The sequence below is a fragment of the Numenius arquata genome, chromosome 5 (assembly GCF_964106895.1).
Source record: "Numenius arquata chromosome 5, bNumArq3.hap1.1, whole genome shotgun sequence".
NCBI classification, from domain to species: domain Eukaryota; kingdom Metazoa; phylum Chordata; class Aves; order Charadriiformes; family Scolopacidae; genus Numenius; species Numenius arquata.
Window position 1 is genome coordinate 46,859,800 of NC_133580.1, and position 142,910 is coordinate 47,002,709.

A 142,910-nucleotide genomic window follows, 5' to 3' on the forward strand; every position below is an offset into this window, starting at 1 on the left:
CATACTTTCCAGGGAAAGCAAGCATGGAATCTTGCAGCGGTACGGTATTTACTCCTTTATTGCTGCCTCTTCTCTTCCTCACCCAGTCACCCCAGGCACACACCCCGAGACGTGGTATTTTCTTAAGCCTCACTTGGAAATTATTAGGTGATGATTTTGGGGGATATGCTCAAACAAGGACTAGGATTGGCTGAGACCAGCAAATTTAATTGCATTTGTAATAGGAGATGGGTTCGGATATAAAGCTGCATTTTCTTGTCAGCATTTTAATTATTTTAAGGAATGTTTGCCTTGGCGTACTTTAGTGTTCTGATTTATCTAGCATTGAAAAATAACACCCAATTCACCGCAGAATCAATGCAGACAAAAATGAACATACACTGCCTTTTGGGAGATGTTACGTTGGATACATGGCAGATAACTGCTATGAGGGGAATAAATAACTCGGGAGACAAAGTGTTATGGAGGCACCTTTATTTTTCAGCCTACTTCAGCTTCCCTCCGCTTAATAGAGAATGAAAACTGGTGCAGTTATTTACTGTCTTACATGCAGAGAGGTGGACAGTTTGGAGCTATATTCATACAGACAGCTGGATATATTGCTTGTATCAACACCAGAAAAGCTTAATTGCTTTTGAGAAGGAGCTCAATAACTTTATGAAAGATTAAATGATGTTCTGCCTGTGAAACGCGGATGGTGAAGCTGCAGTCAATGACCCTGGAGACTCATCTCACTCCTCCGTACCTCTCGAGCTGTAGGGGAAGAACTGTCAGTATCGTGCCAGATCAATGATCTGCATCTTCTGCTGCTCTGGCTTCAACTGTCACCTGCTCTTGGTGCTTTAGAGAAAGGGTAAGTAAATAAAATACATCCGGATCACCGTGCTTTTCAGGAGAAATTCATTCCTCGCCCTTGCCGACAACCAGCTGAAACATAAAATGTCACTACAGTCAGTACTTGTACTGAATGCCTCAGGGAGAGCATTATGGCTGTGACGGGAAATGTGGAGCTCCTTCTTCCTTCATGGTACCCAAAGGGAAGCAACAAATGATTGTGGGGGACCCATCGACACCCAGGCCTTTGCAGGGGTTCACCTCAAGTTTTCAGACTGCCCTGGTGGCACAGGATCTTCCCCAAACTCGAGGCCTGTCTTTTCGTCAACCAAACTGGGAAAACAGTCCCTGACAGACTGCCACAGGCCACCTCTCCTGGTGGAGAGTTTCGAGTGAGACAGACTCCCCGCCTAGGAAAATCACATGTAATTCCCTAACGCTATCTCAAAATGCCTGCCACCAGATTTTAATATATGTTCATCACCAAGCCCCAAAGCTTGCTATGATCAGGCATTGACTCTCTACAAGTGGACCGGCAGAGAAGAGCAGGGGAAACGGTTCCGATCACGGCAAAAGCACGCAGCCATCACACTCGTTTAGGAAAAAAACCCCTTTTACTGACAGGAATTTCTCCTCGGTGTCCACCTATTTCCAGCTCACCCGCACCCAGCGGGCAGCGCCGACAGCCGGCAGGGACAGGGCTGGGGCTGGAGGTCGGTTTGTGTGAAACTCCCCATCCGGGTACAGCCCGCCGCTTCGCGCGCCAAAATCCCGGCGCGCGCCCCCTCAGCCGCCGCTCGGCGGCGCCCGCCCCGCCCCGCCCTCCATCCAACGGCCGCTGAGCGGCGCGCGCAGGAGGGCGGTGCCCCCTGCGCATGCGCGAGGAGGGAGTGAGTCCCTAGCGACGGGTCAGGTTGGCAGGGCAGTGGCGCGTGCGCAGCAGGGCGGGGCGGGCGCGCGCCGGCCCGCGGCCCCGCGGCGGCTGCTGTGAGGGGAAAGGGGCGGCCGCCATGGAGCCACGAGAGGAGGAGGAAGAGGAGCATGTTCCTGTGAGTACGGGGTCTGCGGAGGGGCTCGGGCAGGCGGCCTTCGCGGGTAACGTGGCAGGGAGGCGGTGGCAGCTCTGAGCAGCCCGTCTCCGGCCTTGGGGAGGGAGGTGTGGCAAGCTGGTTCACTCGTGTTTCGCCTTCTTTCTTCATCTTTCGCCCGCGAAGGTGAGAAGGCTGGTTCTTCTGCCCTAGAAGGGAGGATGCTAATGTGCTGAGCCGGCCCCCGCCCCTCTTCTCCTGCCCTGGAGAAAAAGGAGGTTGTAACTGACCAGATTCCTTCTCCCTTCCTGAGAGGAGGGTCTGTGTGTAATTGTCCTTTTCCTTTGTACTTTAGTCTACCCTGGAGAGGGGTCGATACAGTAGGCTTGACCGGTGCAGTTGTCTTAGTCACTAACCCTCCTGGGAAATCAGAGCCAGTGGGGCTGGAGTGCCCTCATGGACCTATTCATGCCCTAGAAGGTCTCATACATGGCACTGTGCCCTTTGCTGTGTTCATATCAATTCTGGAGATGGGGAAGAGGAGATCTCTGGAGATCATGGGTGTCCCATCACATCCTGCCACCCCCATGTTCTGGAATCAATATTTTCCTGAACTTGCCCCTGTGAGAGCATTGGGAAGCTTTCTTGCTGTGGTATTGTACTGTTCTGGCACCTGGTCTTAACTGCCCTACTCTTCTAATGGTGTTTTCCAGAAGCGTAAAGGGCTTGTAGCACCTGCATAAGTTCTCACTTTTGCAAACTGTTTAGAGGCATCTTTGTGCATGGTACTTAAACAGCTGATGTCGGACACTTGGGTCTAGAGATGTTTATGGATGTCAGTTCACAGTTCTGTATTAGGAAAGATATAAGAGGACAACCCAAAATGAAAAGTTACAAGATGGTGATCACTCCAGAGCTTTGTCCCAGAGCTCTGAAGGAACTCGGAGGCACAACAGAAAAATGGCAGCCAGTGGTAGATGCCATATAAATTTTTACAAATATTCCCTGGGAAGAATCATGGATTGGTACAGGTTTCAGTCTTATCAGTAAAAATAATAGAAACTAAAACAAAGAATGAAAACAACCATGTGAATAAATATGACATGTTAAAGGCAAGTCTGGCCTTGACAAACACGTGAATATGGGAACTTAGGTAGCATAATCTTAATGCAGTTTCCAAAAGCCTTCTGCTGAAGGACCTTCACCATGTTGTTTTAGGAAGGCTAATTTACCTTAGAATAGAAGGGATGGTTCTTGCATTACTGTGTATTCTTGTACATATTTAAGTGGAAATAAAGTTCATTTGAATTTTGATTTGCAGGCAAATTTCACAACTAACATTATGATTCTAAGTTGTATGTGATGTTGTAGAGCAGTGAACTTGCCTCCTTCTTGTTATGGCTTCATGATGTCCATCACAGATCAGTTTATTTTAATCCTTTTTGAGTGTCAGATTTTGTTGTTTTACGGTGGCCATTGCTTCCTTCTCTGCATTTGTTTTGCACTGTGGTTTAATTGCTGCTTTGACAACCAGAGCTCAGCTCTGGGAGTACCAGATGGAGCTGAGCCAAGCTTGTTGCTAGTGTACTGCTGCTCTTCTGGGTCAAGGGGATGCAGGTGCAGACAGTAGGCCAGGCAAATCTTCTGTCTGTCATAGGATGGCTACTCTTACACCTTTATTGTGTACTTCTGTTGCAAGAGACTATTCTTGCTATAATTTCAATTGACAGAGAATAACACTGAAAACCTGTGTTTGTAACTTGTAATGTGCAAGGCTGTAGTTTCGTGAGTTCCATGTAAATTAGCAAGCCCCAGTTCACCTGTCAAAAGAAATGACCTGTGCTGCTGTGCCCTGATTACTTCTTGTTGCCTCTGTGTTGTTTTGTCACATGTTCCAACAGACAACAAACCAGCGCAGCTTGGCAGTGGACTGTTAACTGCAGTTAAAATTGGCTTAAGAAACATCTGCTCCAACTTTTATCTCAAGTTTTTGCTCATTGAAGGAGACTGTGACTGTATCTTCCAGCCAAAGTGCCAGTTTATGACAATTTAAAGGCATTATGGAACTTCTGGTCTCAGTCTGTAAGAGTGAGAAGAAATTCTGTAACCAATATAGTGATACTTTTTACTGTTTGTTATTTTTTGTTTCATCAGTGAAAACACTTTGTCTGTTTCCTCTTTTAGTTTACTTTTGATTATGAGTATGATTTAAGCACTGTCCTGCAAAGTTTTTGATTCTACATTTTGCTAGGCGTAGCTATTACAAACAGGATCCAGTAGTATCAAGTCTTAGGTTCTCATTCTTAAATGCTGCAAATTGATAGCAACATTCCCAGAAGTCCATCATTAATAGGATTTTTTTCTTTCTACCTTTTTTTTTAAGCTAAGTAGAAACATCAAACTAAGGTACTTCAGACAGAGGTACATTGTATTTCAATGGTAACTCAGTGTGGTAAAGATAAAGGAATAAAGGTTTTTGTAAAAGCCAAAGAACAGTAAACTGCAAATCACAGCTCTTGTAAATATGATCTAAACAAACAAACAAAAATCTAAAAATCAGGTGCTACTCATTGCTTTTTCCGTATTCCAAAGCTGAAAATGTAAAGAAGTAGTTGACCTTCTCATTACATAAAAGTTTTCAGAATTGTTGGTAAGAGTTCATATTGGAGTTATGATTTGGACAGCAAGCTGTTATGGGATTTTTTTCACAGCAATGAAAACAAGATGTCTAAGCTCCCTTGTCTGAAACTAAATTTAGTCTTTATTCGCAATAAGTAGGGAAGAGGTTGATGCTGGGAGAAAAGTTAATAGTTTTGTTTATTAGCTGTTAGATTGCTGAAGTCGCTGTAGCAGTGTTAACATACTGGGAATTTAGTATGTTCTTATAACTGAAAATTAGGCTCTCATCTAGGCTGCCTTTCCCACAAGAGGTTGGACCAGGGGATCTTTTGAGGTCCCTTCCAACTGAGCTAATCTGTAATTCTATGAAACCCAAAATAATTGCTTCTGAATAAATAGAAGAGGAATCCAGCTTCAGTTCCAAAGATATAGGATAAATCCATTGTTTCATTTAAATCTCCCTTCTCACTCTGTGTGCTTAGTACAAGACCTTGTGGGTGAGAGGTAGTGCCTGGGGTGGTGGAGGCTCAAGAAAGTGACTACTTATGTAAACTGGACATACACAAGTCCATAGAGCTGGACATGATGTATATGAGGGTGGTGCTGGAGCTGGCTGGTGTCACAAATGGCCCCCCTCTATCAAGGTTGTGATGACAGGGAGATATTTGTGATAACTGGAAAAAGGTTAATGTTATGCTCTTTTTTTCAAGAAGGGCAGGAAAGAGGTCCTGAAGAACTACTACCCGGTTAGCCTAGTCAGCTGTTCAAAATCTAACTGGTGGTGATCCTCAGGGGTCAGTCCTTGGGCTAATGCTGTGTAGTGTCATCACTGGTGACCCATGTGGACGGGTTGAACGCATTCACATCGAGTTTGTGGATGACAGTGAGTTGGAGGGAGTGGATGATATACTTGAAGGACAGGGATGCTATTCAGAGGGACCTTGGCATGCTGGGTTAATGGCCCGAGAGGACTCTCATGAGCTTTAGCTATGAAAAATGTGGAGTCTTTCTCAGTGAAAAAGAAAATCTCTGTACATCAGTACCGACTGGTGGCCCTTCAGAGAAGAGCCTGAGGACCTGGCAAACAGCATGTTGAATGGGACTTGACAGATAGCTCTTTGCAGCAATGAAGGCCTGCCATGCATTGGTTTGCATTAATAAGACCATAACTGATAGCTGGAGGGGACTGAATATTCCCTCCTCTTGGCCACAGCTGGATCCTGTCTCCTCTTCACAGAATGGTAGAGGTTGGAAGGAACCTCTGGAGATCAGCTAGTCCACCCCCCTTGCTAAAGCAGGTTCACCTAGAGCAGGTTGTACAGGATTGTGTTCAGGCAGGTTTTGAATATCTCCAGGGAAGGCAACTCCATAACCTCTCTGGGCAGTCTGTTCTAGTGCTCTGTCACCCTCAAAGAAGTTTTTCCTCATGTTCAGATGGAACTTCCTGTGTTCCAGTTTGTGCCCATTGCCCCTTGTCCTGTCCCTGGGCACCACTGAAAAGAGTCTGGCCCCATCCTCTTGACACCTGCCCTTTAGATATTTATAAGCATTGATCTGTCAGTCTTCTTCTCCAGGCTAAACAGACCCAGGTCTCTCAGCCTCTCTTCCTAAGAGAGATGCTTCATTCCCCTGATCATCTTTGTAGCCCTCCGCTGGACTCTGTCCAGAAGCTCCCTGTCTTTCTTGAACTGGGGGTCCAGAACTGGATATAGTATTCCAGAAATGTCCTCAGCAGGGCAGAGTAGAGGAGGGAGGATGACGTCTCTCAACCTGGTGGCCATACTCTTTTTAATGCACCCCAGGATACTGTTGGCCTTTTTGGCCACAAGGGCACTTTGCTAGCCTACGATCAACTTCTTGTCTACCAGGACAGTCAGGGGGCTGGAGCATGTGGTGCATGAAGAGAAGCTGCAGAGACTGGGTTTGTTTGGCCTGGGGAGGAGGAGGCTGAAGGTGAGAATCTGGCATTGGTTCTTCCCTGCCAGAAGGAGGGTTAAGAGAAGGCAGAGGAAGACTCTCCTTAGAGGTACACAGTGACAGGACAAGCAGCAGTGATGATATTACAGTAAGGAGAAATTCTAACTGGAGACAAGGAAATAATTTTTATGAAGAGGATGGTGAAGGGCTGGACCAAGACCCACAAAAGTGGTTGAATCTCCATCCTTGGAAATAGTCACTAGTGGACAGGATGAGGCCTGAGCAACCTCATCTAGCCTTGAAGCGAGCCCTGCTTTGAGCAGAAGGTTGGACTAGGTGACTGACCTTCAGAGGTCCTTCCAACATAAGTTACATTGTGATTACATGAATAAAACTTCTGCTTCAGGCATTAAGGTGTATTACAGTAATTGGCTTTCAGATTGCCTTACAGTACCCACAGCTGAGGTGTGACTGTGAACAGAGAGTGTGCTGTCAGCCTTGGAAGCTGCACTTTCTTAGGAAACTGCATAAAAAATAGGCACTCTTGTTGCAGGTCAGCAATGATTAATTTTCCACTTCTTTTAGGACACTTCCTAAAGCTATTGATGTTATGAACTTGACAGTGGAAACTACTATTATTTTTTAAAAGATTCAAAATGATGCACTAGCAATCTTTGAAATGTCAATGTAGATTGTCTAAATATACAGGTTGCCTTTCTGGAATGCTTTTAACGCATCCCTGACAGTTAACTGTGTCATGAATCTTTCCTTGTACTTGAAATCTGCTGTGCTGGTTCTGATCTCTCATGGCCATTTAAGAGCCCAAAGTTCATTGCATGAAAGTAATAAAACCATTCAGAATTTATACAGCACCTGATGTACTGGTTAGTGGTGCCTTCATGCAACACCTGGAGGGAATGGTGTGGGTCTGAAAAGTGCTGCTAGCACACCAGTTCTTACTGAAAAAGCAAGGTACAGCTTAAATAATTTGTGTTCATCACACCTGACAGCACCAAATCATTGTTACATTTTTTCTGAATAATATTTTTGAAATCAACATTATTTACAGTATGTTCATAGATGAACTTCTAGTGCTGAACTGTTTGCAGACAAGGGGAATTTTGTTATTCATTTCAGTAGCTGAACTTAAATGCTAACAATTTTCATACAACTTGAGGTACTGGGCTTCTGGCCAAAAAAAAAATATTCTTTGATGTAAAAACTTACTCTGCATTTGAATGAGATTTTTTCTTTTTTTTTTAGCTTTGTGTTCTGACACACCAAGTAGGGTTGATACGGACTATAAAGCCACGAAAAATGAATTTTTTGCATTATTGTGAAATGCAGTCACATTTATGTAGCATTAAGGGAATTCAGAGTTTGCATGTAGCCTTTGAAGTGCTTTTGCATGACTGTTGCTTTGCTATTCCTTGACCGTTCATTACAAGCTGATAATTGCACCATGAAAGGAACAAGGAGGTACAAGACAGTGTGACCTACAGTCTTTGTGTTCTGGGAAAATTTTTTCTTTAATCTTCAGGGACACAGTGCCAATTCCATGCTTGAGCAGGTAAATATGTGCCTGTTTCTCCATGTTCCTTTGTTGCTTCCCCACAGCTGGGGAAGACCTTGCCCTGCAGCAGTGGGTTGCTGACTCCAAGTGGCATGAGGCTTGCACTGCACTGTCGTTACAGGTGACAGGAGGGAGTTTACACCTTAGCTTTCTTTGTAAGGCTTCCCAAACCAAGGACAAAGAAAGTCATGCTACAGGCTAGAAAGCTGGATTTAGATCTTATTTGTGAAAACTTTTTATAGATTTTTTTTAAAAGTTATTACCACATACTATTTAAATATAAACTAATGGACAAATAAGAACAAGAACTTTTTAGTATGTAGTACAAGTTGTGCAACTATGAAGAAACCTCCAGTGAAGGGATTTCCGTCATACATCCTTTGGGTCCAGTTATTCAGCAAATGTGCTTGGGGTTTGTAGGATGGGGACATTTCTGCATTTGTATTCAAAACTAATTGTGTATACAGACAGTAAAATTCAGGCTTGTCTGAAATACAAAATGTTGTTTATTTAATTATTCATTAATTGTGGGTTTGATATTGTATGCTTGTTTATTCGCTAGGAGTAGGCGATAAAAACACAGAAATGAAAGAATTTAGAACAAACTATTTGAAACCACTTGAAATAAATTGTTAATAAAATATCCAGTGTGACTTTGCTAACGACAATTGATTTTCAAACCCATTGAATCTTTGAGAAGATAAGTGATCTAGTAGCTAAAGGGGTGGCAGCATATGTGGTTGTATCGTGACCTCTAAAGAGTTTTAGATCCTGGAACAAGCTAAGAAAATATGCAGCAAGTTTGGAAGGCATTTTAGGTATAGTTTTTGATGATTTTTCCTGGCTCATTCCTGTTAAGTATTTCCATTGATAAATTGCATGATTAATAGATGGTGAGACCTAGAAAATAAGTAGATAAGGCTATGCTGGGGAAAGTGATAAATGCTTTGGAAAATGGTATGAGAATCAGGAATGTTCTTGGCAAAATGGGAAAAATTAAGTCCTGAAGTTAGCAAGATGAAATCCAGCAAAGGGAAGTTCAGAGTGGGATCTACCTCTAGCACCATTATGTGATTACTTTATTTTGGTGTAAATTCTTGCTGGTGTTGGAAGAGTTGCTCCTGAACTCCACTGTCTGTTTTTGCAGAGTTGGTAATTTTGCAGCGGCATGTTTAGATGGATAAGGAAACTGGAACACAGATTTGTACTGAATTGAGCTGGCCATGTATCTCTGATTTTTAGGAGGGAGAAAAGAGATGAAATGAAGTGTTTGGAAAAAATTACAGTGTATTTCTGATGTTTTGGGAAGACCAGATTGTTAGAATTACTCATCTAGGGAGGTCTTTCCCATATCTGTCTAGATTTTTTACTTTGTTGTGCTATGTTCTATTGTATGATATTTTTACTGGGAGATTTTCAGTGGTCAGTAGTTCAGAATAAAGCAAGAAGAGCTAAGCCTGAATATTCAAACTTTCAGTCGTTCAAAACTGAAAAACGTTCACATTTCTTTCTATGAAATGTAGCATCAGTTAAGAATTCCAAACAGGGGCTGCTGTTCCTCCCATTCAAGTTAATGGCACTGTGTTGTGTGTGGGTGGTTGTAGTTGTTCAGCTTTATTTTTGTCTTTTCCTATCATTATGTATTTAGCAGCAAAAGCTAACTTTTGATGCATTGGATTTCAGGAAGAAAAACCTTGTTAAATTTTCTTCATTTGAGTTTAATTATATGGAAGCCCTCAGAGATGATTATACTCATTTACTAAATCCTAATTTATTTCTTGCTTGCAACTGCTTTGTTTTGTACTCTGTACCCTGGTACACACAGTGCAGATCTCTTCCATTGTGCTGTTTCTGTGATATTGCTCTTTGGTATGAGGATTAAAAATGAAATAATGAAACAGAATGTGCTGTTGCCCATTTCTTTTGCTTCTTTCTAGCTGCTAACCCATGAGGTCCTAGTGACTTGGCTGTCTTGAAAAGGAGAGATTATTTCCTTTATGGTGTTTTGTTAATGCAGTGTCAGGTTCCTTTAAAGAGCAATGCTAAATGCATAGCGCAGCCTTATGTATGCAGGCAGGAGAAACTACAGCTGATGAATATGTGGGCCTTAAGCCCTGTGAGCTGTGGCACTTGTTATGTGAAAACACAAATCGAGCTCGGGTTCTAGCTGGAGAATCCTACTTTTGTGGTAAGTATTTGACTTCAGGAAGTGATCATCTTTCCTTAAGGTCCTTCTGTTACTTCAATATTTCAAGCATGCTTGGCTTCTGATTCCCTTTGATTTCAGAGCATAAAATTTGGATACATGCAGTTGTGGATTTATGCAGTTGTGTAAAACTTGCACTTTTTTGTTTTCGTTGAAGGAAATTTTGAAAGGGCAAACTCCAAAGTCGTCTTAAGTTTTTATGGGAAGATTTTATGAAATGCAGTAGTATAACTAATACAATTTGTGAGAATCGGGGACATGGTTCTTGTGATGATGTGCAAGAGTTGAACTATTTTAAAAAATAGCGGTATTGGAACCGGTAAATGCATTGGTTTCACTGAGTGTATGCTAGGCGGGCTGCTCTGAAGCTGGCGTGGTAGGATTGCTTCTTGATTTGTGGAGCTTTGAGTTTATTGAGTGGCTGTTTTCTCAGGCTTGTTGCCTTCCTTGGGTAATCAGTCATTGATGATAATTTTGTTTCACATGAGATTTCTTGCGTTGAATGCTATTTATGTTTTCTGAGGAGCATGTTTCAGTGGAGAATTCCTGACTAATTATAAGTATATCCCTTTCTTGGGGGTCCTGCTTCATCTCCCTTCCACTCTATCCCCCCAATTCAAATTCTCTTCCCCTCCCATCCACCAACAGCATTGCAGACAGATCAATAGCCTGTGGGCATTTTGATAAGACGTGATGACAGTGTTCTGGAAATCAGAACTGGTAAACCTGTATGGAATTGGGAGACTAACAGTGAGTCTTGCTTTTCTGTCATATTTTTTTCTGCTTGCTTAAACAAAAAAGAGGTATGTTTCTTATTTATATGAGAGGTACACACTGCAAAATCATTTGAATTATGTTTTAACAGGAATTGACTCTAAGTATGTTTCATCTACAGTTCTGCCACTTTCTTCTCATCTGCCACTGTGCAGATCACTTTTTGTGTTCGTGATACTATAGCATCACTGTGACAATGACAGCAGCTACTTATATGAAATATTAATATAGTTAAAGGGTATCATATTATCTGTTTCTGGCACAAACATTTATTTCATATCTTATTTCATGTTTTGATTCATGCTGTAATCTCCTTGGCTTGTGATGCTGTAGGTGTTCTTTGTTTTTGACTTCTCATAACCTGCAGGCAAAGACATTTTAGCACATTAAACAAGAGATGCGCATTATGGTCAGGTCAGACTACTCAGGGAATCAGCTCTGCTGCTGATTTGCCATATTGTTGTACACTAAGTTCTCTGTGCCTAGTAAAAGGAGGATAAATATTTTTCATGCACATTCTAACGTAGTTCTGTGAATCAATGTTTTGAAACATTTTTGGGTCTTTGCATGGAAGGCACTATGTAAGTAGTCTTAGTAATAGTAATACTACTTTGATTCCTTCCTGCTCTTCTTGGTGACTGAGTATTTGAGCCTTGGTAGCTCTGGATATAATTGTACTCTGAATCTTCTAGAATATTGCTATTTGTAGTAATTGCATCATAACTCATTAGCATTTCTTCACCAATTTCTTCTTGAGAAATCTGCATATGATACATCTCTGGCTCTGTTTTCCCAGAATAAGACTGATCGAACATATTCCAAATTCTGATGTGAAATGAATGAGTTTTGAAAACTGTAAGTGCCAAGGGAGCATTTGGGAGGAGGAAGTACTTCTGGGAAAGAAATTTCCACAAAGCTCAGCTGTACTTTGTTCTTCTATATTCTCATTTTATCGCCCAAGACTTGTTCAAGTTAAATTCTCTATCCAAGGAAGATTCTTGCTGACTTCAGTTGATAGTGAATTGTGTGGGTTTTTTTTTTCATTCTATAATAAAATATTTTGGTAAAAGGTTAAGATATGAAGCTACAGGTAGAAGAAACCTACTCAGATGATGTTTTTCATGCTTTTCGTGCTTTTTTTTTTTCAGTGTTGTGACAAAGAATAAGTCACTCCAGGTGCATTGAAACTATGGAAAAATTCAAAGTTTGGTTATAAGGTTTAATGAAATTATTATCTTGGTAATATTTTCTTTAGGTTGCCAGTCAACTTTTTTATTTATTTATTTATTCTGAAAGCAAGTTAATCAGTAGGCTTTGGGAACTAAAGAATTCTCTTCATGCGAAGTGGTTCTTCTGGCATGCTGGTGGGTAGAAGGAAGTCTGTGATGTAACTGCTGCAGCATAGAAAAAGGATTTTAATTTAAGTGGCTGACAGGTATACAAGTAATTAAACGATTTTGAGAGGAATTGCTCACCACAGGCTAAAGGAGGTCATTTTAAAGGGAAGAATGAAGAATAACATGCACAGTTTGGTTGTTTAGTCTTTTGTTCGTTGTGTGCATCTTGAATGCTGTCCTTACTCATCCATTCTAATATCCTCTAGAACACCCACTTAATAAGCTATGCTCAGCATATCTAAATAAAATCAGTACCATTTTTTTCAATTAGTTTTCTAATTACAGTATGAGTCCATTAACTAATGCTATTAATTTCCAGTACCGTACACTATTAATTTCCAGTTGGATTAATAAAATTGCCCTTTTCTGAAGATGCATATTGTAAAACCAAAATTTCAATAATAGACCTTAATTAAATTACCAAATGGCTACTGGAATGCTTTGCTTTCAAAGCTATTGTCATGTACACTTCAGTGCTGTTTCTTTTAATGACTTGATTAGTATGAACAATAGGAACTAGGAGAATGTGATTGGGATTGAATATATGCATACAGGCTGCAATTATTATCTTTAGTCCAGATACAAAGCCCAAACAAACTCATTTTGTGCAGAGAATTAGTTGGGAAGAATAGTTTCTGCCTGGCTGAGTCCTGGTTTCATAGGTGTGATTTACGCATGATCAGTAATTAACATCATCTTCCTTTTGAGTGCTATAGGTTTTTTAAACTTGGGCAAAAATATTCTTGCCATTCCAAGTAATTTACAGTGCTGGCCTGTATAGAAAGCTATGTCATGTTTATTTCAGTGATACTGTTTTGTGGAAGGATTTAAGATGGCGTGTGGTACTGAAATTCTGGAAATTGTCCTTTCAAAAGCTAAAATTTGTGAGATAACTGTGTAGAGTTGAAGTTTTTATAACTGTGCCTGAAAAACGCAGAGGTGTTGCCCCAATGATGTTCTTTAGTTTACAGTTGGACATTTGAGCAAGTGGTTTATTTTAAAGGAAAAACTGGGCATTTAAGGGGTAAAAGGAAAAGTTGTGAACTGGAATCTCATCTTACAAGTGAAGTGCGCTGTATTTTCCAGGGGGAAGAGTTCAGGGGTTACCTGTTGTTCAAGAGCAGAATTGGGACTGAAACTAACTGGAGTCCATGTGGTGCTTTGCCAGTGGGTCTTGGCAGTCCCCTGACCAAATGCTACCCCTGATCATGAGGCTTTTTTCTACTTTCACTCTTCCTTTTCTCTCCCCCATCCAAACTGGGGGAGTGAGTGAGTGGCTGCATGGCTCTAGCTGCTGACTGGGGTTAAACCATGACAGGTTGCAAATGGTATGCTCAGTCCATAGAATCAAAGGTCTTTTCCAACCTAAATGATTCTATAAGATCATCAAGTCCAACCATTAAACTAGCACTGCCAAGTCCTAAACCGTGTCCCTGAGCACCACATCTACATGTCTTAAATACTGCCAGGGATGGTGACTCAGCCACTTCCCTGGCCAACCTGTTCCAATGTTTGACAACCCTTTTGGTGAAGAAATTTTTCCTAATATCCAATCTAAAACCTCCCCTGGCTCAACTTGAGGCCATTTCCTCTTGTCCTATTGCTTGCTACTTGAGGAAAGAGACCAGCACTCACCTTGCTACAACCTCCTTTCGGGTAGTTGTAGAGAGTGATAAGGTCTCCCCTCAGCCTTCTTTTCTCCAGACTAAACAGCCCCAGTTCCCACAGCTGCTCCTCATAAGACTTGTGCTCTAGACCCTTCACCAGCTTCGTTGCCCTTCTCTGGACATGCTCCAGCACCTCAATCTCGTTCTTGTAGTGAGGGTCCCAAAACTGAGCACAGTATTCGAGGTGCGGCCTCAGCAGCGCTAAGTACAGGGGGACAATAATTTCCTTAGTCCTTCTGGCCACACTATTTCTGATATAGGCCAGGATGCTACTGACTGCCTTGGCTACCTGCTGGCTCTTATTCAGCCAGCTGTCAACTGACACTCCCAGGTCCTTTTCCACTGGGCAGCTTTTCAGCCACTCTTCCAGGCTGTAGTGTTGCATGGAGGAGTTGTGACCCAGCTGCAGGAACCCGGCACTTATTGAACTTCATCCCATTGATCCAGCCTGTCCAGATCCCTGTGTAGAGCCTTCCTAATCTCAGGCAGATCAACACTCCCGCCCAACTTGGTGTTGTCCACAAACTTACTGAGGGTCCACTCGATCCCTTGTCCAGATCGTTGATAAAGATATTGAAGAGAACCAACCCCAGTACTGAGCCCTGGGAAACACCGCTTGTGACTGGCTGCCAACTGGAGTTAACTCCATTCACCACAACTCTTTCAGCCAAGCCATCCAGCCAGTTTTTTTACCCAGTGAAGAGTACACCCGTTTAAGCCACGAGCAGCCAGTTTCTCCAGGAGAATGCTGTGGGAAACGGTGTCAAAGGCTTTACTGAAGTCTAGGTAGACAACATCCACAACCTCTCCCTCATCCACTAAGCGGGTCATCTTGTCATAGAAGATCAGGTTAGTCAAGCAGGAGCTGCCTTTCATAAACTCATGCTGACTGGGCCCGATCATCTTGTTATTCAGTATGGGCTGTGTGATGGCACTCAAGATGATCTGCTCCATAACCTTCCCTGGCACCGAGGTCAGACTGACAGGCCTGTAGTTCCTCAGATTCTTCTTCCAGCCCTTCTTGTAGATGGGAGTCACATTTGCAAACCTCCAGTCAACTGGCATCTCCCTGGTTAGCCAGGACTGCTGATAAATGATGGAAAGGGCTTGGTGAGCATCTCTGCCAGCTCCTTCAGTACTCTTGGGTGGATCCCGTCTGGCCCCGTAGGCTTGAGTGTGTCTAAGTAGTGTAGCAGATTGCTAACCATTTCCCCTTGGATTATGGGGGCTTCATTCTGCTCCTCATTCCTGTCTTCCAGCTCAGGGGGCTGAGTACTCCGAGAACAACTGGTCTTACTATTAAAGACTGAGGCAAAGAAGGCGTTAAGTATCTCAGCCTTTGCCACTGTGTTTCCCCCCACATCCAATAAAGGATGGAGATTCTCCTTTGCCCACCTTTTGTTGTTAAGTACTTATAGAACCATGTTTTATTGTCTTTTATGGCAGTAGCCAGATTAAGTTCTAGTTGGGCTTTGGCACTTGTAATTTTCTCAGGCACTTCTGTGGTTTCTAACACATCAATAACTCCTGTGTCTTTGCTGTCGCATGGATCTCCATCCCCTATCTCCCCTGAGACGGCAGACCTTGCTAGCACAGCATCTTTCAAACACTGCCCTAGGCTTATTTCTAGTGAGCCTGGCTTATCCCTTCCCCCCACCACCAGCAAGGTAGATCTGTGCTACTGAATGGAAATTTACAAATGACTATTAGACCAATTTATCAGAAAATCTATTTAAGAAAAAAAACGTTGTCACCAGAGGACTTCGTAACTGAAGGCACATATCCAACAGTATTATAATTATTCATGTAGAAGGCAGGTTTCTGGGAAATCATTTGCTTCTTTCTCAGTCTGAGACATTTTACTTCTGCCCTTTGCAACTTGCTTGCCCAAAGTAAGGGCTGTTGTAATTCTCACAGCAGCCACATACCCCCAGACAGTAGATACCTAATTCACGGTACAGTAGTAGGTGGTGGGGAGCTTCCTCCTACCTTTGCTTGCTCTCCCTGCAGTGTTCTTCAGATCTTGCCATTTGCTGGCTTGGTCACTAAAAATACCTGCAAGGGTAGCTTGGCTTTTAAAAAATTTATTAATAGCGAGTTAACCTGGAACTAGAGTTGACATGAGGAAGGGGATGAGGACAGGGAGGGGTATTAAAGAGAGGTGGGAGATACAAGTCCTTATTCTGGTTGAGGCTTCACGTTAAATTGCTGCATTAATAACATTACCTGATATTCTCCAGTGTTAGTCCCCAGGTTTTTTTAAGCTGATAAATACTTTTCTGGAACATTTTTGTTTGAACTGAATCTTGGTGTTCCAGAAATGTCTCTTTTCTCAATTATATACCATTGTGTTTGAACCTGGCTGTCTGTCTTGTCTGGGGAAAGCTGTTACAGTCACTGTGACCTCCAGCATGGGATATCATAGAAGAGAGATTTCCTTCTGACTGCAGAACAGCTTTCTCTGTTCCCTGGTGGGGGAAAAAAAATGTTACATCTGCTTTTCTAGGCAGAAGTCTAATTTAACTTCAATTCATGACCTGAAAGTGTGTCAGGTAATTTGCTAAATTATAATTTAGAAATCAACCTAGACTTGCTTTAAGACATCTACATAAGATGCCTTTTAAAATTTAGTTTACAACATTGATACAAGTGAAAACCTTTTGTTGTTAATAATATATATAAATATATATATAAAATTACTATTAAAAGACTCAACAACCATTTAATATAAAAATAAACCAGACAGGACAAATGCCAGAACCTGACTTTGATCAAGGTGATGAGTCTTTTTGGTATTTTGTGATTTATTCAGAACTGCATGTACATGAATTGGAAATGAGAAATAAATTTCTGACCCTCAGAAATGATTGGCTAATGTGCAGGAACTCAATCTTGCTGGTTTTGGGGATCTAAAGTGGCAAATGAACCTACTACACCTTTTAGTTAAGTTTTGGAACTCCAGATGGAATTTAGGTCACTGCCTAAGTACTTTGAGGTACATGCCTCACTTTGGGTGTTGGGGATTGCTTGAGTATTTTATATGTTTCATTGGCCATTACTTAAATATATACACATGTTGAAATACCAAGAAATTATTTTCTATTTTAAAAACACATATTGTTTCTTTTAGCCTATTGCAACAACTCCACCGCATCGTGGCTGGAAGGAGGAATCCTTAAGCCGCAGCAGTAGTGAAACTCAGGCATCCGCTACCAGTGGGATCTCCCTAGGAGAAGCAATACGTCAGAAAACTACCATTAATTGGGTATTTGTACTGTGCTTTGTTTTGGTTGTGGTTGAAGGTTAATTATGTGATTGAAAATAATATTAAGTGCTTTATCTGTATAATTTAGACTTCCACCTTTCTGCCCTGTAAAGATCTGTGTTTCTGTATCTTGGAACTGCAGAAAGATAGGACTGTTGCGAACTCTTAAGTCATCTATTCTAGTCTTGATTCAAGTACTGCAAACCTTTTTGACATATTCAAAACTGAATCCCCAGTAGTTCACTGGGGTTTTTTTTGTTTGTTTGTGTTTTTTAAATTTTTTTTCTCCCCCTCCCCCTTCTGTTTTCTGGTTATATCTGGTATAGTATATTTTCCAGTGTAATGTTTTCTTCTTTGCAACAGTATCTTTGATATGTATTCAGTTTGTAATGGGCTATAGTCCAGGTCCTGCTTCTGCCTCTTAAATTGTCAGATCTGTCAGCGTCAAAATAGATGATTTACATGTTACCACATGAACTGTAGCATGGCTCTGTGCTGTCTAACTACTTTTAGACTATAGTTTTAATGATGCGTTCCATATGTGATGAAGGAAAACTGTACTTGCATTGTGATATACAGTCATAGTAGTTCTATCTGATGAATATGCTTCCAAATATTTAATCACTCTGAGAATTGTGTAAGATCACAGGTGCTTTGAAAAGATGGATTTGATAAAAGATTTTATTTCCAAATGGTTATAAGAATCTTGTGCAAAAATTATAGTTCAGATATCAAAATTCTGATGTGAAAAGTAGCTGTTAATACCTTAGTGTTTCAAAAGGTAGAAGAGCTCACAGCTATTAAGTAGGGATAGTACTGTACCTCTACCAATTCACTGGGAAATTTAACATATATGTAATTATAAGTTATATATGCTGATGACGGTTTGCCTTATAAATGATTTATACTCTTAATTCTCTGCAGTGAAGGCTGGTCTGTGCCTTTTCTATAATTAAAATGTATCTATTTAATTACTTTTCCAGTAATCCCAATGCAAATTCTTTAATGAATTACTTGAACTAAAGGTGCTCTTCCCCATTTGAACATGAACTGAAAGTTTTTTTCTTAAAATACACCAAATAGTTGGCTAGGATTCTCAGGCATTATCTGTGTGAACTCAGAATTTCTGTAACTAGAGACTTTCTTTAAAGACAAATGAGAAACTGTTCTGCTTGTTACTCCCAGGTTGTACAATGCAAACCACGTTTACTCCCCAGTGTCAGGAACTGTATTGGCCCAGCATCCTACTCAAGCATTTTTCCTTATCAAGATTTTTCTTTCTAAGTGAGAGATTTCATTCTGGTTTGGAAAAAGTCTTCTGCAGTGGCAGGATTTGGAGATGGAGCTCAGTTTCAGACAAGTGATGGAAGGCTGGTAATCAGATAATGAGCAATGACAACTTAGGCAGTAGTGAGAACTGACTGTGGACTTCCGCAGTTCATAGTGCATCTTAATTCCTTTACATTAAAAACTGAGTATTTGTATAGGAAATACAATTTGGAAGTAATAATTCCATTGTTTTATAACTTAGTCTTTATTTCCTTTGGAAATATGTCTTATAAAACTTGCTTGAGCACTTTTTTGTCCCCACCTGTTCTTAGGGTATCGAGTCATGGTATCAACTTCCAGCAGAAGTGGATGCCAGCCATTTAACTGCTGCCTTGGAGACAAAGCTTGGCCTGACTTGTGATAGAAATGACCTGACAGAGTTCCCTACGCTGGAGGAAGGAGTGTTACCTTCAGCAGAAGCACCTAGAAAGCAGTCTTCTGGAGATACAGCACATGGCTTGCTGCTAGGTATGTTCAAAGTTGCCTTTTGTTTAACTGCTAAACAATTAGGATTTTACTTTTAATTTTAAATCAGTCCCTAACCTGGATTTGACTTTTTAGTGAAAACTGGTGTTTACAAAATACATCCTGTGTAATTTTATTGTCAATACCCATCTTCAAAATGAGATAGAAGGCTTGTGTACCTTCCCTGGATCTTTTAACAGGTGGATTGATTATCTTTGGTCTCGGGTAAAACTGTACTCTTGTTTTCCTTTAGAATTAATAGTAAACTCAAGTAAAGTAAGAAATTTTTTTATGTTCTTTCTAGGTGAGGTGATAGTTCTCCATGTCCTTAAAATCTATATTTATTTTTTAGTCAGAAATCTGTGTTATTTCAAAATAGTGGATAGAATAGTAGATATAATTGTCTTGATAACGTGAAAAACTGTTTGATAAGAGTATGTGCATGCTTCCCCCCCTTTCTCATGTATTCAGACTACTGTGCACTGGTTCTATGTTTCACTGCTTCTTATAGGATTTCTTCATAGACAAAGTAATTTCCGAATACATTTTTAAAAGGTTTTCCATAGCCCTTTACAAAGGTATCTTATAAGTGTTACACTGATTAATTTAAGAGCAGTATGTATTCCTTTTCAGATAAGAGGAAAAACTGAGGAATTATAGCTAGAAGTACTGTACTACTGCAAGACTTAACCCAAACTGTCTGGATAAAGGGATTTGCTTATGTAGGAAGTTAGCACAACAAAGACTGCATGGAAGAGGAAGGTAGTAATTATTTACAAAATGTCTAAATACGTTGATGTTTGCACACTTCCACTGTTGTGCTCAGAAGCACCAACTCTTACTTGGTTTTTTATTTCCCAAGTGGTCTAGCTTGCCTGTAACATGGCAGCCTGGTGTGGTGCTTTGCTGTACTCCACTGTCCTGTCGGGCTAACAGAAAAAGGAGCATATGAAATGCAGCAACCTTGTTGTCATTTTCCCATTCGTTGTAAGAGCACAGGACCTTCTGCTAATGAGTCCTCTGTTCTGGTGCTTAAAACACAAGCTTATACACACATTCTTACTTCCTTCGTATCAATTTTAATGTTGTTGTTACAAGTCCTTACATTTTTCTCTGCGTTTGGACAGTACCCATATTGGAATGTGCCACATTAATATGGATATTGATTCTTTCCAATATATTGGTCATCCTGGCCTCAGAATGCTTTTGCAATTGGTGTGCTACCTTAAGTATTGTTGATCATAGCGGTAAGGTGTGAAAACCTGTGTGCAGTGTATTGGTATATTACAAGTGTTATCATTAACAACACAATTTGAAATAAAAAAAACCTGTGAGGTCTTAAAAAAACTAATTGTAATACAGCTGTGAGCATCCTTTAAGAATGATACACCGATGGTAAATAGTTAGGGTTTCTGCATCACTTAATTGTAGTGGCTGTTGGTTTTCTGACTTGATGTTTCCTCATCCTTTAACTTCTTGTTCTGTTTATTGTGATTCACCGAGAAGTTTGTTCCAGCCGTACTAATCCCAGTGTAGCACTCTTCCACATTATATAATTCTGATTAGCTAATGCATGATATGGGTGGACACTGTATATGTTTCATCCTTGATATATACAGGAAGGATGTTACTGTTTTTTCTATGTGGGGTTCAGTTTTCTGATGTGATCCTCACCGGGCCAGATACAGGGAAAAAGAACGTGCATGCAGCTGTTTCTAGTATCATAGGTGAGAGAAACATTAACTGCTAACTGGTACTTGCATGCAAGTAGTTGTTGCTGCTTTCAAGTACAGCATTCTTTAGGCTGTATTCATGTAGGACAGATTAATTTATTATACCTCCATTTTTCATAAGGCGTTTTTAGCTCTATTAATACACCATTAGTGATGCATCAAGCTCTTACTTTAGATATCCAAAGAGACTGATGGATTATTTTCGGTAATGCTAGTGGGGTTTGTGCATCTATTATTTGGCAGTTGTCTTTATTTTTAACATAAAATACCCTGGGTTTTATTTCTCCTAATGACATGGTTTTATTCTGTTCCTTGCCTGGTACTTACACCAATCTAGACACTGGTGGTTTTTTTTTTTTTTGTCTGCCCCCCCATGACTGTTCAGATTATTTACCTTTTTGTGGCAAAACCCCACTACTTACAGTGTTTAACATTCTATTAGTAATCCTTATTGCTACCGCTTGTGTTTGGGTGCAATTTATATTACTGCCAGTAATATTTTCCAGTTCTAACACCACTATAGAAAAGCTAAGCATTTCTATTGCTTCCTTTCACATCTGATCCCCACGGTTTAGTTAAAGATTGGTTTGAGAAGTTCCAAGATTTAATATTTCAGCTTTATCCATCCTTGGTTACATTAATTTTCATCCATGTGGAGTCGGAGTATTCTGATCACTTTTGGTGGTATAATTTTTAGTCCACTGGTAGTAGTACACCTCTGAAAAAGAAACCTTCTCTTTATAATGCAGCATTATTCTCTGCATCTTAAGACACAAACCATATTACTGATTCATTGTAATAATGTCTAATAATACTCAAAATAGTGGAAACAGAGGCACTCACTTTTCTCACTCATTGATCTTAATCATAAGAAACATCTGTCTTCACAAGATAAAAGTTGGCTTTATTTCCAAGAGAAATAAGTTTATCAGATCCATTTTTCTTTATTACCTTTACTTGCTCATATTTTCCTCTTGTTTTTTAACTTCAGGCTTCAGCTGTTGCAATTAACCTGTAAGGAATATCTTTCCCTTTTTGTAAATTTGCATTTAATGAAACCAAAACCAGCAAAAGCAGAACTAAGCAATGTATAGTTAACAATACTTACATGGCTGAAGTGGTTTACTTTATCTTCTGTGCTATCTGTGGAAGACAAAACTAGCCAAGACTGTTGTCGATAGCTGTTTTAGTCACCCAAGCTAGAACATTTTCCTTGCTTGCCTTACTTTAGTTGTGTTCTTTCCATTTATTGCATTTCTGCTTTCTTATGCATCCAAGTTACTATGCTAAACAACTGTTCACCAGACCAGAAATGATTGTTATCCATTGGTTCCACTCTTAAATTAGTAGTTGTTGTATTTAGGCATTGATTTCTTTTTTTTTTTTTTTTCCCCCAGCTTTTAAATGCTAGTTCTAACGTCAAATTTGATCGTGCACTGTATGTCAACTTTTGGCTTTCAAAATGTCGTAGTTTAACCCCAGCAAGCAACTAAGCACCACACAGCCGCTCACTCACTCCCCCATGGTGGGACTTGGTAGAGAATCAGAAGAGTAGAAGTGAAAAAACTGGTGGGTTCAGATAAAGACAGTTTAAATAAGTAAAGTAAAAGCCGTGTATGCAAGCAAAGCAGAACAAGGAATTCATTCACTAATTCCCATTGACAGGCAGGTGTTCAGCCATCTCCAGGAAAGCAGGGCTCCATCATGCATAAAGGTTATTGGGAAGTCAAATGCTGTCACTCTGAACATCTTCCCCTTCCTTCTTCTCCCCCAGCTTTATATGCTGAGCATGACATCACATGGTATGGAATATCCCTTTGATCAGTTGGGGTCAGCTGTCCCAGCTGTGTCCCCTCCCAGCTTCTTGGGTGCCCCCCACCTTCTTGTTGGCAGGCCAGTACGAAAAGCTGAAAAGTTCTTGGCTCTTTAGCAACAACTAAAATATTAGTGTGTTATCAACATTATTCTCATCCTAAATCCAAAGCACAGCACTATATCAGCTGCTTGTAAGAAAACTAACTCTATCCCGGCCAAAACCAGGATGCAAAGTTAGCTCTGTCTTGATTCCAGTCGAAGTGTTAATTTTTCCTGTGCAAACCTATGTGTTTGTATACTGTAACTTACTGTTATGTCACCTGTTAACAACTTCTTACCTTCTGATAATGCTTATTTTTCTTTATTCTTTACTTTCATAACACCCAACCTAGACTCTTTTTATGTGTATACTTGCATACGCTTCCTTGGAAACGCATAACTTAACAATGCTGTTACTAAGCCAAAGTATTTCTTTTTGTATTTATATCCCTTAGAGGATCACTCTGCAAAATCAAGTGTTACCCTGCTCATAAGGTTATTATATTTGTGACTCACTTTTCCAGGATGTTACTGAAGTTGCTGAATAAAGCTTCTTTTAAGGCTGATTTCACTACATCATTGGGCTAGGTTTTTTCACAAACAAACAAAATGATTATAGGCAAATAACATGATTGCTTGTGATATTTTAAAATAAACCTGTGTTGCTTCCAGTTAACTGCAAGTTCAACTTTCAGTTTGCTATTCCTGTACCCGCTTGTGTCGTCTTACTTGTATGTAGGTTGCTTTTTGGGTTTTTGTTTGTTCTGAAGTTAAACAACCACTTTAGGGTATGGAGTTGAAATTGCCTTGGGAATAGCCTGATAAACATTCATGGCAACTCCTGAGGGTTTTATGAGTTTGGCTGTAGTTACCACATGCTTATTTCCATCAGCTTTTGTGGTTATTTTGATAATGCTTTGATCCTTTGTGAAGGAGCCTGTGAGAGAGAACATCTGTCTGGAGGATCAGGATCCAGAGGTTCTGAATGCCTTTGAGGCTCAAGGCTCAATGCCTTCCATCCTTTGTGTCTCCTGTTGTGCTTTCTTCTCTACTTCAGAGACTGAACTCGGTTTTGGTACCTTGGATTATCTGGTTCAAAAAATTGCTGTTTCTCTGCTTGAACCTCTTGTTTTACTTGTTCAGGGATTCTCTTGTAATGTGGTTCTCTGTTAACTTTATAGTGGTGAAATATATAGTATAATATATAGTGATATATATAGTGAATATACATGGATTTCTATGAAGAAAAACAAGACAGAAGATGACTTCTATCTGTAAAGTCAATCTGGGATGAGGTTAGCTTTTGTAGACGTAATACATCTGCTGAAGGAACTTTTAAAATCCTGCGTGTGATACAAAAGCATTAAAGGAAAGACCAGCACTTTTTTTAGTTTCTTAGGAGCTTCAGGTGGTTTACTGGAAATCCCAAACATTTGCCAATACAGAGTTAGTGTGTTGCTTTTTGTTTACACTGAACACTAAGCCCTGTCCCTTGCGCCCTAAGGCTGTTTTTTTATTATTATTTTTTTAATACAGGAAGATGAAGTGAGATTCTGTTCTAGCATAACAACACAGGCAGACAAGCTTGGTATGCCTGAATCAATTGCTGGTTGCTGTGGATTTGGAACTACTTCTGAGATGTTTTTGAAGAGGTTTTCTCCTTTATGAAATAAAAAGCCCTCTTAACTACCTCATGTTTGGGTCTACAGATAGCTTTGTAATTAAAAGCCATGTGTCCATCACAGTGAGTTGCTGTCTGGCTACAGTTGGTTAATATTGAATATTTTGTTTTGCCATGTAAGAAATTCAGGTTTAAGACAGATATTAAAAAGCGGAAGGACATAGTAGGTTAGGCATGCTTTGTTTTTGCCTACATCTTCTGTATAGGATTGTTGTATATAGTATATTTTATAATATAGTATATATACTATACAATATAGTATATTTTATAGCCTTTTGTCCACATTATTGTGGTTTGTAGAACTGGAATCTGTTTTGTCAAGAAAAATTTCCTGATATTTGTCAAGGTTTGTGTTTTAAATGCAACTGTAATTAAAGAGAAAGCATAAGGTTTTTTAAAAGGAGACAAAGATGTAAGAATTCTCTATACTGCTGGTATTTTATTTGTTGCTCTCTAGTGAGTATGCCAGTAACTGCAGCCTTTTTGTGTAAATTTCCAGATATGGGAGGAAAGGTGAGAGGGAAGGGAGAAACATGAGCTATAATACTAATCTATTCCTTCTTCTCTTCAAAAAGTGTTTTGAATTTCATTTGGAGGGAGAGGGGAGAAAATCACAATGACAGTTGTATTGAAATTGCTCCTGCTACATTGTGGAACAGATTGATAAAGCCAAGAAGGTTTTGTTTTTGTTTTGCCTTCCTTTTTTATCTTCCACAAATGGCAATTTGACTCTGGCATTCAGAATTGTCAGCAGGCTGTAAGATAAAGTAGCATGCCCAGCTTTGCTTGTTCAGTGAATTCAACTGTGAGGAAGCTTTTGACCTTCAGAGTGACAGAGGGAAGAATTACTGTTTTGACACAAGATGCTCGAAGAATGTTGTACTGACGTCACTTGCTGCTTTAAGCATTGAGCACCTGCTTCTCTGCCTGCAAAACCTAGGTTATGTCTGAGTGTAATGAGCCCCTAAATCATCGTAACCATCCAAAATATGATAGTGATGATCTTTCCGCCTCCCGAAGAAAATAAGTTACTGAAAACATTAGAGTTCATGTGCTGTAAAATTAGAAAACGTTCAAAAAAGCCAGATGAGGTGGTACATGTGACATGGCTGGAGTTATATTTTATATATATATATAAAAATAAGTTTTGTAGCCCAGTTAAATATCACTTATTGAACTCCATAAGAATGTTTTTACAGGTCATCTCTGCAGGCTGCTGTAGGGGGGAAGCTGGAAGAGAGGGTTTCTACCGAGGATGTGGCTGCAGTGAATCTTGAGTATTCTCTTTCCTTTTTTTTCTTCCCCTGTTCCCTCTCTTTCCTCACTCTTCTTTTGTGGCCTTGTCAGTCATCTGCTGCTTCAAGTCAGTGATCACCACCACGGTTCCTCTGACTGGAAACCTCTGGGGAGGGGAGGGTACTGTCAGCCTAAGGCAGATTTCTGCTACATGGCAAAACCAGAACGTTCTTTGGAGAAGTCAGAGGAGCACGACTGCCTGAAATGGAAGCTAGTCTGAGGATGTAGAATTGCAATATATTTAGTCAGCTAAAGACTGCTACTGAAGAGTCTGGCTTTTCCTTGTCCTGCGTATTTGTTCCTGCTGTATCCCCTCTGCTAAACCCACTATGTGAATCAGTGCAATCAGATGAGCTTGCTGTTCAGACTAAAATGTACTAATACGGTTGGAAAATGGAGATGGTTACGTTTCAGCTGGATCAGAGTTCTCTTACCTGTGCAAAAACGGAGGGGAAATACCTATCTGGGCTGGAGTGGAGATGTTAGGGCTGTCCCTACTGCTTCAAGTGGAGATGGAGAACTTGGAGGTTCTTGTTCAGGACTACATCTATGAGGCTGAGGAGGGAGGAAGAGAGAATTGAAGTAAGACTTGTTTGTGCTGTTCAAATAACTGTTGTAGCCGTTAATGATATGTCTAAACTGCCATGCATTTTTTTGTAGAGCACCAGCTATGTTGTCGTGTCATGTCAATGTGCTCAAAAGTGTCTTATTTGTCACCTAGGTTTGCATAGCTTCAGTGTTTTACATTGGATTCTTGTTACATACTGAACTGAAGGGCTCTCAGTGGCCAAATTTCTGTTCTTGCATACGTACGTCCAAATGTAATCAAGTCACTCTTAATCTTCTCTTTGATTATACTAAATAGATTTAATTGCAGGAGGCTCTTGTGATGAGGCATGTTTCTTCATCTTTTAGCTGTTTTCTCTGATCTTCCTTTGGTAGTTACAAATATGGAGTTATGGTCATCAGCAGCTGCAAATTCCGTTTCAACAGTAGTTTCAGTACAAGATTGGAATGAATAGTCCTTGTTACTCCTTATTCACTATTCCTACTTTTGCATATATGAAAATTTTGCTTGCCATTTTGGATACAGTAGTGCACTGGCGTCCTCTCAGTGGTTTGTTTGTCATGACCCTAAGTCCTCATCTGAGTTGTTGCTTTCTGAGGTAGTCCTTGACTCTGTTAGATTTGCTGGGGTGCTTCACTGAATTTTTTTTTTTTTTTAGAGTTGGAAGGGACCATATAGATCATCTAGTCCAACTCCCCTGCTGAAGCAGGATTGCTTAGAGAATGCTACTCAGGACTGCATCCAGGCGGGTCTTGAAAATCTCCAAAGAAGGGGATTCCACAACCTCCCTGGGCATCCTGTTCCAGGGCTCTGTTGCCCTCACCGTGAAGAAATTCTTTCTCATACTCGAGTGGAACCTCCTATGTTCCAACTTGTGCCCGTTGCCCCTTGTCCTGTCACTGGGAACCACTGAAAAGAGTCTGGCTCCCTCCTCCTTCAACCCACCCTTGAGATACTTAACCCTTATCTCACCTTATCTCACCCTTATCTCACCCTTGAGATACTTCGTTCCCGTCAAAGTATTGCTGGACTTCAGTTATACTAAAACTTGTATCCTTTGCCATGCTGTGATGCCAGGTGACCCACACTGCCCTGTATCAATGGTCTGTGCAGTGAGATATTTATTGCTTGGCAAATGTCTTCCTCCTCTGGGTGCCTTCTCTGTAAGAACTTAGGGATTTCTGAAGTTTCAAATAGGGCAGGGGCAAGAACGGCTTTTGAAGGGGCTCACTAGATGCAGTGAGGATTTGCTGTTTATAATACTGCTTGGAGAATGCTAAATCATTTTTCGTCTGTTTCTGTGCTGGGTTGACTTTCTTGATACAAATGTTGAGTGGTACTTAAATTGTTGTTGATATAATTTATCTTTAAAGCATTGATTTATCAGCCAAATGTTGTGACTTATGTTGTATGTGTGTGTATGTATGTGAATATGCACATTTATTTTTATCAATACGTGTGTAGATGCATTTTTGACAGCATTTGACAGCTTTTTTTCCCAGTTGTTTTTGGTTCCCCTGCTCAGTCTTTTTTGTTTCTTCATTTACAAAGACAGCACACCCAGTCTTCATTGTGCAGAAAAGGTTTATCTTTAATTGCAACTGATTTTCAATTGAGCTTGAAAACACATTTTCATTTAAAATGAAGAAGTTAAGCTGAAAATCAGGAAAGCTTATTTTCCTCCTCTATTGCATGAATAAAAATGAGATGCCAGCTCTGAAAATACGAGGTGTATCATGATGTGAGATGACAAGTCTAATTCGATAACTGCAATTACTATTGCCTTTCTTCACTAATAAAATTTGGGAGGAAAAAAAGTATATCTAACATAGCTAAGCTTAGATTCCAACTTGCTTAATGTTTCTTAAAATACAAGTTTTTGCATCTTTAATGCAATTCTATGTCCAAGCTAACTATGGTTAACCTACTCAATATTTTCAAGTATAATAACAAAAAATTGTTTGAGTAAATGTACGCTAAATAGAGTAAATGTTTGAGTAAATGCATTGTAAATACTGTCTTCTCCCAGATAGCGGTTGTGAGTAAGGAATCTAATGTGCAAGCTCTATTTGGTTCTGTCAATATCAGCCACTGAAAACAAACCTCTTTGTTTTCTGTGAGTACATTTTAAATAAATGGTAAGGAGATTACAGTGAATTAGATCAGTCCACTGTTCCGTGATTTTTAATGATGATTCAAATTGTGATGAAAATCACATAAATACCAATCAGTCCTGGTACATTAGACCACAATCTTGGTTGTGCCCTGTAATATAACAGAGCCCTGAGACGCTGTTATATTAAGAGACAACCCTGACCTTGTTCCTTATTTTCTTTGCTCCTGCTTCCTCTATTCTGATGCTGCTAGTCTTGAGTTTTCTCCTCTACTTTTTTCACACTACCATGTGTGTTATAATTATTTTTTTCATCCAGCTTTGCTCAGTTGCTCACCAGTCTACATTGGAGCTTCTTCTGAATGCCCTCTCTTGTTAAGTTGCTTAGGAGTAGCTATTCATACCTATTCTTTTAAGTTACATATCATCTCCTTTCCTGTAAACTTCCAAAAGTTTTGGCTTTTTTTTACCTTTCTTTCATGTTTGGTATTGCAAATAGTTAAGACCAAAGTGAAATGGAATGGTGACTAGTGCAATGCATTTATGTAACAGAGTAAGGTGGAGGTACTGGGTACTAGAAAAACAAAGACTCCATTTAAGTTGCTGTAGCATGTTTGTGCCATCTGTCCTACAGATGCTAAAGTATAAATTTGGCTTCCTCTAGGAGACATTAGGCTGGCCATGCGGTGGAGACAGCTGCTGAGATAGAAGGGAATCTTTGAAACTGTATAGCAATCATATTATTATTTTTCTAGCTGCTGATGGGGTGGGACTAGGGAGCATCCAAATTTTGAGCCACAGCTTTGCCGTGTGCTGTAGAATTACTTCTATCCATATAATTATCCTCTCACTACATAGTGTTCTAAAGTGATTAAAAAAATGATAATTGGAAACATTAAATTAAAAATTAATCAGAATGGTCATCTTGTGGTTGGATACCACTCATCAGGTGATGTAATACAAGCCGTAGAAAGCCTCAGGATAAAGCTGACGTAATGTAAACTTGATTCTTTGTATGTAATGGTCATCTTATCTGATGTGATTATGCTTCTGTAGGTGATACAGAGTATAGCTTGTCTGAGATGGTTGAAAACTAATGAACCTAAATTAAATGAATGTGAATTCTGATTCTGAAAGTCATACTCTTGACAAAAAATAGCCTTTTTGCTTTAAAAAAAAAAAGCTTACTTATCAAAGTATTGGATTTTTTTTTTTTTTGCATCAAAATGTGTATGTAGTCATTTATACTTATCAGATACCAGTTTATAGTTGTTTTTATTCTTGTGTCATAAAACATTTCTGTTTGTTTTTGGAAAGCAGTGAACTGAAAAAAGAAGTGCCAACTACCTCAGCGAACACAGAAATATATGATAGAAACTAAAATTTATTGCTACAGGAGTAGACGGTGGTACTAGTATAATTGTGACGACTAATTTTTATTATTACTTGCATTTTGAAACCCTAAAGAAAATAATCTATGCAGCTTTTGCTATAATAAAAATTTATGTGGAGGTGTTCTTATGAGTATAGACTGCATGGAAATCACGAAGGGAGGTGCTGACTAGTGAGTGTAAAAAGGACAGGGATGTGCGCAAAAAAGTTTAAGAGGGTAAGTTAGAGATGTCAGTGTCATGTAACATTTTGAGGTTTGCAAAAAGAATTCTGAATTTGATACGTGATAAGAAAGTTTAATTTAATACACGAAGGAACATGCTTCATCAGAGGATTTAAATGATGGGATTACTTAATTTTCACTGCAGTTGGCATGTTTTTGAATTTTGAAGGCTGTATTAGTTGGTGGGGCAGTCTAAAGAGGGATTTCCTGGCAAGCTTTTATTACTGTGTTTTTTTTATTTTTAATAGATATTCAGGATAGTCAGTTGTCTCCCTGTCTTCCACTGGTGATGTATTCAGCACAAAGCCAAAGATTTTCAGATGAGACGCTTCTCCAGCAATCAGAAATGGATTTTATTCCCTTAAGGTAGGATAAAGTTACCTGGGGTCATGACAGAACGCAAGCCATTATTCTTGAGTGGCCATGAATTGTCCTACATTTGATAACTAAATAATTACAGTTTTATGCTCACAGAAATAAGACAAAGGTGTAGTTTACTCTGTTTGGTATAGAGAGAAGGCATTGTCAAAGTTGTACTCCTCTTTTTATTTTGCCTTCAAAAGAGTTTGAACAAGGGAAAACCAGAACAAGCCTCTTCTGAACTTGTCATCCTTAATGTACCTGAAGAAAACTGGAAAATGAGGAACTCCACCCTCTCAGACATCTTTTTAGCTTTCTTAGACTCCGAAATAAACTTCGTGAAATTTTGGGTACAAAAATCAGATACAACTTATAATTACAGTAGTAAATATATGCATACATATACATTTGATAATATTGTGGTTTGTATATAATGGAGTAATATGTTATGTGTAATTTAAAATACGTATTTGTATATAAAGTTTGAATACATAAAGAAATAACTATTTCAGTAAAAGTTTTTGTTCAAGCCTTCATTTCAAGGTGTGACAAATGTTCTTTTGTGCAAAGGTGGCAAGAAATCCTCTGCCCTTTATTAAAAAGGGGAAAAAAGGAAGTGTACATATAAATACACATACTTATGGTTTTGCTGTTGTGTAGGCTTCCTTGTACTTTTTTTGGTGTGTGATGGGAGACAGATTTGTTTTCTAATGGCATACACTCTGACTTCACTTTGTGGATCAAAACTTAGTTCCACCAGAGCTGGTGATCTACTTGCGTAGAGTAATATTAGTTGAGGTTTGATGATCATTTTCATATAAAATAACTATTAATTAAAAATAATTAAATAAAAATATTAGAAGTTTATAGGAATTTTTTCTTGTGTCCCTCTGAGACCCTGGCTTATTTTATATCCTTTAAAGAAATAATTGATATAATGAAACTGAAATAGGTGATTTATGTTATAAAAAACAACAAACCCACATGGAAAGCAGCTTCTATATTTTAACTAATAAACATCCTGTTAGTAAAAAATACTTCAGTCCTAAATTGATTGAAAAATATTGACCTACTAAGTAGAAACTAATATTATTTAAACATCTTTATTTTATAGGGCAGTAGGGCTTTTTGATATAGTTTGAACTTTCTTTACATTTCTTCACATTTTGGCCTGTTTAGAGGATGTATTTATGTGTATGTTGCTAAACTCCAGTTATTTGAGTGAAGTTTTACTTTTTCCTCTTACGTTAAAACAGAGAATACGGATGTTGAAATAAAAAAAATTTGATCAGAAATTTACTTACTTTTCTTGCCTCTTGTAGAGGAGTCCCTGATGTTTCTGGTGTGTCTGAGGAGCGTGCAAAGGCTTCGCACATCCATGAAGCTGTGTCACTGACAGATGCAGAATCTCCCTCTGATGCGCCCAGTGACTGCTTTACTTTGTCCCAGCATCCTTTTTCATTCAGACATGTGGAACCTTGTGATGCCAGTGGTAGTGGCTGGTTGTCTCAGCAAACCTCTTTTTCTGGACAACTACCTGTGAACAAGGAGGCAAATGAAGACTGTAAGAATTATACTAATGAGAAGGCATTGATTCCCCAAACAAGTGACGATTTAGCAAACTCCACTTCAAAGGTGATGCTAACCAAGGCAAATAGACTCAACCAAACGGAAGCTTCTCTTGCAAAGCAGACCTGTAGTATGTCTGTAAAAGACCAATGTTTCTCTCGCAACAGCGATGTACCAGCTACTGGTTTTGAGCTTTCAGAGGAAGACAAAGGGTTACTGAGGCATGATGAGTTCTCATCTTCAGAAAACTCCTCTTGTAAAACAGTACTGACTAAGAATTCAGAAAAAAGGGAAAGAGAGATGCAAAAAGAAAAGGTAAAAATGTCTGAGGGTGAGTCAGAAGGGTGTATGAAGCAGCTGGAGAAGCTGGAAAAAGAAAAGAAGGTTCATGAGCTTGATTTCTCTAATAATTTATCTGATGATTTGAGGAAAGACAATTGTAAAAATTCAGATGCACGAGATGCTTTTTCTGCAAAGACTTCTGAAGTAGCTGAACTGTCGAAGGAACGTGGAGTGGATTTAAATGGCTCTGAAAGCTTGAAGTTTGTGGCTGTTGCTGAGGAAATCCAGGGAGTTTTCCTAGATCATCAGCAGAAACAACTATCTCCTCCAATGAAATCTGAGAAAGAGGAGTTTATCTCTACTGTGACAAGCACCAGTGATTGTGCACCTAAACAAGTAGTCGTGACTGAAATGGAAGCTCCTTCATGCAGTGAGAATGCCCCAGTGGAAGTAGAACCTCAAGTAAGCAGGAGTGAATTAACTAGTTCGGATTTTTCCATAGAAAGGGGACATAAAATTACAGGCATTTCCCCTTCCTTTAATCTTGTAGGTGATGGCTCATTCTCTGTGCACTTTGCTCATCCAAACTATCAGTCTACTCCAGGGATACTACTACAGAAAAATGTTAAGGCAGAAGAACTTGGTGTCCTTGTGATCAAATCAGATATTCAGGCCTCTCCTTCATGCTTAAATGAAGAAACTTCAGGAAAGTCATCTACCAGTACACCTGTATCTGCTGAGGAGCAACATTCACTCCAGTGTGCTCAGAAAGAAAACAGTGATTGTTTTGAGTCCTTACAATTGAAATATCCCCACACTGGAAGAATTCAGTCACTCCCATCGCTTAATTTCATGGAGAAGGTAGGGGCTTGGAATGTGAGCCAGCCGGAGGAGAGATCTGATGCACTGACTTCAAGTGACCCAGGTGGAGTTTCTCGTAGAACGAAAGCCTACAGTCCAATTGCCAGTTCTTCAAACAATATTTTGTCAATACAAAAAAGTAGTAGAGACCCCAAAGATTATGTTGCTGCTTCCTCTAGAGAGACAGGTTCCCTGGGAAGTTTGCGTTTGCATAATAAAAACTTACTGCTTATGCAACTTCTTAATAGATCTCAGTCTGTCAACACGGTAAATGTTTCCAGTAGGAACACGTCCTTGGTTGAAGTTATTCCATCAGCAAACTCAAAAGAGACACTACGGCCTCTAGAAGATGAAAGTAACATTTTAGGAGTGTCTGAAAATAGTTTAGGAGGCTCCATGATACAAAAGTTCACAGCTGAGATTGTTTCTGGATCTAGTGGTGAAGAGGCAGAAAGTAATAGTACAGGACAAAGTTCAGACCCAAATGCTTTTGTTTCTGGTGAAGGAGTTGCTCTGCTCCTTCGAGAGGATGGAAACTCTCCAACTGATGACCAGCAGAATTGTGATCCTCTTGAAAATCACTCTCACAACCTAAATATTCCTACTGGCCATGTTAGCGTGGGCAATTTTGGTGATATTTCCCCAGATAGTTTGAATCTGCCTGTTAGTACTGGGGAAAGTAGCCAGGGGGACTTGGGCTCTTCTGGGTGCTCTTCAGTGGTTTCCAGGTACTTCTTCAGCAGTGCAAAAGATAACTTCATCCCTATTGGAGCAACTTCTTTGGAAACTCCAGAGAAAGAAGAGCTTAATATTGAAGAAAGGATCCCAGTAAGTTAATTTCTAACAAAAATTTGTAACTCTTTTTTACCTTCTGGTTATGAAGAGATCAGAGGCTGTCGTAGAGTGAGTAGGACAGAAACACAGAAGGTATCACAGCAGCAAGACACTAGCATGCCCTAGTGTCTGATAGTTTCTGATATCCAGTCATGTTCGGAACCTGTCATGCCATAATTCATTTTCTAGGAATACTTGCAAATAAGTGTTTTATGTAAGCCTAAAAAAAATAACCTTAAAGGACCTTTTATAATGGATACTAATTTAAACTCTGGTTTCAGAGTTTTCCCATTTTTTTTTTTTTATCCACTATTCTTCTAGGAGACTCTGGTAGGGTCTAAATCACTACAGACTAAATGAGATGGTTTTATGCCCATCTGTGCTACTGGTGAATTTCATCCATGATATTACTTCAGCTTATCTTAAATACAGAGATGGAAGAAATGATTTTTAGGTAATATTTAACATGGGCAAATAAAAGGTTGGATATGGGAAAGTTATATTTTTTTCCCCCATGTATAGGTGATATGATGGTGACAGAATACTAGAGTAATACAAAGATTGGTGACTAATGGTGGTGGAACATAAAGGACATAAGAACAGGACACAGTGAGTGATAAAAAGTGAAATCTGTTTGATAAAAGACTTGTAAATAAATTGATTATAGCTCTTTTAGCAGAGCATTGATAAACCATTTCTGATCTTCCAGATTCTTTCAAAAGATCAGGTTATAATTATCCAAACATGAAGTTGAGACTCAACTGCTGACTAAGGAAATGCTAGGCTGCAGAAGAGAGAGATGAACTTCACACACCCACGGATATGCAATAATAGCAAAACCAACACAGAACTCCTTGGCAAATCAAATTGCTTTTTTTTTTTTCCTATAAATACCCTTATAGCTTGTTCACTTTGTTCCAGTTTTTAAGGCATACATTCTTGATTCTTTGTATGTTGCTCATAAAGGATGTTCGAAGCCTCTGCATGCCTTTACTCCTTTATATCTTATTTGACTAATGCAGATTTCTTTCCTCCCTTACCCATTTCAGGATGGTTGGTAAGAATGGAGGGCAGATTGTGGCAGCCATGTTAGCTGTACTAATAGCTGTTGAGTGTAGAGAAAATTAAATGCAGATTTATGTTAATGATAAACATGTAATTATCTTCTGAGTAAGTGGCTGTTCCTCTCACAAGATGACTCCTATAATCATTAGGTCTTTGGAACTGTGTTTTAGAAGCACTCTTCTCTGAGTTGTCTCTGCAAATATGTGTTGAAACAAATATAAATATTGTAGGGGAGATATTTTCAATTAAATTCATGAGAGGTAAAGGTTATCTGTTACCTCCTTTTTTTTTTATTACTGTAATTAGGCATGTTCTGCAGCCCTAGTTCTGAGGAATTTTGTTCTCATAAATCACTGACAAGGTAAAGGAGATTACCCCATGTATGTGGGTATTAATATGTAGTTTGTAATAAAATCATAGGAAATAGAGTTGGATAAGATCTATAAGGTGATTTATTTCATTTTGTTGGCTAGTTTAGGACATAGTACAGATGAGTTGGAATTAACTTGTCCCTACAGGTGATTAAGTCAAGGCAAATTTAGGTTTGTGGGTTTTTTTCTCTTTTTCCTGCATATAATGTCTGTATGTAAACTTAGATGCTCTGTTAAAAGGGAAGAAGTTATTTTTTCAGGAGATCCTAGATGACCTTTGGTAGGCTCATACCTGCACGAGACTCCTCCAGCTTTCAAAATGTATTAATACAGGGAATGATGCTGTGTGTGTCTGAACTGACAATGTCCTGGACAGTGTCTGATAATGTTTTTTGTGCAGCGGTCATTTGGGAAGGGAAAAGGTTTTTAAACCAAACCTTTGTGTTCTCCTTCTCTTCTCGCCTTAAACAGGTGAGGCTGAAGCTTACAAACCTCCTCTTAAGTATCAGACCTCTTGCTCATACAGTGTAACAAAGCATGCATTTGAGTGAAAAGACTATAAGTACTTGGCTTCCGTTGTTTCTGCATTCTATAGAAAGGGCTGGGCACTGGTTTGGTGGTTGCAGGCTACTGCCAGTTGCCACCTTTGGCACATGATGAAGGAAAGGGCAGGAAAGCACCGGGGAAAAACTTGTCAGTGGGTGCAAGCACAAGCTGTGACCACTGGAACAGTTCTTGCAACTTATTTCTGAATTGTTGCCAAAGATAAATTAATGAGGAAGAGATTGCAGGATATGTCAGTTGTTCTGCTGGGCTACATATGGTTTCTGAAGTGCCCATTTGTAGGCCTTACCATACTAGCTAGAGAATAGGCTTGTCACTCATGGTCCAAAGAACAGAATAAGCTGGAGATGTTATCTCATGTAACTGCTTTAGTGTTTTGGGTGAACTGTTAGTGTGAGTTGAACATGAATGGAGCTTAAGATGTTTAAAAACAAGTTGTGTTTAAGGTGACATGGAAATCATGTGCACCTTCAGAATCCACTGACATTCTGTAAGACTGCCATCTTTGTTATTTATTTTTACTTTTACCAGATATATCTTCGCAACCTTGGCATTGATCAATCACCTGGAACTATACTGACACCATTTATACCCCGAGGACCGATCAGGGAAGTTGAATTTTCCCCTTCAGAGCTTAGAATGCTGAAGGACTCCACTGACACGCTGACAGGGACTGCTCCACAGCCACAAGGTACGGGGAAGGAGGACCTTGTGTTGTGCAAGCCTTGGAGAACACAAAACTTCAGACTCGCCTGTGAGGTTGCTCTTGGCCTGGTAGTGTCAAGTGTGTTTCTTCTCATGTGATCTGTTTCATTTGTATGAGTTGACCTTCTATCTCAAATATGAGATATTTGACATTGGAAAAGTAAGCATTAACACATTTGAAAACATGGGAGTCATGGCTACCTTCTAGCCAGTGCAGTGGCATTTTATCTTTTTTCTTCTCTTTTTACAAGAGTTCTTAAGAAGGAAATGTTTTGTATCTGAAGATTAAAGAAATGTTACCAGATATTTTTCTTTGTGGTTTCTATTTCTTTCTGAGACTTCTTGGTGTGTTCAGTGTGACAAAAAGTCATACACATTTTTGTAACTGACCAGATCAGTTCATAAATCCATTCATCTCAATATATAAAAAAAATTTCAATATGACCTTAACAGGTTTGAGTAATTTCTATGTGAAGAACAGTGTGCTCAGTTAGGGTTAAGATGTTCTTCAGTGACATGCCCACGTAGTGTATCATTAAAATGTGAAAATGTGCATTACAACTACTTTTCCTTAGCATTATTCTCTTTTGGCATTTGCATCGTGTACCCAGTGGGGAAGAGCAGATCTGAAGGCTCTTCACAACAAGTACCTATCTAACCCTTTGAACATCTGTGACTTCGAGAATCCTGCACTGACCTGTCTTTCTAACCAGAAGTGTTTAAGTGCATCTCCTCTTATGCCAATTGGGCTTGCTTATTTTATTACTTTTTCCTCCTTTAAGCGTTGTGGGAGACTTGGCAACTGAAACACCTTGGTAGAGAGGTAGAGTTCTCCTCAATAGAGATATTATTCAGCTGGGCTCTGGACTACTTGATATTCTTGAAAATATCAATAGTTGGGCCATAGAACAAAATTGCATTTGAAACAAACAAAATAGCTGTTGGTAGGCATACTTGGGAGCTGGCTCTTCACTCTTGTGTCTACCTGCCAGCATGGATTTAAGAACAGCATTTGCACTTAAGTTTGGCATTTGGGGTTTTTTTTGTGGGTTTTTGTTTGTTTGTTTGTTTGTTTTTTGTTTTAAAAGCAATAAGTTGTAATATATTCAAATGCGAAAAGTGCATTTTGTCTGTTTTTGGACCTTTCTAAGCTGTAGTGGGAAACAAGCTTTTATAATCCAAATGTTCATTTGGACATTCAAGCATCACTATGTCATTTATCTACGAACATTGATTTAAAATCTAGTTTAAGCATTTATTCAAAAGCAAGTTATTTAAGTTCTGTAGTTTTGATGTTTATCCAAAATGGTCCAAGGGATTTCTTTCAGTAGACAATTGTCATGGAATTCTTAGTTCAAGTCTCATTCTAAAAACAGTTTCCTAAATGTTTTCCAGTATTTGAATGATTCCCTCCCTTTACACGTCCTCTAGTACAAGAAAAAGTAGTCTTTACTGATGCAACTGTTTTCTGGAGCCTCAAACTTAGTGAATCTTCTGTTACTTTGTAGGTGAATTGCTATCAGCAGTTGAAATTAAGCAAACAAGTTTTAACTCCAGCACTTCCACTCTCAGTATGTCTACATCAATGAATTCAGAAGTTGGTTTTGATGTTCTGTCATCTGGTGAACTCTCTCCCCGCTTCTCAAGATCTTTTGGAGACAAACCAGTGAGTCAGTGCAGGATGTCATGCCACCAACTGGAGATAACTGCTCCACTTGCCACACAAGGCGAGGCAAAGTGCTCAGCTGTTTCCAGACTAGCTGAACCAAACCAGCAGCGGCACACTGTTTCACCTGACTGCTGTTCTGACAGAGAGAGTCCCATGCTTGTTGCAAAAAGTGTTCAGGATCTGCTAGCTAAAAATGAGTCAAAAGATGTAATTAGCAGCCTACAGAGATGGACTACTGGTTCTTTGGCTGGAGTTAAAAATGAAATGGAAGTCGACAGAGGATCACAAACTTCAAGTGTAGGTAGTAAGAGAAATAAGGGTCAAGAAAGTGATTCTTTGATTGGGTCTGGTGCATTGCAAGATACACATAAGCTTTTGGCAGAGGATATAGCTGGCAGTCAGTGTGATCCTGTCTTTTCCACTGCATCTTCTAGAGAAACTGGTAAGTCTTCCTCACTGCTGATGAGAAAGGAAGATGGCCCTGAGGAGTCCACGTTAGTGAAAGAAAGTGTCCCCCAGTTTCAGAAGATATGTTCATGGGATGAGACTATGACCCAAAGAAGTATGCGAGAAGAGGGCTTGGTAATAAAGCCTCTGAATTATAGCACATGCAATTTAAGATGGGAAAATTCTTTTGATGTCCACTTGTGCAACAGTGAAGAGATGATGAAGGAAATGACCAAAGAGTTTAGGACAGGAAAATCTGTAGGAAGGTCTGAGCCAGAAGGCTGTAGTAGTGTAACTACAGACAGAAATCAACCTGGTTATGTGGGTCTTGCACAAAGCAATGGAAATAGTGAAGTCAGCAGTGGAAGAACTTCAGAGTTGGGGAATTCTTCTTCGACAGAGCATCTAGGCAGTGTCACCAATGTCCCAGCAGGCTTCCAGAGCACATTGTCTAAAGCTAGTGTAGCTGGAAGCAAGGCAGGAGGCTTGCGAGAGAGCGAGGACAGTAGCAGTGGAGATTCACTAGCTGCCCGTATCAAAAACCTTCTGCGGAATTCTCCCTCGGAGCCTCTAGGCAGTGTCACTGGTGTCACAGGGGGCTTCCAGAGCATATTGTCCAAAGCTAGTGTAGCTGGAAGCAAGGCAGGAGGCATGCGAGAGAGCGATGACAGTAGCAGTGGAGATTCACTAGCTGCCCGTGTCAAAAACCTGAGAAATGGCCCGCCTGCGATACATGCAGCACAAATTCTGAAGAGTGCAGATGAAGAGGAGATGAAAGCACGAGGTAACAAAATGTCTCAGTCGTGTTTTATCAAGCGTTATGTTAGAATGACAAATATTTATGTTTAAGGATTGCTTTGAAATTACTTTGAAATGATGAGGTATGGACATAAGAGGACCTGAGTCTGTTCCCCTGATTTTAAAGGTGGTTTACATTATATTATTAATGATAAACTTTAATGGGGTTAAATGGGCTTAAATGATTGATGTTTTTTAGTCATCCTATGTGGTATAATAGAATGGGGTAGAATTGGACTTCCAGTTTGAATACCTTCTTTTGCCTAACGTTGACACAAGGAAGTGTTTTGTCCATGTAGCTATTAAGCATGTGCCAGGTTAAGAATTTGGGAAAGGATTGTGTGAAAGAGTGTCGACTTGAGTCTGAGACTGTAAAGGTGACAGAACTGGGTAATGGGTCTGGGATCTACCTTTCCAAAGAAAAGTTCAAAAGACCCATTTTAGACTGTATTTCTGGTCAGTCTGTCAGCTCTGGTATTTGATAGTGGTCTTTGTCATGTTGGCTAGAAATGTGTAGCAAAGTTTTGATTTTTAAGTTATAAAACTGTTATCGTACATGATGTGAGAAAATGGAAAGGAAACTGCTTTCTGTTTTATGTTCTTTGTATAGCATGGGTGAAGCTAAAACTGGCCAGCCGATCTCAGGAATCTGTGTCAGACTGGAATGAAGATGACCAACAAAGACTAGAGGAAATAAAGGCAGAACTGCTTCTGAGTGCCAAGAAATCTGCACTAGCCAAGGTACAAAACAGATAAACAAGCTGCTCTGGAGAAAATTTTTGAAGTGGGGGATAAATGCTACTGTCTTGCTTGTGATCTTAAAATGATTAATTATATTCCTGCAATATTTCTGAAGATTGGTGGCTAGACAGTGGGAGGGGGATGCAAACTAATGAGAGCTCTGTTTAGTGGAAGCACTTGTTTTGGTTTAGTCAGTTCCTATGTATGTTTTAAGACCAGCCACAGCACATGCTGTTGTGGGTGTGTTTTGTTTTGTTTTCCCCCCCAGACAGTAGTTAGATGTCTTGGGTGAGGGGAGGTGGTTTGGGGCATAAGGGGCTAGTACACAACTGAAGATATTCTGAAGGAAGCTATGAAGGACAGAGATGTGGTCAGTGATGATGTGATGGGAGAATTGGTGTTATTGTGGTGATAATGTGCACGCAGCTCATGAGTCTTAGTTGACTTAATGAGTTCTGCTTTTCACAAAATATTTATGCAAGTGCTGATGGTGCCTTGTAAACTCCTCCTTCTGTGGAAAGAGTTTACTGTACAGTGCAATATTGTCTAGGTGATAGGAGTATTTGCTGTGTTTACTTCCCTTGTGCTCTGAAATGTTTACAAAGGACTGTGATACTTAGTTTTGAAAGGATGTGTCAGGGAAGAAGGGAGTAAATTGTTCCCTCTTTATGTTGACTGTATTAAAGGTAGTGGGCTTCAAATGCGAAGAAGTGTCTTATTAGAAAAGAAACTCCTTAACAGTAAGGATGATGAGAGGAAGATTATGGAGTGATGATCATGGTATGTTTTTAAGAAGAGCTTGGGCATGTTTTGGTAAAGAATCATCTAAGTGTAGTTATTGCTGATTTGGGGCAGGGATATAGACTAGATGAGCTTTCAGTCTCTTATAGCTCTATTTTTCTGTGAAAACTTGTTACTGAATTGCTGTGATGTTTTGCATATCTCCTCTGGAACATTTCTAGTTCATATATTAACATATAAGTATATCCAAATTGGAATTTGTCTAAGCAGGAGTATGTTACTTTCAGTTTAACTTTGAATATCTGTTTTCAGCATTTCATGTCCAGTCTAACTCTGTCATGATTTCCAGGGGCTGTCTGTGAGTCCCAAGATAGGGTACTAATCATAGAGAATATTTTGGAAAAAAAACCCAAAACAACAGACTGGAAAAATGTGGAGATGTTTGTATAACATGAATAGTGGATGGATGATGTATTTATGTGTGCGGGTTAGACAACTCAGAGTTGATGGGAGAGAGGCTGGATAATTAGGCAGAGCTAAAGGTTGGGGCAGTTTCTGAGGAGAACGTAGAAAATTTGTATTTGAAAATAGAGTCATAATCTGTCCTAAATCTGGTGTTTCAGATAAATGTCCTTAGCTTTAGCAATGTATCTTCTTTTTTTTTATACTGTTTTTTTTCTTTTTTTTTTTTTCTTCTCCCTGTAGACTGCCTGCTTCCTAGGAAAAGCAGTAGGGTTTTGTTTGTTTGTTTTAATTAAAAGCCTTGCATCAGCAAGAATGAAGAGTAGTGTTTTAAGAGTAGTCTGTGTTTGTGTTTAGTTTCTTGGGCATGAACATCATTGGTAATATAGACATCAGCTTCGAAAAAACATCAGACTAAGCTTCTTGGTTTTTCATGTGTTGGTGTAATTTTTGACTGGGGAGCCTAAAAAAAACCAAAACATGTTAACAATTTTATTTATTTTTAGAAATTCAGACAATTCTTAAAAAAGGAAAAAAAACCCAAACCACAACTACATTTTTGCTTCGATCTGCTCATTAAAAACTAGAGGCCTTGAAGCTATTTTTTTTCAAACTTTTATATTTTGTTAGACTACAGCTTTGTCCCTAACATTAACTTGTTACAGACTGGAACCAAGTATTTTACCTTTATGTGATTGAGTGTCGGCTATGATTTGTTTTATCCTATTTTAGAGTAAGCAAAAATAAATCAGTTTTGCAAATCCAAGACACCAAGAAATTGCTTTAAGTCAACCACAACACTTTCTGCTTTCATCTTGAAAATATTTTTGCCCTACTATGGCTTTAATTTGAGATTAAAAATAGCTTTGAATTTGCAGAATGAAGGTGGCTGTGGTTTGTTTTTTTTTTTTGCTATACTTAAGTGTGTTTTTCCCTCCGAGAAAAACAATGTCACTGAAAAATACAGATTGTTGAAAACTAACTGAAAAAAATACAGCCAGTTTTATTGCTGACAAAATAATCTACTATAAATTTAATGGAAAACATTCTGTAAAATACCTGTTGAATTTATAGAACAAAGCTGGCAATGCACTGCAGAACAAAGATTATGAAAAGATATTTTCTTTCTCCTAAACTTTACAGACTGAGAAAGACAAACTGTTCCTCGCACTCATGCAAACAATTCTTTCGTCAGACTGTCATCTTTATTTTAGTGCTTCTGATGCAGGCTTATGATGAGTGTTCTTTTGAGAAACTTTAGACTTTGCCTCTCATTTTTTATAGGTGACAAATCAAGAAATATAATGTACCACTGTGATATTTTACAGTTTCCCACAGGAAGCATGTGAACCTTGTCTATAAAAAAAAGACAATGCAAAGAAGGATCAAGACAGCTTGGGAGAGTTCTTCTCAGTGATCTTTTACTTCTAAAGATTGTTCCATCTTTTGAGATAGTCGAGTTTGATAGCTGTTTGTCACTGGTGATGTGTTAACAGACGCTCTAAAAAAGAAGCATCGTAATGATTTCTCAAGTTCTAGCTGAGCAGAGTGTTTAAGGAAGTGATTGGGACATACGCACATAAATGGGCTCCAAACATGTACTCAAGTGCTAAGCTGAATAGTGGCTCAAAAAAGGGAACATTCGATGTGAAAATTTAATTTTGAAGAGGTATCTTTAATAGCAAGCAATGCTCATGAATGTAGCTCAGAATTTTATTTTCTCTGTTTTACCTTCTGTAAGATTGACAAACCTTGCATAGCGAGTCTGTTTTCTGTACCCTCAATTCATGGAGTCATCTTGGTGATTTTGTAGCTCTTTCATTACACAAGGACAGAAATACTCATACTGTTATGTTTTTATAATAAACACTAAAACTTGGCAAAAATGCTTAGGAATAAATGGCAAACATGGAACTTTTGACATAAAGGGTTTTATTCTAAATTTCATACTGACTCCATTTGATACTGACCCTTCCTAAAGGTCTTAATTCGTCATTCTTGGAAAGAGAAAGTGCAGTGCATTGGGCTTCTTTAGGAAGAAAAGGAGACAAAGGCTGCAGATATATTAACTGCAAATGTTTTGTGAATGTGCATAAGAAAAGTCACATTTCAGATTGTCAAGAGATGGGTCTTGTGAAATTTATGATAAGCTTATGGTGCTTTCTTATAAACTTGTTTGTGATGAAGGGAGGCAGAGAGTTGCAAGACATTCCTAAAGATATGTTACTGTTTGATGAATAATCCCTACATCTGTGGCCATACTGGAGTGGCTGCGAAGATCTGGTTTTTGCCTGAGCGGGTAAGTTGGTGGTAGCATACTTGTTTTTTTGATAGGCTTGAGGAGTTTAACCCTAGGATGGGTGATGCTCCTCAGTTATAAAGAGCAATAGAATGACATAAAGGTTTGCTGGGATTTTTAAGAAAACCATATAAAAAGTCAATCCTAGGCTCCAGAAATCAGCCCTGTTATCATTCTTCCACTGAAATCATTAGGGTCTTTCAAGAATAATAGAGAATTTCAAGAATAATGGGGAAAAGCCAATAGGTGATCTTCTGTTCCAGGAGCATTGTCTTTCAAATTGAACCTCCTTGTGCCATTTGTATACGCACATTTGTTTTGATCCCCCAGTTGTGATTGAGGGGTTTTGTATTGCTGTTACATAAAAGTACAGTTTCAGCATATTAAACCTAAGAATTTTCCTTCTAAATTGAGGACCCCACCTGTATTTTTATGGGTGCCAAATACCTATCCCTTGATTTATCTAAGAGTATTCCCTCTTTGTATACGGTATTCTTCCACTGTATGCTGTATTTTTCCATTCCTTGTACTTTCTCACTTTTTCAGGAAGTTCACTGAGTTATAGCTATAAATTTGCACTGCAATCTCTTGTGGATCATATGCCATACAGATCTTTTTTGGAAGGATGACACATAACAAGCACAATAAGACATGTGAAAGGCTTGGGAAGATGAGTTTATAGCAACTTCTGTGCTTACTTTCAGTAGTAGGAGTTGCTGTGTATTACTTCAGGCCATCAAACTGGTACGTGGCATAGGGAAAAGATCATCTTGGGAGCATCCCTATCCTGGCACAGGACTACTCTATGTCCTTGCATTCTTCTACAGTCCCTTGCTGTCCCTCATGGCTATAGGAAATACAGGAAGCCAAATAAACAAGTTTACTTGCTTAGATCAGATAAGGCCACAGGAAAATACTGCTTTGGAGTAATAATCCAGACCTTGCTGAAATGGTTTCCTGCTAATGACATCTGGGATGTAGAAAGGATGGAAAATCTGTTGTGGAATACTTGTTTATACTTTGTGACTTACACCAAAAATGTTTTTTACTGATTTTTATTTCCCAATTCCAGCTAGCAGCTGAGGATGTAATCATCCAGGGATGTGTGTTACACTTCATTAATGAAATATACTCTGCTGTTTCTACAGTTGTTCCAATCAGTAGAAAAAAATAAATATAGCCTAGATTTTTAGTTTTATTTTTTAAATAAGCTTATCTGGCCCATCTCCATGACAGTACATTTATTTCAGATTTGCTCTCTGTACCTCAATGGAAGTATCGTAATGTTTAATGACACTTAAATTAAAGAAGTGCAGATACTGATAAATTAATAAAATTATGCCCACACTTAAGAAATTCTCTCTAAAGAAGGCTGGTGGCCTGTAGTTCCATGTACATTAACATGAGCTCTAATGATTTGGATGTACGACTTGGATGCTGATGAAATTGCCTTTTGTTTTGTCCATTTCCAGTGTTCACTAACCATGATACTGCCTCTGATGCTAAACTGACCTGTCAAAAAGAATTGGGGTAAAATAATGAAATGTTGTGTGAAGTATGGTGTGGTATTTTGTGTTAGGAGTGGGACTAACTGTGTGATACCTGTTAGTGTGCAACTAAGTGAGGGGAATCTTAGTGTGTAGATAAATGTTCATTTCTCTAGAATCAATGCAGCTACTTCCAAAGGTCAGTGTTTCAGTTCTTTTGTTTTTGCCCCGCATTGGAGGTGCAGTGTTAAGAGAACAAATTAAGGCAACTACTCACCTGCTTCAGGGCAAAACCTGTTTTTTTTCTGATCAATGTTGACAGTAATAAATTACTGTGAGTGGTAACTTAAGATTTTCCTAGTTGTACTTGCAAGGCTTTCTCTTTGTGCTCTTAGGCTTTCTGCATGCATCTGGGAGCGTGATGTTTTATTCACTTGTTTGTAATGTGATCTTTAGAGGTATTTGCAATGCTCCTTTTCCAAACTACCTTCTTCTTGCATCAGTGAGGTAAGTTGCTGCAAAGATCAACTGCCAACATTTGGGAGCTTCCCAGTGAGAAAAGTCTTGGAAGCAAAGATCCTATCCATTCCTACCTCCAGCCCAGCCCAAACCACGACACGTGTACAGGGAGTTGCAGAAACTAAGGAAATGAGGGTGGTGAGCCAGTCAGAGAGAAGATCGTGTTTTTTTTTTTTCTGTCCTATTGATCTCGGTAAATCTCTGCAGACCAGTGAATATGCCTTGTTAGTATTGGCTGTGTGTAATGAGTTTGGAATATCCAAACCTCATTGAGTATTTAAACACATTTATTTATACTTTGTTTGGCAAGTAACTAGAGCCGTTTGCTGAACCCTTCATACCATTTATCTCTGTATAGTACATTTAGTGCTTTTGTCTACAAAAGGTGTGTCGAGAAATCAGGTTACGTTTTGAGATGCCAGAAGGTGGTGTAGGTTCTTTTATGAGCAGGGACTGCAGCCCTGGGAGTTTTCCAGTTAACTGCAGTGTCAGTAATCGGTCTCATTAGTAGGCTGCTGAAAGGCAACACCGTCTGATGAATATGCTCAGAGAATAGGGTGTGGATTTATTTTGTCTGATTCTGCTGAGGGGCTATAGCATATGTTGCTTTAATTTTATTTGCCTCAGATGATAAATTGCTGTTGATTGTTTCTGTTGGGACTTTTTTTGATGGAATGGGGCTTGAGGTACAGGAGAAGATGAAGCAATGAGGACTGGAGAGCATGCTGGAAATGGGAATGATTAGTAAAATCAGACAAAGAAATCAGGACAGAAGTTAGTATTAAAGTAAATTATTAGTTTCAGTTTCTTAAATGACCACAGGCAGGTAATTTAAGACAGCTTTTTATACTGTTGTGTAAAATACATGCCACAGATGCCTGAATACGTGTAGTGAAATAGCAGAGTCCTACATGTTGTGGCTCTGATACTGGGAGGTGATACAGATGTAGGACAATTTGCATGGTCAGACAAAGGTGTAAATGTAACTTAGGTTTTAAAAGATTTTATGAGCAAAGACAACTGACAGTGAACTTCCTTGTTTTTGGTGGGATTAGTGTCTTATCTGTTGCTAGGAATACTTTCTTTTTTTTTTTGTCACCAGCTTTCCAAACAAAAAAAATAGTATTTGTGGCAAACATATCCATTTTGATAGGAGAATGAAAATTATCTGCACCTGAGAATTGGAAAGTTTTCACAAGCTATCATTTACCTTAAAGAGCAACTCAAGCTCTGATTGGTTTTTAGTCATTTTTTAATTATTGTCAGCAGTGGGTGGTTACCATAAAAATAAAAAGACTTATTACAGCTCTTGTCTGAGAGGGAAATTGGCATACTTGTTTTGGGAGAAAAGAGAAATATCAATTACGGAAAATTAAAGCTTTTCTAATTAAATATTTTCTTATGCTTTGTAAAAAAGAGCTTTGTTTTCTTCCCACTTGTTCCCATGTAACTTAATTTCTTTTCATTTTAGTTCTGCTTCATAAACACTAGAGTCAACTGAAGTGCAAGGGAAAACCTTTTATATCAAGTTCTGTTTCATATAGTGATATTTATGGCATAGCATAATGTCAGATACAGAAGTATCCCTGTAACCCTAAAAATGTCACATAATGTGGTGCTGTAATAGTGTGGAGTTTGTTTGGACTCTGGTCCAAACCAGAAGAATTTTATTGTGTGTCTGCTAACTGATTTCTTGGAGGCCACCAGAACTTAACATTACATACTTGGTTAAGGTTTCAATGCATACAAGTGGAAGTAAATGCGGGTTTCTACATTGTTTTGTTTTTCCATGGAGCTATGAAAGGATGCCTTTCATCAGTAATTCAGATATCACAAGTAGTTAAGTTGTATGCAAGATCTCCTTCCTTGGAGATTTTTGAAACTTGATGGGACAAAGCTCTGAGCAGCCTTGTCCAATGTTGAAGTTAGCCCTACTTTGAACAAGAGGTCAGACTAGAGACTTCCAGAGGTCTCTTCCAACCTAAGTGTTTCTGTGATTTTGTGTGGCTAATTTGCTATCTTTTTAATTAAAAAAAAAAAATCACTAAAATCAAAAAGCTTTAGGAGAGTGTGTGTATTTGTCTCTCCCTACATCCTTTTGAACTTAGTGAATAAATATTCAAAAGATAGTCATTATTGCTAGTACATTATGAACTGGGTTTATGATAAATGTTCAACTGTGTATGAAGCCAACTGATAAAAAGAGACAAAGTTTTATTCTTGTTTTCCAGTGAGTGGAGTGATGTTGGGGGGAGGTATTTACAACTTTATAGTGCACAAAACTACTGCTGTTTGTTATAGCATCAAAACCACGTTAGCTAATTTGCTGGCACTTAAAATATGACAAATTTTTAATTAGTTCCATTAACAGATGACTTCCAGAGAAAGCATGTGCTCATTCATGATGACAGACTCTTGATTACTGACAGCAGTGCTAGTCTTTCTTTGAATTCTGCCATCCAAATTTTGGCAAGGTCTGGAAGTTATCCACATAACCTATCTGAATTCTTCTGTATTTTTCAGGATTCATGGGGATGCAGTTTGGAGGCTGCTTCTCAGTGTAGCAATAATCAGGAACAGGACATGGAGCATTTCAAATCTTCAAGTGACAAAATATTTCAAACTGACAGACAAACACAAGCAGTCAAGACTAAGGAGCTTTTAGAGTCAAGCTTACGACAGAGCGTGCCGTTATATACAGCTGATCCTTCTGATTGTTGCCTACTGAACGATGCACAGTTTAAATCTTTGAGTACCGTTCAAACACCTGTTTGCAACCAACGTCAGACAGTTGCTCATTCTGATGATGCTGTTGAACTTCATCCACTCTTGCAGATGGAGAGAGACATATATGCAATGGGGTCTGCAGCAGCAGAAGTCCATTTACCAGCTCACAAGAAGCAGTCTATGGAAAAGGATTCTGAAGAAATGGCTAAGCAAATTACTTCTATCACCTTTTCATCCCGAAAACGTTTGCAGTCACCATTGACTTCCACAGTACTCAGCAGCAGTCTTACTAGAGATGGTCTTGATGGGATAATGCCTTTGGAGGTTGTCTCTTCTAGCACTGAGGAACAGACCCATGACAAACACTGGGAAACGTCTAAGACCTGTCCTCCTTCAAGTCCAATGCTTGCTGGCTCAGTGTCTAATGAGATTGCTTTTACTGCTGAGAAAGACAGGTTTCATCATGTCTCTGCTGACAGTAGCAGAGTTGGAGCTTATCAAGAAACAGACGGTTTGTCAGATGAGGATTCTGTAAGCATCCATGCTGATAAAAGACAGACCCTTAGTGCAAAAAATTCTCATGTTCTGCCTCAAGATGTGATGGAATTGGGCAGGCATAGTGCCAGACTCCTGGGGCTTGACTGCAATAGAAGATTCACTCAAGAAACGAATAGATTTAATGAACCCCATTCTATAAGCTCTTACCAGCAGGAGAAAAGCAGCCCACCTGGCCACATCCAATTGTATGAGAACTTAGAAAGTTCAGATCCGGCCGTACAAACTGATTTGCTGAAGGGCCATATTAAGTTATTTGAAGAAGAGAAGAAAAGTCCTTCTGATGAAGTACCTCTCATTCAGAAAGAGGATGCGAGAGAGCAAATTGGTACATCTCATCATTCATCTGCGGATGAGATTTTATTCACCACGTCTGTATCTCCTTCATCACCAACTAAGAAAGCACTGTCTTGTGTCCACATAACTCTTTCCTCAAAGTGTAATAACTCAGACTTGCACGGTGACTTGAATACTGAAAATGAGATGAGTTCACGGCATAAACCTGATGTTAATACTCAACCAGTGTCTTTAAAAACTCCAGAAACTTTACTAGAAGCTGTTTCTACAGTATCAGCTGCTAACCTTATTCCAGAAGATCAAAGACCTTTATCTTTCCCAATGCCAGTGTCTTCAGCAGATTCCTGCCTAGCGCTTTCCTCTGTTACAAGCACAGCAGGGCAAGAGCTGCCTCTGCAAAGCAGTGAGAGACCACAAATTGTGGGTTCAGGGGGAGGTAGCCTGAAGAATATCTTCAACTCTGTAGTTTCTGCAAAGACCGAGAAAAGTACTTCTGATGCTACCACTCAGATAACAACAGAAAGTCCTGAAAAAACAACCTTTTCAGCAGAAATTTATGTTAATTCACAAGACAGTGAAAATGCTGTCCACCAATCATCTCTCCAGAAAGCACATGAACTTCCCAACAATACAACTTTATCTCTTAACAAGATTTCCTATTTCCCAAGTCAGAGTGGTAAGCAAATTAGTGTCTTAAATGTAGACTTTCATCTTTTCAAATTTGAGATATTTATAGGTATCGAAAAGCAAAAACAAACCCAGCTTTTTCATGAAAGTAACATTCTTGAGATAGTTTTGATATTTAAATTTGCTCATATGGGAAAAAACCCAACCCTTAATCTTGGGCTCTGCAGTCTTGTGGGCAGGGAGTTGATACAGTTGTAGTTCATTTCAGGTTTGTCTGGAACTGAATTTGTTGGGTACAAGTCTGGTTCAAGAAAATATTCTGACATTTGTTTCTAGATAATTTCATTTAGTTTACTGCTTTACTGATTTACTCTCTAGTCAAGGCAGTACAAAAGCTAAGAGGAGAATATGCGCATCACTACTTTCTACAGAAGAAAACAGAAAATGTGGAGGGCTTTTAAATCTGTTGATGGAGGAAAGTGGATGTTGCGCAGTGGTTTCCCACAGTGGTGTTTTATAGTACTGATATGTGTAACTTCTATAGTTTTCATGAATTTTTCCTGGGCTCTGGGCTTTGTATCTCTGTTTTCAAGGTGTTTAAAATAGCATGAGTTGAGAAAGCAGATTCTTTCATTATATCAGAGTGTGAAAAAAGTCAGCTAATGTTCTGCTCCAAACATTTTCTGAAATTCTGTTGTGATACCACACTGTTTTTATTGACTTGAGAGATGGATATCTATACTTATTTAAAATTATTTTATTAAACATGGATCAACTGCGACCTATGTGGGTATGTGGGGAGGCTTTTTTTAAGTCCATGTTTGTCACTCAACTCTCAAATTCAATACTGAATAGGTAATTAAGCTATTTTTTCTAGCTAAGTGACAGTCAACCTTCTAACCATTAGGTGGGTATTAATTAAATAATTAATAATTGCAGTTTATTTTCTTAAAGAGTATGCTATTTCTCCAGATTTACCACAGTGAACATCTTTAGCAGTCTACTTGAGTACTGATTTGTTGCTTTTATCTTCAGTTGCATTAAAGAATTAAAGCTTGACTTCTGTTAATTGCTTTGCCTTCCATCCTCACAGATCAGCCCTTATTGCTGCCATATAAACCTTCTGGAAGCACCGGGATGTATTATGTTCCTTATCTAAAAGCAGGATCCAAATTTTCTCCAGCTGGGTCAGAAATCAGTGTTGAGAGCTCTCACTCAGGTATTTATTTATCTTAGGTCTTCCAAATGCAAAATGATGATTGTAGTTCATGGATCAAAATATATCTATTTCATATGCAGAATTGTCTCAGCTGAGCTCAGAACTCTTCTGTCCTACCAGTTTAGAGAAAGTGCATTGATTTTAGTAGAAAAACGTCTTTGTTCATGTTCACACCACTTTATAACACAAAGATGTACGAGTCCTGACTGAAGGCTCAATTTCTTTGATGAAAGGGATATTAGTACTCCATTCTGGCAGTGAAAAGAAACAAGGCTCATGTTTTACAGCTTGGTAATTCTTTACTTTCCTCTGGGAATTATTATTCAGTTTGGACTCTTTCATATCTCTGCCAGTTCTCCTTCTTTTTAGTTCCCTTATTGATATACATTCTCCCCCTTTTTTTATTAATTTGCTATGTGTGTATTCCGAAATATCTACATAATGCAATACGCATTTCAGATAATAGCTTTCTCAATACTGAATTTCTTTCCTCCATATTAAGAGATTCCAGTATAGAAAGCCTTTCTATAAACAATGTAATATGATCATAACTCTGGTTTAAAAATATATATTCACCTCTTCCCCACATCCTCCCATCTCCCAGTAAAAAACACTTCTCATTTACTGGAGGAAAGGATGCTCTGTGATTCATCAACTTCCTATGCTTTGCCTGCTGTTATTTTTCAGTTCTCTCCTATACATAAAGAACACATCACATAAGCATTATAGGTCTTATTTGCAGGTTGTTTTCAGTCAGAGCTTTTTGACATCCAAAGATATTTGCAGACAAAACTAGTATTAGAGATGTCCAGTTCCTGAGAGATGTGTCTCAGGGAAGTAGGTTGATACAACAGTGACGGTAAGTGCATAGGTTAGTCATGATAGCCGCAAATTGTGCTTGTAATTGCTTATGTGTATCTGATCATTACCTTTTTCCTTACAACAGTCTGTCTGTTATAATATAGTCAAAATGAGAGAAACAAATGTGATGCAAGTCTGTTGTTTTGCAGAAACTATGATGCTCGATATAAAAATTCAATATGCATATGAGGCAGTGCAAGGTTCTAGAAAATGTACAGCAGAATCAGAAAATAAATTTTGTTTTTTAAACTCCGTGCTGCAGCTAGGATTCTTAGCTCACGATAGTAGCAGAAGGAAATTGAGTTGAGTAAGTCCACTGAATGTAACCAGGTGGTGTTGACAAGGATGATAAATCAGTTAGGGGCCATTTTAGGTTTCTAACATTAGGAGACAGTGGTATGATAGTAAGAGAGCGCTGCTACTGTTGTCTTCATTTTTTGTTTAGAGGTTATACAGACCTACTCTAGTCTTCCAGTTTTTCTCCATTGCTATTCTGAGCTCGGAAAATAGATATTTACATCAGTCAGTGAAAATGTCTGGAATTTTAATGTGAGCAGGAGGGAGTCTGGGCACTCCAAGTCCTGTGTTTGGCTTCCTAATGCTTGTATTATTCTCTCCTCATTAGTAGAAAAGGTAAAATTTATCTCCCTCTCAGGGAAGAACCGTGTCAGCAAAGATCATGGAAAACAATGTGGCGCAATACCTACTGCTGCGCTGTTAGTCACTAGAACTGCTCACTAGGGATCATAATTGTTGGTTGGTAAATATACTGGTACTAATACTTGGATAATAGACTTTCAGACATTGTCTTTGTTATGAAATTTCTGTATCTATTTTCCTGCTTCCTCTTTTTACTCATAATTATTGCTCGCTCTCTCTACAGGGTCAAATGGTGCTCTTCCTCCAAGGTTTCCGACAAGCGTGCTTGGTTTAAGGGATGCTAATTATCCAGACAGTACAGCTATCACATATAAAGAAGGAATCTACAGTAAGAGGGCCAAGCCCAAGCTAGCCTGGGCTGAGGAGCAAATGATACCACTGGAAGATTCCTCAGGTAGTTAAAGTGTGTGTTTCATTTTACATGTGTTTTCATACACACAAAAGCAAGTAGAGCAAAAGAATTATGTTGCAGGATCCACCATTTTTGTTCTTATGGTATTGCTGATGGTCTACCTGAAGATGCTGAATTTGACTTATTTTTCTCTTCCCCATCTTTCTACTTGTCCCTGAGTGCCCAAAGAGTTGGATGTTAGTATTTGCTAGCATTCCAGTGGCCACAGTGCTTATCAGAGCCTTTGTAAGATTTTTTGGGTTTGGTGGTTTTTTTCACTGAATTTCACTGAATTTTTAGAGTTGGAAGGGACCATAAAGATTCATAGATTCATAGATTGGTCCAGGCCGGAAGGGACCTCCAAAGGTCATCTAGTCCGACCTCCCCGCAGTCAGCAGGGACACCCCCTACTAGACCAGGTTGCCCAGGGCCTCGTCGAGCTTCACCTTGAATATCTCAAGGGAAGGGGCCTCAACCACCTCCCTGGGCAACCTGTTCCAGTGTTCCACCACCCTCATGGTAAAGAATTTTTTCCTAATATCCAATCTAAATCTCCCCTTCTCCAGCTTAAAACCATTGCCCCTCGTCCTGTCGCTGCAGGCCTTTGTAAACAGACCCTCCCCAGCCTTCCTGTAGGCCCCCCTCAGGTACTGGAAGGCCACTATGAGGTCTCCCCGGAGCCTCCTTTTCTCCAAGCTAAACAACCCCAGCTCCCTCAGTCTGTCCTCATAGGAGAGGTGCTCCAGCCCCCTGATCATTTTGGTGGCCCTCCTCTGGACCCGCTCCATCAGGTCCATGTCCTTTCTATATTGAGGGCTCCAGACCTGCACACAGTACTCCAGGTGAGGTCTCACCAGAGCAGAGTAAAGTGACAGAATCACCTCTCTAAGATCATCTAGTCCAACTCCCCTGCTGAAGCAGGATTGCCCAGAGCATGTCAGAGCATGTTACTCAGGATTGCATCCAGGAGGGTCTTGAAAATCTCCAAAGAAGGGGACTCCACAACCTCCCTGGGCAGCGTTGCAGTGCTCTGTCACCCTCACTGTGAAGAAGTTTGTTTGTTTTGTTTGTTTTTTCTAAGGCACTCTTAAGTTTGTGAAGTGCAAAGTCTCCTTTATGTGTAGAAAGGATGCCTGTGTAGAAAATGACAGAAATTCTTTGGTAAATAAAAGCAGGTGGGAAGACTCTGTATATTGGGTTGGGGTTGTGTTCCTGCCCACAAATACAGTGATGTCTTGTGGTGTCATGTCAAGTATCTCTGTATTGTTGGTATTTAACTGAATTTTATTTGACTGATATTTAATTCAATTTGATTTGAGTGATGACTCTTTCTTCCTCCCTTCCATTAACCTTCTTGGATGGTACTCCTGAGGGATGAAGGTCAGGGTTTAGTACTATAATAGCCTACTTTAAGGCTTTATTTGTTGAGAATGAGATTACGCTGCGCTTGCTGATGATTTTGACACTGTTTCTCATGACAGTAGCTAAAATTATTCCTGATGGCACACTCCTTTCATACAAAACCTTATTTTGTGATTTTGAGTAGCTAATAAATTTTGAGACTGAGTAGGGATGAGGATTTTTGTTGAGTTTGAGAATTGCATTTTGTTCCTGGACAGAAGTAACTGTAAACAGAAGATTGCTGAGTGGTTGTCATCTCTCCTAAATGCAGCTATTAATTCCTCAGAGAAGCTGTTTGTTACACAGTATAGTATTTTGCAATATGTGCTATATTACACAAAGAGTGAGCAAATTGCAAGGAGGTAATATAATTATGGCTGTTAATGAGGGATGGGACCCAAAACATATGAACAGCGTAATAGGTTTTGAATTAGAGAGTTTCTGCTCCCTTCTAGGTATTCACATACATAGGGGTTTTTGGAGCCCATACATTTTTCTTAGTATCACATAAACTTGTTATATGAACACTAATGAAACAGATTTTTATGGAGTACCTCAGTGTGATTATTGTTGTCCTTTTTAAGCAAGCAGCTCAATATGCTCAGGGTAAGGTCACCCCACAGAACTGTGCTGACGTATTGCTAGGGATTCCTTCTGATCATTTTAATTCTTTACTTTAGAGGGATTTTCTCTGAAGCTTTTCATTTCAGAATGGGGAGAGTTTGGTATTTCCATTAGGTAATTTTTATTTCCAGGAGATAATTTAAGGTGATTGCATAAGCCACACTGAACTTCAATATTTTATGTTCATTTTACTTTTTCAGTAAGTATACTTAGGACCAATAGTTGAATTAGAGCAACTATAAAGACAATGTTGTCTTAACCTAGTTTTTCTAGGAAGAAACGGAAGAAATAATTCTCTGTGAGCATTTATAAAATGCAAGGATATGGAAATAAGTCAAGTGAGATAGAAAAATATTTTTCTTCATTCACTGCGGGTAACTCAAAAGAAGAATGCTGGGTCATGGTGGCAGAGCTGAAGAAAGAGTGTGTGTATAGAAGTGAACTCTCTGAACAAGAATCTGCAGTAACAAAATACGTTGGAGCAGAGATCAATGGATACGTGTTTCTCTGAATAGCCTGGATAAAAATGAATGGGGAACACAAGTGTTAATATAAAATTATCTAATAGTATTTTTGTGTAGCTATGATGGTCTAAAGACACAGGCAAGAAAACAACTGCAAGCAGAAATAATCTTTTGTTAAACCAGCCAGTACAGTTGGAAATTTAAGCAAGCTTTCTGAAGAAAGACTTGCATGTCTAAAATCTTCTCTGACTTCTTCAACTGTATTTTTAGATGGTCTAATAAAAGATTACCTCTACCCACAGAGCTTGTCTAGAGCTTAAAATGCAAGTTACATTTTTTTTTTTTAAAAAAAGTTTCTCTATATAAACTTATTTTTATTTTTTGCCCGCTTGCATTCCTTCCATTTTGTTGGTAACTTTTTAAAAATATAGAAATAGCAAAAAATTTTGCATAGTATTCCCAAGCCTGCTCTCATTTGTCAGGAGGACGTGGATGAATCCTCTTACATGAACACTGACCTTGTATGAAAAGAAAAATTCCTCCAATTTCAGAGTTGGTGAGACTGATTCTGCTTATGCTATTCATGATCTTGACATTACACTGGAAGTGTCTCTGTGTTGGGAAGGGATGTATAAAATATAAGGAAAACAAGTGACTAAATAAAAGTAAGGTTTACGAGGCAGTATTAACAATATAAATTAATGTAATCGTAACCCTTCCTGAGCTTATGTTGTGTTACTTTTTCCCATGTGGAATTGAGGTTTTATAAAAACATAGCTTGTGATTGTTGATGAGGTGGGAAGGAATATTCCTCCTTGGTTGTGGGACTTGCCACCCTTTTGCTGAATCAGTTGCAAAGTGTGCTCAAATGAAAAAAAGGAAGACCTTGTTTCCAGTTCTGTTTTCATCAGTAGATCACAATCACGGAAACAAGACTGTTTGAAACAAAACAACAAAAATACAAACAAAAACCAAAGTTGGGAGGAATGCTGGAGGGCTAGAGAAGAGCTAGTATGAGTGTGATTCCTGCCATTAATGGAGCTTGATAGGCTTTTGCTGACAGCTGTCCATTACCTAGTCACTGGTGTTACCATTAGTAAATGGACCATTCCTTTTTTTTGTATTAACTCTTTTATTTATATTAAAGCTATTACTATTCTATAAGGCATCTTAAAATGGCCTAGACATACTTGGCTAAAGTGGCATGGAATGTCTTGCAGTAAGATTAAGAACTTGGAAAATCCTTCTGGCACTAGTATCTATAATTCCTACTTTCTGCCTTCATGGTTCATTATCTAATTCAGTCTGTTATACAAAGAACATAATATGAAACCCATTTTTACTTTTTAAAAATTGATTTCTTTTTTAGTTTTTTTTTTTTTTAAAGTATATTGCAAACGACTTTAAAATTATTTTGAAGTATATTCCTGCTAGTGCATGCTGCATGCATACTTAACGTATGCCTATTACAAATGAGTTTATAATTGGTTTTCTGCATATAGTCCTTTGTAATTTCAGATAGTAGCATGTTCTGGGGGGATGTCACTGCTGCTTTGAACTAAATGTGTCATCTGAGCTTGAAAGCAAAGCAGGGTTAGATCTTGGTATGTTATCAGAGATTGTTCTAGGAGCTGGACAGGAAGTGGTATTGGTTGTCTTATATATAGTGCTGCTCTGAGTTATTTAGGAGATGAAGTTCAGGCATAGCCTTAGGGGACATTTGTACTCCCTGGGCATTTTTCTGAAAAGAGGGAAAATGAATTGCAGCCTGTCATGTGTTTCCATAAATATAAATAAAACCTTAGTCCAAATTTTGGTCTGGAGCCTGGTTACCTCTGGTATATCTAGATTCCTCCTTCAGACTCAGTTGGATATAATATTCTCTTGGATTCTGTGTTGCAAATCATAGAAAATATTATTTATGTATTTTTAATAATGCTGAAACTTCATTTCTAAGTTTGTTGCAATTTGGGAATGGGTACAATGATTCCTGATTTAATCCTTTGAAGTGATTGGAAAGTGTTAGCATGAAAATGATCCTGGTTAAGATTTGCTGTTTGCTACTTGGTTCCCTGTAAAGAAACAAAACTATAAACTGTTTTCTTCTCTTCTAGAACACACAGATCATTTGAAGTCTGTAAAAACCACTCATTCGGTCTTCAAATCTGCACAGTTCTACCTTCATCATCCAATGCCCATGTGTGAGAGCTACTTCCTGTCTAACAGTGAGCTGTCAGAAGACAGTTCTGGTATTGGACATGCTAGGCCTTCCTCAAGGGCTGTCTTACAGAATCAGAAAAAAGTACATCATCATCAACGTGTTTTCTCCATTTTTCACAAAAAAGATAGCGAAAATGAGTTCTTTCCACTCACTGCAGAAGGAGATTACAGCAAGAATGAGGATCTAAATGTTTGCACGTCTTTGGGGAATGAAATGTCAGGGAAGGACCTACTTCAACATGGCAGAAGAGAAGCAGAACAAAAGGCAGCTAGAAATTATCCTTTGCTGTTTAGCCAAACAACTTGCCTCAATGAGACTGTGGAGAAAGACCTACCACCGAGACACAGAACCCACTCTACTGGTAGCTTAGATGAACTCTGGATTAAGTTTTTGGAGTGCCAGAAGAGACACCAGCACCATAATTTTAGGAGTAATGGGGAGCTGTCCCTTGTTGAACGCCTTGATAGATTGGCCAGGGTCCTTCAGAATCCTATTAAGCATACACTAATAACAACAAAATCTGAAAAGAATGTTTCTGAAAGGGAAATAAAGGGGAGAGAGCAGAAGAAAATAAGACTGTCAGAAAAGAGCAAGTCTGAAAGTACCTTAGAGTCTAACGCAACACATGTTGAAGATTCAAGACCACGTATCACCTATGATAAAAATAGCCTTGTTAAGCTCAGGAAAAATAGGCCAGGAGGGAAAATTATCTGCCACATGAATAAAATCTTGGAGCACCAGCAGTACTTGGAAACTCCTAGTGACACTTCCTCGGAGACAGGGCTTAGTAGAGATCATGGCACCGTGATGAGTTCCACCACCTCAGAATCAGATGCGGTGACCCAAACAGAGATGGAAACTGCTACTCAGACTGAGGTGAGCAGTTCCATTTCGAGCATTGACACTGCCAGGCTTATCAAGGCTTTTGGGCATGAAAGAGTTCGGGTGTCACCAAGGCTCTCCCAGCTTTATTGTACCATCAGCCACCAGAAAATTTGCTCTGAGAAGTGGAACAAGGGAAGTGGCAAAGCATTGGATGTAGAATATCCAAAGGTTACTTCTGAGAGACACAGGAAAAGAAAAGAGATGCAGGTATGTGGTCAGCTAGACCAAAAAACAATTTTAACTAATCGTTATAGGAACTCTTAAACTGCTGTAGAATAGTAGAGTTTGTTAAATAATTTAAAATTTCCCAGAGTGTATTTATATGGTGTGTTTCTGTCTTTGATCTAAGTAGCTCAAAGAAGTCCTATGCCTTTTCCAGAATATGGATGGTTTAAAAAAGATTTTTATTAATATTTTTATTTATAATAGTTATTTAAAGGTAAAATGAAATGGTCATAAACTTTGCAACATTAGGACCATTAATATTAATTAATATTAATTCTGAGCACCTAATAACAAAAATAGGATCCAGCATTTCTTGCATGGTTGTAGTATTTAGAAGATTATTTTATTCCATATATTCCATTTATAAGACTAATCTTTCAATGTCTATTTGGACCTTAAAAACAACATGTAGTCTTTTGCCTGTTAGAATCACCCATGAGATAACTGATTGCAGTAATACTTCTATGAGAATAAGGTTCACTGTTACCAGTGCTCGATGTTGCATTGAACCCATGTGGCTTTAGAAAATAGTGTCTTTTATCTGCTGATGTAGTGTTCTTTTTAAAAATACATATAGACACATGACCCACCTCAAATAAGGAGTGAGCGAAAATTGATGGCAAAATGGCAAACTTAATTTTAAAATCCAAATTTTGGTAATTTCTGTGATACTTGGCAGAACAGAATCCAAGAGGTAGGGTTTTTTTTATTTTAGTTGCAAATATCTGTGGTTCAGTCACAAATATTTGCTTTATAGCAGAAGCCTTACTCCTAGAGAGACTACTGTACAAAGCTTTCAGACAAGTACTGCATTTTGTAGCTGTTTTTTATGAGAGCCTATTGTCAGCTCTGCTTCCAGAAAACTTGGTTACAGCTTTTTTTATTTATAGATGCTGAACCCATCCCAGAAGGCTTTTATCTATTCCAGTTTTTGTTATTTCTAAAGCACTCTTCAAGCTGCCATCTGGTAGCAGGTACAAAGCTAAAGGTTGCGCTATTTAGCTGCTGAAGGGCTTTGAAAGCACTGCACTGAATATTCTAGTCCAAATAGGAATGTGCGTGTCAATATTCAGTATTGAATGGCTGCTTATATTTATTTCTGTGGGCTGATATGCATGTGCATGTAAATGGCTTATCTTGTTTTTTTTTTTTTCCTTACTTTATACTTTCTTCCTTTTGCTGAGCACATATTCAAATTTGCGTCTGTTCTCTGAAAGAAGATACATATCTACTACATCTGTCTAGTACACTCTACTAGAGTTGAAATAGCTTTATTAAACTAAAAAACAGTTCTTGCCAGTATGCATGAGAGTAAAAATTGCCTCCTTTTAATGTTGAAATGAAATTATGTTTTGCATTGAAGTGGTGATAGCAGAGGTTCAATAAAAAAGGTAATAAAAAAAGCCTCTGTTCATTTCCATCGTGGCTGACGTTATGAGTTACTAATAGGATACTAATTGCTATGATCAAGGAAAAGAAATCTGTTTCATAATTAAAAATTAAATTCAGCAGAATTGCAGAGATTGGTTGCAGAGATCTGCACTGTTGGATTTGAAGCCTGGGGAAGCACTGTCAGTTAATTGCTGTTAATAAAGCAATAACCTTCTCTCTATTTTATATAACCAAAAAGCTTGTGGACTAGATGTGTTACACTTACAGAGCATATTCCTTTTTAAATGGCTGTAAAGTTATAACATGTCACAAAATTTAGATTAATTTGTTATAACAAAGTTGTGCTGCTTACATCCCTGCAGCTGGAACTTCTGTTGGCAGAAATGGTAAAGATGTGAAACTAGTGTTTTGCCTAAGCCATGATCTTACCACGTGTTTCCTTTTTCTTGTTTTTATTCAGTTTAGTTTTTTCCACATGGAGAACTTTGTGTAATGAGGATCTCAGGGTGAGAGAACTTCACATGTTTTGAAAGGAGTTTGCTCTTCTGTGCCAATGGGATAGAGCAATGTGAAATTAAAATGTGAATTTACGAAGCAACATGTTAATCTTTCAAGACAGTTTGTCCCTCCAGCAAACCTAGCAACCTTTAAAGGCTTCTGGGTAGGAATTTAGGATTCAGTTTAGATTTTTTTTGCCCTCTTTCTAAAGCAGAAATATTTCACACACTTTGCGGTCTTTCATGAAGCTACAGCTAACAAATGATCTTGCCCTACAGCAAAGGGTTTTTATAAGTCTGTCTTGTCAGGCCATGTTGTCTCATGAACTTTGGACAAGTAAACTGGAGGATGCTCAGCACTGTCCAGAATCTGATCACAGGCAAGTTCTTGCCTACAGTAACCACACAATCGTCTGACTAGAATGGGATGCAGAAAGTGCATTTGTGAGTGAGGATCAAGTCAAGGCTGACTGTTATGTGGCATAGCAATAAGAGACACTAATCAGCCTGTGATAAGCCTCTAAATAATAGTAGAATCAAGCTAAAACAAGTAAAGAATGATGGCTATAACTTTTTTTTGCTGTTTAAAACCTGCTTTCTGATAACTTTGGTTAGTATTTCAGGAATTTCTGTTCTCTTGCTTGTTTTTTTTTTTTCTAGAAGGCAATCTCCCTCTCATTGGATTCAACTTCTGCAAGTAGCAGTTCCTGGGGACCAAGCTCTGCTCTTAGTAACAAGCGACGGATACGGATGCTAAACAAAGGTATCCAGGCAGGTGAGTTGTTGAATTCCAGACTTGTCTTTTCTGTATTTCCTTCTGCTTCTCATCTCTTTGGAAACCGTTCTCCAAAGTCTGTTGCGTGTTTCTAGTCATGGGTGTGTACACAGAACATTCTTCAAATTCACTTCAAATGCTTTTAGAGAAAGATGTTAGGTTCTAATTAAAATGAGCCATTTCATTTCATTTCTTGGTGTGCTTGGGTAGTAGCAAGTTTTATTACTTATAAGTTTATCAACCTAAGCTTCTGATCCATTTCAATAGTAAAGGTGGACTAACTGTATTTTTTATATATTGTTTTCTCTGCAAGACATGTTACTCACAGAATACATTTTGTAGGCACATGCTATTTCAGAAAGCAACTGCAGTGTTTCATGTTTTTCTTGGTAATATTTTGGATGTTATATTCTATTTAAAACACAAACTGATCCTGGACTGGTACAGTCCTGCATTTGGGTTTTTTTGATGGCAATTATCAGTTTCTTCATTGCTTTCATTTACACACCAAGTTGCCATCATAAGATTAAGTAGTGGCTTTGTTTTATTCATCAGACATTATAACATATCAGACATTATTAGAAATATTTATTTATTACTGCTTTTTTGCATATGCAAGTGGATTGAATCAGAAGACTGTTTTCAAGGCTTGTTTTCAAGATCACATTATGACTTTTTGAATGTTAGTTGACACCTTTCACTTCATATGTTTCTGTTAAATATTTGTGGTGGTGTTTCTGTTAAATATTTGTAGTGCTGTGGGCAAACCAATCCTCTATAGCTAAAACATAGTTTTGGATGGGATGCACTGCATAAAACAACAGTTCCAGAAAAACCTGCAGTTCTGTTGTCCAAAAGGTAAAGCTGTGTGCTGACCTGCCAGTGTGTCTTTCAGCAGCAAATTTGAAGTTGACTCTTCAGAGAGTCCACTCAGGCCCCCAGTAAGGGCCATAGCCGGTTCAAGTTTAATTCCCACCCCCATACATATATGCTTGCTTTGCCTGGGGTGCTTGGTTTACACCACCTTAATTTTACTCAGATTATTTTATAGTAACAATCCTGAGTCACTATAAACTCCCTTTGAATTAGAAGTAGGAATATAAAAGATTTTCCCTTTGGAAGGTGGGAATAAAGAAAGTGATCCTTCAGCTTCAAAGTAAACATTGAGGGTGACCCCCTGAACTATGCATGTCACACATGCTGATGTTGAAGTACTTCCAGCTGCTCTGTAATAAGATGTTACTGCTTTGTTTTCAACTACAGGAGACTTGGAGATTGTGAACAGTGCAACTAAGAAAAACACTCGAGATGTTGGTTTGACTTTTCCTACCCCAAGATCTAGCCAGCCAAATCAACAGCCACAGGAACCCTGGCATTGTGTTGATGGTATTTTTGGAGAGTCAGATGGTATGGTCACAGATCATCAGGCAGCAGGAAGCAAGGATAAGCAGAAGGGACAGCCAGGCAATTTTTTCATGGAGAAAAGGACGAAAAGGAACAGGCTGCATTTACCACAAGGTCAGTCCAAAATACGCTTTCTCTGCAGACCAGAAAAGCTGCCCATCTCAACAGCAACCAGAAAAATATGTGAGAAGGATTAGCTAGGACACAGTAGTTTGTCACTAGTACAGTCAGTTCTTACTGTGTTTTTAATAAATGAATTTTAAATAAAAACACTATGTAAAGTGAGCTTTCTTCTGTTTAACATCTTTGTTGGCGACATGGACAGTGGGATAGAGTGCACCCTCAGTAAGTTTGCTGACGACGCCAAGCTGTGTGGTGCGGTTGACACACTGGAGGGAAGGGATGCCATCCAGAGGGACCTGGACAGGCTTGAGAGGTGGGCCCATGCAAACCTCATGAAGTTCAGTCAGGCCAAGTGCAGGGTCCTGCACCTGGGACATGGCAATCCCAGGCACAAACGCAGGTTGGGTGGAGAATGGCTGGAGAGCAGCCCTCAGGAGAAGGATTTGGGAGTGTTGGTGGATGAGAAGCTCAACATGAGCCGGCAGTGTGCACTGGCAGCCCAGAAAGCCAACCACATCCTGGGCTGCATCAAAAGAAGCGTGGCCAGCAGGTTGAGGGAGGTGATTCTGCCCCTCTACTCTGCTCTTGTGAGACCCCCCCTGGATTACTGTGTCCAGCTTTGGAGTCCTCAACACAGGAAGGACATGGACCTGTTGGAACGGGTCCAGCAGAGGGCCATGAAAATGATCAGAGGGCTGGAGCACCTCTCCTATGAAGACAGGCTTGAGAGAGTTGGGGCTGTTCAGCCTGGAGAAGAGAAGGCTCTGGGGAGACCTTATAATGGCCTTCCAGTACCTGAAGGGGGCCTACAGGAGAGATGAGGAGGGACTCTCTATCAGGGAGTGTAGCGATAAGATGAGGGGTAATGGTTTTAAATTTTCAATTAAAAAATTTAGAGGGAAGATTTAGATTAGATACTAGAAAGGAACTCTTTACTGTGAGGTTGGTGAGACACTGGAACAGGTTTCCCAGAGAAGTTGTGGATGTCTCGTCCCTGGAAGTGTTCAAGACCAGGCTGGATGGGGCTTCGAGCAACCTGTCTAGTAGGAGGTGTCCCTGCCCATGGCAGGGAGGTTGGAACTCGATGATCTTTAAGGTCCCTTCCAACTTTAACCATTCTATGATTCTAGTGCTCTATTATGATGGTGTCTTCAATGAAGGTGTTAGATGCAACCTAGAAAGTAATGGTAGTAAATAGGAAGCAAGGAATAATGCAAGGAGAGATGAATGAGATGGGAATCATGTAGATACTTCATTTTGATTTTCAAGGTAAGGTTCTGTTAAGCTCTGTGTAACTGATGACTGTAAGCTGTATTTACTGTTTCATGTTCTGAGGCTTCAAAGAACAAGTATTTTTTGGGAGTACTTGAGGGAAGATTGTGGAACGAGAAGAACTAGACTTGTCTCCCTCTTTTAGCTAGAGTTGCATTTTTGGGCTGATGGTGTAGCTTCCTGATCGGTGGTTTATTTGTTTATTTGGGTTTGGTCTTGGTGGGGTTTTTCTTGGTTTTTTTTTTTTTTTTTTTTTCAAATTTCCTGTCAGTCTTCATAATGTCATGATCAAACATTTAAAAATGTTTTCCTTAGTCATCATTGTTGTTGTTGTAGGGACAAATCATTCTCTCTCATACCGGTTTAATTTAGAAAATTTAGAATATCTCTTCAGAGTACTAGCTGATATATTCAAATCCCTTTATGTATGTAAACTGTGAGTAATCTAATTCTTGTATACGTATTTAAAATTTAGAAGATGTAAAGCATTTGATCTTCAAAAACATTATAAATAAACATAGGACTTGGAACAGCACAGAGGCTCCTTCAAAATGTGTAACTGCTGATAAGTAACTATTCTTTCTATAAAGAGAGAAACTTGCAAACTAAGCCATTTTGTGCCTTTTTAAAAGTATTGCTTGATAATGACTTGCTGGTTTTCTGACACTTGGCAAAGGAATTATTTTGAAACTACCAAAGGTGTCTGCTATGGAGTCCTGCTGTTATTAAACTAAAGTGAGTATTAACTGCAGTGTTGGGCCACTGATTGTGTTTAGGTAAGGGGCATGAAGGGCCATAGATGGAAAATAGGCATGCATATTATCTACAAATCTTGATTATCTTTTGTGGTCTTTTTAACAGGAATGTCATGGTTTGTCCAAGCAGAAGACTTGAAATCTGAATCTAGGAAAGAAAACCATTCCAATTCCTTTTCTGGTCCTAGTCCCTCTTGGTTTGAACCATTGACTAGCACAAAGCCTTGGAGAGAGCCTCTCCGAGAGAAGAACTGGCAAGAGCAGCAGCACATCAACATGACTCAGCCAGCAGTTCCAGAAAGACATGCTGAGAACAGGTCCTCACGACCATTCGTGAAGCTTACGCTACAGGTAAAGGCACTCTGTGCTGTAAGGCTGCTGGGATCTCAGTAAGATTTCAGGAGTAATACTGAATGTTGTATAAACACATTTTGTGCCTTTTTTTGGTGGTTTTCTTTTTTGTTGTTATTTCACCTTTATAATCAGTGGAAGTCAACATGTTACAGACCGCTCCTGCTTAATAAAAAAAATTAAAAAAAAAAAATAAATATAGCAAACCCAAGAAAACCCATGAATTTGTGAGTCCTGTTTGGTTATGTTAATCTGGCTTTCCACAATATGCTAATCTGTTTGAATTGATCTATATTTTAGGGCTTAAATAATTTTTCTTCAGGAACTAAAGGCTGACACAATGTCAAGTCATACTTGCTTCCATGTAGAAATAATTGTGTGATGTACATAGTATGTGACTAAAATGGGCTTTAATTCACACAGTGCAAACACTGTATGTGTGTATATATACATACACATGCATATACGGTGTACACTTCAGACCAGGTGTGATTACTCAACATCTGTGGAAAAATACAGATGTAGCATACAGAAATATTTTTGAAAAAGTTTGTACACAGCCAGTGAAATTTAAGTTAGGAAGTGCTAATTTAGGTGCACTTCAGAAGTTTCATTAAGTTCAGTTGCATCTGCTCATAATCTCAGGGAATGCTCTGTGATGGAAATTAAAGCGTGGCAAACAGAAGTATTAGGAGAATGGTTTTAAAATTCCACTTCTGATCCAAAATGAATTGCTCATGTTCTACGGGCTCAACTTTGTGAACTTTGCTATGCTTTTTTGAGAAGATATTTGTGTCCCTCTTGCCAATTATTTTAGCTTTTTTTTTCCTTTTTGGCCAGTTAGTTTTCTGTTTGTTGACATATAGGTTGTTAAATAAGATCTCTGAGGATCTACCCAGCATTAAGGATACAACATTTTGTATGTTATACCAAATACTACTTTGATGGGATTATTTTTCCATGCTTTGGTAATAGTGTTAAATATTTTGATTATTCCCTTCCAGTCAAAGGGAGACAGCCTGGCCACTTCAAACTTTGCTTTGTGTCATCCCATCTTAGGAGGCTCTTGCAGTGCATCGCCCTGATTTCATCTCCCGCTCTAGAGAGCGTGTGAAGCATCTGAAGCTTGTAATGGAGGAAAGGAAGATACAGAGTGTACTGCAGTCTGAACGAGAAGAAATATTTCATCCTCCAGAGAAGAGAAAGGGCTACAGGAATGCAAGCCACATGCTGTCCGACAGAGGTACCTCCATGATTCTGCTCTTTATGTTCTATGGGAATTAATGATTTTCTACGTTATACTTAAGGGTGTGTGTATTTTCAATAAAAGTGTTACAATTATTTAACATTATTGTCTATAAGAATCCAAAACTTATAAAGGAGTCACATTGTTGAAGTAATATTCTTCGTGAGAAGTAGACTTGTTCACCATTCTCTTATCTCAAAATTTTCTATTTAGGTTTTCTGATTAGAGAAAAGAGAAGAACAATTCCAAAGAGTGAAATGGTTCAAAGATCTAAACGGTAAGGTTAAGAAAATTTTGTTTCAGGTAGATAAGTGATCTGAGTAAATGGGTAGGAAAGATGGATGACTTGTATCTGCAGTCAAAGAATTCATCTTTTTCAGTGCAAGATGTAGGCATTTTATCAGAGGGAGAAAGCACCTATTTAGAAAATCCAAGAAACAAAATCATTTTTGAAAAATGATTTCTGTAACTAAACCTGAGTTTTCTGCTGCAGTATCTGCCATTCAAGAACTGCAGCAAACTGTGCAAGTACTGGATCCCAAAAGGAGCAGAAATGTAGGATGTGGGCCACTGGAGCATCTGTATAGCTTTAAACATTAACAAACTAGGTAATTGGTGCAGGAAGTGAGGAATCATTTCACCAAATGAAAGTACCTTTACGTAAGAAATAACTACCCTCAAAGGAATATGGAAGATTTTACCCTTGAAGAAAACCACCTTATGATAGATTTTGCCTTATTTTTGACTCAAGCAATTCATATATAAAGTGCACACTAGCAGTGTATTAAAGATTTGAAACACCTGTGCTACAAAGAGAGCATGTGAAGATAGAATAAAAAATGGAGTCTATTGCAGCTGTATTCTGAAATGGTAGTGGGGTTGAGAGGAGGTGGTTTGGAAGAGTACCAGTTGAGAAACAACATAAATACTTAAAAGTAAACTAGAGACTCATAAAATCATCTCTGATAACTTGTAAAGTTACATAAAAATACAATGATACTGTAAGTTATTTAAGAGTCAAAACCAAACAAAGGTCAAGAGTATACTCTGAGGCAAGGGATATTTTAGTACTTGGGATTTCAGTATATATGTAAGTGCTTTGTTGCATTGAAGTTTTGGAATGTACATGCTATGTGGAGGGAAGGGTTTGTGCTATGTGAAAGGGACAATGCTGTGGGCCAGGACTGTTTCACAGCATCTTAATCATTATTAGCAGTGGGATGAAGTGCACCTCAACGGTTTTGCAGGTGATGCCAAAATGGGAGGACCAGTCAGTATGCTGGAGAGTAGGTCTGCAGTTTCTAGAGATCTCTGCAGGCTGGGGGAAAGGGCCAAGGAGAATCTCACAAAGTTTAACAATGACAAATACAAAGTCTCTCCTTGGGACAGAACCCTTCTATCCCTCAAGGACACCCCCCTTGGCAGTGTTTGAGGACAGATTGTCCGTGGAGACAAGGAAATATTCTTTTTATGAAGAGGATGGTGAAGGGCTGGACCAGGACCCACAAAGGATTCGGGTTCAGGTCAGTTGGACTGGGAGATTGATGAACTCCTGTATTTTCAGAGACTCTGACTTCATAGTAAATGAAGTCAACAGGACTTCTATGGAGACTGATTCAGGCAGTCACACTTGATGACTTTTTTTTTTTTATTCTTGCTGCTGTCATACTCCAGCTCTCAGTTGGAGCCGAGAAGTAATTTATTCTGTACCATTCTTTTGAAATCCACACCTATAATGAATGCAGAAGTTTTTTTTCTTATTCTCTGTGAGGATATAAATGGAATTTCTCATGGCAAATTGGCTAGCGGTAATGAAAACAGTTTTCAATTAATTTACCTGCAATTCTGCATTGCCCACTTCATGTTCTAAACATTTTTATGGTGGGATGATTTGTGAGGGGAAAATCTTGATCTTCCATTGAGGGGAGCCCTTGAACAGTGAAAGCCTTCAGAGAGTGGTGAGATGGTAGCAAAGCAAAACTCCGAATCTTGGAGGTATCCCCCCATCCAGTAACACATGCATGGACCTAGCACCTTCTGCTGCCCTCCAGCAAAGCATGAGAGGAGTAAAATAAACATCAAAATGTGATTTATTTCCTTTTTTTCTATAGCCGTAATGTGGGTAGTGACATTTTTAGAGAAGATGATCTCCTAAGAGCAGGTGCAGACAGAGTAGGAAAACAGGGATTCACAGGAAAGTAGGTGTCTGGAAGAATAACCAGATTATTGGACGAGGGAAAGGCTGTTGATATTGTATACCTGGACTTTCGAAAAGCATTCGATACTGACCCCCATACAATTCTTGTGGAAAAACTGGCTTCACACGGCCTGGATGAGCATACGATCTGCTGGGTCAAGCAATGGCTGACTGGAAGGTCCCAAAGAGTGGTGCTCAATGGATTTAAATCCAGCTGGCGGCCAGTCACAAGTGGTGTGCCTCAGGGCTCAGTGTTAGGACCATTTCTGTTTAACGTCTTTATTGATGATCTCGACAAGGACATAGGGTGTATCATCAGCAAGTTCGCAGATGACACCAAGTTAAGCAGGAGTGTTGATCTGCATGGTGATAGGGAAGCTCTACAGAGAGACCTAGATAGATTGGATCATTGGGCCAAAATCAATGGCATGAGTTTCAACAAGGGCAAGTGCCAGGTTCTGCACTTGGGCCACAATAACCCCAAGCAGCGCTACAGGCTTGGGGAAGTGTGGTTGGAAAGCTGCCTGGAAGAAAGAGACCTGGGGGTTCTAATTGACAAGCGGCTGAATATGAGCCGGCAGTGTACCCAGGTGGCCAAGAAAGCCAACGGCATCCTGGCTTGTATTAGAAATAGTGTGACCAGCAGAAGTAGGGAGGTGATTGTGCCCCTGTACTCAGCACTGGTGAGGCCACACCTCGAGTATTGTGTCCAGTTTTGGGCACCTCAATACAAGAGAGATATCGAGGTGCTGGAGCGAGTGCAGAGGAGGGCAACGAACCTGGTGGAGGGCCTGGAGAATAAATCATATGAAGAGCGGTTGAAGGAGCTGGGACTGTTTAGTATGAGGAAGAGGAGGCTGAGGGGAGACCTCATCACTCTCTACAACTACTTGAAAGGACACTGTAGAGAGGTTGGTGCTGGTCTCTTCGCACAGGTAACTAATGACAGAACGAGAGGGAATGGCTTCAAGCTCCAACAGGGTAGGTTTAGACTGAACATTAGTAAGAATTTTTCACAGAAAGAGTGGTCAGGCATTGGAATAGGCTGCCCAGGGAGGTGGTTGAGTCACCATCCCTGGATGTGTTTAAGAGCCGTTTAGATGTGGTGTTGGGGGATATGATATAGGGGAGAACTTTGTAGTGTAGGGTAGATGGTTGGACTCGATGATCCCAAGGGTCTCTTCCAACCTGGACGATTCTATAATTCTATGATTCTAAGTGCAGTTGGTGGTGGTTTGGGTTTTTTTTCTTCTTTCTTTTGGTGTTGGATGTGTATTTGCTTGCTCATCAATTCCACTGTGAAGTCTAATGGACTGGTAAACACATTTGTGTGCAGGACTGTAGAAGCTACAAATGTGTATGGCTCTCCCTAGCTGATGCTGGTGAATTAGACAGGAGATAAAATTTAGCACTGAGGTTTGGATTTGATCCTTGCTTTCTTGATTCTGCCTACTTACGTGTTATCATAGAGCTTATGATGACTATGTTTTCCAGCTAACTTCTTATCCTTCTGTCCTTTGAAATATGCAAGTGACACCTAACTTGTACTGACTAAATAACAAATGGGTGCAAACTGATGCACATTTGCCTCTGCCACTTCTCTTGCCAGTCTGAAGTATTACTTATTTTCCTGTACCAAGTCAACTGTCAAAGATGCCCCTCCTGGCTGGTGGGATGTATTGATTTGCAATGTTCAAAATGGAGTGTGTTGCAGTACTTTCAGATAACACGAGTTGAAGGCATAGATGTGTTTAAAAACATTCAAAGTGCCAACAGTAATTATGCGAAGATATGATACTGACATAAGAATGAAATATTCTCTAAAAGCGTACAGAATCACAGAATCGTCATGGTTGGAAAGGACCTCTGAGGTCACCGAGTCCAACCATACACACACAAAAACCCTCTACAATCTCAGCCATTAGAGCATGCCCTGAAGTGCACATCTACACGTTTCTTAAATACCCCCAGGGATGGTGACTCAACCACCTGCCTGGGCAGGCTGTTCCAGAGCCTGACCACTCTTTCAGTAAAGTAATTTTTCCTAATATCATTGCACTGTTGTATCTGTAACAAGCTGGTGGGTTTTTTTTTTTTCCTATTTGCTGATTATCAAATCAGCATGTTGAGAAAGGAGTATAGCAAGATCTCTCTTGCATGAAATATTATAGGACTGAAATTTTTGAACATCATTCATTTCCACCTCCTGTAAACTGCAGTGGTTTTGAAGCTGCATATTTCTTGGTAATCACTGTCACGAAATTAGTAAAGCTTTATTATCTTAGAGGAAGATATGGGGAAGGCAGTGTGATCAGTACACTGCCATCATAGGTGTCAGGTTCCTCCTTTAGATGTAAACCAGACTAGAATAGTGCACTGACTGTACTGAGCACCAGTCTCCTATTCAGTTCAAAGCATCCCTTGCTCTTTGGTTCTGGTATGGGAGAAGTTCAGCACTTTAGAAGAGAAAGCATTCACCTAAACAGGGCAACACTGTTGAATGCTGAAAATAGTGAATTTTTGAAAAGATGCCTAAATAGCTTAATCAGATTATTCTTGTAATAAGGATTTTACTATTGATGGATAAACTTATCAGCATAACCATTATGGAAAAGCAATGGGGCTGTTCTGTACTGAAGATATTGAAGCTCTGCCTTTTGCAGCTGGATAATTGTAGCAGCTCTATGGTCATTTTAATGTTATAAATATTGCTTTTAGGAGTTGCTGCTTGTAAGTGAAAGGCATTATGGAATGTGGGAATTTCCGGTATCACAACTGCTATGTATTCCACATTTTCCCTGTGTGACACCCAGGGAAACCCCCAAATAAATTTTTCTATGATGTGGTTGGCCAGTGGCTTTTAACAGAATGTGAATGTAAAACAGAGGATGGGTTTTTTTAATATCAGTAAGTTACTTCCTTCCAAGTCACTATTTTTGACTTTTTGTATTTACACTTAAGGATCTATGACCAGCTGCCAGAGGTGCAGAAGAAGCGAGAGGAAGAGAAGAGAAAAATGGAATACAACTCATACCGTCTGAAAGCACAGCTTTACAAAACGGTAGGTATTCTGGTCAAGTATTTATACTGGAACATTTTAGAATTTTTTTTCTTGAGGTCACAAGCATTATAGTAAGATTTACTAAATATTAATTCTGTGGTATTTTGCAACTTCTAGGTGTTTAGGATATATTAGCATTTAATCATGGTCAAAGCAATCAAGCTTAACAAAACTTGGAACAATAAAATCCCCCTACCTAACTTAAAATCCTCCCAGTACCTACATGTGGCATATGGAAAAAAGATAAGGAAGCATGCTCTTCGTTAAAGTATACAAAAAAAGTCTTGTGCAGAGTCTTGAGGGCATAATAGAGGGGTCATGGAACATATTTAAAGAAGGTATTCTGTGGACAGGCTCTTTGAACTGAAAGCTGCTGGTTTTACTCTCATGTACCTTTCCTGCAGATGTATTTAGTGTACATAATTCACAACTAACTTCGCAACCGTAGTTAACAAAGCCTGGAGTCGTCATTCTTAATTTTGCTTCAGTGGAGAACTGGCAGTCCTGGTGGCAATTTGTTAAATTTGGGAGCTGTGGATTTCATGATTGTTCAGCTGATAGCGTGATCTTGCATCTGTCTGGCAAGCTGTAAACTAAACCAGTATCCCTAAGCATGGGTGTGACTGACTTTGAACCACAAGCACTTGTCCAGCAGTTCAAGACCAATTTCTGTGCTGGGGCCTCACCACACAACCAGCAGGAGAGCAAAGGTGGGGTGAGGACTGCAGGATTTTGGTAGGCAGGAGAAAGAAACAGTGGGGTTGATTTGCTGAGTTACTCTAGGACTGAATCCTGGCTCATTCTGCCATGAAGCAGTGAGATACCTGCAGGGAACTGCTTCTATCCCAGCTAACAACTGCTGCTTATGCTTTTCCTCCCTGGCTGTACAAGTTGTGTAACATTTGTTTAACAGAGAGACACAAAGCACAGATTTAATTAATGGTAGAAAGACTGAAGAACCCTGTGCTAGAGACTCCCCTGGGTTAAGCATGATATATAACAAAGAAGAGTCTTCTGTTCTTATGCCCTCCCATGTGCACACAATTTTCTAGTATTTCTGTGTAACAAGCAGTATGAATTTATCCACAATGATGTGATAAATGTCCTGATAAAACAGAGAAGGCCCACTTGTCCCCTCTGAGAAGTGTCTCTCCAAAACTGACCAGTGTATCATTTTTTGAGCTGTTCTAGGCATTCATATGCTTAAGCTTTCTTTTAAGACTTAATAAGAACTAAAAGATGAGAAACAACAGTTTGCATTACAAATACTGAGGTTCTAACCTGAGTTACCTTCTCGCTCTTTAACTAACCCATATACCATAGAACATAGCCTTCTGGAGATCTCTGGCAGCAGGCAATAAACTGCATTAAAAGCCTCAGTGGTTTAAGGACATGCATTAAAAATTAAAACTGATTTGTTTTCCTCTGCATCTTAATGTTGCACTTCCGTTTTCGCATTGCAACCCTTTCCTGGCTGAGTTGTCTTACCAGAGCTGGAATAATGAGTTTAGTAATTTTTTGGGAACAGCAGTAATTGGATTTTAAAAGTCAGGGCTCATAACGCAATGCATTATTCAGAAAACCTACCTAATCTGATTGTGGGCATTTACCAGTAGAATTACTTGAATTTGATGATACGCTTTTGCAGGGTATATTCAGGACATATTTTTTTCACTAATCCGAGAGTCTCAGATGCCGATGCAGTAAAGTCTTAAGAGTTAATGAATGCTGGCAGTTGTTGACTGAAGTAGCGTAGTCAGCTGGAAGCAGAGAGGGAATCAGATCAGAAGTTTTGTATATAAATGTGTTTTTGATTGGAAGAGGGATGATGATTCATTGCAGTAAATATTGTAATCTTTTTGTCTTTGATGATGCAGAATAGCTGTAGTGAGTAGCTGTAAATACAGTGAATGGTTTGTTTAGAATTTGGTTAATGTGTTGCTGAGAGCATCAGTTTCTAAGCGGATCTGATTGTGCATGAAAAAAAAAGGCCACAGATTTTGTGGAATGACTCCAAAGATGACACAGAGTATTAGGAGAAGAAAAAGGCTGGTACAAAAGCTAGACTGAAAATGTGTGTAAACTAGGGTTGTATCATTTAAATGATCTGTAGTACTGTATCTCTCATAGTGAAAGGTTTGTGGATTGCTGGTGAAGAACAGCAAATCAGTACTTTGGAATAGATCTGACTTATTTTAATTGCAGTCACCTAGAGGAGTCCTGTTGTGCCTTATACAAACCTACCAGGGGACAGTTCCTTCCAAGATCATTTGGCATGTATCCAGACAAAGCTTGGGAAAGGAGAGGGAGGCAGACAGTCAATTGCCTTGCTCAAGTTTGTCTGTGGGTCGGTGGTGGAGGTCGAGCATAGTACTTGTATTCTCTGACTCCTAGATCAGTGCTTCGTGGCATGACCTATCCCTAGTGAAACTTTTGTCCTGCATTTTTTGGATTTTGACAGGCTAGCAGTGGACATCTTGATGGGGAAAGGATGTACTTACTCATGCTCCAGCCACTCCAGAGTGCAGTTTAGTAGGTTAAACTGCTGGCAAAAGTGTGTGCTGAGGCATCCTGTTCTGGAATGTCTGAGGCTTATGCTTGTATTTTCTTGGCTGACTTCCTACTGTGCAAATGTTAATACCTGGCAGAGGAGCCAGGAGTGAAACAGCTGGGCAAGTGGGGGATGTCTTAAACTGCCAGGCCAATTTTCTTGGTGAAGGAGAGTCTGAGCACTTACTCTCTCCCAGCACCTGTGGCTGAACACTTTGTTGTAATAGGGAAGTGTGCTTATATCCTAGGTTTATTACATTTCAGCCACAATGTAATATGGCGCCGGGACACCGGTTGCTTTTATTTCTGTCACTGATACCAGAGGAGTAGACATGTAAAAGTTAAACTAGGCATACACCTCACTAATAGCAGTACAGCTGGCTCTGAGGATGGGATTATCTATCAGTACAGTATGCACGCTGCTTCTACAGGGCGTTGAGGCTCACAGGTTAAGGGTGATTAAAATTAGGGAAAGGAAGCAATGAATTAAACATGTATTCACACTCATATCTGTACGTGCATGAATGTGGACAAGTGTTGTTTGCTGAAGCATCCTCACATCAGAATTTAAAGGTATGTTAGGTATAACTGCATATTGATGTAATTTTTGGGCTGATGCTTCAGAATTAAAATGAACATCTGCTTCTTAGAAATGTATTGTGAGGAGAAAACAAACAGAACTGTATGTTTCCAGTGTGAGCAGTGACAGCTACTATGTGGGACATACTGCTCTCTGCAGGCAGTGTGTCTCTCCTCATTAGATGTAGGGAACGAAGAATAATGATCTTAGTAGCCAGATTGAGGGATGAGATGAAACTGAGTTTATTTGGTGCAAAATAAGCCTCCAAATTAGTGAATGTATGTGGACAAAATTTGCTTACATTTTGTAAAGTACAAGTGAAAATGCTCATACGGGACATCTGAGAAGGGTGGGCTGTCAGTGCTTGTTTTAAGGCATTTATGTGCTACAGTGGCAATTCAGGGCAATGCAGTGGGAGGTGAAGAGAGGATGAGAACAGTTTTGTTAGCCCTGAGTGAGGATGGGATCTGTGTAAGGAAATAGTATAGACTCATATGTAAGAGAAAACCTATCAAAATTCCAGTGCTCAAAAGCGACTGAGGGTCATATAGGCATTCTTAATTTTTCTAATTGTTAAATACTTAACTTTGCTATCTTAATAAAGATATTTTTATCACAGGATGCACGTGGGTCTGGCTGATGTTCTGTCCCAGTATCCCTTTGCTTTTGTACTTTTAATTTCAAATAGAGCATAAAATCATACCAGTCAGATAAGGGAATGGTGCATGCCCTTTAATTTTGAAAACTTTAGTCAAGACAGATTTCTGGTCTGATGGCAGCATAAATCAGAACTCTTTTAACCCCAGTGAAGTGAAAATGAATTTTATGAGTTTATCAGATAAAAATTTGTCCCATTAGTGAGGCTTTTCCATTAGATCTAGTGAGTTTGTAATTTTTGTAAGTAGGGAGCGTGGGAGAAACCTCCTTAAAGCTGATCCCCCTTAAATCAATATATTGATTTATATTCTTCCCTCTGCCCCTTAAAAAAAAATATATATATTAGCATTCAGGAACACTAAACTATTTTATTTATGGATGGCACGTGTCCTTTAGAGTCTATGCAAGATAGGGGCCACAAGGTGTCACTACCCCAAAGGAAAAAGCAAATGCTTCTAGACATGTGAAACTGAATTGCACTTTGCTTGCTGCTTTACAGTAATTTTTGTTTAATGTTTGTTTTTCATCCCCTTGGCTACCTTTTCCCTCCTGTCAGCAACAGTTAGGTATTTTTGTTTTGTAGTCACTTCCTGGAAGTGGAGCAAAGAGGGGAGATAGCAAACCCAGAGGGCAATTAGATGCTTATTAGATTGCAAAAGGGCCTGTGAGCTGTAAGGACTATTCAGAGGTTTTGTGGTGTGAGGCATATTGAACCTTTCTGAGGCTTCATGAAGTACTGGGGACAGATTCTGTGCTGAGATAAAAAGTAGAAAAGCTGCTGACGTGTATATTTATGTATGTAAGCAGAGTATATTCTGTATTGATATATATGCTATATATAGTATGTGTACATACTATATACACGCATACTGCATACTCTGTATGTGTGGGTATAAAGAGCTGAGCTGCATGTTGCATTCATCTGGGTGATGCAAAAGGTCACATCAGGTAATGGCTGTATCATTCCCACTGCTGTTAGTAATATATCGTTACCCAAAGCTCTTACTTTTACCATACAGTTCTATAAAGCTATGTAATATGTATCACAGAATGATAGAATAGTTTGGGTTGGAAGAGGCCTTTAAAGTTCATCTAATGCAGCCCCCCTGCAGGGACATTTTCAACTAGATCAGGTTGCTCAGAGCCCTATCCATCCTGACCTTGAATGTTTCCAGGGATGGGTTATCTACCACCTCTCTGGGCATCCTGTTCCAGTGTTTTGCCACCCTCATTGCAAACAATTTCTTCCTTGTATCTAGTCTAAATCTACCCTCTTTTAGTTTAAAATCATTACCCCTTGTCCTATCACATCAGGTTCTGCTAAAAAATTTGTCCCCATCTTTCTTATAAGCCCCCTTTAAGTACTGAAAGGCCACTATAAGGTCTCCCCAGAACCTTCTTTTCTCCAGGCTGAACAACCCCAACGCTCTCAGCCTTTTCCTCATAGGAGAGGTGCTCCATCCCTCTGATCGTTTTTGTGGCCCTCCTCTGGAGGTTACCTCTTTTGATTCTGTTCAGAAAACTTATTAATAATATCTTCATGCTTAGCATTTTTGATGTTTAGAGGAATAATACTCATCTCTCTTGCTTTGTTTTTATTTTTCAGAAAATCACCAACCGTGTCTTAGGGAGGAAGGTGCCTTGGAACTGATAAAGATCTGTTCAAATGAAGGTGTATTGTGGTTATTAAAAGTGCAGCGTAAAGCAGATTGTGATGTCAAAAAGATAATGCAGTAAATACTTGTGCAGTGTATGTTTTGTGGTATTCACTTTTGTCATTTTTGTGCCTATATAATCTTGCTGTATTTAAGAATCAATAATTTGATATGAATGACAGGTTTTTAAATAAATGGCTGGGTTTTGTAGTGGTGTTATGCACTTCCAAAGTAAACATAGTTTGGAAGTACTCGGTTCATAATATATTTATAACTACCTGATTGGAACAGCAGTTTTATATATTTATTTTAAACTGTTTTTCACAATTATTTTTTTATTTTTTTATTTCCTATCTCAATGTAGAAAAGTTACTTGTTTTGTAATGCAAAAACCCCTTAAATAAATAACATCAGATCAGTTTGTAGTAGCTGGTGCAGCAATCATGAAATGCATCTTCGCTGTCCCTGTGGTCAACTGTCCTGGTTTGGGATGGAGCAGAGCCAACTTTCTGTTCAGTGAGAGAGGCTCTCACTTATCCTTGTTGCTGTGGCAACCGGGGTCAGCTGATGGGGTTGTTTACCCCATGGAGGGTTCACACCTGTGGGGAGGTATGAACAGGTCGGGTGACCCAAACTGACCAGTAGGGTATTCCGTCCCATCATCTGTGCTCAGAATAAAAGCTGGGGGATCAAAGGGGTCAGGTTGGCGCTTCTTCAATGGCTTGGCCTCTTCAATGGCTCTCTTTCTTCAATGACGATGTCTGAAGAGGACCCTGTCTGTTACCGGGAATCCAGTTCCCATCCGTTGCTGAGTCCAATCTGGGCCTTCCCCAGTGCCTGCCTGTGACATCTCCCTGGGAGCTTGATATGATTTTGTATATATTGTATCTATTTCATTATTTCCTTTTTATTTTATTATTATTATTTCATTAAAGTAGTTTATTTTTTCCTAAACTCATAAATCTCTTTAACTCTCTTCTTCCTTTCCTTGGAGAAAGAGGTGGGGGAGAGCATCTGGTCTTGTCATTGGCCAATCTGGCCCAAACTGCGACATCTAAAGAAACCGGGCCTTAGAAGGTAACTGTAATGGCTGTTTAAACTGTTGTTATTAGCACCTGAAAGAGTGAAGGAGTCACGACTTCACTGACCTTTCCCTTGGTTTGCTATCTTTCTGTATGAACCAGGAGTCTAATTGAAATTTTTTATGATGTTGGGAATTTTTAAGCGTTGCCCTGGGAGAGTCCCCTTCTCATCATTATATGCTTGCATGCTGGCAGGATACTTGGTTATACACTTAACTAGCATCACCGTTGCAAAAGATGAAATACGGAGATTGTGTTCTTGGTGATAGAAGCCTGAAGTCTCAGTTTCATTTCTTATCACAATAGAGCTCATCCGATGTGTAAACAGGAAAAGGCACCTGAGGAAAAAGTAAGTGGGTGCGAACAGTGGTTTCCTATTTTCTGTACTTAAGATGTTCATAGAAATTTAGTTCAAGGAGCAGCTGTTAACAGTACACCCAATTCTGCAGAGGTGAGGCAATGCTCAGATTTTGACCTCTTGTGTTCACTAAGGATTTCACAGAACTTCTTTCACCCCTTGGCTGAGCCATCCAGTGGTGGTCATGGTCCAGCTCTGCCAATTACCCCTGGAGTTCACATTGGGCTGTAATGAATCAAATCTTCAAATGATGGGAAATAATGTGATGCCCTTGAAGGTCAGTAGAGCTACACTGAATTACACTGAACAAAGATTTGGCATAGTATTTTTCAAACTGTGTCCTGTGCTGGTGGTACCACATGCTGTTAAAGCAGCTGTTATATCCTACCCCAGAGTCAAGTGTGAGAATATATGTGGGTGTAAGACTTTATATTTTATCTGGATGTACTCTTCTTATCAAAATAGCATGCAAAAAAACCGCCAGCCACCATAAAATCACAATCTAATATGTTGGAAGGTCATATCTGGTCTGGTCTCAGAAATCGGAAGTTAAAAGTGGAGGTTAAAAATAATACAGTATCACATGGCTGCAATAAATCAGCTCAGAGAATGGCTTATCTCTTTAGACCTTTCCACTCTTCAAAACCTGTTTTTTACCTATTTGCTCCCTCCACTGTCTTGTCCTTGGGATCAGTTTGGATGCAAGTTACTGCTTTGCTTTTGCTCTTCTGGAGATAGAAAGCAGCTCTGTGTGTCGCTGAACCAGAAAGTGCTATACCTTGCTGGTACTGAGATTTCTCATGCCTTTCCCTGATATATGTATGAATAGACTTTTTTCTTTGTGACAAGAAATTCAGTTGTTTCAGAGTCATGACAAGGAGTTGCCTCACTAAGGAAGAAGTATTTGCTTCTGTTAAAAAAAAATTCTGTTTGGGCACGCTTTGATATATCAGAACGCGTGCTCTGAAAATTATGCTTGGATATTTTACCCTGGTCTTGAGCCACACAAAAAGTTTACACTCTGCTTTATGAAATATTATAAAGCAAACATTCTCTTTGCTTTGCACACAGTGAGGAGAAAAGAAAGTTTTGTCAAGGAACAGTATGAGATTGTTTGTTTGACTTTCCTCCCCAGAGGAGTGAGCACCTGCAATTCCAGATGAAATCGGGAGGAGCTGCAACTTCTCAGAACTTCTGAAAATTAGGTCCTGGGTGGCCAGGTTTAAAGGAGGCAGGTCTCCTCCTCAGCCCTGTGCTCTAACAGCGTTATCATCCATCCTTCTCTTGATTTCCTCATGAGGGATGCTAGTGACACTGACTCACACCCGTTCCACTATCATTCCTTGTTGTCAGCAGGTCAGATAAAGCTTGTGCTGGGTGCAAAGCATCCGATGTTTATAGTTCCGTGGAAGGAGGCTGTTGACATTTGGAGTCATTGGTTCCAACACACAAAACTTCTTTCCAAAAACTCAGGAAATTATGCTTGTCTTGTGTTGATTCCAGAGTGGAGTCATCTCTCCTTACTCCACTGCTATACAAAGACTTTTAGGGTAAAAGTTCTGCAAATCTTGGGAAATTTAAAGAGGGCAGAACTATTTTTTTTTTTTTTTTTTTTAACCCTACAGGAGCAGGCTTTTGTTATCAGTTAATCGGAAATGTGCTTTGATCAGCATTTGCCACTCCCACCCTGCACCATGATTATTGTGTGGATGCCAAATGTGTGATTGAGTCTCACCAAAAGGCCAGTTATCGTAGCTACTATCTCAAAGGCTCTGGGAAAGGGCAGCATGGTTGTCTGCTGAGTTGTCTCCAGAAACCGAAGGCAGCTTTGATGTAGTACTGTCATTTGTTCATCGCCAAGTGCACAGAATGGCTGGTCTTTGGCTTTGGACTGCCTGTAGATGAGCTGCCTATGAACTGAAGTTGAAGTCAGAAGAGTGATGGACGTGAGGGTGAGGTGGATGAGGCAAGGAAACCTCAGAGAAGAGGGGTGTAAAAAAGCTACTCCATGCTTTGAAAGGTTCCTTATTTTAAAATAGGAGGCTTGTTAGCCCTTCAGAAACACCTTCTAGTTCCTCTTTCATGATAATTTCCGCTAGTTGTACCTTTTGTATTCCATCCTGATGGACCTTTTATAATAACATGGAAAGTCCTTTGGTTCTTGGTAGATGTTTTTGGAGTCCTTTCTATGGAGAACCAGTCTCAAGTTAGAGTTCTGCTGCATCAGGCAGTGATGGCAGAATGCGTGAGGAGCTTGAGCAGATGCTGTTTGGGACACGTTCTCTCATTATGGGTAACTGGAAAGATCACCATGGAAACTAATTGCAAGGATGATGTAAAAAAAAATATGTTGATGTGTGGAACCTCCTTGGAAAAGGAAAGTTCCCCACAGAATATAGTGGTGTTACTGTGCATGTCTAGATACGGCCTGGTCTGGAGAGGTTGGCTCCTGGAGGACTGCTTCCCTGAAGGACTTCTGCTGCCTGCCTTTTTCGGTTGTGTCTGTAGGAGAATGCAACTGAACGACTTCTTTGAAGAGGAGGAGACTGAAAAGGAGATTTGCCCTGTGCAAAAGCAGGTAAGCTGATGGCTTCCGCTGATCCGTGAGAGCATCCTGGTTTGTAGTTCACTATAATTCACTTTTCCTGAAACAATACCCTAATGAAGAAAATACTTCCTGACTGGCAGTTCATTAGTCCAGATCAAACTTTAATCCAGTAAAGAAGAATTTAATATATTGCTTCCTTTATGCTGCATTTATTAGTTGGCCAGCTGGGTGGCTGTACTTCTGTAAAGCGTAAAAGTGTAACATGAAGTCATTGGACATGCTCGTTGTAGTCCTGGGGAAGGAGTTCAGCTGAGCTGCTGTAAATGGAAAAGACATGATTCTTTCACACAAGCGAGGTTTGAAAGTCAAACTTTTATTAATATTTTTCTCCCTACATCAGCAGATAAACTGAATTCTCCAGGCCAAATTAGACCCTGCGGGAGGGTGAATGACCGCTGCATGACAAATGAAAGCCACGTTGATTAATATTCTTCTGGAAGGCACTCAGATTCCACGGTGATGAGGACAGTTGTAAGAGGTCTTGATAGGGGAGAAGGGCTTTTTTTTTTTTTTTTTTTTTTAAATACAATCTAATTTTATTCATGGACCCATGTGTCTGTTTCTAGCTTTATCAGAAGCCACTTCAAACTTGCCTTCGTGATGCAAGACAAAGGAGAGACTCCAGCTTATTTTCCCAAAGTTGTGTTGGCTCCTTCACCCAAGTTCGATTCGGTATGTCCCGTGAATCACTCTGCCGTAGGGGGCCTGCTGCTGGCCTCTGCCAAGTCCCATTGAGTCATCTGCTGAGTGGCCAGCCCTGGCCTTCCTCTGGTTAAGAGTAAGTCTGTTGGACTCTGAGACTTGCTGGTTGGATCTGGAGCACGTAACATGCCAGCTACTTCCGGAATGACTGAGCATGAGAAGCTGAGTTCCTGTGGCATTGTGTGCAGATTGAATAGTCATTTTAATGGGAGATTATGTGAAATTAGGTCTAAGGAGACTTTTTTTTTTTGGTCTATCAAGGCACAAGTTTTTATGAATGGCATAGAGTTGTTTTACTACGTTACAACTGTCCTTGTCCTTTGCAGAAGGACCCATAGCAGGCTAAGACTGTTTGTGCCAACAACATACTCGTGGAAGACCCAAAGTGTGGGTGGCTGGGATCTTCCTGACCACACTTCTTGTGCTTGTGTGACTCAATGTGCTGGTTGCTTCCTTCATGACCATGAAGAACGAGTGCCTGGGAGGACAAAAGCATGCTGAAAATAGATACCAGGGGGCTCTCCCTGTCTTTAGTTCCATGGTTACGAGTGATCCCCCGCCCCACCCCTGCTTCACACGTGCTGCTCTTGGCTTACACTGGGATGCAGAAATCCCTGACCTCAGCCTCAGCTGCCAGGCTCTGTGACCCAGCTGCAGACCATGGTTGGATGCCACAGCTTCTGTAGGCTTTTGTCAGCAGAGATATCAAGTGATTGAGGCTGTAGACAGAGGAAAGAATGCCTGTTCCTTTGCACAAAAAAGCCTTTTATAAGCTGCTCTGGGTAACCACCAGCCATTGTGATCCCCAGCCCCATGTAGGGCCATGTACTTCTCCATGGCCAATGGCTGCACTCAGGTTCCATGTGCCAAGGGGAAGCAGAGAGATTTCTACCTTCACCTGTCCTGAGACCGTGCTACTTCCAGTAGTTCGCACTGGTTGAGAAAGTGGAGGAATGAGGGAAAATGTCATATAACACATTAGCGGTAAAGCTCTGCCACAGTGACGGGCTGCTGGGTGAAGACTGGAGCCTGTCAGCTGCCTGGGGTTTCCTCTGGCTTACGGTCCCTACTCTATCCCAGCCCCTGGCTCACCCCTCTGAGCAGTCCTGGCCACCAACTGCCCTTTCTTGGAAAGGCGTTTGCAGCGCTCAGCAGCTCTGCACAGCCTCGTTCCTCTGGACCTTGCTGCTGATGGTTTCCTGATGGCTGAAAGCCATCATTTGAATCTCTCCTAGTTGTGTGCCAGGCTGCTGACTTACAGCTGCTCTGCTGAACTTCCACTGAGCTGCCTGGATCCAAGAAGGGATGACAATGCCCCCTCTTTCTCACCAAATTCCACAGGTTTATTCTTTGGAGTGACTTTATTTTTTTGCAGTGTTTGTCCTCTCATGGAAGTGGTGGGACCTGCACAGCTCCTCCATGGTCAGCTTAGGCAGGAGACGATCTTTCAAGCTTCAGGAAGTCCTTCCTGGTGCTCTACAGAGCTTGACGCAGAAAGGGTGTAAGATGCTTGAGAGAGCTTGTGGTGAGAGTGAGGTGTTGCTTAATGACCTTAACCCACCTGAAAAACGCTGTATCTGAGGCTAATGGGTGCTTGAAGGTTCTGCCGAGCTGGGGAAGACTTGCTAACACTGTCCAGATGTTTGCATCTGCTGGTTGCATCTGAGGGCCCTGTTAACAGGACCTCAACACATGTCTGAGTGCCAGGAAGGCTCTGACCATGCTGCTGCCCAGGATGTTCTCTTTGTGTTGGGAAACCCCAGAAAAGTCCTCTGTCCCTTCCTTTGCTGAAATGTCACCTTGGGCAGACTCACCCAGAGGTTCCTAGACTGATTTGCGTAAGGGCGTCTTGCAGCTGTCCCCATTTTTAGAGTAAAATCATTCGCAAAGCTTTAATTACTAGTGTTAATCAATATTATTATTAGGGCTTCAGTAACTATTGATGAATCCTTGCCCTGAACTCAGGAGGAGAGTTAGGTGACCCTGGGAAAGGACCCAAAAGGGCTGAAGCAGAGCAGGGACGGGGCCGTGTGTGTGTGTGCAGGAAGGAAAGTGAGCCGCACCCCATCCCCACGCTCGCTGTGCGGGGCGGTGAGCTGTGCCGCCCGCTGCTTTCGTGGGCCTGGATGCTGTTAGAAAGAAAATATTAATTTTAATAATAATAAGAAACGCGGGCTGTACTGGGGGCCACGGAGGCACCTCTGCTCTGTCTCGCCCTGGTGGGATGGATTTGGTTACTTAATTGCCTTCCCCCTATCCCCTTCCTTGTGCAGGCAGCCTCTCGGGGTACCTTTTCGCATCTGCCCCCGGAGGAAGGGGGTGAAGCGGCGGCGGGGAGCCTTGGAGGTGGGGGGGGGGGGGGGGGTCGGCGGCTGCCGGCGCGGCTGCGGCGGGATGCCCCGGCGGGGGGAGCCTGGGAGCAGCCTTCTCCTCCGGTCTGGTTTTCATTAAGCGGCCCGGCTGGGCCAAGAAACACAGCAATAAATAAAAGCGAACAATGCCGGCCCCCTCCCTCCAGCCGCCCCCTCCCGCCGCCCAGCCCAGGATCCAGCCGGGCGCCTGGGAAAGGGGGCTCCGGCCGCCGGCGAGCGGGGCCGGCCGGGGCGAGTGAATGGGGCTGGCGGGGGGAAGCCGGGTGGAGGGGAGGGGACCCGAGAGCATAAGAGGGGAAGGCAGGGCCGGCGGCGGCGAGCAGAGGCGGTGACAGCCCCGGGGAGCGCCGGCATGGCCGGGCGGGCCCCCCGCAAACCCTGCGGCCGCGGGGGCTTGGCCGCTTTTTCGGGGAGCCGCATATTCTTCCTGGGGTTGCTGCTGCTGCTCCCCGGGCGGGGGGATGCTTCTGGACCGCGAGGTAAGGGGAAAGGGGCGAGGGGGACGCACATCCCAGGTTCACCCCTCGGGGACCGGGGGGTGCGGGTGGGGGTACCCTGGGGTTTGCAGGGGAAGAACGGATGTGGATCTGGGGGGGTCGCGTCCCTGGGTTCGGAGCGAGGGAGGCTGTAGGCAGCGCTCCCTCCCTTCAGCCCCATCACACTGCTGGGAACGTGCCCCCCAGATTCCCCCTCCCAGCGGGTCCCCCAAGCCTTATCCCAGCGCTGCCTGGGCCAGGGCGGCCGGACTCCGCGCTATGACTCTATATGGTCTGGTTGGGATGGGAGGGCTGGGACCAGCCAGTCCCCTCCGGGAGAGGGGATGGATCCGGCTCCTTACCCCCCTGCTCCTCCAGCACCCCCCGAACGGCAGAGACCTCCCTTGTCTCCCATCCCGATTCCCCGCAACTGTCCCAGCTCTGGGTGGTGGCACCTGGAAAGGGAGCTGGCAGTGGCTTGTGCTGCTGATGTGTGTTTTGGGGTGAAACTTGGCTTTTCCTGCTATTGAAGAAATACATGATTTTCCCCAGACGTTCCTATCGCTTTTCAAGTTGTGTGCGGGGGGGGTTGGGGGGTTTTGCCAGGTTGGGTTCAGCCTCCCGTAGTCTCTCTTCTCCATCCTTAATTCCTTCCGCAACCCCACCACAAAGCCGGGGCTGATGCTTCTTCATGCAAAACACAAGTTTTATTATTATTTTTTTTTACTTTTAAGCTTTGCTGGGTTCTCTGTCTCTGCTGAAAATAAGTTTTCCAGCAATTCCAAGAGAGACTCATGTGAGCTGTGCAGCTGGGAGAGGACCGGGGAGGGTGGTGGGAGCCAGAAACCTCTGTTTGGATTAAAGAAAGAGGAGGAGCAGACGGGAAAACTGCCTGCTTCAGCTGGAGCCTGGGCGCTGTGGGGCTCATCTTTGTGCCCAAGCATCCCCCAAATGTGGGGCTGCCTGGCCGCAACGCTGCAAACTTCCCAAATTCTAAAGCAATGCTGTTCCTGACACAGCATTCCCAGAAAGGGCTGGGAATGAGTGTGTTTTCCAGGGAAAAAAGAGAAAGGGGGGAGTGAGAAACCCTTTCTGCACTAGATTTAGATTTATTTAACTTAAATTTTTAAGGCTGTATCTCATGCTCTGAGTCTCTCTGATTCCCAGCAAAAGCTATAGTCAAAACAGCAAGAAGCTTAATATAACAACCAAGAGGTTTTTACAACGTGGCCTGAAGCCCAGCCCAGTAATCCCTGCAGAACGGCTGCCCCTCGTGTCCCATCCTCTCCCCAGACAGCGTGGGAGAAAGACAGGCTTTGCAGAAAGCCAGGAAAGGCAGCGTCTCCCTGCCCTTCTCTGCAGCAGCCAGCGAGGAAAAAAAATAGGACTTTTTTTCCCTCTTTTATCTAATGGGAAGGCAGCAAAACCTGACGGAGCTGCCCACCCTTCGTGGCTGACCGCAAGTTGCATCGTGGACATGTCTCAGTTTCCCCACCAGAAAATGAGGCTTAAATATGGCTGGGGGGTTGGTGGGCCTCACTAACACTTTCGGAGGAGGTAAGGAGAAGGAAACTGGGATCGTGCCACCACCTTATCTACAGTTATTCCTGGAATCTGATTAAATGCTATATATAATGAAAGCTGATTAAATGCCACTGTGCGATAGCACCGGGTGCGTCCCAGGGCCTTGTGGGACAGACGTGGCCAAGCTGGGTAGCTCGATCATGTTAAACACTCAATCTGCAGTTCCCAACGAATAGCTCCATCTTTTTTTTTCTTTTTACTTTTCAATAACTTCATTTTTCCTCAAGCCAAATCCCCCCAGATAGTTGCATGGGGAACCAAAACAAGCATATAAAATTATAAAGCCGTAAGCCCTGTTATTCCACTCCCTTCCTAAATAACTTTGCCCTTCGCTGGGGAAGGTTACTAGGTCCAAGCTTTCACTGACAACATTTGGCTTGGCAAGGTGGCCCAGCCCTTGACATTTTTGCTAGACCTCATCCCCTCTCTGTAGCATCTTCAGATTTTATTTTTTTCCTGTTGCTGTTCAGGCTTAAGTCATCAGGAGCTGCTCGCTCTGCTGCAATCAAATACAGCCACATTGTTTAGGAAAAAAAATATCTTAGAAAGTCTGCCTGTCTCTAATCGAGCCAAGGAATTGCTTGTGCTGCTCTGCCCGGGGGAGTTGGGATGGCTCAGAGAAACCCGTAATGTGCTGCAGCTATTTTAGCTCCTCTGCTCCCTGCTTGAGCCCCGCTCTTGCTGGAAAGATGATGGCTTCATTTCTGGGTGGTTGAACCACGCTTCCCCGTCCCGTAAATGATGACGATCAATGGTGTAAAAGCATAAAGCCAAAAAAAAAAAAAAAAAAAGGACAAAAAAAGCAGCTGTTTGTGTGATTCAGGGGAGATGGAGCAGGCGGGTGGATGCGCTGCTGCCATGCTGCCTGCGCTGCTGCCATGCTGCCTGCGCAGCCCCTACCCTCACCCTGCGCTGGGGTGCTCAATGGGGTTCACCTGAGCTGGTTAGTGATGGCCAGGGCGTGAGCAGGGCCAGGGTAGTGACACCCATGTGCCAGCTGCTTCTCTGGGGGAGGGGGTTTCAGGGGATTTAGGCCACGGGTTTGGGATCTGGGTGGGCAGCAGTGCTCTTGTGAGGCTTCCGGGAGCAAGGTGAGGCCAGCAATAAGGGTGCTGGCCTGGGGAAGGGGCAATGCTTTGGTTTCATGCTGGTGTCCATCCCCCAGAAACACCTGTATGTTGGCCACAGACCCCAGCTCTGTCACTTCCCCCCTGTTTCTCTCTTGATGTGGCTGTGGAGGAGCTGCTGCTCTCAGGGGCTTGCAAGGTCTGTTCATGTGCTCACCAGATCTTCTCTTTCCCAGGGTCACCATCCCATGGAGAGCGGGTCACCCCACACTGGCTCCTCAGGGGCCGTACCAGACGAGCCGTCAGCCTGGATGAAAAGGTGAGGGCAGAGATGGTTCTCCCGTACGCTGCACGGCTGGGTCCTGCACCCAGAGGTCTCCATGGTGGGACTCAGATAGAGATATCCAATTTGCGGGTCCCACGAGCAGGATGTTGAGTTTATAGGACTCATCACCCTGTTCAGGTGATGAACAGGGAAAGCAGAGGATGCAATAGCAAGTTAATTAAATGTGGTCTGAACTTCTGGGCTGTAGGAAGGATGGCCAGAGCTATAGGCTGAGTGGAAGGGAGCTTGGGCAGTCTGGAGACAGGAGTTGGAGGTAATTTGTCAGACTGATGGTTTGACCAGGATAGACAGACCAGCAGTATTAGCTAAAGGGAAAGTGCTGCAGGACTTAAGAATGGTATCTTGGGATGACTGTGAAGAAGCCAAGCATGGGCTGCGGGGAGGAGAGGACATCTCTTCCCAGGCCTGCTCTGCTGGCCGTTGCACCCTCTCCGCCACCCCCACTGTCTCCAAATGTGCTTTATGAGGTGCTTGTGGTGACCCTTGCCTGGGTTTGGCGCCTTGCCGGGCTCTAGGGTCAACCGGTTCTGCAGCTGCCCATCAGCTGCAGCAGCTGGTCCTCATACTCAGCAGCTGGGAGGGTCTTGGGGGCTGTGGTCTGCTTCAGGGCAGATCAAATCGCTTCCCAGCAGAACAAGCACCAATGTGGACGGTTGTGGGAAACCGTTGTGTTTTGGGACTGAGCAAATTCGCTGCTGAGAAGACTCAGTGCTGAGAAGTGACCTTCTCTGGTGGCATCTCCCTGGAGCAGGGGCTGAGCACACAGCTTTGAAGGTACCTGAGGTGCCTCCAAGTGAGACCTTCTTGGTCCAGGCAGGAGATACTGAGGGAGAGTCAGCCCAGCTTCCCAGCAGCGAAAGTGGAAAGGGGTTTTGTGCTGCCTCCTTGGAGGACCTGGACAATGCCTGGGGGAATCAGGAACATCACTCCCATCAGCACTGGCTGCTGGGAATCATGTTTCTCCAGTAGCTGAAATAGCCCATCATGTTTGGGATGCTGTGGCCAGCTTGCAGAAATGTCCCCTCCCTTCCTAGCAGCCCTATTATTGGTCTATATTTAGGTTGGAGGGCACTTGAGATGGGGAACACACGGCAGTGGGAGGTTTATTTATACTCTTGCTAACACTCCGCTGCCCAAAATTGTGCTGGGTGGGTGCAAATCGCAGGCATGTGTCAGATTTCAGAAGTCACCAGGGGACCCTGAAGCTGGTGGGGCATGGGTGGCCACTGAATGGGGACAGGGTGGCCGAGCAGGTCCCAGTGTGTTTTCTGGCATCTGCTCTGCATCTGCTGGCTCCAGCCAGCCCAAAACAAGGAGGCTCCTCTTCCTTGGAGTGTGTGGGGAAAGGCAGGGAGAGAGACGGTGGTCACAGCCAGGAGTGTGGAGGCTTTTAGGGGGAAGGATGGTGGTAATCAGACAAAGGATGGGGTAGGAGTTAGTGGGCTCCCTGCTTGCAGACAGAGCCCCAAGCCAGCCCTTTTTGCCCTGGTACTGCTGATGTGTGTATTTTTAGGATCAATTTAGCCCACCCCATCCCTGCCTGTCTCATCCTGCCCTCCAGCAAAGATCCTGGAAATAAATACCGCTGTGTGGTTGCCATCAGCCTACTCTGTTTGTCCAGCCATGGCTGGCTTTTGGGGTGGGAGTCTGCAAGGAGACAGCTTCTGAGCGCATGAAATGATGGGTTCAAGCGTGGTGACCACCCCGAGGCTCCTCTGTCCTTTCTCCGGGTGCAGCTCCTCTGAGCAGCTGGTGGGATGCTGCGGGGTGGCCCGTGCCACAGCCCCAGGGGACATCACTGCGTCTCCTTTCGCTCTTCCTGGAGGAGTGAGATCGAGTCAGTGGGAGGAGAAGGAGGATGGTGGTGGTGGCCCTGTGGTCCCATCGTGTGCGGGCTGGCACGGCACTGGGCAGGCTGGACCCTGCCCTCCCCCCTCTACACCCTCCTCTCTCCTATTGTTCGGGGCTGAACTCCCGGCGGGCTTGATGGCTCCCTGCACACATGGAAGCGGTTTCGGAGAGGCCAGGGAGGAGGTCGTGGGGACCCTGATTGCAAACAGCTCCCTTGTTGCTGCTGGCTTGGGGTGGGATCCTGCTCTGCTGCTGCCGGCATCCTCCTCCTCCCACTCCTTCCTCCCGGCTCAGGTCACAGAGCGAAGGCTGCCAGAGCTGACCGTGGGCTTTTCCAGCCCTTCGGGGCTGGAAATGGAGGTTGTGCCCAGCATCCTAGCTCAGGCATCCCAACAGTATCCAGCTCCAAGGCACAGGAGTCCCCTGTCCCCACCCTGGGGACCCACCTAGCCTGTCATGCTTCCTGTGGTGTTCCCTGCCTTATTTCTTCCCGTTTGTAACTGCATTTTCCCAATCACGGTTTCTCGCTGCAAGGGTTTTAAACTGAGAGCAGGTTTAGATTGGACATAAGGAGGAAATGTTTTACCATGAGGGCAGTGAGACATTGGAACAGGTTGCCCAGAGAAGTTGTAGATGTCCCCTCCCTGGAAGTGTTCAAGGCCAGGTTGGGTGGGGCTTTGAGCAACCTGATCTAGTGGAAGCTGTTCCTGCCCTTGGCAGGGGGTTTTGACTAGATGATCTTTGAAGGTCCTTTCCAACTCAACCCATTCTGTGATTCTATAAATCATGAGGGCTGAGGAGCACGCAGGGCAGAAGAGGCCCTTGACCTTCCTCTGGGTCCCTCCTGGCACCCTGTCTCACTGCTAACCCTTACATTGTGGGATCATCTGCTGGGTCTCTGGAGTGGCCCGTGTCTCTCTCTCCTCGAGGCAGGAAGTGGCTGTCCCCTCATCCTTCCTGATGAACACCTGGAGCATCCTTTTTGGCTGCAATCAGGGTGCAATACCCCGTCCCTTCCCTGGCCCTGTGGCGTGGCCCCCTCCCCTGAGAGCATCATATCCATGTAGGGTCATAGCCCTGCTCCAGGAGGAGGAAGGGAGGAGAAGGACCACCACATGCTGAGGACACAGAATCCTGAAATCTGTTTCCTGCAGGGAAGCCCTTTTCCTTTGGCAATGTGTGTCAGGACTGAGCAACCCTGACATGGTCCCTGAGCCAAGTTTGCTTTAAAACAGCCAAAATCCTGGCTCTGTCTCCAGGGCCCGTACTACCCTAGTTCCTCCGACTCCCCTGGAGCTGGCTGCCCCCAGGATGATTTTCCAGTGAGCAGCTGGAGAGAGAGGCTTGTCCTTGAGGTCTTGGATCCCAATCCTGGTGTACGTTTAGGACAAGGCAAATGTAGTCCTCAAGCTGTGCTCTTCAAATCCTAACTGTGCTGCTGGGATCCAGCTGCCTGGGGAGGACCTGGCTCAGCCATGATGCTTCAGCTGCAAAACCCATCACCAAATCCTCTAGGGAGCATCTCCTGGTAACTCGGAGCCCCGTCTTCCTCCTAATGTCCAGGCTTGCATGGGCTTACTTAGGAAATCAGGGCTTGTGGGACCTGTCCAAGCAGATGGCTGGGCTGTGATTTGAACGTGGCTTTTGGATTTTGGCTTAACTAGTGATTTCCCAAGGAGCTCAGTGCTCTCTGAGCCCGCTCCCAGGCGAGCCACTCTCCTGCAGGGCAACGGGAGATTTCCAGCAAGGACGGAGGAAGGAGCCTGGGCAAGGAGGATGGCCAGGAGCCATGGGGAAACAAAGATCATCTTTCCCCTCGAAGAGCAATGTAAACCCCTTGGCCTCAGCTCCTCTGCAAACATCACTGTGGTTTTTCTGATCAGCAGACCAGCAGTGGGTCTTCTGAGTTGCTTGTGGGCTGGGTCCTGGCCAGGGTAGATTCATCCCAGCTGCTCTTGGCCTCTCCCAGCCCAGCCCCTAGTGGGACTGGCTTTGATGGGATATCCTGGAGAGGGGCCATCACCTCCACATCCAGTCAGGGCTGAGCAAAGGTAGTTCCTGCATCCTTTTCACAGCTGCTGGAGAAAGGAGGTGGTGGCATTTGGATGAGGGAGGAACATGCTGGAGCCTAGGATGATGCTGAAGCCTGGAAAGGTGCTCGAGCCTGGGATGGATGTTGAAGTCTGGGGTGGTGCTGGAGCCCGGAACGATGCTGGAGCCCAGGAAGATGCTCATCCCTGCTCATTCCTGGTGCACAGTGTTTTGACCGGCAGCTCTTGGAGACTGAAATGCCTGACAGTGAGTCTCAAGGCAAAATTATCAGTGTTTAATTAATGCAATAACCTTTCCTGGCCTTAAAGTTGGGTTTTTTTGACTCCTGCCTGTCACGAGTAGTGCTCAGACCCTTTCTCCCTCGTCTTACTCCTTATTTCTTCAACAGCTGAGCTGGTTTCAGCCCATCCCAGCTGAAACCAGTATCAGTCCCCTGCTCCCCACTGTCTCTCCATATACTTTCTGGGGAAACTGAGGCATAGGGAAGGGGAGAGCTTGCGATGTACCACCTTGCAGGGGTTGGACACAGAGCCCATTGGCAGTGGTTAGTTTTCCAGCCTTTGGCAGCCTGGGAGACAGGACGGTGCATGAACTGGGAGCTGTGAATGCAGGGATAACCCTGCACACACATGTGTCCCTTTAAGACGGCAGCTGGGAAAGAACATTTTGCCAGTAAAGGCCCTTAAGTCGAGGCAGGGAGTAATTGCTGGGGAATTCAAAACTGGGAAGGAGCCGGCAGGGATGTGGGGAGGGGGAGGAGGAGGAGGAGACGGGCTTCAGGGAGAGAGTGTTAGGGAGATCAGAGACGGGGAGAAACAGGCTTGAAAAAAGGGAGGGTGAGGAGGGGGAAAGGAAGGGAAATAGCAAGAAAAACGTACAGACCATGTTTGGCCAGGCAGTGATGTTTGTATAAGATCATGTTCTAAAAATACAGCTCATTCCCACCATCGCTGAAGGAGGGGAGCCCTCTGCCCCAGCTTCCTCCTCCCTGCATCACACAGGGCCCCTTGCCGGGAGTGGGGACCGTGGCGGTGCCGTGGCTGTGCTGAAGGGGCTCACCAAGAAGCAAGAAGCGGCGGGGCCTTGGAATCAGCTTGCTTTGCTGGGGGTTTTTTTTTGGCTTTTTTTTTTTTTTTTTTTAAGTGCTGTGTCTGGTCTCCTTTTTTGGAGCTCGGAAGACGGTGTTGGAGGCAGAGTAGGGGCTTGGCCAGCTCCACTCCATCACTATGTCCCCATGTTGTCATGGGCTGGGGTGACTGGCACCTCCCCGTCTTTGGGAAATGGGGCCATAAGGGCTTACACCCATGTGTCTCCTATGGGCCAGAAGCATCCCTGTGGCCAATTTGAGAAGCTTAATGGGGTCCCTCCATCCCTGGAGCTCAATTTGGGGTGGACCCACAGGAACACCCATCCTGGGAGCACAAACCCTGTGTGCTGACGTGCAGCAGTGGTGGTACCTGGCCACCCTGCACCCCAAAACACTTTGTCCCGCGATGCTGCCCCTTAAAAGCATGATGGTCCCCAGGAGGGTGGCCCTGGGGCTGCCAGGCTGGAGGTCCCCCAGCATCCCCAGTGCCCTGGATGCAAGGGTGCATGAGGAGCAAAACCTTGCTGGCCATCTCCATAGGGATAAGAGGGGACAGCAGGATTTGGCCTCTGTTTTAGCCCCAACTGGGAATCACCCAACTTTATCCCTGCCCCGTTGCATTCTTAGTGACCATCTGCAAAACCCCGTGATGCTAAGAGCAACCGAAGCCAGAGTCTTGCGGGGACGGCTCCTTCCTCTCCCTTTTCCTTCCAGAGCTGGGAAAACATTGCCAGCTCATGGCCAGGGTGCTGGAGCCCCGCAGCGGATCCCGAGCACGAGGCCAAGGGCTGGAAGCCTGCCGGGCTCCCTGCATCCGTACAGGGATGGGGAGGGACCAAGCGAGGGAGACAGAGCCAGCCATGCCGTCTGGGCCATAAACAGAGACAGGGTGATGCTTTTAGCGTCCCCAGCGCTGGAGCCAGGGAAGGGATGTGGGGACATTGGAGGAGGTGGCACCTCTGGGCTCCAGCCCATCCCATCACATGCAAACAAGCCGTGCTGGTGTGGATCCCTGCATAGGGTTCCCATTTAATGCCCTCCAAAGTGAGGGAGTGAGTAAAACTGCCGACATCCTGGGGAAGCTGAGTCAATCGTTTCCTCTTGCTGCCCCATGGTATTTTTAACAGTGCAGTTATCCGCTGCCCGGGCGGTTGCTATTTATTTCCGTACCCCGCAGGGGTGCACGCAGGTGCTGATCCACCCAGGGACCAGCCTCCGCAGGATCTGGCTCAGGATCTCCAATGGGATGAAGCTGTAGCGGAACAGAGCACACAGACTGCATTCAGGATGCTCGGGGCAGTGCTCCTGATCCTGTATCCCATATTGGTTCTCTCTTGCTGCCTTTTTCTGGGGGAGCTGCCCCCTCCCCAAGCAGAGAGTTGGGATTTTCTTTCTCACCCCCTCTCTTGCAGGGTGAATCCCAGTGCGAATCCTCTTTTGTCTGCTGTTACTCATGGGAAATCAGGCAGAAGGTTTTATTTCTCGCCTTCCACGGGCTTGTGGCAAGGGATGGAGTAGGTGGAGCAAATCCACGGAGGAGAGGCTGTGATGGTCCCTGGGCTGGGGAGCAAAGAAAGGTGCTGGGGACAGGGATGGACAGAGGAGATGGTGTCCAGTGGGAACAGTGCAGGGTACCCCATGATCCATTCCAGCTTGAATCGAGGGACTGCGTGAGGTGAGAGGTGATGTGGGTTCATGTGGGATGTCCCCTGCAGAGTGGCTAGAGATGTTCAGGGACCTCCTGACCCCTGTGTCCCCACTCACACCCACCCCTGCCCTGAGGCACACATGCTGTCGCTGTCTCCTGCTGCATTTTTGCAGTTGGAAAAGCAGCTCCTGCTTTTACAAACAGGTATGGTGCTCAAAATCCACTGCACCTGCTGCCCTTTGTGTTGCTAATGGAGCAGTAGGTCCTACAATAATACAGGCAGGCAGCAGAATGGACAGGCATCCAACTGGCAGCGTCCTGGGCTTTGTCTTTTCTAACTCCATCCCTCCTTTGCTTCCTCTATAGGTGCCGGCGCCTGCCCGGGCAAAGGTGGCCGTGATGGCTGAGGGCAGAGAGCTCGTCCTGGTGCTGGAGAGGAACCAGTAAGTATCGGGGCTGGGGCTGGGGAAGGGGAGTTGGGTGTTCCTGGCGTGGTTGCACCTAGAGTGGTAGTATCCTGGCTGTCCTGTCCTGGCTTTCCTGCTGGCAGGGGAAGGGATGGCCCGGTGTGGCTTCCTGCCACTTGCGGCCAGTGCCGCAGTTTGGGCCGAAACACTCCTTTTCCCACTGCCCACACCCATGTTGTGCAAGAAACAGCCTTAGCTCGATACAGGTGCAGGACCCAGCATGGGTAAAGGTGGTGTGGGGTGCTTAGGGGATGGAGATGTGCCAGGCAGAGGGTCAGCTGGACAGGGGGCTCTTGGGCTGCCAACCCGCTGGTAGGGCTAATTCTGTGAGGTCTTTGGAGGTATCTCATGGTGGGCAATGCTGACTGCTGGCAGTGATTTGGAAACCTCTGCTGCTTTTCTGCTGAGCTGGTCCTGGGGTTGTCAGCCTGGCACCATTTCTGGACGACCTTGCCACGTAGCCTTGCTTGATCCTTTCTGGGCCACTTCTTTGATTCAGCTTGGATGGAGGTACCAGCAGCATCTGTCCTTTGTGACGCTCACCCAGCCTGGCATCCCCTTGTGCTGGCACTGGAGCAAAGAGAGCAATCACCTCCATCTCCTGCCCTGCTCTCCTTGCCCTTCTCCCCAAGACTTCATGGCATTTGTCCCTTTTGGCGTTCAGGTCTTTCCTGGTGCCAGGCAGCCCCATGGTGGAGCAGGGCAGAAAGCTGATCTCTGCAGGACAGGCTTCTGCTTCCACTTCTGCTTCTCAGCAGCAGCTGTGGGAGGCTTGTGCCTGGCAGAGCCCTCTTCTTGCTGCTGTTTGTGTACAAAAGCAGACGCCGTGGTGTCCCCTGAACAGCCCTGCTGGGCAGCAGGTCCCAGCAACCTGCGGAGGGGCTTTTGGTGTGTGGGAAGGAGAACTTGGGAGCTGCCATGGATGTTGAGTTTTAGGATTGTGGCCAATGTGGGGGCTGGCAGTTGGGTTTGAAAGCTTAAGTGCAAAGCTTAGCCTTGTTTCTAGCTGGTGCATCAGGCCTGGAGGTGTTTGTGTGTCTTCCCATGAGCTGAATTCTGGCTTGGTACCACTTTGCCATGCTGAAGCGATGAGTGTGGCCAGGAGTGGGTGAAGAGCATCCTTGGTGGCTGTGGTGCCTCTGGCAGGACTGGAGGAATGTGGGGATGCTGAACTCTGGATGAGGGCACAGTGAAACAGATGAAGGGGTTGGTGGCAGCAAAAGGCAGCTGAGCATCCAGGGAAGTCCATGGCGCCCAGAACCTTCCATGGCATCAAAAAGTATTTATGGCACCCAGGACCATCTGTGGCACCAAGAACTGTCTGCGGCACCCAGGACCCTCTGTGGTACCAAGAACTATCTGTGGCACCCAGGACTTTCCATGGCATCAAAGAGCGTCCATAGCACACAGGACCATCCATGGCACCCAAGACAGTTCATGCTACTCATGATAGTTCATGACACTCAAGATCATCCATGGCACCCATGATAGTATGTGGCATCCAAGAGCATCTGTGGCACCCAGGACAGTCCCTGGCACACAAGACCATCCATAGCACCAAAGGCAGTCTATATGGCTCCCAGGATGGTCTACAGCACCCAACACTGGCTGTGCCTAGTGGTTGTATCTACTGGGGAGGCCAATGCAGCCCTGGACATCTACACTGCTGTCTTGTGCCAACTAACTGGGCTCCTTAAGCTCTGCTAGCTCATGGGCCAGTGAGGCCATGGTAGACCTCAAATCTTCTTTCTTCTGGTGCTGGGAGATGTGATCAGCCTTGAAAACCATCCTTTGTGGTATTTTCCAACAAGGGCTTCCCTTGTGCTGGAGTAGAATACACCTCCTTGCCTTTCCTTTCCCGGGGCTCCTGGTCTTTGGCCTACCCTGGAGAGGACATTCCAGTGGTCTGAGCCATGCTGGGACTCGCTGTGCCCCTGGTTGGGGGATTGGTTCAACCTTCTCAGTTCCCCCTATTCCCTGGGCATGGCATGGAGGCTTTTGCCCCTGCTGTCCTCAGCTGACCTGTCCCCATCCCTGTCCCCATCCTGCATGGGCAGCTGCCCATCTGCCCCCACACTAGCTGGGCACTTGTCTTACCAGGCTGCCCATGAGTGCCTGTCCAGGACCCAGGCTGATCTCCTGTCTCCTTTTTCCTCTGTAACTGGAGTTACTGGTGCCAGGCACCCACTCAGGCGGGCTGGGAAGGCGGGAACGTGCCCACAGCGACATTTTTGAGGCCAAACTTGTTGCAAAATAGAAACCAAGAGGTGGGAGGGCTGTTCTGGGGCTGTCTGCTTGGTTTATTTTCTTCTTCTGCAGAATAAAACCCCTGGGACAGGGCCAAACCCCACAAATTGAGGGCCAAACTGTCACCAGGAGTAAACCCAGCCCTGTTTTGTCCTTCTTTGGGTGGCTGAGATCCTTGCATGCACACTGTCCCTTGGGGGACCTGCTGTCCCCATGGTGGATGCAAGCTCATAGTGGGGCGCCCATCACCCTGACATCTGGGCAGGGTAATGCAGCCTTCTGCGCTGTGGGAAACTCCCATCCCTTTCTCTTCTCTCCCACCACCCGTGGGTTCATTTCAGTCTAAATCCCCCCTGCTTCCCCCCTGGGGCCCCCAGCCCCTCACACTTGCCTGTTGCAAGCTCAGCTCTGGCTCTTTCCCACGGCAGGAAGCAATTTGTCAGTGTGGGATGGGGCTGCATCATGGGCGGCTCTAAGACCAACCTTGGTGGGAGGTGGCTGTCAGCTGGGGGGAAGCCGAGGCACTTGGCGTGAAGGCAAGAGGGTGCAGGCTTTGCTAAAAGCAGCCTGAGATTTCTCATGATCAGCTCTGGTTTTTTGGGGACCCCCTCCCTGTTGCTGGGGTGTTGCATCACGTGCATCACCCTCGGTGTGCCGTGAGGCGAAATGACATGATTGGGGCTGAAGGGGGGTGGCTGTGTCGGAGACCCCAAACCTCTTGTGTCCTTGGCTGGACCTCGAGTACGAGGTTGATCCCTTCTTCTCCCAGCAGGATGCTTCCCCCTGGGGACTTTGGTAATCCCAAGGGAGGTTTGGTCCCTATGGAGAAGCTGTCACTCTGCCTGGCTGCTCATCCTTGGTGGTTGCGAGGTGTTCCCTGAGCCGGGGGGTGGGTGGGCAGCCAGGCTCCTCCTGTGCAGGTTCCCCTGTCCCAGACCAGCAGGGCCTCGAAGCAGTATGGGCATCCCCTTCCTGTCTGAAACACAGAGCGGGGCTATTCGTGTCCCCACTGGCCATGGGCAACTGCTGGTCAGGGGCCAGCCCTGACATAGCAGTGATGGCCACACTGCCAGCTCCTCTGCCCAAGGCTTTGCAGAGGGCGGCTGTGAAGGGGAACCATGCAGATGGCTCACCCTGCATGGCTGTCCAGGGCTGGGCATAGAGGCTTGGTGTGTCCCTGTGCCGGGACACCCATAGCAGCTTGAGGGTCCTTACCCCCGTCCCCTCTCCTCTCTCTGCAGGCTGCTGGCGCCGGGCTACACCGAGACACACTATGCTGCGGATGGGCAGCCTGTGACGGTGGCCCCCAACCACACGGTGGGTGCTGGGGGACGGGCATAGCTCATCTCCTTTTTCCAGGGTGCCTTGGCACCTGGGATGAAGCCAAAGACCCACCGGGACGAGGCGCGGTGTTTTCGCTGGCAGCATCCCCGGCGCCTGTCGCGGGAGGAATGCAGCAACACGCGGCTCCTGTATCTCTTGGCCGTGATACAGCACCTCGGGAAATAAACACAGCCCGAGCGCCGGGCTCGAGCAGTCCTCACTTTTCCCGACGTCCCCCCACCGGTCATTTGTCACCCTTCCAATGAGCCGCGCCGGGCGCGGGGCTGTCTGTGTCCCTGGCTGAACTGCAGGAGCCAGCAGCCTCCTGGCTCCATCCCTCCCGTTCCCTGGTGCAGAGGGACACCACTTGCCAGGCTGGGAAATGCAAAATGGGTGTTTTTGGGGGCCAAGAATGTGGGATTTCTTGCTGCCCAGCCCTGTGTGGTGGTTTCTAATGGAGAACTCCATCGTCTCTCTCCCAGGACCACTGCTACTACCACGGACACGTACGGGGCTATGGTGGCTCCTGGGTCGTCCTCAGCACCTGCTCAGGAATACGGTATGGAGACGTGCAGGGCAGGGGGGCTTGTGGGGATGACGAATTTGGGGATGGGTCCAGCTGCCCCCTGCCTCCCTGCAGGGACCTCCTCTGGGGACGCCCCAGGGAGCAGCACCGATGGTCTTGCAAGCCCAGCTCTAGATGCTCCATGGGGCTGATTTTCCATTGCCCTCCTTCTCCCATTCTTCAGTTGACCCTGGGGGCAGGCAGGGCAGGGAGAGGCTAATTTTCTGGCAACATAAGCTGCCTTCAAGGAAATTCATCTCTGGAGGAGGCAAGATCCCACACCCTGCAGTGGGTACTCCAGAACTGAACATCTTTTGCAACCACCAGCTGCCATCCCGTGTTCGCGTGATCTGACCGGCACGGAGGTTTTAATGCTAAGGATATTTTAGCTCATAGGGCTGTATTGACAGAGGTACCCATCTCTTGTCTGTGCCCCACCCTGGGCATGGACCAAGCTGAGGTGCAGTGAGTTTGTGGGGCCTCAGCAGGTGCTGAGGGAGCTGGATTGAAAGCACCACAGGAGCCATCAGGGGCTGCTCTCCATTGCCAGGGGCCTGATAGTGCTGAGCAGCAACACCAGCTACTACCTGAAACCCCTGGGGACCCCCGAGCCAGGCCACCACATCATCCACCGAGCAGAGCACTTGCCCATCCAAGGTGGGACCTGTGGCCACGGTGACGATTCCGGGAGCACCATTGCTGACATCGCTCAGCTCTTCCAGCCAGTACACCACCGGGTAAATACATCCTGGGGGGGTAAACCCATCCTGGGGTTCTTTGTTTATGGAGGGGCAGAGGGCTGAGAGCGGGGCTGTCTGTGCCCCTCCTGAATGCCCGCAGTTTGTGACGGGGTGCATGTCACCCTGGCATCTGGGCAGGGTTGCGCAGGCAGATGGGAAGTGAGGGGTGTTCATGGGCAGCTTGCCAGGTTTGAGTCTGGGCAGGAGATCTTGAAGGGAGGACGTGTGGGTTGGGGGTCGGTGCTGTCATACAGTGTGGGATGTGATGTGAGGTGACATTGGGAATTGCTCTAAAGCTGCCCAATTTTTCCTGATCGCCTCGTGCCTCAGTTTCCCCTCTTGGCCATCCTTCCTGAGCAGCTCTGCAATGTCTGGGAAACCTGTGATGCCCAGAGCCACAGGCTGCCCACTCTTTCAGTTCTCCAAGTCTTGCTGCCTGTCTTGCAGTCGAAGAGAGATGCCTGGAGGACCATGAAGTACATGGAGCTCTTCATTGTTGCTGATCATACACTGGTGAGCGGCATGGGGGGCAGAAACCTGGTCCCCTGCCAAAAAGCCGGGAACCTTCTCTGTCTCCCTCCCTGCTCTTCCTCTGGTGACCCTTCCCCATCCCCATCTCTCTGCAGTACAGGAACCAGAACCTCAACTTGGGCCTCACCAAGCAGCGCATTGTGGAGATTGCAAACTATGTGGACAAGGTAACGGCCGGTGAGAGGGACCTGCCACCACCTCCATCATTCCCAGTGCATGTGAAAGAACCTGAGCTCAGGGCTAGCCTGGTGGTGGCCCTCAGGGACTCTCACAGTGTCACTGGGGCTGTAGTGTTTAGACAGCAGATGTGAGCACATGGTGGAAAATGCATTCCCACCCATCAGATGAGCTGCAGCAGTGAAGAGGGTGCTGGCTTTTTGCTCTGCTGTGGCAATGGGGATCAGTACTGGTATCCTTGACACAAGTAGGGAGTTGCTTAGATGTTGTCAGCTGATGGATGGCATCGTGTCACCCTGACTGGCTCCTGTGCCAACACCTGTGCTTGTAGAGCTCATGCTTGCAGGTGGATTTGGGACAAGTATGTCCCTGAGTCACCCAGCTGAAGAGCTGTGGCAGTGATGGGGGATGGACAGTGAATGCCCGTCCCTGTCCCCTCCATTCCTGTTCCTTCCCTGCAGTTTTACAGGTCGCTGAATATCAAAGTGGCACTGATTGGCCTGGAGGTGTGGACGGAGAGGGACCAGTGCGCCGTCACCAGTGATGCCAATGCCACGCTCTGGTCCTTCCTGCAGTGGAAGAAGGCGCTGAGGTCACGCAAGAAGCACGACAACGCCCAGCTGCTGACGTGAGCACCCCTATGGACCTGGAGATGTTGGGGCAGGGGGCTCCCAGCTCAGACCGGGGTTTCCAAACCACCCCCAGGGTGCTAACTGCCCCTCTGTTCTCCTTTCTGGTCAGAGGGAAGACGTTCAGGGGGACAACCATTGGCATGGCCCCACTGGAGGGGATGTGCAGCGCGGATAACTCTGGAGGTGTCAGCGTGGTAAGAAGGGCATGGGGGTCTCTGCTGCTCATCCCAGCCTGGGACACCCCATCGCCACCCCATCTTGCTGGGGTTCTTCACGGGCCTGTAGGATCAGCCATCAGGGGCTGTTTCTGGGATGCAGCCTGAGAGCAATGATGCTGGTAGCCCCTTACACCTCTCAGATGTTGGCCAAGTACTAAGGAGGGAGAGAAGGGCTGGTTTAAAGGTCTCCTGCCCCATGTGCACCCCCAGCTTGCAGCTAGCAGCAGTGTTGGGATTGCCTGTGTTGCTTCTGCCTCTTATATTGAATAGTCCCTGTTTGTTCCCTGCTTGTGCTTTCTGGTTTTGTAAGGTGATCTCAGCCCCAGATAACTCTTATCCTCCTCCTGATGGGGGATGATGGTCGCCCTGGTGGCCTGTGGTCCCTAGGCAGGGTGGTGTGTAGCAGCAAGGTTTCTGGTTTTTGGGATGTGCCTTCCAAGGCCCCAGGTTTTCAGCAGTTGGCTCCAGCAAAAGAGCTTCCCAAAGTCCCATGCAGGACTTTTGGGAGACCAAACCCCGCTTCTGGCATGAATCCTCCTCCATCCCTCTCTCTGTCCCTCCCATGGGATCCAGTTGCAATCCCAGGGGTGTTGTGATCTCTCCATCACCCCAACCCCATTCCCTGCTGCGAGATCACCCTTCTCCATTGCTCCTGGCTGCTTTGCTGACACATGCCCCATCCCTATGCAGGACCACTCGGAGCAGCCCATTGGAGCAGCTGCCACTATGGCCCACGAAATCGGCCACAATTTTGGCATGAGCCATGACAGCACGGGCTGCTGTGTGGAGGCCACCCCGGAGCAAGGCGGCTGTGTCATGGCAGCGGCCACTGGGTAAGTGGTGGTGGGAATGGGATGTGGCCCCTAAGCCCACCAGCAGGTTGTGGATGCTGTTTGCAGCTGGATGAGCTGGGAGTGGGGAGAGGGTCGTGACCTGCAAGGCACCTTTGTGGATGCAGTGCCCCATTGCAAAGGGGAACCCGGCTGGTTGCCCTCCTCCCTGTTTGCCCTTCACATCCCAATTCCCTGAAGCGAGCACATCTGGGGGTCCAGGAGCAGGCAGGGCTGGTGGTCTCCAAGGTATAGCAGAGGATAGCAGAGGGGTAGCAGCTCCATCCCAAACAAGCCAGAGATGGAAGCAAATGGATGTTACCTGGCTTTTCCTGTGGCTCTCAGGGCTGTGTGACCGGGGTGCTGACCCCATGGTGCTCAGTCTCTGCCTGGGTGGATTGCGGTGGGGAAAAACACTAGCTTTCCAGGGTGAGGCAGTTATGCACTTGTTTGTTTAGTTATCCTACTAATTAAATATCCTGCCCCCACCCACCGCAGCTGGATGCACTGGTGCAAAACAGTAGCAGATGCTGTAGCTCAGCTGTGCCCCTGTTCACCCGCAGGCAAAGCTCTCCGAGCTGACGTCTCCCTGTGACTTTTCTTCCTTCTTATTTTTGCTGAAATACTTTTTCCCCACATGGGCAGGACACATATTTTTGACTGTGTTCAGCCTGTCCCTATTTGCACATTGATGTACCAGCTCATGGGTATATTTATTTGCTCACCCTCCTATAACTTGCATGGACTTAGAGCTGTCCCTACAGCTCAAGAGATTTCCCCCAGACTTCAAAATTGCTTTCAGACAAAGCCCTCTGTGTCATCTCGGAAATGAGATGTCCTAATATGAAAGAAAATGTTTTTTCACCGATAGGAGGAAATGAAACCAGCACTGAAGCAGAGAGCTGTGCACAGCTCTTACTTTCTGCTTCCTCATTCTTAGTACATCACACAAAAAAACCCCACAAACTTGTGCAAAATTATAGAAGAACCATGCTCAGAGCTTCTCTAGAAAATTACTGTTTCTCTCCAACTCCTTAGAGGAAAAGCCAGTTGGGGTGTTAGAGAAATAACCTTACACGTTGTAGGCTCTGATTGGGTTTTTTTGGTGCTCAGGCCTTGTGAATGATTTAATATGGAATTTTTTTGTGATTTTTTTTCCATTTTTCTTTAATTTTGTAGAGGATTTTTCTCCATCTGAGCCCCAGAGGTATTTAAATAGCCCCCAAAGGGTATTTCCCATCAGCCGTTCAGTGATAGCAGGCACATATTCAGCAGACATCCTGAGCAGATAGTCACTGCAGATGTGGAGACCTGCCTTGCGGTTAGGACGGAGGCGTCTGTGGTGTCCCAGTTGCAGAGAACTGAGGCACAAAGGTGACACGTGTACCAGCATCAAGCTGGCAGAGCCTGCAGGCGTGGGTGCTCCCTGGCCTTCAACATTCAGCCCATGGGGGTCTCCAGTCTCTAAGAGGTTTCTTGCTGAAGGGCTGATGCTCCGGGGGTGGCGTATAGCAGGTCTGCTTGTCCACCCCATCCCATTCTGGAAAATATTTGAGCTTAGTGTGGTGTCTCCTGGTGGTTTGTCTAATGCTCAGCTGTGCGACTTAGGGTGGGAGACGTTAGCGGTCTTGATGCATCTGGCTGATGGTGGCTTCTTCTCTTGGAAGGGTTTGTGCCAGTTTGCCCATGTCCTTATTTCCCAGCTCTGACTGTGGTTTTCCACCTTCTCCCGGTCCCGATCGCCCTGGTTCCCATCCCTCCCCATCTGTCCCCTGCGCAGACACCCCTTCCCTCGCGTGTTCAGCTCCTGCAGCAAGAGGCAGCTGGAGAACTACTTCCAGAAGGGAGGTGGCATGTGTCTCTTCAACCTGCCCGACACCAAGGACCTGGTTGTGGGACGGAAATGTGGCAACGGCTTTCTGGAGGAAGGAGAAGACTGTGACTGCGGGGAAGTGGAGGTATGGTACCGCGTGCTGCATTGCTTTCCCGCAGAGGCTTTTGCAGCTCAGCTCAGCTGCTGGGTGGCAGGACATGGCCCATTTGGAGAGGGGTACTTCCAAGAGAAGAGTGTTTGCTGGTCACCACAGAGACTCCATCCCAAGGGCTCTTCCCAGTCCCACCTTCCTAAAACCATTTAATTTGGGACTGGCTTTCTTCTTGACTTTGCCCTAGTGTGCTCAGGTCTTCCTCATCCCTCCCTATGCCTCAGTTTCCCTGTTGGCAAAATGAGAAGAGCAAATGCCGTGATGGGTGGGGAAGGGGCTGGGGGAAGTACTGAAGGGATGGACTCACTGACCATGGTGGTGTCTTCTTCTTCTCCCCGTGCAGGAGTGCACCAACCCATGCTGCAATGCACACAACTGCACGCTGAAGGCAGGGGCCCAATGTGCCCATGGTGACTGCTGCCAGAACTGCAAGGTAAGCCCTGCCGTGTCCCTCACCATGCCTCCACCCCCGGCCTGCCTGTGGGCTGAGCAGAGATACAGCCCCAATCATTCCCTCAGGACTCACGTGCTACATGTCCATAATGTCAAACACCCTGGTGCCAAATGAAGAGGGTTATGTGTAAAGTTGTGTCTGTAGGACGGTCTCTGCTGGCTGCTCTGTGGCTGGGATCCCGACCAGGAATTTGGCTTTATACCTCGACAGCCCCATATAGTCCCACAGGGGACATTATAGATGGTTTATGACCCCAAGCTGTACTGGGAGGCAGCAGCAATCCCGGCTCGGCCCCTTTGCAGCTACTCAGTGCTGATGTTTCTCTCTCCTCCTGTGGCAGCTAAAGGTGGCTGGAACAGTCTGCAGGGAAGCAGCGGGGTCCTGTGACCTCCCCGAATACTGCACGGGTGCCTCACCCTACTGCCCAGCCAACGTATACCTGCTGGATGGCTCGTCCTGCGCCTATGGCGAGGCTTACTGCAACAACGGCATGTGCATGACCCACCACCAGCAGTGTGTCCAGCTCTGGGGACCAGGTGAGTGCCACCAGCCCCAGTCCTGCCTCCTTGCCACCCATCTCCAGAGCAGGAGTCACGTTGAGTCTCAGCGCTGTGTCTCCCTCTGGGAGAATTTTCTGTGGTGTTTTCTCCATGAGCATCCAGCCACTGCTCCTGGTTTCGATATTTCTCCTTGCTGGCTGCTTTCCCCATCCCAGGCAGGATCTTTCCTCCCTCCTTGCAGGTGCCTGGCCAGCCCCGGATGCCTGTTTCCAGGACGTGAACATGGCCGGCAACACCTACGGCAACTGTGGCAAAGACAGCCAAGGGCGCTACGTGAAATGTGACAAGAGGTGGGTGCAGTTCTGGAACGCATGGATGACCCATCTTCTCCTGCACCTGCAGTCCCCCACTGTGAAGGGACTGGCAGGGTCCTACCTCAGGATCCTGGCATCACCCCTCGGGCCACCTCCGTTTTAGACCTGAGGAAGTCACCAGGTCCTTCCTGGGCTCTGTCCCCATCACTGCTGGGAGGTTGTCCCAACATGCATCATCTTCCAACCCAGCCTGAAGGGAAAATCAAAGATAGCATCAGCAGAAGATCCTATTTAGGGAGTGTGTGCTCTCCAGTATTCCCACTTAGACCATGGATGTTAGAGGGACCTCCCCTGCCTGTTCCCTCCAGCGTTTCTCTGTGCTGTCCATGATTTATCTAAGTCCTTTCTGAACCTGCTGAGCCTCTCCTGTCACACCCTAACATGGCCATAAATTCAGAGGGAGATGAGCCAGCAGGGGGCAGTGGGTGATGGGGCAGGGAGGGTGAGTTGGCTGGTATCCACAACTCCTGCACTCACCGCGGCCATGCCCTGCTCCTAGGGATGCTATGTGTGGCAAGATCCAGTGTCAGAGCTCAGCTAAGAAGCCCCAGGGGACCAATACAGTCTCCATCGACACCACCATCCGCTTCAACGGGCGAGAGGTGAAGTGCCGAGGCACCTACATGTACACTGCGAAGGATGATGAGGAAGACCTCTCTGACCCCGGGCTGGTGATGACGGGGACGAAATGTGGAGATGGGATGGTGAGTAACTCTTCCTAGAACTGGGATCTCCTACAGGAGATCATCTCCTTGGCTCTTATCCCAGCTCCAATGTGGACATTGGCTCTTCTCTGCATTACAGCTGGGCCATGGGACGTGGTTCCTCCACACTTACAAACATTGCTCTGGTGACATTTCAACTGTGGCATTTCAAGACATCACCAGATGCTTGTGTGTAGGCCACCAAATTCTTCTCTCTGGCCTCCATGCTTCTTTACTTTACGCTAATGCATAGTGGAGCAACCCCAGCAAGAATTGCATGTCCCAGGACTTGATGGATGAGGCTTCCTCTTATGAATAAATTGCTTTCCAGGGGAAAGCACTGTTAGGAATCAAGACAACAGATCAAAACAGATGCTGCTAACTGAGCATTATTTTTTTTTACAGCCCCTGCATCTCCAAGCAGTTTTCAGAGGGTCAGCTCAGCTGAGAAGGGGCAGAAGCCTGGTAGACAACATGATAGCAGGGATGCACGCCAGACAGAGCTGGCTGGAGAGATACAGCCTTTGCTATTTGGCATTTTAATTGTGAAAATTTCATCCCACTTTGGGATAGAAGGCCAAAATGTTGACATTTTCATGAGAAAAGATGGCTGGTTTTGAAATCCAGCGTTGTTTTTTTTGGCTGGTGCTTGCCTTTTAGGGCCAGATGGGAAATGCCTTCTCCAGGAGCTGCCAGGTGGGTTGTCAGGGGAGGGGGGTGGGAGTGGTGGTGGCTGGTCTCCACTGAGCCGTCCTGGATGGGGGAATGGCAGAGGTTTCCTGGGCTGTGCTGAAAATTGGAGTGAAATGCATTGACCTGGAACAATACGATATAACCACCTTGCATTTTCCAACAGACAGCATCCTTCCAGAGGACTCCCATCTGTGAAGCCAGAAGATTGCTGTCCCCCCTCTCAGGTCTTTCCCTAACTTTGGCTTCTTAACTTTCTCTCAGGTTTGCAAAGATCGACGATGCCAGAATGCCTCCCTTTTTGAGCTGGAAAAGTGCGTTTCCCGGTGCAACGGCCATGGGGTGAGTTTTTGCCTGAGACCTACAGCAGGCCCCTTAGATGAGTGCAGATTCTTAAGCAAAACTAAGCGTCTGCCGCAGGGATGAGCCTTGCAACGCAGCAGGCATCTACTTTTCATAACTCTCACATGCATCAGCTGTGGGTGAGACTGAGCTGAGATCTTTGCTTACCCGTGTCCAAGTTAGAAGAAGAAGATTGTTCATGATGTAAGGACCATCTGCAAATTTTGGATCAGGGTCCAATTTGAACTGGAGAATGTAAAGAGATCAGAGCAGATGCCTGTTCCCTCTGAGAGTAAAGCAAGAGTTAGAAACACAACTGGGACTGCAAAAAGGCAGGGAAATGGTTCAGCAAGTAGAAGGAGTCACTATTGTCCGACGCTTAAAGGCTACAAAGATTTGAACTCTGCAGAATGCAGGGCTTTGTCAGATAAGGCAACAACAATGCTATGGTTTAACGGAAAGATCCCAGGGGGAAGATCTTTAACAGACTTCTGGCCTAATGCAAAGTATTATGGGCATCAGACTTGTGGTATGGGCATCACACAAGCGGTGTGAAAACTGAGGGTATAAGATATCTGTTTTCAAGGTTTCTGCAAAGAGTAGGGCAATAAAAGTATCAGCAAGAAAATATCTCTGTACATTGCAATCACATGTTTGAGGGCAACACAGGCATGATCTGAGTGGTGTTCAAAGGGTGAATATTGTCAGAGGTTAAGCTCCTTCAGCCTGGTCTCCTACCACTGGCCATCTGCTCTCACCCCCACTGTAGGGACCATACCTCCCTTGTGATCTCCAACCCTTCTTCTCTCTCTGCAGGTCTGCAACAGCAACAAGAACTGCCACTGCGATGCTGGCTGGGCTCCCCCCTATTGTGAGAAGCCAGGCTTGGGCGGCAGCGTGGACAGTGGCCCTGTGCAGCGTGACAGTGAGTCCTGACTTCTTGTCTGGTGCCTTGTGACCCTGGTGGGACTGGAGAGATGCCACGAGAAGGGGAGATGGGGTGATAAAGCTGCTGACAGTTCTGCTCCCAAATGTGCTGGCTCAGGTCTATTCAGTGAGACTCACAGCCTGTGCCCTGCTCTGGTTGCTTAGTGGCCACCCATTTTAATCAGAGACCACCAGATGGTACTGCTCCCTTTTCAGAGATGTGATCAACAATGATGTCTCTAGACTGGGTGACTGTGAATAGGCAGACGGGACCGATGTTTCCATTGAGTGAAGTTGGAGGCTGTCGGCTCTCCCAGCCCCACACTTATCTTTGTGCTTTCCCTGCCAGATCACAAAGCCATCTTAATAACCCTTCTGCTCATCTTCCTGCTCTTCCTCCCGGCTCTGATGATGAGCATCTACTTTTGGTACCGGCGGGAGAACTCACTCTTGAATAAATGGATAAAGGAGATAAGGAGGAGGAGCCAGGAGACATATAGGTGGGTGATGTGTCCTAAATCCCTTCTCTCTTGAGGACCTAGCAAGACCCTGAAATGTTTTGCTGCCACTGGCAGCATCCAGCCCAGTAGGAATGGTTGTGGGGGAGCTGGTGGTGCACAGGGCCTGTTTCAAACTGGTATGAGACCTGGTTGAGGTATGAAGAGCTCACTCCTGGGGCAATCTGAGGCTCTCAGCTCTCCCCTGAGCAGAAGACAGGAATGGTCTGTTAGACAGGACAACCCCAGAGAGTGATGATGAAGGTGGCCTGGTACCGAGGAGCTTTCCCACTCCTAGCAGATTGCAAGAGGTCAAGAGCTGGAAGGGCTCTAAGAGAGTGCTGAATTTAGATATTCTTATTATTTTCCTTCCCAGTACAGGTGCAGACACACACATACCTCAGAGCCCTGGCAATAATTTGAAAAAAACACCACCAGAACCAGATAACCTACTTCGTTACCCTCATTATCTCAAGACAGACTTGTCATCCCCACTCACCCATCACTGCAAGACTGTCTGTTAACAGTCTGTTAATCGAGACAGGTTCTCACTGATGTGCAGCATTTCAAGAGACAGTTGTTGCAAAAATAGTTGCTTTATTTTCCCATCTGTGATTTGTGTTTGTGATCCTGGGCAGGAAAAAAACCATCAGTCGGAAGTCAACTGCTGGTCATCCCAAAGCTGCTTTTACCTTGAGGAACATTTCCACCTCCAGCCACCCTAATAAAGTAAGTAATAAGTCACTTCCCTGGTTTGCTTTCCCTCCCTGGGACCTGTGTGTGATCACATCTCCCTCTAGCAATTGGGCAAGCAATTGGTGCTCCGTGCTGGTTTTGCATTGTGTCTACACCACGAGCCCTTTGTCAGTAGCACACATCCCTCCTTAAAGTGAGTCTGTTGAGCTCTGCCTGCTCAAAAAGACCCCGGTGATTGCCAGGGGCCCGGGCTGGGAAATTGCCCATCACCATGGCAAAGCTTATCAGGGACTCTGAAATCCCACTGATGACTTTGTCCTGGGTCTCTGTGGAGGCAGATGCTTCCGCTGCTGATTAAGTCAGCTCTGGTGACCTTGGGATGAGTAAGCCCAGGGCTGAATTTAGGTAGAAAGTGATGGTCTTTTTGAGCATGGCCACAATGGCTGAGATCAATGTAGAAGGGATGATGCCTCCCATTTCTGTAATTCAGTCTGATGGAAATCTGGTATGGATTCACCAGAGCTGGCCCTGGTCCAGATCTCCTGAGCCGAGCACCTTTCTCATCCCTGAGTGCTGTCATAGGATTAGCGAGGCGCAAATGTGTTCAGCTTTTGGGTGGGAAGGTAAAAGCGGTGGTCCCAGAAACTGGAATAAATACCCAATGCTTCTTCTGTAACTCCCTAGCACACAGACCTCGAGGGGACACCTGCTTTTTAGCACCCAGGAAAATGCACCTAAGGATTTGGAAGTGTTCAAGACCAGGCTGGATGGGGCTTTGAGTAACCTGGCCTAGTTGGAGATGTCCCTGCCCATGACAGGGGGGTTGGAACTAGATGATCTTTAAGGTCCCTTCCAACCTAAACCAGTATATGGTTCTATGATTCTATGATTTTCTCCATACTTCTGCTTTTCTCGTCCCTGCAGGCAACACGGGCTGCATTCCCCCCCAAACCCAGTGCTCACCAGCCTGGCTCCCAGCCCGTCAACATTGTTCACCCTCTTCGCCCGTCTCCCCACTCCATCTCTTCGCGCCCGAGAGACCCCAAGCCTGCCAGGCCACCTCCACCAGTCAGCAAATCGCCCATGGTCCCCACCAAAACGGTCGTCTCCCAGGCTAAGCTGCCACCTCCAAAGAAACCTCTTCCCTGCAGCCCCGTGAGGACTCCGCTGGTGAGCTTTGCTGGCTGGCTGTACTTTCCTGCCAGACTCATAGAAATTCCCTGGGTTTTGGCTGCCTGTGGCGCTTTTGGGTTGGGCACTATTGAGAAACTGTCACACCGTCCTAAGAGATGAATCTGTTGCAATGGTGAGGAAGGCTCAGTAGATAATATTTTAAGGTGGTTCGGGTGGTGGTGTTATATGTTTTGAAGCATCTCAGCTCTGCAGCAGGGGAGAGAGGTTTGTAGGAGGTCACTGGATGCTCCTCTGAGGTTGCTGTCTCTCCACATACACTTTGTGATCCCAGGTCGTCCCAAAGCACCAGCCCCCGCGCCGGCCGCTGCCTGGAAGTCCTCTTCTGGCCAAACAACTGCCTCCTGCACATGGACAGACCCTGCTGGTCATGGTCCCTCCTACCAACTTCAAGGCATCGGGTCTAAGTGCCATGAACCAGCCCATGAGGCCATTAAAGTAAGCTGAGAGAAGAGTTGAGCTACCTCTCACCACTGCTGTGGTCCTGTGGGTCACGTGTGGGTGGGACATTCCAAATGTCACTGTGGTGTGCTCTGGTCTGCCCCTCATGGTGTCTTCACTGTGACTGGGATTTCTGCTGCTCCTCCCCAGTTTGGCTGATGTTTATAGGTCAGGGTGCTGAGGACCAGGAGAAATGCTCTGTGCTCTGGGGTGTGTGGGTCTGCACATGCTGCTGGAGCTACAGAGGCGGTCCCCACCAGCTTTAGGGTAACTGGCCTGTAGGGCACTGAGGATCTTTGGTATGGGGCACCCAGGGACAGCAGAAACAGGTAGGAAGGAAATCAGAAGACGTCCTGAATTCTTCTACCTGGTGAGCAACCACAACCAAAGTGACCAAGATTGGGACTTTGGGTCTTGTAGGGTCCTGATGGGTTAAGGGAGATGCCATCTTTTTGGGGTGCATATGGACCTCTGTCCCAGAGCACAGAGAGGGCTGTTGATGAACCTCTGGGGGATACTGGAGTGAAGGGATGTATGTTGATGCTGTATTTCATCTTTCCTCCCTACAGACCGATGCCGCCTCAAAGGTGAGTTGCAAACACCGTGCAGGATCATGGGCGATGGTCTTTGCTGCTTGTGAGGCATGGTCTTTAGTTAAGCACTGGTCTGGGACCCAAGAGACTGGGAATTAAATGTCCCCCTTTCGCAGGGCATCTTAAGTGAGCAGGACATAGGCCCTCTGGGTACCCAAACAATAGCAGGGCTTAGACACCTGTGTCCAAGGGAATGGAAGACACGGGCTTTCCAGTTTGGAGCTGGGAGAATCAGTCCAGGTCCTTTACAATATCACTACTACTTTCAGCTCTTGCTATGTTGCTAAATCCTCTGGAAACAGGTCACTGGAACCTTAGGGCATTGTGCTTGCATCTTCTCCTGCTAGCCAGGTTTGTGGGCCATATCCAGCCATGGAGGAAAAGGCACCATGCTGGACTGAAGTTGGCCTTCATCCCCAGATGGTTTATTTTGCTAATTAATGTTTTGACATTCTTTTTAGGTTCCTATGTCTTTGTCGCTGCCACCACAAGAAGGCTGAATGTGCCCCAAAATTTCTCAGTGTAATTAAATCCCTATAGCTCATCTTTTCTAGTAGATAAAACAGGTCTGTTCTGTGATCCCAAAAGAGAAAAATTTGGCGCATCCCAGCAGCCCTTCAACCTTCACAGCTCCCTCCCCAGATGGTGTGGTTTTGTCCCTGGTGCCCACTGAGAGCAGTCCCTGGCCATCCTCTCTTGAAGTGGAGCTCATGTAAAAAAGCGTTGACTGGTGGGGCCAGACTTATGCCAGGGAGCAGGATGTGTCCTTGTCCTGGTCTGAATTTGTTACTTTCCACCAACAACATCGTAAGAGAGGGCCAGGGAACTGTTTTCTTTCCTAGATGGATGAGGTGAGATATTTCATGAATTCCCAGGATGGACTATAGGGTCCGTATCAGGGTTGTTGATTTGCTGATGTCTCTTGGTAGCGCACAAACCACCTTGGATGTTTTTGGGAAGCTGAGAGCAGTAACCCCTTTCGGGGTGTGGTTCCTGCAGTTGGTGGGCTCACAGTTCTCACCACTGGTTACTGCCCGGTGCCACCACATACTTTGGGCTCGGCATCCTATAGGATTTTGAGGGTATGCCAAAGGAAAACACGTCAAAGGGATACAATTTGGGGTTGTATCTTTGAGAAAGGACAGCACAGGACAGTGCTGTCCTTCCACAGGAAGGACATGGACCTGTTGGTATCTGAAGAGGGTTTACAGGAGAGGCGGGGAAGGACTCCTTATGAGCGAGTGTAGCAATAGGATTGAGGGGTAATGGTTTTAAATTGAAAGAGGGGAGATTAAGATTAGATATGAGGAAGAAATTCTTTACTCTGAGGGTAGTGAAACACTGGAACAAGTTGCCCAGAGGAGCTGTTGGTGCCCCATCGCTGGAAGTGTCCAAGATCAGGCTGGATGGGGCTTTGAGCAACCTGGTCTGGTGGGAGGTGTCCCTGCCCATGGCAGGCTGTCTTGAACTTGATGATCTTTAAGGTGTCTTGCAACCTAAACCATTCTATGATTCCATGACACGGGTGACCATGACAGTTCAGATCCCCTCTGGTCTCACGTTCAGGAGCTTGTCTGTCTTCCCTGAGCTGTGGAAGGGTAGAGGTGGTGGATGCTTGGTCTCTGCACTCAAATGAATTGTCTCCTTTCTCTTTCTTCTTGTTCTAGGCCAGTCCCACCCATCAAAGTCCAATCAACCTCCTTCTCCTTGAAGAAGTGAAAAACCAAGGACACCTTAAACCCATCCTTCCTGAGCTGGCTCTCCTAATTTGCACTGCTGCTGGCGACAGGGGTCTTTTATTCCTCTCTTGTTTTATTTGTGTTTTGATACCAGAGGACTATTTTTATAAGACAGAATATGTATTCAGCACAAAAACTGTAGTGGTGGGGGGAGGAGAGGGGAAATCGGTACCATGACAAAACTAAGGATTGGGGTGGGCTGGCAGTGGGGTTACCATGATGGAGACTCCACCACAGCTCCTGGCATCCCTTCCTGGCCAATTTACCCCACAGCTTTAGTTTCTTCTTGACATTGCACTTGGGCTGGGATGGGGTTGACTTTGGCTCAAGCAAACATCCAACACTGACGAAAGATGCTGGCAACAGTGGCAGCGAAAGCCATGTAGTATCTTCTAGCTACCTCCTCCTTCTCCTCCAGGTCTGGTGAGACCCCACCACCACCCATTGCCAGCAGAGTTCAATGCTGGGCATTGTCTCCGGGGAGACATTTGCCATGAGAGAAAAGTGGTTTCCAGTTTGGACTTTGCCATACGGTGCTGGGACATTTCCATGAAGGATCCAAGTTCTCAGGCTCCTCGTGGCCTCCTGCCTGATTGCACAAGAAAAAACAGTGACAATCCTGAGGCCATACCTGGAAGGAGAAGCTGCCTGGGAAACGGTTTAATGTCTGAAGTGCTGGTGGCAGCTGGTTACCAGGGTGCTTTCAAGGGGCTCAGGAGCCCTCCATAAACATTGCATATTCCCTGCTCATGGGGCAAGCCCAGCAGTGGCTCTGTGAGCTGCTAACACTCTGCTGTCCAAGGGGGGAAGGAGCCACAAGCCGGGAACAAGAGCAGGAAGACTTCTTGCCTGTGTCATTGGCTTGCCCAAAGACCTTGGCCAAGCCATTGCATTTCTCTGTGCCTCAATTCCCCCCCATCTGTAAAACCGGGGGGTAATACCTACCTCACAGGGGTGTTGTGAGGTTTAACAAACTGGTGTCTTGAAAGGGCTTTACAATCCTCAGATGAAAGGTGCTGTTGACCTGCACAGTACTATACCGTGCCACTTTCCTATGACTTGACATGCGGCTCTGTCAGGGTCTGAAATGAAACAAAGGCTTTGTACAGTCCCTTGTCTCCTCTGACTCTTTTCTTGCTCAGACGGCCCCTGAGCCTTTAGACACCAAGGACTCTGGGTCTCCCACAACATCAGTGCAAACAGACAGCCCTAGAACCCCTTCTGTTAGCCCTGAAACCTGGGATCATTTGGTCCAACTGCATGTGACACGTCAACTACCCTTGTGTAGATGCCATCTGTCGTAGGACAAATTTTTTGAGATATGTTGAACGAATGTAAACGTTGTTCATGATGTAGGCTCAGGGATGACCTTCAGGAAATTGCTCTGGTGTTTCATTATCCCAGTTTTACAAAATGGGCTGCTAATGGCAGGTTGTGGTTAAGGCCACCTTAACCTAAGCTGTCCTTATGCTCTTAAGATCAGACTTTGTTTTGAAGTCTTTGATCATGCACATGGGTCTTACCTGAAGCATCTCTGGTACCTCCATATTTTTCTTGATTGGTGGATATCCAGGTGGGATGTAGGATCCAGCAGCTCCTCTTACTCTGATAACAAGTCACAAAATCACAGAGTCATTTAGGTTGAAAGGGACCTCTTGAGATCATCCACAGATGACCTCCAGAGGACAGGGTATATGAACCGGTCCCTAAACCTTCCCAAAGTCCCATTATTTTTAGTGATCTCCCAAGGACTTCTGACAGGGTCAGACTTGAGGAAGAACCTATGGAGCTCCTGGAGAGGGGAAACCTTGCTCCTTGCTTGTGAATGCCCTCCCTTCTACTGTCCAGTATAGGTGTTAGCAGAGGTTTAAACAGTTGGAGAGGGTTTGGAGAAATCGCAACAATGATGAAGTGGTTGGAAAAAACTTTTCTCAATGAATTGGGCCATTTAGCTTAATGACAAAGTGAGGGATGACAGAGCTGCAGTGAAAAAAACACCTTGCTGTGAGACCAGCAATTGAATGATCACATCAAGCTGATGCAGTGTCCCTGGGCTTGGATTCTTGCCCATTAATGTCACCCACCTGGCCATCACACTCCCTTTCATCTCCCCCTGTTGCCAGTGGGGAGAGATGGGGAATTCACCCTCCACAGCTATCCAAACTTCACCAAAAGTACGGAGCTAGGACACGCACATTCAGGGGCTAAATTTGAGCTATTTAGGCTAGAACAGAATTGATAGAAACCCCCTTTTCTGATCTGAGGGATCCTGCAAAGATGTACAGGTCTAGGGCTTTGCTCAGTGGCACAATAAGTACTCGACAACAAAGTTTTTCACCCTTCTCAAAGACACTTTCTCTGCCTGGGAGATGTCCTTGCATGCACCAGCAGATTTTTCTTGAGGCAGACTGGCTGTGCTGTGGTGCAGAATGACCCACCGCATCTCTTTTCCCCTGGCAAGAGCAGCAGTGCTGAGAATAGCCCTCCCAGTCCACATGCCCAAACCAGCCACGCTCCTCTGCCCTTGAGCTGCAAGCTGGCTCCCCTCTGGGAGCAGTGGTATAAGAGGGGGTTGTAATTTGGGGATGGTGCACAATGGTCTATTTGCTGGCTCTGTCTACCTGAGATGGTCACAGGGAGTGCAGATGGATGATGTCCCTCCTGATGCACCCACAAATGTAAGATGTGGCCTGTGGTCCATGGAATGGGCAGGACTTGAGGTCTAGTTAGAGAAATTAATGAATCCAGGGAGGGCTTTTGGGTGTTCATATGACACTAGATGGCAGCAGGTGACCACCAAATCCTCTGCTGAGCTTTACCTCTGAATTGCTGCTGGGATTTCCGGGGACCAGATCCTCAAGTGCAGCTTTTCTCCTTGCTGCTTCTTCCCTGCCCCATCATCTGCAAAGTGTGAACTTCGCATGAAAGCCCCCACTGGGCATGAGAGCTGCCAGGTGCCTCTGATGACTCATTGAACTTGAAGTCCGTCCAAATGGAGTCTTCCCCTTTATAAAGGGCTCCTCTGCCAGTGTGGGTACCTTTGGAAAATAACAGTAGGAAAGCTAAGAAACCACAGCCCTTCACCATACTGTGTCTTCAGTATGAAAGGCACCTTCTTGGCTAACAGAGCCTTGCTCAGCCAGTGTGTGCTTGCTGAAGGAGAAAGCTATCATGGTGGCGGTCCTGTCTCAGTCATTTCACTGAAACCTGAGGGGACTGAAATGTGCACCATGGTCCCATCTACTGCTCAAATGTTTTTCAGTATCTCTAAGGCTTGGAGGGATGGGTGTGGGATAGAGGATCAGACCGCTTTTACCTTCATCACCTCAACATTTCTGGGGCTTGTCCTAGCTTTGCTGCTATATAGGCAAACTCATATATCACATCTGTCTCTGCAGGTACTTTGAGGTGGAGACCAGCACCAGAGTGGGTACACTGAGTGCTGTAACCTGCTTTAGCCCATCTGCATTTTTTGGCATTGGTCTTCTTGTCTCTTGGGGTAAGAGAGTCAACAAAATGCTGCATGTCCTGGGAGGCTGGACCTCGCTTTTTCCCCTTCGGTCATGTAAGGTAGAACCTGAGACCATGATTACATAGATGTGTGCCGAAATGCTCCACTTCCAGTGAGCTCTTGAGCAAGGGCTGAGGCTGAGAGGTTTCACTGGTGGTTTGAGTAGTTATTTCTCATTTATCCAGTGGTACTTGTACTTACCACATGACAGAGATTATGAGATTGACATGAGGAAGACAAAAACCTCCTGGCTAGCTCAGGAGAAAACTTTTATATCACATTCAGTGGCCTTACATTGTACAGGCTGGTGGGAGCAACTATGCTCTTATTTCCCAGCAACATCTGGGAAGACAGGATGAGCCCAGCCCCTTGATCCATCTAGTCTGGTATCCAATTTCCAACAGCAACCAGATCCAGACATTTCAGAAAACAGGTGGAGCAAAGCCCAGCCCTTTTCAGATTTTAATCTGAAAGACACCTGATCCCTGACAGCACCTGCTCTTTGCTCTTTCCCCATAAAATTGCGCATATGTTCTTCAGCCTTTCAGTGACAGCCCACACTGCTCCAGGGAGCATCTTCTTGTCCCTTCCTCCCCATAGTACAAACATTTCCTCCAGCTTTAGTCTGATTTAACAGTCTCTGTCTTCCTCCTGCACTGAGATACTCCAAGCCCTGCGCAAAAGAAATGGGGAAGAAGTTAAACTGGGGTAACTTGGGTGAGTCATCTCCAGCGGTGTCTCATCTCCAGCGGTGTCTCATTCTCTACACAGCTGCTCTTCTCCTGCTGTGTCTCATCACCATTAGCATTCTTGCAAAGACTTCTGGGATCCCTGCACACCAGGCACTTGGCAAACAGCAAAGCTGAGAGCTCATGATCCAGCCTACTATGAAATTAGTAGGGGCCACTGGGTTTTCTGGATGCTGTCATTCTTACCGGGGCTGATTAGAAGTGTGCATGGGGGTGTTTTAACATCTCCCAGGCTTCCTTTTAACACAGTGGCCTCCTTGGAACTAAACATCCAGGTGATATGACAGACAGAGCCTCAACCCTGGAGGAAGGTCCTGCTGAGCCAGTAGGACTCATGTGGGCCCATTCTGGTCCTGGAGGTGGCCAAGGATATGTGACACCCTAGGGAAACAGCTTGAGTGGCATTGGAGGGGACGCTACAGCTGTATTCATCTCAATGCTGGCAACTCCACCCCGAGAATATTGCTTGCAGGCAGAGCTGGCCAGGACACTGGATCTTGGTTAGATCCTGAATTTGAGGCAGGACTGATGTAGCTCACTGGGAGGAGGACACAATGCCCTGCTCTGGAATAGCTGCTCCAGCATGTTAATGGCCTCATTGGGACTGGCTGCTTTTTCCTATGGAGCAGAAGCAAGCCCAGGTTGCAAAGGGACTCAGGACTGTACCTCCCTGGCCATTTCAGGGTGTCACAGTCACCCATCACCTTGTGATGAAGTTGTTGTATCTGACTCCATGCCTTGGTTTTCCTCAGCTTGTGAAATGGATCCATTAGTCCTTCACCCATCCCACCTGTGTCCCATCCTACCCAGCCAATCTGGGGACAACCACAGCAAGGGGACAGTTCCTGACCCACAGCAGGTCCATGGGCTTCTGGCCTGCTTGGGTTCTGCAGGGTTTTCTGAGGGATGAAGGCAGATGTGGAGGAAGGACCAAGAAATGGAGAGGACAGGGGAGAGTCCCTAGGGATTGAATGGCTTCTAGTGAGCTGCAGAAATAGAGGGTGTGTTTCTGGAGCACACAGAGGAAGTCAGCTTGGGACAAGAAGTGTCCTCCTCGGCTCCCTGGAGCCTGAATTTCAAGGTGCATTGAGTTTGCACCAAGGTCATTGTGGGTGTCCTGGCACCAGGCAGGCTCTGACCCCTGGGATGTAGCACAAGGTGACGTTGCTAGTGGCAAATGTAGAACCATCTTCTTTTTATTTTTCTCATTTAATGCTGCATCCTGGGGTGGGAGAGATGAGGGGGATGGACACCTGAACTGTGACCAGCTGCAGGCAGGCAACACACTCATAGGCATGCAGAACCACAGGCAGACAGATGCACGGACAGAGCCAAAGGAAAAAAAAAACGTAAGAAAAAGGGAAAAAAAAAAAAGCAGTGAAGCAGTTAATGAAGAGGCTCCTGCAGCCAAGGAAGTTGAACCATTCATCATCTTCCAGTGCCTTTTCTTTCCTTTTACTTTATTTGTCTTTTGCAGAAGCTGATTGCTCTCTCCACCCGTTCCTGATGTTCAGGGGCTGATAGCTCTCTCCTTGGAGCCAAGAATGGTCCCATTAAAAATGAAAGTATAAAGCACAGCTTGATCTTAATTCACTGTGTCAACATTTCTTTATATACGGAGAAAAGGAGAGAAATAAGTTTATAAAATTATACACACACGTGCTGAAGACTGGGGTCCTGTTGAGTGCTGTCACTGAAGTGTTGCTTAAAGCTGATGTCTTATCTCTCTAATTTCCAAGGATTTCTTAAAGAAGTGAGTGTCTTTCAAGTCCCAGTGCTATGAAGTACAAAGCGAGCTTGGAGATGGAGCACTTTTGTGTCAGCAGTGTCAATGCAGGATATGGCTCTCCCTCTCCAACTTGCCTTTCTGTTTTAAATCCTTGCTTGGAGAAACAAATGAAGGAATTAGTGCAAATTTGGGCAATGTTTGGAGTAGAGGGAGAAGCTCTGCCCTGTGGCTTCACAGTACCATGGCATCTCAATGCAAAGATCCTGCTTCTGCTGTCCACTGTGGTTTGAAGAACATCGGTGAGTGGAGGCAGGGCTGAACCTGGATATCAGAGAGCACGTGCAACGTGCCTGTTTTGGTCCCAGATGCTCAGCTGAGGTAATCAAACCAAACTGCTCCAAAGAAGTAAAATAAGGAAGCTGGAGATTCTAGAAATGGGGGTTGAAACACCTCAGTGTGGCTTCAAATGTGAGACCCAGGTGTTCAGCCCTTGTCAACAGATGGCTATATAAACGAAGGAGGAGCTGTCTGGCCTAATTAGCAAAGATGCACCAAATTACTACCTTGAGAAACACATCCAAGAGGACTTTTGTAGGACATGATGGTTGCAGAGGACATGACTAGCCAGGGACTGAATGGGGCTGACAGTGCCCAGGAGAATGGCTGAGTTTGCCATCACCTCCCGAGCCCACACCTCCACTGTGCTTACCTGCAGCAAAGTACTGAAGGTCAGGATGTTGCTCGCCAGCTTTCCTACTTGGACGGGGAAAGCTGGTGGGACACTCGCCCAGGGACAGAGGGCTGTTTATTGCTATGACTGCCAATTCTTTGGTACCCAAAAGTGCTTTAAAGAAATATGTATAAGATGAAAATTTGGTCATAGAGATCATTTTATCTTTATCGGGTTTGCATAAAAACAAATGAAGAAGCTGTTTCAGCCCAAAGTAGCCTCCTGTGACTGAGGAGGATGCAGTTTGTGATTCCTGGGCTTGCAGAGCAAGGAGCTTTGGTCATGTCTGTGCTTGTAGATTAAAATGTTCTTGGGAATGTTTTGAGGGTCCTGAGGCTAATGGCAAGGAGCAGTCTTCATCTGTGTTATTAAATTCTCGTACCTTCAAAACAAAGTGGCCATCAGCAAACTGTCTGCTGGGATGATTCATGGGCCACATAAGTGGCTGACCCATGCAAGAATCATACAGTGCTTTGTGCTAAGGCCAAATGTGTGCCAGGAAGGACTAACAATTCAGCAGCTTGAGTTCAGTCCACTGTTCAGTTCACAAGTACAGACACAGCCATTGGGACTAGGCTGTGAAGGAACATATTTAATCTCTGTCACTCTCCTCAACCAAGGATGGTCCATTTTTCGCCCTCCTGCCTCTGGCTGTGGTTGGTAGAGAATGGGTGAAGACAAAAGAAGAGAGCCCTTAAGTCATCTTAGACAACTTTAGTGCAAAAGGACTGATCTAAGAGGTACCTCTACATGTCTAGATGAGGAGTCCCTGGTGCCAACATCTGCTTTCATTGTGAGAATCCAGTTATTCCTGTCATCAGTGGTGTATATGAGGAACAAGAAAATGTCAACAACCTTGCAAGGACCCTTTCATTTATGAATAGTCACCTAACTATTCCCAGCTGGATCAACTTGATACAGCTTTTGGATTAATTTTCTAGCAAGGGGTGAATTTACCCTTTTGGATTCACAGCAAGATTCTGTTAACATAAAGACGGGCAGAAAGCACAAGGGGAAGGGCAAGGCAGAGCTTACAGCTGCAGGACAGGACCTACCATGGTAGGACTCCAGAGCCTGAGAGCTGCTCTCACATGGTGGCCCCATCAAGACTGCTCCTGCTGTGCAAAGGTCTCCAGCTATGGATATATGTATTGGGTAAGGACCTGAGCTGAGTACATACATCATGTCAAACACATAGGACAGAGGTAAAAGTGTTATCCAGGGAACATGTGGTAGGATGTACCTGGTCTCCATTTGACTTGAGGTGACCAAAGGCCAGAGTCCAACCTGCCAAGCCATTCTGCTGGCTATGTTTAGTGAATCCAAAATGAGCCACAGTTTGGATAAACAGCCCAATTTTCTCCTGAGCATAAAAATAACAGATGGCTTTTTCAACTATTTTTTCCTCTGCTTCATTTTGTTGGGTTTCCTCCCCCTGCTTGCCCTTTCCAGAAAGAAGAGCCATGACTGCAAGACAAAGTTTAGTCATTCTTTGAGTTTCAAATCATTCCTGGTATGATTTTTCACCACACAGTCTCCTCAACAGTGTCTTTCCCAGGAGGGTTTTACACGTGTAAAGTGAAGCTTTTGTATTGCAAGCCACTCAGGGCTGAGTCAAGGTATTATCGTCCATCCCTGTGCCTTGTCTCTACAAGACTCTGTTCTCAGGCACTTTATTAGCATCAGTTGTGCAGTTTTTTTGCATGTTTTTCATTTTTAAACCAGCAGTGAAAATAGCTCAGTTCACTTTGATATTTCCTTGGATGGAGTTCTTCTTTTTCTTTTTTTTTTTTCTTTCTCTTCCCTTTTTAGAGCAGAAGCAGAAGAAAATCAATTTAAACAAGATGCAGAAAGGTTTCAAAACACAGTCTTAATCAAGTCAGCTTTGCCTCCGATCTTCCTCCAGCTCAGCTCTGAACCACCCCCCAAATCTGGCAGTTAATGACAAAAGAAAATCAAGAATGACAGACTTTGAAATCCTTGGCACTGAGTGACATGCACAATACTTTAAAAAAACCCACCAGAAATTGGCTGGAGAACTTTCTCCACTGAACTTCAAAAAACGCATTGTTTTCTGGGATGGGAAATGGCTGCTCTTTTCTGCTCTGTCTTGTTAGAGAACAGGCTTTGGAGTATTGCTAAATTGAGCTCTGCTGTACTTTCAGCAGGAGGTCAGGATCTTCTCCAGGACTTGCAGCGCTGGGACTGGGCCATCCTGGGCATCCAGATGATGCTGTCTCTTTCAAATGCCCTGCAACACACTGGGAATGTCCTGTGGCAGAATTTGAGGATGGAAAGGCACAAGGTAAAAGTAGCATGTCTGCCCTTTTGGATGCCCATGTGCTGGATCTCCAACACTATTCAGACAAAAGCTTGGCGTAAAAACTGCTTTGAGTCCCGCTGACCTTTTTTTTTTTTCTGTGAAATGGTCTTGGTAGCTTCACACCTGGGCTGAACTCTGCTACTTGGACCTTGCTAACCTGCAGAGAGCACAGGTCCCTGGAGGTCTCTCAAGCAGAGCTTGCAATGCTGGTGTCTCCTTCAGAGCCAGGGAATGACCATAGGGATGCCGGTAAGCACCTCAGGGCATGGCCTACCTCTGATGGGGATCCTCTGGTGCTACAAAGCTCAGTGACCCTCTGGATGAGACAAGGCGCTCTTGGTTTGCAGAACATGAATTTAATCCATGCCCAAGAACCGCAGAGGTTCTGGTTGGAAAGGACCTTTGTCAGATGTCTGGAGTGTCTGTTCAGAGCCTTTCCTCTTTTTTCTTTCCAAGAAAAGGCTGGTGGTGATGGCATTTAGTGTCTGTTCAATTCTAACATCCCTGCCAGCTTCAACAAGAGAGTTTATAAACCCTGGTCTATGCTGCAGAGACAAGTCCCATGCTGAGTAAGAGCCAGTCCCTCCTTGTAAGACTCCTCGGGGCCCATTTTGGCCCCTGTCCCCTGAGTGACATCTATATGTGCACATGCGCATATTACACTGTCTGCTACAGTTGGGTTGTTCCAGCTCTGATGGTGGTGATTCACTTTTTTGCCATCACAAGTCTGCAAACAACACAAGGACTCTGCCAAATGCTGACCCAGTGGCCTTGAAGATCTAGAACGTTACTAGCTTTGCCACTATCCACCTCCAAAATAACATCACATTTGATGTCTCCATGACTCCAGGGCTGATTAATCCTTTGTCCCAGTTATTTCCGCTCCTTATAAGCACACAATGGGAGTTATTGCATTTAGGACCCTGCTTGCAGGACATCACCTTGCTCTGCTGATGAAGGAGGGCCGAGCAGACTTTGTGCAAGAACTGATGTGAGGTGGACTCTGTACTTTTGCCTTGATCCCTAATGACCAGCAAAACTCAGCCTGGAGTGAAAGCAGGAGACAGATGGTTTGCAGCAGAATACCAATTTTGATGATTATATGCTGCAACGACACACCATCAGAATAACGGGGGCAGCTGATGGATTTGGTAGCGCTGGGCGCTTAATGTTCTGCCTTGTTTTGCCTCCTGTCATTTCATGGTGCTAATGGCTTCTCCGTGATTTGTTAGATTGCATGACCTCAAGGACACCCAGCTCCCTCCTTCTTTTCTCTTCCCTCCTTCTCTTCCCGCGTATGCGGACGTGCACTTTTGTTTTAATAGAATCTAAATGACATGTCTCTGCTTTGGACAGAGTTCAGGAAAGCCATTGCAAGGACGGCAAAACCACAAGTATCCTATGAATGATTTCAGCTCTCCCTTGATAAGCAGGTGACCTGTTCCAGTGATGAAGCTGGGGGGCTATTGATTCAGCTCAGGGCAATTGTGCAGGTTTTCACTGAATTGGCTTGATGTGTTGGCTGGAGATGACACCTATTTTCATGACAAGAATGAATAGCTGCTGAGCTGTTCCATCTGCCTGCTACCCAGTAGGACTGGGAATGGAGGAGTTGCTCTGGGAAGAGTCAGAGCGTCAGATAAATACTGGATGCGTTTCCAGTCATAGACCTTACTTCCCCATCACCAGTTCATGGGACCAGGGATGGTGCTTGGGTTGGGGAAGCCAAGGTCTTCCTAGTTCAGAAAACCAGAAATACATCCTAGCTAAATCCTATTATTCATGTAGGAACAAGAACTGAGCATGCATTGTGTCACCTCGCACCCCTACCTTGCTTTTCAAGCACAGAAAATCCTCATTCATGGTTCAGGCGGAATGCTGTGTGAGTACAGCCTGCAGGAATGGCAGAGGAGGACCCTTGTTAGGGACAGGGTCAGCCAGACACCACCCAGACTGTGTAGGTCCAGCAGAAAGGACTCTCCAGACACATAGCACCCTTTGTGCTTGTGCCTGCCTCCAGGTCATCTCCTGCAAAGGAGTCTATTAAGGGGATGGCAAATAGAGACAGGATCTGTGATACCCTGGAGGTGGTTCTGGAGGTAGTTATGAAGTTGCCAGTCTTTGGGTCTCATTTGGCTGCTCTGATGAAATCACTGGACCAAGTCCTCTGCTGGCATGACCGTGGCAGCAAATAGCTTTGCTCCAGGACCAGTCTGAATGGGTGAGTTTATGAACTGGTGCAGAGCCACCTCCATGTGAGGATCAAGGGCTTCTGTGCAAGCCTCAGAGCTGGACCATGGTACGGTCAGCTGTTCAGGGAAATTTGGCTCTTGTCCCATCCTTGCTGACACATCTGGCCTGGCCTCACCACACTCTTACCCAGCCCCCAAGGCTGAGAGGAATCCAGCAAACAGCTGTGCCTCTTCACTCCATTTGGGTTGACCATGAGCAAGGGTGGCTCCTTTTCTGCTGCTGCTCTGGCCAAATTTTGCCCCTTCTTCTTAAACCAAGCTGGGCCTGTCTCTTTTGGAGGAAGTTGGGTAACTCACAGTGTACATATCTTGTTGGCATGGAGAGGAAACACTGTTTAGCACACATTAAAGAGACTAATGGGGACAGCCATTATCTATTGAGAAGCTGCACCTCCTGAGACCAGTTATCTAGGTCTTATGGTGATACCCTGGTGCAACTTATGTGTCCATTATGTGTAGCTCCAGAAGGATGGAGGTGTCTTGCACACCTTTGGGCATCATTACCTTCAGGTAAATGAACTGAGCCTTTGGTCTCCACTGTCTGTGACCTACACTTAGACACTGAAATTTATGTGTTCCCATCTATCAGTTAATCCCGCCTAGGGATTCAGTGTGGTTGTTAATAATAAGTGTCTAGCAGGGCAGGAGGGAAGTGTCTCAATTATTAGGCTTACTCAGCCTTGAAAAAATCATTGCTGTACTGTTGGGCACCTGTGGTGACGGAGCTGCTTGCAGGATGTCTCAGGAGATGGTGGACCCCACAGATTAGCAAGCATTGGCTTGAGCATCTTGGCTGAGGTGAAGCACAGATGAGACATTTCAGCTGGCATGCAGGCAGCAAGGGGAGAAGACGGAAAGCCCACAGCCGGGCTTTGTCTTGTCCAAGTGGGGCAATGTCCATGCTTGAGGGGCTGGCTGGGAAGTTGCAGCAGAAGTGGTCCCACAGTGCAGACCTGCCCCAGGTGGGGAAGGAGATAGGGTTGATGCAGAAAGCTGCGGACGAGCCTAGTCCTTGGCTCCCCCTCTTCCCTACAAGGTATAATCCTGTCACCTTTGCAGCAGGACTCACTTTGCTCCCACTCCCATTTTACCCCTCACTTTGCTCCCACCCTTGGAAGATGAATTACTCAGTGGCAAATAGCTGCAGGTTGCTCTTCTCTGGCTTAGGCAGCTCGGTCAATAACAACAGCCCCCTGTGTTGGTTCTTCCTACTGCATGGGGCTTTTTCCTTTCTCTTTTGTCTTCAACTTCCAGATTCCTCTTAAGCTCTGAAACAGAAAGATCCCTGTTCTCTGTCCTTATCTGCAAGGTGAAAGGAGGGAGAAATTGTCTGCCTTTGGGAAGATAAGTCACGTTGGAGTCTTCCTCTTTAGAAAACTCTCTAATGCCATTTATCAATTAATTACTGGGTTGCATTTGTGCCCATTAATTCCCTCTGCTGTCTTTCATTTTTGGAAAGGTCTGTGTTGCTCAGGATCTAATTGTCCTGGTCGTACACTGCTTGCTTTCTCATTTTCAAGTTAAGTGGATACCAGAGCCTTCTATGGTTGCTCTTTTATTTCCCCTGCAGATTTCTCTGCCTTCACCTTCTCCTCCACCCCGGTCATGTTCAAAGAAGATTTGACTGAGTTTGGGGGGAGTGAATTAAACTGTGTGGCCCAAGTTTTAAATCCTAATTCTGCTCATGAATCAATTGTTGCTGGAGACAGGAAAACATTTTCACCTGGAACTTTTTATGCTGAAAGATACACTTTCAGGTCACTTGCAACATGCTGTGGTTTTATATCAATCTTGGTCCGTTGTTTGGGTTGAAATAACCAAACTAGACAGTTCTGAAAAAGAAAAGCTTCAATTTACTTTTTTTCCCCTCAAACAGTTTGATGTCTCTGTTTGAAACAATATTTCACTTGTTTCACTTCAACTTAAAACACAGAAGTACTTATTTTAAATGGAAAGAAGTTCCCAAGTAAACAAAATGGGCTTATTTTGTTCAAATGATTTGCCAGTGAAAAATTGAAAAGTATACCTTTCAGATAAGTCCAAAAGAATGTTTTTCTTCAGTTCAATCACTTAATCATAGAGTTTTTTCTCACCACCCCCCTGCCCCACAATCACCATTCCTGATGTCACTGAGAAGTGCAGAAATGCTGCCATTTAAACCCTGTTTCAGCAGGGAAGGATTTTCTAATCCCTTTGGTGTTAACTAAGCCAGCTTTTGAGAGACCTGAGCAGGGTCAGTCCCCTGGGGAAGGTGCTTGATACTGAAATTCAGCAAGAGCTCAGTGTTTCAGGATCCTTTTCCCAGTGTACCCCACAGATTTAGAGAACATCATATTGAAAGCCAATTAGAAGAAAGTTTTTTATAAAATCCCCAGCTTTAGTCAGAAAGAAAAGGGATGCAATTTTGCTTATGTGCCTAAATCTCATTTGTTCTTACTGAGATACGGATGTGTCCAGTGGGCACAGATGTGGTTGTGCCACGAGTTGGTGAGGTTAAAGCCATGTGAGTTCGAGCACTGGAACAGGCTGCCCAGGGAGGTTGTGGAGTACCCTTCTTTGGAGATGAATTTCAAGACCCGCCTGGATGCAATCCTGAGTAACATGCTCTGACATGCTCTGGGCAATCCTGCTTCGGCAGGGGAGTTGGACTAGATGATCTTTATGGTCCCTTCCAACTCTAAAAAATTCAGTGAAATTCAGTGAAATTCAGTGAAATTCTCTTATTGCCATGTCTCTTTGCAGACCTGGAGATGACCTTGCAACGCATGAGAGTGCTTTCTTCCAGGGTGTCTTCACCCAAGACTGTGGGTGGGATGTTGCTTTTGCTGTCTCCAGCAAGTAAAGAACACATTTATCATAAGCAGGGAGAAGCAGACGTGTCTGAGGTTACTTTCCTTCATTTTAGCCCATCAAAACATGAGCTGAATCATGCTCAGTGCTCTCCAGTAATGACCCCAGGAGCCCAGAGAGCTCAGGGGAGATATTGATGCACCAGATACCTGAAGCAGGGCAGGTTGTCGTGGCTGTCAAGTAGATGCAGCAGTGACTGCGTGAAACCAGTAGCCTAAAATATAGGACATTGCAAGGCTGTAAACCCCCTGGCAGACATCCATGCTGCGTCCCGTAGGAGCTGTCACACCAGCCAAGGTTGCTGGTTTGAAGGTGGCTGGGGTCTGGCCATGCTGGATTGCTGGGACCACAGGGCAGATGTCCCTGGTCTCCTTGTTGTTGTTGCTGATGATAAGAAATGCTTCAAAAAGGAGAGGATCCAAACTCATAAGGCATGAGTATGAGTGCACCTCTCAAATCAAGTGTTTGGAGTTGGGAAACCATTGTAAACCCTCATATTAGAGATAGATAAGCATGTCTGACCCAATTCTAGCTTTGGTTTTGCTGCTGGTATTGCTCCCTGAGGAAAACAGAGCTGGAGGGACATGTGGGCACCACCCTGGAGTTGTGGAGACAACCAGCCAGGCAGGCAGATAGGCTAAGAGGTCTCGCTATGCTTGCGGCTGCATGGGGAATGCATGGGGCTCCTGTCCAGGAGATTCAGAGCAGGGAAATCGTAAACAGAGGTGAAGTCTGAAAGCTAAGTATTAGTAGGATTAAGATTTACAAGCACAAAATTCCCACTTCAGAGAAGGGGAACTTTGTGTCTGGGTTTTACACACTCAAAAACATTCATAAGTGGCAGTATGTCATTGTCCCTTGGGTTGAGCGGGACAGATATTTAAAAATTCACTGTTGGATGGGGTGCGATGGTTGGGCAGAGGTGAGAGGTCTGGCTTAGGTGGAAAGGGGTTACTAAGCTGGGGGATAAGAAAAGGAGATCCATGCTAGCATGGGGCTGGTGCCCTCATTATGTCTTCAAATTCAGGTTGAAATTGTGCACAGGCTTGATGGAGGGTCTTACGCCAGGGGTGAAATTCACCTGAGAAGAGCAACAAAAGCATCCTGGCAAAGCAGGATTGTGGAGGGACTTTAAGTTAACTGTCTAATTAGAGAGTCTCATTCTGCATTTTCCACTGAGCTGTGGTGGCACTTGAATGCAGCTGCTGTCAGTAGCGGCTTTGTGCCTGCTGCCACCGTGTGCAGCTTTCAAGCAGTGGCAACCCAGGGAGAGAAGCAACTAACCTTTCTCTCTTGGTGGTAATGGCAAAAATGGGCTGTTTGAAAGCCTTCATAAATTCTGTGAGGAGGTGGTGGTGGTGGGAGCAGAAAATGAAATGCTTGTTGCTTAGTGCTGATATCCCACCTACAGAAGACAGTGGCCAGTCATTCTTCAGGGGCTGAACTGGGGGAAAAAAACTTCCAGGAACCATTAACCCCAGAGATGCTGCATCCCATGGCCAAAGCCAGCACCCCAGGGCCTGTCTCTGCAGCGATTCCCATTTGCTCCCTGCTCAAAAATTTGTGTTTCTTACCCAAAAATTAAAATCAAAATTTCAAAATCATCAAATTCAAATCTTTCCATCCTGCAGGGTGAGTTATTTCAGGGCAGCACATCCCTCTCCTAGATTTCCCCCTCTGCTGTGGAAGGATTTATCTGCACTCATCCCAACTGGGCTGTATCGAGCGATCACCACTGCACTTCCAGGTTCTTCACCAGCTTCATGTTTGGTGATGGGTTCTTCCCCTATATGGGAACATGTTGCTTGATGAATGGAGACCCTTGGAGGACTCAAAGCTAAAGCCATCCCATAAACATCACCCTAGTGTTATTTTTTTATTTTAAACAAGCTGATATGATGGGGAACTAAAGCTGGTCCTTGCCTCTGTGCATCCTTGCTTAGCTCTTGTTGCACTATCATTTTGCTGTTGCGTTTGTGGAAAATCAGATCAATTTGCTAAGCTGTGGATATGGCTGCAAGTGGGAGAGTTTATCAGTCTCTCGCTTCATTTGAATGGGAAAAACAAAACCAACAGTATCTATTCCTGCTCTTACTGAAATTGGAGGGAAGTGTGAGAAACGGATTGTTAATTGGTGACAGCTCAGTTTCTCCAGGGTGGAGAGTGAAAAATGAAGTAATCCTGGCAGCATGTGGCCACACTGCCCAGAGAACCATTAACTACCCTTAATTGTCTTTGGCTTCTCATGTCAGGATGGAGCAAAGAGTGGACACAGCAGATAAAGACAGCTCTCACCTTGAGAAAATGGCATTTCTTGTTGTTTTGCAGGATGATTGAAAAATGGTGGGATGCAACTCTGATAGGACCAAGTTCTGGAGGAAGTATGGGGAACATACATGAATTTCCTTTTATTTCCTACCTCCACAGCAGCAGAAAAAGGGAGAGAGGCCAAGCTGATACCTGAGGCATGAGGATAAGGTGAACCTGTCTGTGGGCAAGTAGGTGCAGCTGGACCGTACCATAGGTTTAGGAAGCACCACTGAAAACCTAGACTCTTTGTGCTATGTAAAAGAAGGCAGAAAGGAATCTGCAGTTTTCAACACTTTTCTTTGTGAATCCCCAATTTGCTATAATAAAAAGGCAAACCCATAAGGCCCTCCCAGCTGACCCTACTTTGCTTGGGCATCTTGATCAGATCCCTAGAAAACCACAGGTCCTTGGGGAATCTGTAGGTTGGAAACCTCTGGAGAACACAGATTGAGCCACGGTGAGAAACTTGCAGAGCAAATTGCAGAAGGAGAAGACTAGATGTGGAAAAAGGAGCAGCTGTTGCCATGCATTAAGACTTAGCAAAGCCCCTGTCCTCATGGGGTGACAGGAGCTTAAATAAATCACCTGGAAGGCCAGAAAGAAGTGGGACTGTGCTCTGCCTTGCTCAGAGCAAGAGAGATTCATGATGTGCAGGTGGGCAAATGTTATTTACACAGCAGGTTGAGTAATCTCCATCCACCGAGGTTGGGGAGCTGCAGCTGGCGGAGGGGAAGCTTGTAGGGACTGTGGGAAAGGTCCTTTGGGGAGGGTGTCAGCAGAGAGATGGGGAAGCAAGTTAGTGAGGGAGGTCCTCTGCACTGGCAGGGCTCAGCCCCTGCAAAGGTGGGATGAGGAGTCATCATCCCAGCTTGCACTGTCCCTTGGTGTTTTCTATGTGCGTGTGAGGGTTGTGCTCTTACGCAGTGCTAGCTGGGAGCACGACCTGCTTTTGCACAAATGTCAGAACTGGAGTCTTAGAGAAAGGTGGAGGGGTACCATGCAGGGTGGTAACCAGCTTCCTGAGCCCAGGATGGTCCTGCTAAGTTTATTCATCCTGCCCTATTGCAGCCCCAGCTTTAAGCTGCATATAGATCCTGCCTTCACTGCCCAGCAACCCCAAAACTAGATTTCAGGGTGGCAAAAGATGATTAGTTTTCTTAGGAAGCTGGGGAAGACCAGGTGGCACCTTTTCCCAGTTAATGCAGGCTGCCTTCAGTCAGCCTGACCACCTGGACTTTAATTTTCTCTTCCAGATCCTCAACCAATGCTTCCTTCTTCCCTCCAGGTGGGAAGGCCAGAGAGCAAAATCCATCCTTTGTGCTGGCCCTCTGCCATTCGTATTTTGCAGCAGCAGCTGTTGCCCACTTTACCGCACAAGCCTTTGCTTGCTTTCCTCTTCTCCCCCTTCACCCTCCCCTCCCTGCTCCCTCTGCCCTTCCTCCTTCTCCTCCTCCTCTGGCCATTTGCCAGTGCCAAGCCAGAAGCCTGACAGCCAAAGTGACATCGTAATTTTCTCCCTGGTAAGGGAACTGCAGAGGTCTGGGTTGTCTGAGGACATGCACAGCAAAAAAGGGGGGGGAAGGAAAGATGGGACCTGCTTTGTAAAGCTCACAGCAATTTTGGAGGGAGGGGTTTGGTCTGCCAAGGGAGTGTGCAGGATTGTGGTTTCCTCTGGACAGGAAGGCAGCAGATTTGGTGATGGATGCTCATGTGTGACTGGATGACCAGTACCGCTCCTGTTTTTGCCATGTCATCCCTGGAGATACTGCAGATGTAGCTGTGCTGCAGCCCCATGTGTGGTCTCCACGGGGAGGTAGTTCATGGAGTCCTGAGGGGCCTGCTTGGATACCCCTGCAGCTTGGGGATGAGAGGCTGTCCTCTCTTCTCCAACAGCACAAAAGGGGATCCAATGAGGCATGCAAGCGTCTTTTACCGGAGTGCCTGCAGGCTGGGTATGCTAATGCTGGCATGATGAACTTGTTTGGAGCTGGCACTGTAGGGCCTCCTGGGATGGCGAGGCTTTCCTGGGATGGCGTGAACCTTCTATGCCACCACTCTCAACCCATCTAGAAAAAATCATTGTAATCTTCCTTGGGGGCTGGCATTCCTCTCCATTTCATGCAGACGATACCCACTCTCATTTAATGTCCACCTTAAATAACTCACAAGGCAGTTCTGCAATTTCAGCAAAGGCAGAATCTGTATGTGTGAACAGGGGTAGGTGGAGCAAATGTGTAATTGGGCTTAATCTTTCCACACTCAAGGAAGCAACAAAACATCTCTCTCTGTCTATTTAGTCAAAACACAGCAACATCATTGCTCTACTGCTCAGGAACAATAAAGATGCAAATAATGTCAACATTTCCCAGGCTTTTGCCAGGACGGTTACTGGGGAGAATATTATTGCATTCTGATTACTTTGTATGAAATCCACTATCAGTGCCTGTGCGTGGCTTTGCTTCTTGAGGATGATGAACTGAACTGGAATGAAAATGAGAACCACCATCTCTGCTGCTTGGCCTCCATGCTCTGACTCATGTTTTAGCTCTGGAGGCAGGGCTGGGATCTTTAGCAGTGCTGGGGGCAGAGAGCAGGAATGCACGTGTGGTTTGTGTTGTGAGGCTTGTGCATGCGTGTGTGGGGGTGGAACAGGGTCTGGTGCATGTGATGGTACATGGTGCAGAATGAAGGGAAGGCAGTTGATAAATTTCCAGTCTCCTTGGCTGCACTGTGACTGAGTTTAATATGTCCTGTTTGTCGGGTGACCCAGGAATGCCACTTCATCCCCTTTCCCTCAGTTTCCTGGGGATGGGGAGTGCTTTGAGATCAAAAGTAGATGGAACCTCTCCACCTCCTTACCATGACCTGGGGACATGCCTAAGGCCAGTCTATGCTGCAAACAGGAGCAGCATATGGGTGAGGATATGGTTTATCCATTCCTAAGTGCTGGAGGAGCTTAGCTGCAGCAGGAGGAAGAGAGGATGGGATCTGAGCCTGAGAAACAGTGATGGAGCAAGCTATCAGCATTTCTGACCTGCATTCAGGTTTTCATTTCATTGAGGGGGTGGGAATTTTTGAGGCCTAATTTTCCTTTTGGCAATCCCTGGTACATGGTGTTTTGGGGACTTGAAAGAAAACAATGGGCTGAGCTGTGATGAAATAGCTGGGTGTCACAGCCACCTCTTCTGCATGAATATATAAGGCAATTAAGCTTAGCTATATCTATCCAAAAGTTATATGTATGGACAGATAAATATTTCTGTCTGAGCAATACAGAGTGATGGGATAAGCACCCTGGGCAGGGGAAGGTGGGTCGGATTGGATGGGGATGCATGAGGTGGCCAGCGTGGGAGGTCAGTGAGACAGAGCTGGAAGGTCAGAGGACCTTTGAACAAGAGAAAACAGAGTTTTTTCTGGACTCAGTGCTGAGTGAAGGAGGTTGGGGCTGGGGAAAGACCACCCCAAGGGCAAGGGTGACCTTAGTAAGCCAGGTTGCACTGCCAGCTCCAGCATCAATGTCTCCTGCTGAAGCAAATGAGTTGCTGCATCCCAGGAACAGTGTGATGGTGGGTTCCAGTGGCCTCTCTGTCCTGGATCCAGGAGCTGACAGTGTTTTATGTCAGTACAGTGACCGTCAGCTCCTTCCCCCAAAAGAATTTGTTACCCATCAACTACAGCCACGAACCGCTCATCACCTGTGACGCTGAGAGCTGCATCATATGACTTTAATTACTGCTGACAGAAGGCAGTGACAGATATTTATCCAAAAAAAGAATCCATTGCTTCTGAATGAAATATTTAGCTGAAAAGTGAATGGCATCTCTGATAGAGGAGTTGAAAAAAAATTCAAGAAAAGAGGTAAAACCATGCATGGTAACCAGATATCTTGTACATGCGTGAGGTTTATAATATCTGATGTAGGAGGTTTTCTCACTGTCAGCATGCTGCACTAGCTGCGCAGAAGCAATAATTTCCCAGTAGCATGGGCTGGTTGACAGTACTCCAGTTTCCAAACACTGTCTCCCCAGAATAGCACTGATACAATTGTAGAATTAAACTTTAAATGGAAAAACTTGATCTTGTTTTGCCAAGAAATTTAGAAACAAAGTAAAATGTGCTTTTCAGTTTGACTTGAATTGAATTCTTCTCATTTTTAATTGTTGAAAAGTTGGGGTTTTTTGGAATTAAAAGGCATAAGACTTGTAATTAATTCTACCAAACAGACAAATCATAGAATAGTTTGGGTTGGACCTTTAAAGGTCATCTAGTCTAACCCCACTACAGTGAGCAGTTCATGTTTCTCTCTTCCCCTTTTTGGGGGAGGAATTGTATGATAAATATTTTACGCAGTTATATACCAAACCAATGAGTTTCAAAGAGACTGTTCAATTTGTTTGGTTTGTTTTCCTTCAGCACTGCAGGAGCTAAAGTTTGTGTTCTGGCATGTGCCTGCACTGTTGAAGACCAGTGAAAAAGGTCTTTAAAATCTGAATGAAAAAACAACGTAGATGCCTACATCTACTTTAAAAAGAAACTTAGGCTCCTTACATAATTTCTGTGCCTTGGATATTCTTTGCCTAGTCCTGTTAAAAACATGCAGTCTTTAGCTGCCTACCCATTATAAATTACAACTGCCCCAAAGGCCCTGTTAGTGGAGCCTGTTCCATGGTGTGTTTCCAAGCTAAGGTGGTTTCTACCTCTGGTGTTGCTTTCTTGCCCATCCTTTAAGTGGTTCATGCTCCAGGCTCTGTTTTCCCTTCCTTCCTCTCACTCCCCAGCCCTTTGCTTCAACCATCTATCTCACAGATGAAACCTTCTGAGATGCTCCTTGAAAAAAATCACAGGCTGAGAGAGTAATTTTCTTGCAATACTGCAGTAGTGATGTCTTCAAAGACGTTTAACAAATCACCTAAATGAGACCTCTCGTCCCTGTGCTCTCACTGCTGTCTTTAGTCAGGGCAGGGTTTTATCTGGCTTTTCCAGGTTCCTCATGGCTTTCAGTGGTGTTTAACTTGCAGAATGCAACTGAGAAGTATGAACCGAAAAGTGAGAGAGGTGAGTTATTTGTTTCGCTCTAAGACTGATGTCCACCCTGGAGAGTACAGCAGCTCTGGGAGAAGCACAGAAAGGGTTTGGCCTTTTGTACTGGCTCCAGGGTTACTAAACTTTTCAGGATCTGGGACCTGTCTACCCTCTTACCCATCCCTTAAGTCCCTGAGCCTCAGGACTCCTCTTCAGCCATCAATGCCTGCCGCTTCCTTCACTGTCCTCAGGTGCAACCCACATACTGCCAACCCTGCCTGTTTGTTTATTGCATCTACTCTTCCTCCTCCATGCCTCCCACTACCCCGTCCCTGTCATCCCTATTTCCCAAGGTGGGGACACTTCCCAGCATTCAGGCTTTCTAAGATTTCCAAGGTATCTGCTCAAGGGTGGCAAGTATGATGTGGGACAAGAGGTCACTCATTTTGCAGGAGATGTTGGAGGTCAGATAGGACACCCAAGACCATTTCCAATGGCATTGGATGGCCTGGGTTGGGGATGAGCTCAGTTAATTCTCGGTTCATTTGCCTAAACATTTCTACTGCCCTAGAATACTCTAGGGCATCCTGCTTGGCCTCCATCTGCCCTAGGTACATGGCCAATTATGCAACAAGCATTTCAGTTCCAATTTAACTACTGAAGATCTACAGAGACACTCAGCTTCCCAAAATAAGACCTCTCTGGTCAACGGAATGGCTTTCCAGGACCCCTTGACTGTGTTGACTGAGTCTCCAAAGTCTGCAGTGAGTACTCAGACCCTTGGATACCTACATGGAGACATCTAAATCTGGGCATTGAGATCAGTGAATTAAATCCCACCTGCAGCAAGTGGAGGGTGAGCTGTACTTGACCATTGACACTCAGATATTCAGATCCTGAGCTGTAACTTGGCAATCCCTTTGCTACGCAGGAAGTGAAGAAACACCCTCCCCAACATCTTCACCTTTCGTTGCAGGCCACAATGACTAATGGAGCTGGGAGTCTTCCAGAAAACTTGTACAGAAGCAAGCTCTTGCAACATGCTCAAAAACAATTGAGCTATTGTGCTTTAAAGAGGTACCACCCAGTGGTAACTGATCTTGCATGCGTTAATTTAGGATGTGCTGGTTTCAGCCATTGGGGAGGGTTCATAGTTTGCTCGTGTTAAGTCACGGACCTGGACAGATCTCTATATCTATGAAAAGTATCCTGAATTGGTTCAAGAGCCATTGGGGTGAAGAATCGGTTCCTTCGATCTCTGTAGACCTTTCTAGCACAAAGCACTTAAGTTACTTAAGGAGTCATTTGAGTCCAAAAGGAGTATGGGTAGCTAACCCTGCATCATCCTGCAACATTCCAGGCAACAAGGGTCACTGCTGTAGATGTCAAGACAGGTTTAGGGATACCTAGCATCAGCTGTAAGTGGGGTCCCCATTGAGGAAGCAGGTGCTTGATGTTACTGGGTCTGAAGTATATACTTCAGCTTATTCAGAGTGTTACCGCACTGGAATGCTTTTCTTAAATCCTTTGCCACCCACAGTTTTCCAGTCTCTTTGGGTTCCCCACCCTCACCCAGCCAGCTGTTCCCTCTCATGACAAATCTTTCCTCTCTTTGCACAGGCAGTGCCAACACAAATGCCCACACTGGTATGGCTACTTGCCCTCCAGCAATACTTGAGCAAAACATCCTGAAATGGATGTTCTTATCTGGCGTCTATTGTGTGCAGAAGGGAATGGATTCCTTGCCACTAATTGCCAATGCTCTCTGCAATTTGTTGCACATTATTTCTTTTTCCTTCTCTAATTAATGATTGCTCTGTGTTCTCTCTGCTTGTTTTGTGGCTCTCACTCTCTTTCCCTAGCTTAGTCTTTTTGCTGTATTTTTTCTCTGATGTTGCTACCTCCCCTCTCCTCCCCCCGCAACATCATCTGTTTGCTCTCTCGGGGGGTCTCTTTCCAGCTAAACCGCTGCTGTTGCCAGCACACCAAGTTTATTTTTTCACATCTACTTCTCTTTTTCTGGTTGTTGTTGTTGTCCTCTTGATTGCTTTCTCCCCAACTGTTTCTTAAACACTCCTTGCATTCTGCGTCCAGAGTGTGCAGAAATTGTCCAATCTACTCCAATTTGGACCTGGGTTTGCATTACTAGAAATTACCCTAGGTTTTCTAGGTTGTTTTATTTTTACAGGCACTCCTAGCTGATGGTGTTTCAGATCAGGGATTGGGCTGGCAAGTCCTGAGGGACCTTGGACAGGTAACGAGAGTATTCAGAGGGTTGAATGTGCCATCCTTCTCCAAAACTGTTGCCATGACTAGTTGAATAGGGAGTCCTTGATTCAAAAAGCACATTGACCATTTGGAAAGCATTCAGAAATGTGCCGCTAGAAAGATCCAAGTTGTGGCAAACTTGCTGTCCAGAGAAAGATATGGGTTACTTGTCAGCATGGATTTCACTCTGCTCATCATTAGAGCCAATTGCAAGACAGCTCTGACGCAGAAATGAAGCAGCTTTGGCAAGCACAATGGCTTTCTCAGTTTACTAAAGCTCAGCAGTGCTCAAACTAAGCTATGATTTGGGTCAAACCTTACTTGGGCAGCTGTGCTGAGTGTGGATACAGTGAGCTTATCTATGCCTCAAGTAAAAAACCTGCAGGTCTTTCAGTGGTGGCTGAGGGCCCTGGGGAGGATCCCTGGGGACTCCCGACCTACTTGCCTTCCCCAGACTGTGGCTCTGCTGGGACCTGCAGGTCCCTCTCCATCTCCTGGGGCTGGGCATTTTCTTGACTGAGCCTGCTGCTGGGGGAAGATTTCTCACACTTTATTCCTGGTCTTCCCCCATCCTCCCCAGGGACACTGCCTCTCTGCTACCACCTGTTTGAGAAATGGGGGCAGATGTGCTTCACCCCATAGGAGCACCAGTCCTGCCTCCCTCCCCTCTTTAGCCCCATTGAAGGTTTGCAATGCACTGTGGGGACTGTGGGCTGGTTTAATGCCTCCATCCAGCAGTTGGAAGTTGTTTTGGTCCAGCAGCAGCAAGGCAACAACTGGTGAGATCTTTGCACAACAGCCTTTTCTTGTGGGAGCAAAGAGGCTTTGCGGAAGCTTGAACCTCTCTTTAATCAATGCTTATGTTCCTTAACTCAGAACAAACCAGTCCTCGTTTGTTGCACCTTGACATGTTCAGCACAAGAGAAGGCTGTCCACACCAGATCACCATACATTCTGCCTCTGAGAGTGGTTGGTAACAGATGTTGAAGGTAAAGGAAAAAGAACACAGTGATGCTTTCCCCAAAAGGCTTTAGTAAATCTCCAGTCACCAGTAGGCTGTAGCTCAGGAACTTTCTGAGCCAAAACATGGCCTTGATGTTTACTTGATGGAGTTTTCTTCCATGAACATGTCTCCAAATCTGACATCAGGGATAAGGGGAGCTGCACACTCTCCAGAAACATTGAAGAAAACAGGAGCTATGGTGTACAGCCCTGACACTAGCAGACAACCAGCCTGGACTGACCTACATCTTCCCTCCTTCCACCCATTGAGAATCCAAGGATGTGAGAGATGAAGCAGTGAGCAGCAGGCAAGTGGGAGATTTCTGAAGATGTGGCTGGCCACGTAGTCACCTCTGACACTTCCAGGGCTGATGAGGATGGGGTGGAGAGGTACCCCACAGGTAACGCTTTAACCCCTTATCCTCTTATCTTCACAACCTCACTATAAACCTGATTTTCTACCCCAGCATCTCCAGGCCTGCTGTGTTTGGGGAGGAGCAAAGCTATTTCTTGTGAAGAAACATGACCACGGACTTTTACCTGTGGCTTCTGCTCTGCACTCGCTAATGGAGGCCATTGGGTACCCTGCCGTGCCGTGGCAGTAATGGACTGTGGCAATCTAAGCATTTCCCTGGGTAAATGTTTAGCATTCCCATCTGCTCCTTTAAAATAATGCAATTTAGCCTAATTTTTGGTGTCAAGGCATTTGGTTAGGGAAATTATATTCTGTCACCAAGGTGTCAGGCTTGTCTGGGTGTTAATAAAATTATGACACCCTGTGCAAGACAGTAAATGAGTAGTTCCCATGTTCAAGCCCTGCCTTAGACCAGCGATTTTTCCTGTGGTCCCGGAATAAACACTAGATGACAGTCCTGCAGGAGCAAAGCAAATTTGTTATGACTAAGAATCACCTGCCACATGGCTGGGAACAGTGGGATACAAATATGTTCCGGCATTGGCAGCAGGTCCCACTTGAACGGGTTTCTGGGAGTAAGTGGCTGGGCTACTTGGAGCGATTTATTCTTAACCCTTGCAAGGGAAGAGGATAAAAACACTTTAGGGGATGTCTGGGCTAGGAGTGGTTTCCCAAATCTCCAATGTGGGAGAGGGCAGGAAAGGAAGTGGGGAGACCTAGAAATGGCTAAAATCTTGATTTCTAGTGGCCGTAAGGACAGAAAGAAATGCCTTGGGAAACCTAAGTGGAGCATTTAAGTAAGAAGTCTTCTTTGGGCCTTAAAATTCAGGTTGAAAATAGGAGACTGGAAATCAGGCCTTCTCTGTTGTAAGGATATCCCGAATCCATGAAGGTGGAGCATGTGGGCTTTCCATCCCTAGCTTTCAGCCGTGGGAAGGAAAGCTCCTGCAAAGTCCCTGTTCAAAAAGGGGGAGAATAATACTTTTTTGTGAAAAGGGAAGGAATTTACTGCACTAACACTGGCAGTGGAAGTCACACCTGACTCATATTTTGACTGGCAACTCAGTCCCAAACCTAGAGGAGAAAGCAAAGTCTGTCTGCAAAATATGGAGTTATATTCAGCCCAAGGGCTTAACCAGTCTTGTCCCCTCTAGCATGGGGGGCAGACCCATTGCTGAGTGTGCTATTTACATACATCTGCTGCTGTCACCAATGCTCCTTTTTCACATAAAACAAGCTCTGTCAATGAGGAACACACGTTAAATAAAATCCTGTTGCCTACATGGAGATTTAATGCATGTTTTGATACAGGGCCAGCTCCCTGCTGGCTGTAAATTGGCATTGTCCCACCAGTTTGTGTTGGTGGAGCCACAATGCTTTATACCAGTGAAGGACCTGACTCTCAATTACACTTTGCCTTGGAGCTGATGGGTTTTGTATTGCAGAGCTGATGGACTGTCTTTCCCTGCTGGGAAACCCCCAACCATCAGCTCTAAAACACTCTATGGGATGGGGTTGGCTTTGGAGTAGGTTGAATACACTGGAGAGGGGGTTTCCAAGTTACTCCATTTCAGATCTGAGCCCTGAGCTTGCCATGCACCCCTCCTATATCCGAGGCTCACAGCATTGCGCTTCTAACTCCTAAACCTGACCCAGGACTTCCAGATTCTTGGGAAAGGCTGAAATTTCCATTCCAGAATAGCCATTTCCTGGTGTTTGCTGCTAAAGAGGGTCCCATTTCCAATCACCTCTGCTCCTCCCAGATCTGTTTGAACCCTTTTTCCCTCAAACCTATCACTCATAGAAGCATCACTGTTTCTGGGGGATGCTGAGACAACCCCCAAGATGCAGAGAAAATAAGCTGGAAAGGATTTCAATGACCCTGCAAGTTACAGCGTGTCTTCTTTTTTTTTTTTCTTTTCTTTTTTCTTTTCTTTTCCCTATGACTATTTGAATATGGACCCCTCGAGGAAAAGTGGAATAAAGCATATATATATTACAGGGGCCTGTTGCATATCCAGTGCTTAGCTTGCTCAATTAACTGTAAAATTCAGAATTCACATGCAATTTCACCATTGAGGGGGAAAAAACCATCCCTGCCAAGAGAGCATTACTGGTTAATATTAGTTCTAAAATAAGGTTGGTAAACAAATAGACAGTGCGTCTGCAAGGAGCAGGGGGGCACTTCCTAGAGAGGGGAAATCTTCCATTACAAACGTTTCAGTTTCCAGAAAGGAAATGCAGCCAGAATGATTTCTGCTGAACTTGCATATGCAAAAACCTCAACATTAAAATGAGATCTTTATTGCAGTTTTGTAGCTAACCCCTGATTTTTAGTATCCAAAGTCCAGCTATCTTGAATACTGCCTCTGCTAAGTCTAGCCTACCTCCTTACTGCTTCTGAGTTGGAAACACAAACCTCCTGAATACTGAAGGTGAAGAATTTGTTTTACAGCCACTGGGGGCTCACAGTGTTCATGGGCCCTCATAAGCCCTGTGTTAGATGCTTAGCTTTTACCCCATCACCCAGCTCCAAGAGTGGACAGTGTGAGCTCCCACATGCCTGTGAGTCATTGACCGCTCCCAAACTACAGTGTTTCAGCAAAACATTTCAGTTGCAGTGAATCAGTATTTTTTTGGTGAGGACAATAATCCTGCAGTCCTGTTGAGTCACAGAGTTCATTGCAAACCTCTGGACATCGCAGTGGGTAAATGTGAAATCATGGCCCCTGACACCAAGGGAGTGATGTGATGGTTAGGGAGATCAGAGCTATGCTTTCTGGGGGCTTTCTCCCTGCACAGTGTCTCCCCAGTTTCCCAAAGCATTACAGAAAAGGCTGTTTCTGCTGCTATATCAGAAAAGAAGTATGTTTTTAAACAAATAATCTTTTTTTTTTTTTTAATTGCACATGCACCCCAGGAAAGATTCAGCTCCAAATTCACACCCTGGCTTTAGCTCTGTCTCCCAGGAGCAAGGCATGGGAGCTCATGTTATAATTTGGTGGCAGTCCTAAGTATAGTCTAAGGAGTCTGGAGAGCAGTTCTGCCCCTCTGGAGCAAACACAGGCTCAGCTGAATTGCTCTCCAAGCTCAAGGGTGTATTTATTAGGGACTTGGCTTGATTTTTTTAAAGACTGTTGTCTAGTTGCATTGGAGATGTCCAGGGGTATCTGAGATGCCTGCATGGGGCTTGCAGCCCTGGGTTACTGGCATCTTTGTAGCATGGTGACCCTATGGGTAACCTACAGCATCTTTCATGTCATATGTCACGTTTAGGCAACTGAATCAAAGACCCGGATCACACAGAAATGCTGATGTATGGGTGTCTGAATCTGTGCAGAGAGTCTCCCCCTCAATGCAGTGTGGTGTGTTAGCAGGTGGAGTGGTGCTGGGATCCCAGAGCGATGGGAGGACTCCGCAGGGAAATCTCGCTGCTCTCTGGCATTTCCACCCAGAGCTTTTATTCAGATGAATGGGGGAAGACACCAAAGGACTTCAGGGCCCCGATGTGTAACAACCATAAGGGTCCTTTTTGCATCAAGGAGCAGCTGTGTGCAGCAGCTGTGTGCTGACAAAAGGCCATTTGAGTTCATAACCGTTCCCATCTAAATGCAAATACTGTCAAGTCCATGGGCTAGCGAGGGGAGGGTGCATCCCCTGGCTCAGTGCTTGGAGCATCCTGGATCCCTGGTCCTTCCAGCCAGCCAGCCCAGGTAGATCCAGAATGGGATTGTACAGCTATTCCTCGCATCATATTCTCTATCATTTGTCCTATCATTTGTCCTCCTGCTTTGGGGAACCTTCTCTAACTCCAAAGCTGAAACATTCGGCTGGGGGAAAATGCCAAGGGGGAGTTTGGCACTTAGACACACGCAAGTCCCATAGGTGATTTGAGCCATTGAGTCTGGCCCCACCACTGTCCCATGTAAACACTTGGCTGAGGATAGGTCCAGGTGGTCACACATGGCACAACCTGTTTAAGCATTGCAAAACCAAGGACAAATTGAGATTGAGAGGGATAAAGCCTGAAACGTTTTCAACATGCTTTGGAAAGACAAGAAAAGAGACTGAATGGCTTCATCATTGATTTAGAACCTTACAAAGGCAGAGAATTTGTTGAGTGGGAAAAAACCCTCTCTAAAATATCACTTAAGTAACCTACCTGCAACATCTACTAAGCAGTTCCACTATGGCCAGCTCAGGGCCAGACATGGCTCAGAAAAAGGGTCTTTCCAATGAAAAGTGTTTGAATTCCCCTTGGCTTGCTCATCTC

The 142,910-nt window shown here is 44.2% G+C and overlaps 3 protein-coding genes across 4 annotated transcripts; all 3 read left to right on the forward strand.

The window, feature by feature from the left end:
* The first annotated feature begins 1,764 nt into the window (after positions 1–1,764).
* On the forward strand, positions 1,765–40,215 carry LOC141464593 (uncharacterized). Its single transcript, XM_074147593.1, has 8 exons — positions 1,765–1,883; positions 17,146–17,280; positions 18,882–19,077; positions 30,183–30,300; positions 31,617–32,607; positions 38,649–38,656; positions 39,123–39,445; positions 40,070–40,215. Exons 1-8 carry the CDS (start codon positions 1,845–1,847, stop codon positions 40,213–40,215), a joined length of 1,956 nt encoding a protein of 651 aa, XP_074003694.1. The 5' UTR covers positions 1,765–1,844.
* Positions 40,216–48,237: 8,022 nt separating this feature from the next.
* On the forward strand, positions 48,238–77,807 carry LOC141464991 (centrosome-associated protein ALMS1-like). Its single transcript, XM_074148167.1, has 11 exons — positions 48,238–49,963; positions 51,008–51,133; positions 52,878–53,048; positions 57,649–58,847; positions 61,415–61,529; positions 62,793–63,047; positions 65,190–65,434; positions 66,494–66,677; positions 66,894–66,957; positions 71,839–71,938; positions 77,332–77,807. Exons 1-11 carry the CDS (start codon positions 48,292–48,294, stop codon positions 77,374–77,376), a joined length of 4,176 nt encoding a protein of 1,391 aa, XP_074004268.1. The 5' UTR covers positions 48,238–48,291; the 3' UTR covers positions 77,377–77,807.
* A 7,018-nt stretch (positions 77,808–84,825) lies between these two features.
* On the forward strand, positions 84,826–114,587 carry ADAM33 (ADAM metallopeptidase domain 33). 2 transcript variants are annotated; one of them, XM_074148346.1, is made up of 24 exons: positions 84,826–84,981; positions 87,866–87,948; positions 94,980–95,056; positions 98,569–98,644; positions 99,133–99,209; positions 99,766–99,952; positions 100,403–100,468; positions 100,582–100,653; positions 101,125–101,291; positions 101,405–101,489; positions 102,204–102,346; positions 104,124–104,301; positions 104,672–104,761; positions 105,123–105,318; positions 105,524–105,632; positions 106,156–106,360; positions 107,315–107,392; positions 108,209–108,317; positions 108,669–108,819; positions 109,455–109,545; positions 110,437–110,682; positions 110,978–111,141; positions 111,714–111,731; positions 113,405–114,587. In XM_074148346.1, the coding sequence occupies exons 1-24, from the start codon at positions 84,855–84,857 to the stop codon at positions 113,454–113,456; spliced, it is 2,847 nt and encodes a 948-aa protein (XP_074004447.1). In that variant the 5' UTR covers positions 84,826–84,854; the 3' UTR covers positions 113,457–114,587. The 2 variants fall into 2 exon arrangements, with proteins under 2 accessions (XP_074004447.1, XP_074004448.1); XM_074148347.1 differs by lacking the exon at positions 111,714–111,731.
* The last annotated feature ends 28,323 nt before the right edge of the window (positions 114,588–142,910 follow it).

Coding starts and splice junctions, on each gene's coding strand:
- LOC141464593 (XM_074147593.1), top strand. CDS start 1,845: ATGGAGCCACGAGAGGAGGAGGAAGAGGAGCATGTTCCT. Junction 17,281..18,881: donor AGAAAACTACCATTAATTGG/GTATTTGTACTG, acceptor ACCTGTTCTTAG/GGTATCGAGTCATGGTATCA. Junction 30,301..31,616: donor ATGGATTTTATTCCCTTAAG/GTAGGATAAAGT, acceptor TGCCTCTTGTAG/AGGAGTCCCTGATGTTTCTG.
- LOC141464991 (XM_074148167.1), top strand. CDS start 48,292: ATGGAGCATTTCAAATCTTCAAGTGACAAAATATTTCAAACTGACAGA. Junction 63,048..65,189: donor CAGGCTGCATTTACCACAAG/GTCAGTCCAAAA, acceptor TCTTTTTAACAG/GAATGTCATGGTTTGTCCAA. Junction 71,939..77,331: donor AAGCACAGCTTTACAAAACG/GTAGGTATTCTG, acceptor TTTATTTTTCAG/AAAATCACCAACCGTGTCTT.
- ADAM33 (XM_074148346.1), top strand. CDS start 84,855: ATGGCCGGGCGGGCCCCCCGCAAACCCTGCGGCCGCGGGGGCTTGGCC. Junction 87,949..94,979: donor CCGTCAGCCTGGATGAAAAG/GTGAGGGCAGAG, acceptor CTTCCTCTATAG/GTGCCGGCGCCTGCCCGGGC. Junction 95,057..98,568: donor CTGGTGCTGGAGAGGAACCA/GTAAGTATCGGG, acceptor CTCTCTCTGCAG/GCTGCTGGCGCCGGGCTACA.